The sequence below is a fragment of the Liolophura sinensis genome, chromosome 3 (genome assembly GCF_032854445.1).
Source record: "Liolophura sinensis isolate JHLJ2023 chromosome 3, CUHK_Ljap_v2, whole genome shotgun sequence".
Classification (NCBI taxonomy): Eukaryota; Metazoa; Mollusca; class Polyplacophora; order Chitonida; family Chitonidae; genus Liolophura; species Liolophura sinensis.
In genome coordinates, this window is record NC_088297.1 from 19,056,304 (window position 1) to 19,200,482 (window position 144,179).

Here is a 144,179-nt window from a genome sequence, read left to right on the forward strand (position 1 = left end):
TAGGTTTATTTTGTCGTCCCCTTCTGGTTTCTGGTTTTACAAACGCCTTATATATCTATGTGTCGAAGCAGACATTCGTATACCATTTCAAAGTTTTTATATGGATATAAACAAATCGGAAGTTGTTATCCAGATAGAAACTTTGTGATGTTACTTTGTCAACTTTATTTGCCTCTTACAGAACTAATTCGTATACCAGCCATCAGCCAATAAGGACGTTCCAGATCAACAATCGCAAGGCCAATTCCCAAAACGACATAAAACGCAAACCATCAAAGAACTATCATTTATTTATTGATTTGATTCGTGTTTTACGGCGCACTCAAGAATATTTCACTTATACGACGGCGGCCAGCATTATGGTGGGAGGAAACCGGGCAGAGCCCGGGGAAAACCCACGACCATCCGCAGGTTTCTGGAAGACCTTACCACTTAAGGTCGGAGAGGAAGCCAGCAAAAGAACTAGGATTAAAAGTATATAAAGTAGTAAAATAGGACGGACTCATACCAAGAGAAGCAGTCAAGTTTTCAATGATGCTGGAGAGACGCAAGGTATGTTCTAAGCATAAATCATTTGCGGATGCCTGGGAGGTGTTTCTACAGATCTACTGGCGACTAGATTCTGACTTTAAATAGTGAGGTGGCTTAATATTTTATCAATCCAGATATCGACACATACATCGTACATCTTTGATTGATTGAATGGCGTTGAATAACATTTCCCTTACTTTTATTTGATGGTTTGAGACCGTCTCACTTGTATGGCAGAGGAAATTGGCTAACTCGGGGTAAACCTTGCCACCTCTGGCAAGTTACTATCGAACTTTTCCATGTGTGACGTACAGACAGGGAAACTATGCTTTTACGACTCGACGCAACTGTCACGTTGGGTTGAGTTCGGTCTTAAACTTATATGTATTCCGAAATTAAAGCGAGGTAGTCGGATCAAGGCTTGAAAATCAAGGTCTGTGAATTGTTACCGGTATGAAAAATCACGTGGAAAGTGTGTAAATATATTTAAAATGTCACGCATCATTCAGCTTGAGCACTGACGGAGATGATAATACTACTCACGAAAACTGTAAATAGCGCACTGCTCAACAGTTCGGTGCGTTCGCCATAGCGTGCAGTTGTTTACATAAGGCGAAAGTAGTCATCTCAGATCAGGTGATGTAATGCACGAGCCTTTTGTAAAAAAATATGGCTCCCAAGTATATTTGAGATATAATCTCAATGGAGGCAGTAGATACATCTCTATTTTAGAATGACGAGAAAGGCAACAGGAGAAAAAATACGAGTGAGTTTGCGAAAAAGCAAACGAGAAGATGAGTGCAAACGGCCATACACGAGCAGCATATTGTTACTTCGTCATAAGCAGTGAAAGCGAAACAATCAACAGGTACCATTTTCAGTCTCTGGTATGAGCCCACTCGAGTTGATCTCAGGTCTCCCAACATCCAGACGGACAAATCTTTCATCAGGCCGCATTCAGACAACGCGATCTGTCGAATGGGGCAATCGCATGGAATCTATCGCATGTTCTTTTTTCAATCGACTGGTAGACTCGAAAACACCACATTCTGAATGAGGCGTTACGAAATGTACGTTTTTTTGGGTTCGACTATATAGTCGGATTCGTTGAGTTGCAACGATAAATCAAACCGTGTGAACGCGGCTTTCACGGGATTCGAACACAGTGCATCACGGGATAATGCCTACTGATTTTGCCTACCACAATCACGAGTTTCACTAAGCACATCTCAAACATTGCACATTTAAATGTAAATCACCGTTTTGTAATTTACTACATGGTTTGTTTGCTTTGGGTTTAATGTCGCTGTCAACATTATTTAGGTCAATTCGATTCGCCTTCCCGCCAGCTGTTGCAGCACATGTTTATACTGCTGTCTGATTGAAAATCCAGACACCAGACGGTTTATGAAGCAGACACTTTAAGCACTTGGCCACAGCAGTACAAACAAAATAATGAATAAAATGCCTCAAGCCTCTTCTAACAAATACAAATCTCTGCCAGGTTTCCTCTCACCATAACGCTGATTGCTGCTGTAGATGTGAAATGTACTTGAGTACAAACAAATAAACAAAAACAAGAACAGGTTTGCGTATAAGTTTATACAGATATTTGAATACATAAAAATCTGCACAGCGTTTTGCGATATAACAGATGTAAGCGAATTCAACTGATCAGGCTGACATTGTCGAACAATATTGGCATTATTTCATTTCCTTATGCAAACTGATAAAAGTGAGAAAACGAATTGCACAGAATATCATATATAAATAATGTACAAAGCCATGACGAAATAACTTTTACTCTTACATAAACAACAGCAGAGTCAAGTCGAATTCATAAATTGCTTAGTTCTCCAAAAGATAAATAAAATTTGTCAATGGCAATGTTTAAATAATTCCACGGTCTTCAGTTGTCCTGAACGAAATAGGTTATCTCCTCTTGCCTCAACGAGCAGTCCAATGAAAGCAAAGAATGCTTCACACTGTTATCATATAAATACTGCCCGATACAGGTCAATACCACCTCAAGAAGTCCAAAAATCTTTAACAAGCACATCTACATGTACATTTCAATTGTGAGGGAATCTTTCAAATATGGCAAAATCACCCACCTGAATTACCTAGCTGTTTTAAAACAATTAATAGTAGTAGAATGTACATGAATAGGTGAATACAGAATCAGGTATTTTGCTATCAGACATGAAATGTGTTAAACAATTAGTTCGATGTTGGCTCAGCTTACTGTCAATTAGCAGTTTTTTTTTCTGATAGTCCTCCATAATAGATGTAGATGCAAACATACAAAATGTCAACAAGTTGTCAACATCGTGATTTGATATTCATCGGTTGACACAAGCAATGTTCAGCTTTAACAGCACATGGCATTATTGCAAATTCTGTAACAAAGGATAGTTCAAGTAATTATTCCAATGAAATATAGCTGGCTTTAAGACTTACCGCAGACCGTTTGTGTATGTATTCAACTCTGATGTTCTCGTGTACTCTCGTGCCATGTGAAAAATCAAACATTATTCACCACACACTAGTCTGCTTCATTTGTGTAAAACACTTCACTTAACAAGAGGTAATATCTTTTTAAACCATACTTATCAGAATTATGGTACAGCTGCATAACAGCCACTGTGATGAAAATGGGCAACACAGTCTGCAAATTAAGATGCTTTACTATACGTACCCTCCATAAGTGACGACAATACTGGTGATAGTTACATGTACTCTAAGACATCACACACTATGGCATCTTCACTTTGCCGAACTCGACAAGTTCAAACCCACTGAATAGCCCGATAAATGTCTCAGTGATGAACACTATCATATCTTACGAGACGGCTTGAAATGACAAGCTGATTAAAATCATTTTTTCCCTGCCTGTACATCAGCTTTCCCTTTTACATGGTAAGAAATAGATTTCTCTACCCAATCAGATGTCTCATTTCAAGAACATTGATTGCGGGCTTAACCACATACATGTGCACTGTATGTCAACGATAAAATATAAAACTATTTCATTAACATTCTTTTTACACTGGTCTATGTACACATAAACTGGTTGGCTAGTTTAGACAATTTCCAAATGTCATCTGACATGTTCAAACTATATGCAGGATTTCAGAAAGAGCAATTAGTGTAAATGATGATAACCCTGCCTATAGTGATAAATATTTTGATTCCCGTTGTACTATAGAACAGTCCAAGCATGGTCTTCTCACTATCATATTTGGCAAAAGGATTGGGAAGGGTGGTAGGAGTTTGTAAAATATGATGATGAAATGAAACAAAGCTGTTCGATCAATAGCTGCTCAGGCCATGATCTAGTCTTTCTCGGGAGCATTCATCCAGCTGAGCCAAGATGGTACAGCCAAAGAGCAAAAACTGCTGAATGTTTTTCTTAAATGTCTCTTTGAAGGTTTCCAAATTTGCTCAGTTTCTGATTGATCGGGGCGGGCAAGCAGAGCAGTGCAGACTTTACCATCTCTCCAAAAACTACCACATTCAAAGCCACAAGAACGCCACCATCACATCTGACCATTTTCTGGAAAAGGCCTTCTGATTGCTTCAAAACGCCACATGGCTACCTCTGTTCTTCTTTATACATGTAATAAGGAAGCTTTGTCCCCTATACTGGTCCTCGAAACGCAGAGATCTTTATAGAATGGGCCTTCAGCGGGGAGGATGTACCGACATGCCAGCTTAAGGTGACCAGCAGACTCACATTTGCGGCATTTTGCTTCAGGAAGCAATTTCCGTGCAGTTCATACAGAATAGCAACTTTCCTCTGGTCTAAGCAGGTAACAGGTCGATTGAGGACCTGCCTCTCGACACACACAATCTAACGCAACAACAAGTCACATGTCCCATCAAGCAACAAAGGCTGTACGCAGCCCAACAATCAAGGCTTCTAACGGTAAAACACCAAACAGGCTCCACCCGTCCAGTTATCTGCTTAGGCTGTGACTTCTGCCCCTCAGGTCGCTGATGTGGCAGTTTCGGAAAAATGGGTGAAACACGGCTTCCCTCAGCGTGATACGACTGTGGGGATCATATTCCAACATCTTCAGGATTAAGTCAAACAACTGCCGATGATCAATGTTATCCTCATGTATGTATCTCTACAAAATACAAGAGTAGAAAAAGTTGACTCAGTTTACAATAATTTGTTTGAAATGAATATGCTGAATTTTTTATCAGCTACATGAGGTGACACCAATTTTATTGTGTTTTACGGGCAAGCTGACAGAATAGAATAAAAAAAAAATTTATCTGATTTTGACATATTTATGAATTTTCCTGTTTTTCAAGGCTTTCCAATCATGTAATAGATGTCAACAGGGAAAAATTGTAAGGACAGTCCACATTTGCTATAAATTTCTATACGTTATTTTTTTTTTTGCCCTCCCCTCTAAACACTGGAAAAAGATTTATTCTGCCTGTAAAGCAATTTAAATTGGCGTGGCACCATTTACAGAAAAAGTTGTTCTCAACATAATCCTGTACAGATAGCAGTCTGTCTGAAACAGGTGTAAATCTCTCCCTAAAAAGTCTCCTAGGTTCAAAGCCCCACAAGCAAGTTGAAGGGTCTCATGCCAAGGTAAACAGTGTTTTTCAACAAGCATTTAGGGGAAACAGATTGCATAGCTTCTGCCTGACACTGATCGTAAGTCAAGATGAAGTTCATTGCCATTAAGGAGTTATCACTAGATTTAACTAATGATCTGAAATCTCACACAGAGGCCAAGCAAGTGTCCTTGTCAATGCATTTAACACATAAATAAAAATAATACAGGCAAAAAAACAAACAGGGCAATGTTACTGCAAGATACTTTAATATTCTTGTAAGAAGTTGATATTTTCAAACATTCAATGTTATTCCTGTAATGCAAGTTTCTCCATCTCTGCTGTTATAATCTGTCATGCCAATGAGTCATGCCAAGGGGTCATGCAGGTAAATATCCCTGAAAATTTACCAATCTTATTTACGCGACTGCCAGGAATAAGCACATCTATGGCCAATTGAACAGAGAGAATGTTACCTTGAGGATATGTAGCAGGCACAAACGATACAAATCAATCGTAGTCCTTGAAAGGTTTCCTCATTGGTAAACACAGATTTCTGCTAATAAATTCTATTAAACACAAAGGCATCATATTCACCACTACCGCATCATGTATCACACCATACCATGATGCATCTTCCCCAACATTACCTTAGACATTAGCTTCAGTAAACTTGCACTCCATGCGTGAACTTTGTTTACAGTTTCCAACACAAATGCCACATGCACACTTTACACAAAGTTAAGAAATGCAGTTAGTCTCAAACTTCTCCATGATCAGTTTCTAGTACTGAAGTTTGTACAGCGAGTTCTTTAATTTCAGCTGGATTCAGTGTCCAGCAGCCTTACTGTGTTATGCTTTATAAAGAAAAGAAAAATATTAATCACAATTATTCTCTTCATTACAGTGGAATTCAAATGGTTGTTTTCCACAGCAAAAAATGGAACACCTAGATCTACAAATGACGAGCATGCAAGGCAGGACGGCCCCTATGGGAATCTCTGCCAAACAGCACGTACTGTGTTCACTTGTTGCCCACGTCTAATGACCTCTTGCCGATGACCTTGTCTGCTTGGTGGGATCCGAAGTGGAGTTTTCAGGGCGCGACACGGGGGTGGGGGAAGTGGCACAGTTAACAGATGGGGGTTTTGCTAACACCAAGTCAGATTCGGCGTCCTTGAAGACTTCTGACTCCATCTCCTTGCTGTCAATGTCACCGACGGCGTCAGCGAAATCCACATCGGACTCGGAGCCCTTGCTGACCTTGCTTGCCATCCTCATAATTATAACATTGTCAGTCTGAGTCGATTTGTCTGTAACATGTACCCACCGTCGGGGCGAAATCACCTTATCAGAGGCATCTCTTATCACAAAATCAGCTTCAACAACATTGACAGCTACGTCCTTGAACTTGGGGGAGGGTTCGTGGTCCCTAATCTTAATCTGAAATTCTGCTACCATATCAGAGCCTGAGGCCTGAGAGTTTCCAGCCTTTGCTGAACCACTGTCGGTATTGTTAACATCAAAGCCAAAGTCAACCACAATAGGCACATCACTACCAACATCAACAAGCTGCCCATTGTTAAGGCTTAACACAGCAGAAGCACCATCGGCAACAACAGAGTTAGTGTCAATACCATTACCAGCGGTCTTTGATGGGTCGGACTCTGACGGTGGCTGTGCCACGTTTTCAACCCATTGGTCGGACTCGGAGGCATCACCACCTTCATCTTTACCTTTTTCACCGGTTTTATCGACAACATCCTCGCTGTCAGCTGTTACTGTGGTTGGTGCAGCATCATTCAGAGACGATCTGCTGTTCAAATCAGAAGCAGCTCCTTCCACAACAGAGGATAAGTTTGTGGATAAAGGCGCAGCCTCCTTTAATTCATTATCAACTTTGGCAACTTCACTTTTGTTTGGTGGAACATCAGTGTCACTGGTAGCTGGAACAACATCAACACTGTTGGAATCATCCGCCTTGTTACTTTTACTGCTGGACTCAACACCTGTAGCTCCATCAACACTTGAACCAACTTCAGAGTTTGCCGCACTCTTCTCGGACACTTCTGCATCCTTATTTGTTGCATCTGGTACGGTCTGATCTTTCTGCTTTGAGATGTTCTCTTGCTTGTCAACTTCTGTACCGAATGAGCTCCCTGGAAAAGTTACTTTCACATTTGTTTTAAAGGTCTTGCATTGGTCACCCGGTGGATTATCTGCCATGTTTACTTCACTTGCTGCAATCACATCACCCTGGTTTTCAGGTGCAGTTTTCTCAGTGGCCTCAACCCCAGAAGGCTTATCCTTGCTCAAGTCAATAGCATCATCAGTCCTGATTTTCTCCCCGTCAGGGGTGGATGTTTTGGCTGTTGGCTTGGCTTCATCTACAACCTGTTCTGATTTCCCATCATTCGTCTTCACACCATCCTCATTTTCAGTTTTCTCCGATTCTGTGACAGTAGCATCTTTTTCCTTACAAACCGTATCATTATTTGAGGTGGCTGCCTCTGCAGTTCCTGAATTACTGGCATTGACGTTCTCAACAGCAGAAGTGTCTTCTGCCAAAGAGGTTACATTAGTGGCACCTGAATCTGTCTTGTCAGGGTAACTGGATGCTTTCGATGGAGCTTCATTAGAAACTTTGTTGTCAGCTGATGCAGCTTGAGAGGCCCCTACACTTTCTGGATTTATCTCTGAGACGGGTCGCTCTCGGATAGGTCTTCTCCGTCTACGCCGTGGCTTTGTCTCGGTTGGGGGTGGTGGAACAGTTTCTCCTTGTGTTGGATCTACTTTACCGTTTGTCACTGGCACCTGTTGACCATCTGCAACATTCTCACTTGCAGCATTGTTGGTTTTGCTTGGCTCTGTGGCAGCAGCATCATTTTGATCATTAGCTGGTTTGGCTTCAGTGTCATTTTGGACTGCATCAGCACTGCTAGTTGAAGGTTTTGCCTGTTCAGTGGCCTCTGCTTCAAACTCTTTGTTCTCATCTATGAACTGCGCAACTTCCTTCACAGCTTCCGCTGCAGCTGCCATTTCTTTTCGACGCTTCGTTTCCTTCTCCTTTTTCTGATATTCCCGATGGACAGGGAAAAAGAATGGGTCTTCGATGGCTTCCCTAAGGGTGATTCTAAGCTCCGGCAGAAACTCTAACATCCGGTTTATCAATTCTAACAGCTGTAAATGTTCCGGAGCTTTGTCTCGTAAATTTTGCTGTAAACATAAGAGTGATGGACAGTTTTAGAGCTACGTCTTATGCTGGCTCAGCCAACTGCTCCATGGTGGTAAAAAATTCCAAATGTGTGGATTATTCCTGTGAAATTTTCACTTTCCTTGATAATTGTATGCATGAGCTGAGATTTGTTTCACTTAAGCAGAAAGTTTTTCAGGTTTGCACATGGGAAATCCTGCACTCTATATTAGTCCTTAAATTTGATATCAGAAAATCTGATATATGCTATACTCCTTAAGACTAAAAAAAAAACAACTGCTCCTACAAAAGGGAATGAATATTAATTTCAATGTGGTCCCCAAAAAACTCGTTAAAGATTCAAATTCTCAAAACAAAAGTATATCGAGACGGGGAGTGCCATGTGCAGCATAAAGCTTTTCAGACAATGTTCAAGAAAGTTCCTTTTACAAACATATTGAGGACTGTTCCCTTAGGATTAAATCTAATAAGCTCTCAACAAGAATACTTTGACTTGTGATTATGGGGGCTATGGGCCGAGGTTTGCAAAAAAGCCAAGAATGGGAGTAGATGGGAAACTTGAAGGGAAAAAAAAACCTTTGGAACAGAAATTGAACAATTAACATAGTGAACAACCATTGGTGCATCAGTACTTTAAGAAAACATATACACGATTCCATCTGGATCTCATATGGAAAGTGTGAATGAAACTCACACCTACAATAGTAATATTTTTTGTCATATCTTATATCATTATAAGGTACTGAAGAAATAGTTGATCTCAGACTTGAATTTTCCAAATACACATCATCGATAAAATTTAATAGCTTTATCATTTACCAGAAACGTGAATTTAACACACAACTGAAACAATTTGTGTCCAGGCTGGAACAGATATCAGCAAAGAAGCTGATATGATTCTTTGTTGGCATGCTGTAGTTCAACATGGTGAAACTGTAAAGGCTACGTTTTCAGCATTGTACAGGACTTGGCGGGGGACAAAAAATGCAGCAAAAAACAGACGAGGGGAAAAATCTCTCATGCTTTGACTTTGCAAACTTCATGCCCAGAACGCAGTTTAATGAAAGTAACTGGTAACCTTTTTGTCAGAGAGAAAAATTTAAGCACCAGCTTTTATTTCTGAATCCTTATATTTATTTGATTGGTGTATTACGCCGTACTCAAGAATATTTCACTTATACGACGGCGGCCAGCATTATGGTGGGTGGAAACCGGGCAGAGCCCGGGGGGAAACCCACAACCATCTGCAGGTTACTGGCAGACCCACTTACGGCCGGAGAGGCAGCCAGCATGAGCTGGACTTGAACTCACAGCGACCGCATTGGTGAGAGGCTCCTGGGTCATTACGCTGCGCTAGCCACGGAGGCCCCCTGAATCCTTATAACCTTTAATGTTAACCATAAAAGACATTTCTTAAAGATACTGCACAGCACAATTTTTTGAAGAGATGCTTTGTTTTTCTTTTAACAAGAAAAGGAGACTTGCCATAAGCAACTTCAACAGAAAGAAAACTGCCATGCTTACAACAGTCCATCAGGGTAAGCACTGGTTTTCAAGCTCCTAGGAAGCATATTGATGAGCAAGCTCCAAGTCCCATTCATCAGATTCCACACCACTGTGCTGAGGCTAACTGTAACACTTATCCCATTTATAAATCCAAGGGTCATCGCATTTCAACGGATACGTGTGACAATTTGTCATCTGTCACGTTGTCTTCAATGCTCTGATTTTTACTCTATGCTGAAAGTCTTTCATACTTATACAATTTTTTAAGACACACTGAAGGGTATGCATTCAGTTCTGCTAAGGTCTATGTTCTCTGTTAGAAAGTGTGGAGGAGAGTAAAAATCAAGGTGATGAATGTATGCCATCACAATATGTAACTCCTTTTGGCTTGTTGGAGACAGGCATGATTTGACACGCAAATCTTTCCCAGAGCATCTGTAACCTATAAATTTACACAACCCAGTCCAATTAAATACAATCAGAAACTTCAACCATTCAGTTCGTAACAAGACAGTCAGATCCAAAGAATTCTGTTCATCCACCATTTTGAGATACAGGTAAAGTCCAAATCTTCTCTCTGTAATAACTCGCTTGCTCAACAGAATGATTCCGTCTGTCATGTTGCTCATTTGTTCATCTGTGGTAGATGGCTTTGATTCTTCACTCTCACAGCTTCTTCATGGTGTCAGAAGTGTATTCCAGTAATGGTTTACTTTCAAAAATGGGTAGGCTCCATTTCCAAAATACAGTGGCCGAATGCTGAAATAGTTTTTCCTGGGCAAAGTTCCAGATTACAATCACATGATCCAGAAATCAGAGCGAGTGTCTTACCAGTGATTTTGGTAAAGTAACCAATAGCATCACATATCACCAATCTAGTCAGCAATTCCATAACACTCCAACAAATCTGTGTATCCAGGCAGCATGTCCTCAGAGTCACTGTTTAAAATTACAGTTTGCTTGTCCTTTGCTAACACGCAGTTTTTCAGTTACTGATCCCAAGCGACAGGAATATGACAGGGATTTCTTCCAGTGTTTCCATCCAAATTATATTTACTTTTAAACTGAGTATTTCTCCTGGGGCTGTTTAGCTTTTCCAGAAACTAACAAAAAGATTTACCAGTCTGTTAGTTTTCCAATGGCAGCTTTTCCCAAAATGCTGGGAAAGACTGCACTACGGTTTGCTAAGAATCACACTTGTTAAAAAGGTTATTTGGTTATATCTGTGCTTCACTTCAATTCCAAACATTCTTGAAATGTAACATAAACAATCAAAAACATTCAACACCGAGACATGAAAATTTAGAATCTAGTAATGAAACAGCTAATACAAAAACACCCTGCCTCTTGAAAGAAGACGATATTGAGCATAATTTCACAACTACTACAAATGCTATGCATCGCTTAACAGTAATAATGAAGGACAACATGTCTTGGAATCAAAGATGCAAATTCTATTTAAATGTAAAGCAGGAACAAGACATTTGAAGTGTATTGTTTCTGAACTGCAAGAAAATTCACCAGTCGGAATAAATTAAAAAAAACCCATAAATACAGCAACATACACTTTCAGAATTCCTTTCACAAATCCAAAGTCTGAAAAATATGCTCAGAACATGAAATTATTCACAGTTAATAAGTCTGAGTTATTACTTCTGATTCCAAGACCTTCATCCTTATAATAACACATGCACACAATGCATCTGCAAAGATTTAACTGTAGCAAGCTGATTATAAATATGGCCCATACAATATACAATACAAGTCAGAGCCCCAGGGACAGGCATGTACATGTCATAGTGTTCACAGTCTTGTGTGAGTATGCTTTTCTACTCTTTAAGATCACCTGAAAAACCCCTGTATCCTTAGGTTATCAACTGTTAAGAGCATTGTCATGAGTCAAACATTTGTTTCAACTTCACATGAAACTTGCACATGTAACTATGGCTTTAAACCACATTAAATATTTCCAGTTTGCAAATACAGCAGTGAATTCGAGCCTTTATGACTGGTCTTTGTGGTACTTAAGTTCTGCAAAATAAGTGAAGCCAGTAACACAAAAGACAATCATATGTACAAACCAGGCCACACTACAGCACATTTGGTCCCAGGAAGTCTTTACACTTAACACCAAGCTTGAAATGCTACCCGATGAAAATATCCTTTGAGTAGTGCACATACAAAAACAAACGGGACAGACAAAGCTGAAAATCATTTTTCCATCTGACCTGGTCAATGTCCAATGAATTCACAGTGGACAAAACCTAAGATTTTAAAATCCACTTGTTTTTGGAACATTTTCTTTCCGAAGAAAGGCCAAATTTCAGAAACAACATTTTCCCCGATAAATACGAAGTCATGGGTTAAGGGGAAAGCTGTATTCTTACCCTCAAAGGTTTGCAGGATTCTCGCACGTATCTGCCCGATGAGCTTCTCTCATCCCAATCCAAACGACCATGATAGAAATACTTGCTTTTTCTTCAATAAAGACAAGACAAAAAGCCACATGTAAAGAAAAGCATGCAAAAAAAAAGCAACGTAATATTGAACGAAACATAACCTGGAGGGAGGAGGGTAAGGGTGGGGATGAGTCGGGACATGCTGCAGAATCGCCGTCTTTGCCGATTGAAGGTCATGTGAGTCCCCCTCACTGGTCAGTCGCTAGTACAAGTACACTGTAAAAGCATGCTCGGACCAAGCACAAGCAAGGGCCTACTTACATAGAGGGGCTTGCAGTTCTCGCGAACGTAGCGCCCTGCTGAAGTGGTGGGATCCCAGTCTAGCCGACCATGCCAGAACAAGTTATTTCTTCAAATAAACATGAGGGTAACATCAGGGAATATAAAGGGAGCAATGGACAAACCAATTGGTATCCAGTTTTTCAGCTTGCTTCTGGCTTTAGCCTGCATGCATGCCGGGGGCCATTTTCACAAAACTCCGTAAATCCATTTTTCTGAACTTTTCTCATAAATGACGTTGCCTTATGGCGCTATAACAAAGTTACGAGAAATGTACCTTACGAAATTTTGTGAAAGTGGCTTCAGGATGCCAAAACAGAACGAAGCTTTCTCAACACTTTGCATCAAAATGTCACATCTTTGCTGGATATTAAATGGTAATCCAAGAGAATTATGTTGGATACTTTGGGATGCAAGAGTTTAAAGTTTTTGTTTAAAAAAATGTTAAAAACCATGTGTTATTTCCATGGTGCCATCATTAAGATAACACAGCTTCACACAGTAGGCTCCCTTTTGTAACACCTAAATGTATCAATCTGTTGTCTTCATTGAAGAAGTACAGTGTAGGCTGAACCAGAAAATGAAACCTTTTCTCCTCACTTTCTTCCTTTTTTGGCAAACTTCTAAAACCGGATACAAATTGAAAAGCATATTTACTTTATTGTATTACTACCCAATTCCTCAAACTTTTCGCATATAAAAGAGCAACTTCCAGTGCAATTTATGCACGTTTTTAATTTGATTTTGGAGACAAAACTACATTGGTTGGATAGGACAATTTCAGAGCTTCACAAAAAGTATGTTATCAGCCTACACAAAGTAATGCTCTTATAATTTGCTTGACTGAACACCTTGCAAACATGCGAAAAGGTTGAAGAATTACAGTAAATACAACATGGAAAATGGCAATCTTCCAGCCAAGTATGAGGATTCTGTTCACGTCACCCTGAAGGACGTCAACTGTCAACTTTGAGTGTAAAAGAGAGGGAAAATTCCATGCTCCATTCCTGCTTCTAGGAAGACATGGGCGAAGCGAAACAACTACTAAGTCTGTGAAGAGAAGGTTCTCATTTATGATAAATAATGACATTTTATACAATTTTACTCATACCTGCTAGTATTTTGCTAACTTGCTTTTGTATTATAGACTTAACTGAAAATTTAAAAAAAATGCTTATATTTTCAACTTTTACTAAAAATCGGATATACAAAACTAAAAGGTGTAATCATTCAAAACAATAAAACTTGTATGAAATTAGATGAAATCAGGCGCAGGGAACAAATTCAAAAAAATTTTGGTGAAAAAACCAAAATGTATTACTGAGCAGGGTAAACCCTGAGTGGGCAAAGCAAGATTTATGTGCTTACTTGGATTTTTTGGCCATTCTGTAAGGCAAGGACCCCAAAATCCTCTCCATCATAGCCAAGTGTTCTTTATTGTCGTGGGTCTACAATCAAAAACAGAACAGAATTAACACATAGCCAAAAAATGGTGAAAAGCTCTCCAATCGAAAATTATAACTGCTCTTTTTCATCATCTAAATACTTTCCTGGTTCATGTATTTTCAGGTTTGTTCGGAAGAATAAACACGAAGCTCATATTTATGTATTTATTTCATTGGTATATCACACCGTACTCAAGAATATTTCACTTATACGACGGCAGCCAGCATTATGGTGGGTGGAAACCGAGCAGAGCCTGGTGGAAACCCACGACCATCCGCAGGTTGCTGCAGGCCTTCCCAGATATGGCTGGAGAGGAAGCTAGCATGAGCTGTACTTCAACTCAGAGCGACTGCATTGGTGAGAGATTCTTGCGTCAATACGCTGCGCTAGCGCGCTAACCAACTGAGCTACGGACGCCCCTGAATGAAGCTCATAAGTTTGCTACCTATACAATATTTATATTTGACTTAGGTATTCATATGATTTCAAGGACATTCACAGAAATTTCTTAAAGCTTACCTGGAATAGTGTAAACCCTGTGTACAGCTCAAACATGATACATCCTATACTCCACACATCACATGGCTGGGACCACCCTAATTCTGCAAATATCAGCAGCATGAGATTAATGGAAAAGCAAGAAGTAAATTGGCAACTAACAAGCTATACATCTTTGGATCTTTGGTGTATTCTGAATAATACTTCTGTTGAGGCACTGGGATGAAAGAGATGAAAACACTGGGATGAAAGAGATGAAAACACTGGGAGGAAATAGATGAAAACACTGGGAGGAAATAAATGAAAACACTGGGATGAAAGAGATGAAAACACTGGGAGGAAATAGATGAAAACACTGGATGAAAGAGATGAAAACACTGGTAGGAAATAGATGAAAACACTGGGATGAAAGATATGAAAACAATGGGAGGAAATAGATGAAAACACTGGGAGGAAATAGATGAAAACACTGGGATGAAAGAGATGAAAACGTATCCCCCATCTCACAATTTTGTCAATCGGCACTTCTCAGCTAATTAGCTAATTAACTTGTCTGAAATACTCCAAACAGAGAAATTCAAATCCATTAATGTCTGAACATGGAAGGATTTGGCTCCCTAGCCCTACACTCCCCTTCCCCCAAAACAATTTTTTCACTGGGATATTTTCTACTCATCATGGCATCAACTAGGCAATACAATGACTCAACTAGGCAATATATAGGGAAAAGAGATGTAAACCAATAAAAAACAATGATATTTTTCACTACAATGACAATTATCAGTTTCACAGGTGGAGGACTTTCAACTCCTGTCACTGCAGCAAACACCTAGCTTTCTCACATGAGATTTCCTACACTAAAATTAACGATGACCACAGGTTTAGCCAGGGGGGTGTCTCCGTGTCTTTCAGACTCCCTATTCTGGCAAAATTAATGTGGGAGAAATAGGGAAAATAGGTGATAATTGGAAATGAGATAAATCTAAGCGGGCAGCAACTTACCTAGTATGACTTCAGGAGCCCTGTAATGCCGAGTGGACACAATGGTACTATGATGTTCATGGTCAAACGTGGCCGAACCAAAGTCTATCAGCCTTATATCTGTGTTTAGTATATGCCTTTCATCTCTTCTCTGTGTGAAACGTAAAACATAACATTGTTATAGTGATGGGGGCATACGTGTCAAAACAATTTGAACAATGAGCAGGAAATCAAACTGACTCAATTTAAAATCTACCCAGTGAAATTTGTGAGCCCTGCCATAAAGCTTTGACAATTTCTACAACAAAATTGGAATTCAGAATGTTTTCATCCGCACAGTTAACAGATCAGCAAGGCAGAATAGTGATAAAATTTAAAAGAGCACGCAATACCCAGTTGTAAACTAAAACATCAGAATTTATTAACCACTTGTTAACAAACAAAAAATTCATCAATGATGTAGGAGATCTCCAAATGTATGATGCAATAGGCAAATTCACATATAGGTTATGTTTTGACATGTCAGTTATTTTTCGTGCACCTTGTGATTAATGTGATATAACTACACCAGTTAAAGTAGGTCCCTCAGTTGGCGACAATGTTCTCCACTTTCATTAATTACACCAACTTCGTCCAAATGAAAGACTTACTTTTCTAGGATTCCACGTTGAGTCAAAGTCGGAGTTGACAAATAAAATATTTTCGGGCTTCAGATCTGTATGAGTTAGTTGGTTGTCATGGAGAACTGTGAACGCATAGAAAAAGGCACCACAAAAATTGAGTACTCTGTTCCAGAAAGTTGATTCTTCAATGCTATGCTCCCCTTTCCCCAGAGCCCCCACCCCCCTCCCACTTCTGTCTGCCAACTATCACACTATTGACACGGCTCTACTCTGGTTTTACCTCCTATGCTGATGCGTTATCTTTAAATCACTGTCCCATTTTGACATACACTGTGGTCTACTTACATTAGAGTTTTTTGAACTGCAAAAACTATCTTGTTTCCACAGCTGCTCTCTCTCCTTTCTTAAGGAAAAATGGCAATGTGCAATAGATCTGGCCAACAAATCAAATAGACAATGGTGTCTAAACATGCATGAATACATGCATGTTTTATAAAACTTTTAAACTTTATAAATCAGAAAATCATAAATGACTTACATTTTACTGCATAGCACAACTGGTATGAGATATGTCGGACCTGTTCTATCGTATATGGGATGTAACTGTTGTCTTTCTGCCAACAAGAAACATTTCAAACATGCTGTTAGGGACATACATGTACAAAATGTGAAACCAGTAAACAGTGTCCAGTCTGTAACAGATTCTTTGATACTTAAGTATGAATGAATTAAATGAACTAATTTACATACTTGTACATCAGTGGTTGAATAATTGTCTGATTGGGCGGAAATGACAAAGAATGCTTAAGTGTGAAATTATTTCCAAGAAGGGAATGCAATATAATTTGACCCATCATTTAAAAAACTTCCAATGAATGTTTTTGTACTCCGCTTACCAAGAAATCAAAGACGCTGAGCCCCAGCATATCAAACACTAGGCACATATGACCATGGTAATCAAACCAGTCTAACATCTGTACACACAAACTGAAAGTGAAAGCAGAACGTCATTTTAACCACATCAACATGCAGTGAAACTGTGTAAATACCAACATGAATAGAAAATCAGTATGTATGAATGGAGAATTATGGTGTTATGCCACATAAGCAATGAATATGCTACCTCGTGTATTGCTGTGATGCACATGTGCATGTGCAGTATATAGTCCTGTTGCTCACAGCCTTGGATGAAAATGTGAGAAAGGTCAAATCCAGTGGAACGTATTTCTTCAACCCTTTCACCTGTTTGCAAGGTGTTAATTCAAGCATATTCGGGAGGCATTATTCTGTGCAGGCTGGCAAAATTATACTTTTCTTAAAGCTCTGAAACTGACCGACACAACCAATGTTTTTTTGTCTCCAAAATCATTTGTGTGTAAAGTACACTAAAGTTCCTCTATCACATGCGAAAAGGTACATATACTGTAAATCTTCAATCTTATCAACCACTAGCACTTTTGTCAGTGGAATTTATGCATACAATTATTATGAAAATGATCCTAAAAATAGTGGAACGGGTCAAAGAATCAGGGCATACAAAATTCAACTTGCTCTCTACAGATCTGTTCTTATAAAACCTATCACATGACAACATGACAATTTTATCCTTATCTGTCAAAAGCTTGAAATCAAATTGTTTAACAGAATAGCCAAGTTAGAATACAAATGTAACATATGAATGTAAATTGATGGAAGGATCATGGAGAAAAAGACACTGACCAAAACCAACAAGTTAGGCAGTCGTGTGAAGCTAAGCTGAAGCTAAAGCTACGCTACAAATTCCTCGACCAAAAACCTACATGGCACAAGCAAGAATTTCCGCTCACACAAGTTAGTTTCTATGGCAACTTAAGTAAAAATAACTTCACTTACAAGTACCTGCTTAAAAAGAAGTCAGCACATTTATTTTTAAGCTTTGACTTCCACTGTGCTATCTTAGCCTTGGAGTTTTTGGGCATTTTCTTTCTTTTACATCCAAGATCACATCCCCCACCCTCCAACACGAGATCCACTTCCCATCAAATAACATTCCAACGTAACAGAGCCTTCACACAGAGTTCTCTGATTTAATGTGAATCTGTATATCATATACTCCAGGTACATTTCATTGCGGCACATGGACAAACAAGGCTTACATGTACGTATAATTCTGACAAGATTCCACTGACTTCATCGTAACATTCATTTGTGTGGGAAAGTGAAATAAACCATGCTTTTGAACTCTGACCTTGTCGTCAGAGGTGTGAAGGGACAAGTGTAAGCTGGATTCTTACGGCCTCCATCGGTTAGGAGACAAATCAACTGTTATAATAACACTGTTTTTCATTGCTGATCTTACAGAAAAATTTCTACAGTCATCTAAATAAATCTACTTATTTCATTGGTGTTTTATGCCGCACTCAGAGAATATGTCACTTATACGACGGCAGCCACTTTTGCGGTGGGAGGAAACCAAGCAGTGGTTGGGGGAAACCCGCTCTGTGATGTGTACAAGACGTGTACATGTATGTGTACTTACTACTGGCCATCTGGATCTTTTTCCTTGATCTTTTCCAACACATTGATCTCCAACTTTGCAGCTTCTCTGTACTTTTCCACATTTTTAATAATTTTTAATGCTACCTTATCTCCATTCCTGAAACAAAACACAAAACATAGGCTCATGAAAAATAATTTCGATTGCAAAACATTAATCAAAAAAAAAAAAAAAAAAAAAAAATTCTGCAAATTTATGAAATAATAAAAGCATACCAGTAAACTCAGGACTTTGGTTGAACACTGAGTGGTACAAAAATAAATAAAATCTTGTACTTTATGTACGTGTACTCGATTTTCACACCTTAACATTTTTTGAGGGGAACTGGTTTTTTTTTTTTATAGATATTTTTCATTCAGACACAGAAGACACACAAACAATTTTTCTGACATTAAAAAAATAGCGAAAATCTCTTGTGAGTGTACTTTTTTTGATTTAGTCAACTTTGTCGATGTTATCACAGCATAAAACAATACATCAGTCAGAGAACGATTCTGTTTCCTTGTTGGGGACTGTTCTCAAGGCTGATCTATTTTTATGTGCTGCCTAAGTGGAATACCATGCTGAAGACACTCCATCACAGCATATGGATACTGTATGGATATGTGTGTAAACTATGATACTGGCACCCACTAACCTTCAGTACATGTATATAGTGGCCCAACCCACGCGGGCCTTATGTGTTCTAAACGGACGGCCACCACAAGCTATTTACGCTGTAACAAGAGAATTCAGCGAGCATTTCCTTCAGAAACAAGCTTGGGGGCCCTGCCCTCTCCAACAAAACAGTCCCAGCATGCTTGGAAATGGACCAAGTCTTTGATAGATCAACATGTGTGTAAACACCTCTACTGCTCTTCTTAATGATACACCGGAATGTACTGTGAGATGCCTCAGGGATTTCATACAGCCCATTGGACTAACTCTCCAAGCCATTTCTTGAGACAACTGACCCCCCAAAAAAGCACCTGTTAGCAACTTCAGGAAAGATGATTTACAGGTCTCTTAATGAATAAAATGCTTGTTTTAAAGTTTCACCATGGGTATTACAAAAGTGATGAAGTTGTTGAAATACAACCATATCTTAGCCGTAAATAATCAAGTTTTTTCAATGTCCTGAGTATTTCAGGAGAGTCTCACTACAAATTTTCAACCTCTACCCTAATTCTTCACTTTTTTGCTGGTGAAAGAACAATTTTCAGTGGAATTTATGCGCATTTTTTCTGATTTCGGAGACAAAACTACATTGGTTGGACTGGCCATCTTCAGGGCTTCACAAAAAGTATAATTTTATCACTCAACACAGAACAATGCCTTCAGAATAGGCTTGAATAAACACCTTGCAAACAGGCGAAAAGGTTGAAAAATTACAGTAATACTAAATTTCCACAGAATAACAATATCTAAACATGTTTTTTATTTTTTTTTTTATTTTTTTATTTTCCACTGCAAGTTTAGGATCATTATGCAGATACCAAACAACAAAGCACGCTTAAACCACCGTCTTCTGACAGGTACCAACAACCACTACCAAGAAAGGTTATCCATAATTAATGGATCAAGCACCTGGGCCTGTATGTTCCAACTGCTTTAAGGCATAATACAAGATAATTGCATTGGATAAAAATTTAAATATAAAATATGCCATAATACCACTATTAAGCTAACACACTTTGGAACAACTGGGCCTTGTAGATTCACTTTATAATACTTTGCCTAAAAAATAAAAGACTTCATTTTAGCATATTCCTTAATATTTATTTACTTGATTAGTGTTTTACACCGTACACAAGAATATTTCACTTATACACCGGCAGCTAGCATTACGGTGGGAGGGGAAACCGAGCAGAACCTTGGGAAACTCACGACCATCCACAGGTTGTTGGAGGACCTTCCCACGCACGGCCGCAAAGGAAGCCAGCATGAGCTGGACTTGAACTCACAGCGACTGCATTGCTGAGAGGCTCCTGGTTTATTACGCTGCGCTAGCGCAATTACCAACTGAGCCATGGAGGCCCCTCCTTAACAAATCGTATTACTAAAACAATGGTGGATCTAACAAATGACTACAGCTGATGAAAGTACTTATAAAATATGAAGACACCCTCAATTTTCATGTATTTGGAGAAAAAATGTGCGTCAGTTAATGAGAGATCACTGCATATCTGCTAACACATGTATGGCATGAACATTTAAATGCAAACAGGTCAAGATAAATCCATGCACATGAAGATAAATCCATGCACATGAAGATAAATCCATGCACATGAAGACGAAGGTGCCACTAAACAAAGCACACCAGATGGCTCTTATCGTTGCACGTGTATCCAAACATTTGTCAGCTAAGATACATGAATTTCAGAATATGTGGCAATATCATGATGATTTGATTGCTCGGATAAAGAAAACATGAAAGACATGATTTCTATTAGGAAGACTTGTAAAATTTATATATCAACGGCTTCTCAAGTTTAGCTGAATTCACAACAATCAAAAACTGAATGCCAAATAGTAAATTGTCACTTGACTATCTTTTTATAAGAGAAATCATTTCAATGGACAAAACGAAGCCCTGCATAGAGAGAGTGAGTGAGCTTTTGGGGTTTAACATTGTACTTAACAATTTTTCAGTCATATGATAACAAAGAAGTCCTTAGAGTGCAGGTAATGTGCCCCCTTGTTGTAGGATGGATTTCTACCACTCTTTTACCTCATCCTCCTTCAATGAGACGACTTACTGAAGGCAAGTAAACTGCCCCACCTGAGCCATTATGCTGATACGTTGCACTATCCCCTAAATGCTGAACACAAAGCGAGGAATTTACAACTTCCTCTTTTAAGGTCTTACGTGTGACCCGACCCAGGATTGACCCTGGATCTACCACCTCTCAAAGTGGACACTCTACCAACTGTGCTATCGGGGCCCTGGCATACAGCGTAATTGTGCATATACTTTTGACAGCGGGCTGTCCAGCACTTGATCTGTAACGTATACTCCAACCCGTCAATTGACAATACATGTACAACGTATCAATTACCAAAAAAGCCATCTTGATCGCAATACACCTGCATTGCTTCTAGGCTCAAAGAACCAAAAAGACAAAGGCTGTTCCAATACTAATTAGAAGGAACATTATTTACAGTGGGTTTACACATGAGTCAGAGTATGTGCAAAGAATTCCACGCAAGTGTCATTTTGGAACTTGGCCAAGGACAGAAAACTGTGCAAAATTGAAGTCAGAATGCGGAGAGAAAAAAAAATTCCCAAAACATTCTTACTGCTTAGAGAAATAAGTAGACGTTCTACTCATCCTTGAGTTGTTTCTCAGCCATGATTTACTAATGCCATGAAAGAAAATGGGTGTCTGGTCTGCAAAAGGGGGAATGATGAGACTGAGGCATGGCACAAGCCACGGTACGCAAATACTCCTCCAGAAATACTAGTGTGGCATTTTACCTGAACCCAGCTCAATACCTTGGTCTGTGATAATGCTCAAGGCACGAGGGATGTGGCGGAACTGACATTTGGATACATTAATAAAACACAAGCAGAGTGAAATAGGAGAAAAACTGCTGATGATAGCAGGTGCCATTGTATGATTAGCAAATAGCCATACTGTTCAGTAAGAGGGGATATTTTAGGCATTTTATTACAAAAATCTGACCATATTTATGAAATGCTTTCTTCTTTACCAGATAGATAAGGTACAAAGATGACCTAATTTACCAGTACAATACTGACTGACTATTTCATCTACTGTACATGATGCTAAAACTAAAATTTCGCCTGCTGGGTATGATACCAAATTGAAACACACCTGAACAAACAACCACCAATTCAAAACATGTTACTTTGAAGCATCAGGCGTTAGAATGTTTTTTCCAGCAAAAAACCTATTAGGGCTAATTTTCAAAATGTCTGACAGACACTTCCAAATTAAACCCTTTTTGAGAAGGATATATACAATGAAAGGCACCTACAGTTAACACTGTCAGCAAAAATCCAAAAACTGTATCAGAAGCACTGAAAAATACATAAGAGCTCTTTCAGTATAGCTTCAAGCATAATACGGGTATCTAGCCAATTGTTCAATATAAAGGAGAGCATTAAACAGTGCTACTTGTGACACAGTACAGAGTAGCATATTTGGAGCTTTACGTGCAAAGCAGACTATTACAACAGCCCCATAACGTAAGGTGTGGGTCTACCATGTTCTGGGCATGGGTGAGACTGACTGTAGCCCTAACACTGATAAGCAGACCCCTGACTCAGACGGACTGACATACTATATGATGTGCAGTATAAATAACTGCCCGATCCTATGCATTCCTCTACCCCATCTGCTAGCAGTTACAGTCCTCCTACCTCCTAACCCCCTCACCCACCCCCCACCTCACTCCAGTCTCCTTCACACACCTTTCCAGAGATTTATTCCCCCCACCGAGACTTTCACATATCCAACATGACCCAGCACCTACATGTCCCTCTGCACTCAATTACATGTACCTGTACAACAGCTCATGACGGTATATGTAGACTGAGTGTCCAGAAATATATATATATTTTTTTTTGTTTTTTCAGTAAGAATTAAGATGACATGTACATGAAATGAAATATACTGTATTTCACCTAAAGTTTAACAGTTTTGAAAATGACAGGTTCTGCTTGATTCATTCATCTTACAGGGCAACATAAAAAAGGTTTTTGTGAAGTCAGGTTTAATTTCAGAAAAGCGAAAGTCTAAGCATCAAAAGTATCACTTTATGGCCTAAATATGCTTCTGAAAGTGCATTTTTACAGGCGACGAGGCCAAACTTCGGGTGACATATAGTTATTAGCTTCAGGAAATAAAATGATTATGTGTTATGTGGGTCAACATTAAAAGTTTCAAAGAAATTATAGCAGTCTGGTCAGACAAATCAAAGCCTAACAAGATATAAGGAGATAAGGAAACCGACAAAATGAGACACCTTAACTTCAATATCTGGGTACATGTATGTGTAAATCTATGCAGATAAGAGAGGGCATAAACAAATTGTCTGAATGACTGATTATGGCTTAATACCACTTCGGTAATACTTCAGCCATACCGTCGTGATCAAATTGTCTGAAATTACAGTAATACTTCAATCTTTTTGAAAGTTTGCAAGCTGTGCATTCAAGAATATCCAGAAGGTATTATTCTGTGTTGACCAATAAAATTATACTTTTTGTGAAGTCCTGAAACTGGCCAATACAAGCAATGTAGTTTTGTCTCAAAAATCACATCAAAAATGTGCATAAATTGCACTGAAAGTTGCTCTTTCATATGCCAAAATGTTAAGGAATTACGGTACACGTAAAAGGTCAGTGTACGTGCATTTACAATGTATACATTTGAGTTAACTACCATACATATGAATTCCAATAACCCTTCACTAGTTCATTAATGCCGCTTTTCACTAATAATAACATACATTTTAAGTCATTTTGCTCAAACAGTAATCTTGCCATGATATAGCTGAAATATTGCCAATGTGGCACTAAGCCATAATCACTCATTCAAACAGTGATCTGATTCCAAAAAGGTAATTGCAAAGACATGAGAAAAATGGAAAAACCTGAGTATGAATACTGCTATAATCCTATCATTCAACCTTTACACAATTTGCAGACTTTGGCATACAATGCACTTGTTTTTTTACAAAGAAATTTGTTAAAAAAATGTAAAAAAATAAACACACACACAACACAACAACTACTGAACCCTTATATATACTGAGAAATTTCTTTCATAAAAGCAACCATGGAATTGATCAAACTTCACGAACACACGATTTTTCATGGATCAAAATTGAAACTCGTCTTTGAAATCGTGGGAAAAACAGGTGCTGGAAACCTATGGTATTAATCTAGTAAATATGACCAAGAACAAGTTCACAGGAACTTGTAAAATACATGTATTTTCCCTTCCTATCACCTGGCGTTAATCCAGGCCTATCTACGTCACCACTGATTCTGTGAGTCTATTTCCGTCACACCTGAACCTCTAATACTAATACCCCCGCACACCCTCTACGTCGTCTCCTACAAAACCCACGCACAAAACCTGCGCACATTTCAACTGCTATTTGTCAACAACAACAACCACCCGAGCCAATTAGCCTTCCCTAATTACTGTCCACACTGACTGGTGAAAAGGGGGTCTGGGATATACTAACTTAGACTTTAGTGTACAGAACCATTAAATCCACATCGCATAAAAGCCTCTCTTGTTCATCTCTAAACAATGAAAACACTGATAGGGCACTCCTATATCCAAGAATGTACTGCTATATGTGCATGTAAATGTGCATGCAGATATCTGCTTCAAGATGATGTAAACACACATGTATATTCGCACATATCTTAATGTACACAAAGAGTAGGTTACTGAGGACACTCTGAAATAAACCTGATTGCTTGTTAAACAACTGAAAGCACACACTGTACATGTTGAGCACCAATCAAAAAAATAAATAAAATGTGCACTAAAGTAGGTAAAAGTGTCAAAGCTTAATTTGTCAAATACTTTTGATCGAAAACTACAAATCTAAAGTTCGACGCTAGAACTTGAGCATATTGGTGTTTCCTTCATAGTACAGTTGGCTAAACAGATTGTACTTTGAAGAGAGTATAGTCAACTTTTTCCACGATGAAATACTGTGGTTTACTGACAGAGTGCTCCTATTCCATGACAGAACACCATCATTCCATGACTGAATACGGCTGTTCTATGTTAGAACACCATCATTCTATGACAGAATATGGCAAATCTGCAATGCAATACTGAGCATTGTTCCATGGCAGAATAATACCATAACTGAATACTGAAAACCTCTGATTGAATACTGCAAATTCATGATGGAATACTGATGTTCCTTGGAAGGACAATACCATTCTATGCTTGAATATTGCAAATTCATGATGGAATACTGATGTTCCTTGAAAAGAAAATACCATTCTACGACAGAACACCGCAACTCCATGATGGAATACTGATGTTCCTTGAAAGGGAAATACCATTTTATGCTTGAATACTGCAATTCCATGATGGAATACTGATGTTCCTTGAAAGGGCAATACCACTCTATGATTGAATACTGCAATTCCATGATGGAATACTGATGTTCCTTGAAAGGACAATACCTTCAATCTATGATTGAATACTGCCATTCCATGATGGAATACTGATGTTCCTTGAAAGGACAATACCATTCTATGATTGAATACTGCAAATTCATGATGGAATACTGATGTTCCTTGAAAGGACAATCCCATTCTATGATTGAGTACTGCAAATTCATGATGGAATGCTGATGTTCCTTGAAAGGACAATACCACTCTATGATTGAATACTGCAATTCCATGATGGAATACTGATGTTCCTTGAAAGGACAATACCATTCTATGATTGAATACTGCAATTCCATGATGGAATACTGATGTTCCTTGAAAGGATAATACCACTCTATGATTGAATACTGCAATTCCATGATGGAATACTGATGTTCCTTGAAAGGACAATACCATTCTATGACTGAATACTGCAAATTCATGATGGAATGCTGATGTTCCTTGAAAAGAAAATACCATTCTATGATTGAATACTGCAAATTCATGATGGAATACTGATGTTCTTTGAAAGGACAATACCATTCTATGATTGAATACTGCAATTCCATGATGGAATACTGATGTTCCTTGAAAGGACAATACCATTCTATGCTTGAATACTGCAAATTCATGATGGAATGCTGATGTTCCTTCAAAGGACAATACCATTCTATGCTTGAATACTGCAAATTCGTGATGGAATACTGATGTTCCTTGAAAGGACAATACCATTCTATGCTTGAATACTGCAATTCCGCAATGACCAATTCCAAAGCTGGTTGCCTGTGGTTGTAAACTGATCCCTACATATTCACCCTTTAATCCTGTCCAACAACAAGCCATAGAATTTGAGGCATGCTATCACACCCAAACTCCTGACCCAGAACGGAAACAAAAGTCTAGGTGTGCTGGTAAGACGTACCTGACAAATTCAACATTCTGGGAGAATGAAGTGTCATTTGCAAAGGGGTGTGATAATCACACAGAGGGTCAAAAACAAAGATGAAGGTCTGCAGTATGTATTTGATTCTAGCACTTACTTCTGAAGGTCCTTAACTTCCACGACTTTACCGAAAGTTCCTTCACCAAGAGTGGACGTAATCTCATCTGGAAAAGAAGAACACATTAAATTACTACCCCATTCAGTGTGGCCAAATGATACCTAAAAAACAGCATCATTTTTGTTACTACAAAAACACAAAATACTCGACAAAGAATTATGAGCTCTCTCTCTCTCTTTTTTTTTTTTATAGTTTACATTGAGTCTCAATAAAAGGTGATGTACAAAATTAGAAAGAAATGAACTTTCATTGCTGGTATACTGGTAAAATTAAATATGATGAAATGGTAAAATAATGCATAAGCTACATGCAGAGATTTTAAATCTCCTATTAACACCATCCTATGCATAAAATGGGGAGTCAATTCCGCTCTAGCAGAACCATCATGAATGATATTCATAGCCGATAAAAGTTTTTAGCTTCCATAAGCAAAGGGGCAAGGGAGAAAGACTTGAGTATAAAAGTAAAAAAAAAAAAAATGTAAAAAAGTTCATGATGTAAAAAAAAAAAAGAAAAAAATTCTGTCAAGTCTGAAACAAGGAATGTAAGTAACATGTAAGACACCCTAAAAGCTAAACGTTACGAGAACTGGCAGTACATCGAGCTTGTAGGACGTCCCCCTTGCGATAAATAAGGTGTCCCTCTGCATCATCCACCACATGGCTCGCCCTTGTGTTGCTTTCACGACGACCCTGTTATCCGCCAGCCAAATCCGCAGCAAATCCACATTTTCAGAATCCAGGGAAGGGCACGCAAGGCACGGCAGGCATGGGACAGCAATGAGCAGTTCCGTAACAGCAGCAATAGTCAGGGAGTTGTCGCGGAGTGGTGAAGATTCCGTTCAGGGAACATATGTGATAGACAAACAAGGGGAGGCAAACCAGATCAAGACATGGTCATGTCACAGCTTTTTTCATCATTGAAAACAATGTTATCATGAATTCATGTCATCATAGCAGCAGTATGTACATACAGTGTGATAGGCTTATTAGATCATTGTCCCTGGATATATCCCCACCCCTGACCCTTACCCCGTCAGGGCACACTCCCCACACCCTGTCTTCACTCACCCTTCTCTCCAGGGTCCCACCCTCATATCCCAACTGGACAATGTCATAGTTCACCTTTACTCACCCTTGTGCTTGTGTCCCCACCCTCAATCCAGTACCCACTAGGCATCTTTCTTTGCACCCTGAATCTATTATTTGTGCATCTTTCCTCGTACCCTATTTCCAATTCCCTCTTGCTCACTCCAAAGTCCAAACTAGCATTTTACTTACCTATTTCAATCCCAACCTACCCAACACTCTACTGGATACTGTCACCACATCAAACACACCAAACCTAAATGTCTCTGGATGGATCCAACACATTAAAATATCCCACCACCCCTTCTAGCGACAATGTTTCTTTTCATTCTACTCCCAGTAAAAGCAATTGTGATGTCATCTAATTGCAACAATACTGCTATGACTGGTCAATTCTGTGTTCTTGATTGACAGTTCCGAAAGGTCTCTTGTCACGGACATCCCCAAACCTAATACCTATTGGACACTGTCCCTTGTCACTGTACTGTACTCACACACCCCAAAATGTCAATGATAACAGACACTCCAAAACCTAACACCTTACCACCATTCTCATCCTCCAAAAATGCCTAATGTGAAAAATAATGCCAAAGCTAGCACCCTATAGGACACTAATACTACCACATGTACCATACACACCCACCCACCCCCCAAAAAATATTCCAAACCCACATGTACCTCTACTGGACACCAAAACTATAACATGTACCTTACACACCCACCCACCCCCAAAACATTCCCAACCCATATATACATGTACCTCTACTGGACACCAAAACTGTCGCATGTACCATGTTCATCCACCTGAAATACTGCCACACCTGATACCCTATTGGACACTATCACATACATGTACCAATGTACCACATTTACCAACATCAAATGTCCATTATATCAGGCACTGCACCAAACCTGACACCCTATCAGACGCTGTACCATAGTCCTATAAACCTTTAGCACCCCACTGGACACTGTCACATGTCACTGTACTATTCTCACCCTTCCTAAATGACCATAATACACCCCCTTCCCATCCCATATCTAAATAATACCCTACCACATCCAATCCCCATCCCAGATAAAGGTAACCACCTATAGAGCACTGTCACATCAGTAAATATACCTCATCTGCTGCTAATCTCACCAAAACTAACATAAAAAAGTTATTTCAAATCATTGATTATATTACAAAGAGACGAAAACTGTACATGCATTAGACAAAATTATTGCCTCTATGCCAATGTTTACAACTTTAGTGGAATAAAAATTCTTTCTATATTTACCTTTCTTCAAATATTATTCCTCAATATTACAAATAAGAACCACACTAAATGCACATGCTTTTAATCAAATGTACATGTAGGTATTTTTTGTTGCCTATTCCATGCATAATAAACACTTTTGACAGATCAGAGATATATATGCATGTACTTTCAATTTGAGCATTTTCGGTAAAAGTTTGAATCTATCCCCACTGGAAACACTACTACAATCAGGCACCGGAAATGTAACAATTTTCAACTGCCACTTCAAACTGAATATACACCCAGCTGTGAGGAATAGCCAACCAGTGACTACTTCATTGACAAAACCACATAGCATCAAGCAGAACTTCAACCAGGCAGAAAGGTATGGTTTACCGACCTACAGAGGTACCGGGAAGAGGCTTTGCGATGGAAGCACAGACTGCGTGGCAACACTTCGACGAAGCGTGCCTCTACCAATGGTTCCGGCTGGCAGTGACCGATTAGCGACTAATTGCTGGGATTAATGCCCACTGTGCTGGGACTAACGCCCCATGCTCTAAGTCAACATGGTTCAGTGCGGCCATCACTGATCTTGGCAAACATATTTTTATCTTTAAGTTTTTCTGTCATGCCCGCAAATCTCTGATGCTCAGGGAACACCACAAAGCTTTGGAAGAGTTATGTGCAAGTCCATGTAACTGTCATGGCGACAAGCATTGAAGGTTTTAAATCATCAGGAGAGTTAGATGCATCTAACACTGCTCTGAGAACATCACCTTAGATTCAATGTTCTAGCATGATGTCCTGAAAGTCATCAGATCTACCCCAATTTTTTTGCTTAAGAAAGAGCAACTTTCAGTGCAATTTATGCATATTTTTAATTTGATTTCCAAGACAAAACTACTTTGGTTGGATTGGCCATTTTCAGATCTTAACAAAAAGCATAATTTTATCAGTCAATATAGAATAATGTCTTCAGAATACACACCTTGCAAACATGGGAAGAATTACATTTGGACACATAGGATGGACTAGCATATACATTGTTTAATCAATCGGAGTTAAACATTTTTCACCAATCTTCAGCAATCTTAATCCCCTGAAGTCACAGCTGAACTAACAGGAGCTACATGTAGATCTGAGTGAGTGAGTGAGTGAGTGAATGCTTGGGGTTTAATGTCGGACTTAACAATTTTTCAGTCATATGACAATGAAGGAGTCCTTAGAGTGTATGTAAAGTGCCTCCATGTGGCAGGACGGATTTCCATTGCTATTTATCTAGTGCTGCTTCAATGAGACGCCTTACCAAAGGCAAGTAAGCCTGAGCCATTATACTAATACTGGTCAATCAGTTGTTGCACTATGCCCTTCATGCTAAAGTTCCTCTTTTAAGGTCTTATGTGTGACTTGACCTAGGATTGACCCTGGATCTACGGCTCCTGCTCTTGGCTGCTTGAAGAACAACATTTTAAAGCAATGAGCCAGCAAGAGACCAACACATCAGTTACTGTTTTGAACTACAAAACACAAGTGAGGCACCTCAAGAATGAAGCATTTGATCAGTCGTTCAAACAGAGTCGGCCAGTACCAGAAGTTGCCACATTCCAGTAACTATCAACATTTTGTACAAAGTTTAATGCCTGCATTTTATTTTTAATCCTTCTTTATCATACACCATAAGTTAACCTCACATTCTAGTTGCACCAAATTACAATTCATAGCATATCTCACACAGTCTGACATTCAATCAGCGCTTAGAAAAAGTCTTCCTACAGGGCATGAGAGCCAACAGATTGTGTACATGTACCTATACATGCAAGCCATGCCCACTGGGCCAAAAAAAAAAAAAAAAAATGGGGGCAAACCCAAAACTGTATACCTTATCAAAGGGGCAAGTAACCATGGTTACTGTGCAACTTTTTTTCTGAAAGGGGAGAGGCTATCCCAGAAGTCTATGTAGTTGCTATGCCGACATAAGCTGGCAGTAATTCGATGCCTTAACCCATTCACTTCTGCAGATGTGGATGTCCAAATTTAGAGCAGCAATTTGACAGACAGGATGGTAGAAGACTTAAGAGAAGACATAGGGCTTACAGGCAGACCTGGTATCTATAAAGGCACAGCACCATGAAACAACATACCCCAGATACCTAAACAACAATAAAACAACACTGGTTTCTCTATCAGCTATCCTAAAAGCCCACATAATCCTGATCTGACCTGTCAACAAAGTACACAAATGACCACATGACCACACAGTAACCCCACTAATCATGGAGGTTAAACACTGTTGTACTGGACCTAATAATGGCTCTGCTAAGGTCATACGTCAAAAGTTTCACATACATGTATACAAGATTGCTGTTCAGTCCCAATGTAAATGTACCAACCATTGCTTCACCATACACCCTCAACCATTCCTCAAGCTTCATGTACATGTAGTACTGCATATAACTACACTGATTTTTGTGCCAGTCTTTATCCTCCACATGAAGACACAATTCCTGGTGTGAATATCCAGGATGGTCCATCTCAAAGACTCATAAGCGTTGCCAGCGTTATAAATTGAAGATACGGCGTCTCTACTGTGAAACTTAAAAGAGCCTACATGTTAAGGGTGAAAACTACATATAAGTAAATAAAAAAATAACATGAATTCACAAAAAGTTGTGGGAGGTGGTAAGTTCCAATGTTAATTTGTGTAGGAGTAATAGTATTGTAGTCACATTAACAGTTTCAAACTTGTGGGGTTGTTAATAAAGGAGTTGTAAAACTCCTTCCCACCTGTATCAAGACAATCCAAAGCTGTGAAGTGTTGTTCTTTTCTTTATTATGTCACAATTATCGGAGTACGTGTGCTCATAAAACATATATTAAGTACACAGGCACTGCAATGTAACAGAAGAAAACGATGCGTTCTACTGTCATTTGGGCCTTCTGTGTAGCTCTTCCTAGAGTCTCCAAAAATGCGTACTTACAATAACTGGCTGGAGCCCACATATCTTGGAAAGTGGAACTTTTTCCAGGTGAATCACTGAATTATGATATGTGTACAGTATGTGTGTCAATGTGTTACAACAGGTGGCATACAGAACCATGATGTGACACAGTTCAAAGGGTCACTATTATTCATAGGAATTTTACCTCAGAATTGTGCCAATGGACACCACACTCTGCCAATGGACACCTCACTGTGCCAATGGACACCACACTGTGCCAATAAAAATAAATTTATATATACTGTACCAGTAAATTCTGGCTTAACGAGTTGACACTACCTGAAGATTTTTCGTATATATGACTGAAGTTTACATCTTATTAAACCATTTCAACAAAACCTTGTCTGATCACATGATCAACCTGGAACATTTGCCAAAGTTAATTGTGAACAAGTTACAAAGTTCTTTATTTTCATCAAAACACAAGTTCAGTTATTTTTGATAAAGTCTTAATTTAAAACTGTTTCAAAAAACCAATAAAAGACAGCTCCATACACTTCGAATTTGTACAAAACATTAGCCACTGACGTTGTTGTTTTTGATTTACAAGTCCTGCAATAATAATTCATCCCATTCTGTTTGAAGAAAGAAAACCTACCACTCAAAGCCTCAAACCTTGCAGAGAACATATTTACATGTACACCTTTGAAACTATTAATTTCCTCAGCCACATATGTACACTGATAACATGTACAGGTGCGCATGCGAACAACACATAGTACACACAGAAGTAGGTCAAAGGTGAGGAAGATGACCCGATTTCAAATCAATGACCTATTTCCAGACCAATAACATGAATTCTACCACTGAAAAAGGGGGAAAAAGGAAAGGTGCCTTTTTTCAAGACCACTGAATTAGAGGACCACTGAATTATTTCTCTAAATCCAAGACGTTTCATCAGCTGAAGGCAATGTTCTACCCAGTCCAACCATTTAGGAGATCTATCTAAATCTGCTCACTGAAGTGTCATGTAAGTTAAAGTACTAGTGTTGTATACAACAAATGACTGAATGAATGCTTGGGGTTTAACATTGTACTTAACAATTTTTGAGTCGTATGATGATGAGGGGTCATTAGGTGTATGTACATGTACATATACTACATGCATGTCTTCTTGAGGCAGGGCGAGTCCATGGTACTGAAGTGCTGCCACCACTGAAGTATCATGACGAAGACACGAGACATGATACCCCACTCAATAATATTATACTGACACCAGGGCAATCAGTAACATTTCCTTTTTCTAACCTCTCTGCGCTGAGCACCAAGCAAGGCAGCTGCTAGCACCATTTTTAAAGTCGACTCAAGGTTTGATGTTGGATGTCATAACAACCAAGTATGCTTACCACCGTTTATGGCTGACAGTCAACTAATTTTGATACATTTTTCATTTCTTTTTCAATCAAACTTAATTAATCAACATCCTATTTGAAATCAAAGCATGTCTGACAGCTTGTTCAAAGAAAACTCTCAAAAGAACTGCTACAGGCAAAGCTTTAAAGTAGATTTACATTCCACAGTCTCAAAATCATCAACTGTGCTAACCCAGTGGTTCCAATTCCACACATCTGTGTTTACCAACAGAAAATTCCTCAGACACGACATTTAAAGTCATTAAGTCCTTTGATTCAACACTGTTAAATCTCTCTTCAACTCCCAACATTCCTCCGGCAAGGAAATGCAATTGGAGTTTTCCACAACAACGCCAACGCTATAAAAAGCTTGTTGCTCCAGTATTCACATATTTTCAGTTCTGAGAATGAAGTCTGATACCAAATTAACGTTAGGAAGTTGAAATATGCTACTTCTTTCCCATCAACAAAATCACAAAACCAAGACCTCAGGTTCTGGTCAATAAATTGTACCAAGTTTAAACTGGATAGTTAAGGATAACAACAACATTATCCATAATAAAACGCATAAAATTCACACAGCAGCAGCCAAAAGTTTCTGATCCAGCCAGTTCTGTCAGATGACAGCTGTAAACAGAGGCCTTAGCTTGGGACTCCCCTATCCATACACTGTATCTCCGTCAGGCACTAAGCCCTACCCAGAAGCCCAAGGCACTGAAATTGATGTACATGTACACCTACCAGTCTCTGATCTGTCAAAAATTTCTGAAGTTTGACTCAATAAATACATACCTACATCTGAAAACACAGATTTACACATCTGATGAAGATGTTCTCTATAAAACGAAAGAAATTTGATGGATGTAACAAACAGAGTTTGGACGAGGACTTACCGTGGTGTATTTGGAAGCTGCAGAGATCGGCATATTTGCCCATTCTTTGCGAGAGGCCAAAGTGTCTACTCTCATGATCTGCGAGAGAGGGAGAGAGCTAAACTAAGCGTCAGTGGTGAAGGGCCCGTCAGCCATGAGCAGTCCCTCCCTTTGCCCAATGATATAAGCAGGCTATCCTGGGCCTTGCCCAAAACAGCTCAGCCTCCCCAAGTACCACCGCCCTCTCATTGGAAGCTTGGAGAAGCTACAAGAGGGAGGGGGCAAGGACTGGGGTATCTGCCAGCTGAGAAGCAGAAGACAGGCAGAGGTGAGGGGCTCAGGTTACCTAGTTGATCACTAACACAACCCAGCCCACAATCCCCACCCTTACACTGATAGTAACAGAGGCTTCTGTCTTCATGTACACAGTATGGCCAGCTACTTGCCTTCCTGTCCAGTGTAAATGCATTATAACAAGGTACATGTATATGTATACCCTAGAAAACTGTCTAACAACAGTGGGCAAAAGACAGGATTGATATGAAAGGTTGTGTATTTAGAGATGTGATTGCCCTGGCTGAGGAGTATAAGAGTACAAATGATGGTGGGGAGGAGGACATATTGGCAGATAGTAAGCAGGACTATCAGTTATGAAATGTTTACTCATGGGGAGACAATTGCTTGAGACAAGGGGAGGGGGGTGGGGTGGGGTGGTCGGATACACGTATGATCATTCAGTTACTGGTACCATAATACATGTACATGCTCTTGAATATGTAACAAAGCAAGGCTCATTTTTGTCTGAAAAAAATTTGCCCGAATCCAACAAAACAAATTCCTGTATATTTGTCTTAAATGGAAATCTGATATCAGATTCTTGTCTTTTCCAATTGTTCTTTAACTCGCATTCTCAAGGCAAATATGAGATAAAATGTTAGGTCTATCAGAGATAAATACTTAAAGTCTTCAGGCAGAAAGAGAATTTACTGATACCTGTTGTACATCATTATCTCATGGATTCTGTACGGCAAATCAAGACAGACGCCTATAACTTTAATTTACAGGAATGCTTTGGGATTTGGAGTAAAAAATGAACCCTACCAAGACTGGAGAAACTGGGCAGTTGCTCACTTTGGTATCTAGCACATTTAAACTGACTGAAATTGGGGAGGGGGGACAAAAAGGGATGGTCACCATAATATTGACAGCAGGCAATGAATACGAGTTATATGTAATACAATGCTACTATTCACTGCTGAACTTCTGTATGTTGTAGGGAGCATGGCAGATCTTGAGCTGTATTTAATGAAACACAGAAAACTGTACGAAATCTTGGTACCCTATTTCGTCAACCTTTTTGAATATGAAAGTTCAACTTTCAGTGCAATTTATACACATTTGAAAGTTCATTTTGGAGCCAAAACTACATTGGTTGGATTGGTCATTTTCAGGGCTTGACAAGAAGAGAAATTTTACCAGTATACAAAACTAATGCCTTCAGAATAGGCTTGAATAAACACCTTGCAAACATGTGAAATGGTTCAAGAATTACCTGATTTGAGGAGTCTATACACAAAGGCTTGTGTCAGGGACTTACTGCATATAAGTACATTATATAGAGTTCTGTGGCAACTACAACAAATGTCGCAAGGTGATACAGGGGTCACTATTTCGGTTTTTGTTCAGATCATTTTCAAGAATTTACTTTTCTTTAAAATGCTGTAAATAAAATTGAAATATTGAATCACTAGTGGAAATAAATATAACAAGGATAGTACCTGATGGAAACGTGCTTTGGTAAAGAGTTATACATTGTCAGGATGGCCTATCACTGAGGATTTGCCTACATGTAATCTATTTATGATGGTCAGACTGCTTCAGACAAGAGCCAGTTTAGTGTAAACATTTGAAGCTTATCTGTATGCAGGCAGACAGGGTAGGGGTGGGAAGTTGAGTATATTTTGTGGGGTAGCAGTTGTGGGGAGGGGGTTGTCATCTGGGCACTCATAACTGTCACTTAAGGCAATCTTCATGGTAAAGACAGAAATGTCAACATTAGGCATGGCTTATAAACATTCTGCATGTTTGTACAAAGTTAAGTGACTTGACAAGTGAGTAAGACTTTGCTGATAGTGCATGTTACATTTGTGTATGTACTGTACATGTATGAATAACTGCAGAACTCCTTTTGTCATCTTTAATACTGCTCAGCTCTTTGTAGGCAACCTTTTGGGGGGGGGGGGGGGGGGACGGGGACAAAAAACAGCAGATTCCCACATGTACACTGAAGTTAGTGTGGTTAGTGAGGGTACATGTAAATCATGCTATTTGAGGCCAGCTTTATAATGTAATGGTATTCCTGCATGCATGTTTCTACATATTCCTAGTGAAGCTATACCTATGCAGAGGAAAAAAAACATGGCACCCATGAGAGAGAAACAAACACGTAGTACCCTAATTCTTCTAAAATTTGGGACAGCTATTAGTAGTGTTGAAGTAGAGTATTACATTTCTTTATCAGCCTTTTGTAAACGTGAAGATATAAGTTCATTATATGTTGTATGTTGTTCATTAGATGGTCTAACCATGTGAGAAAAACGAAACATTCCTGCTAGAATTACGTACATATTGGCTAAAATGAGCAGACCAGGTGATCCAAATTTGAGAAGAAATAGGGTAAAATGGAAAGACATTATGAGATCTTTTTTATGCAATGACGTTCAAAATTCATTCCTACCACAGGTGTAGATGTATTTATTATACAAGTGTACATGTAAGGTATATGTCCTCTCACAGGTGTACATGTAAGGTATATTTCCTCTCACAGGTGTACACGAAAGGTGTTATTTCCTGTCACAGGTGTACATGTAAGGTATATTTCCTCTCACAGATGTACATGAAAGGTATATTTCCTCTCACAGATGTACATGAAAGGTGTATTTCCTGTCACAGGTGTACATTAAAGGTGTATTTCCTGTCACAGGTGTACATGTAAGGTGTATTTCCTGTCACAGGTTGTACATGTAAAGCTGTACTGTCACAGGTGTACATGTAAAGTGTATTTCCTATCACAGTTGTACACTTACTTTTATCATAGGTGTACTTCCTATCAGAAGTGTAAATGTAGGTGTATTTTCTATCCACAAACAAAACACAGACTTCTATTTACATCAGTAGATGTATATATGAACAGCCTCGACACAGAGTTAGGTTCTGGGTTAGGAGAGACAAGTACCAGCGTTGTTAGTTCACTAGAACCACCCATCCTGTACGCATGTTTTCCTCAGGAAAGCTTCATGTATAAGGGGTCTATGTACGATAAGTCAGACATGACCAGCTTTATATTTTAACATACACGATAATTTACACAATAAACACTCTGTGGCCATGATGTACATGTGTGTATGTTATGATGAGTGAGGTGATTTGTCCTATCGTCACATCTGCCTTATCATGACCATATTACGATAAGTAAATGTTAGAAAAAGCAACTGTTTCAGCATGTACATGTATCAAAAATATAATTTCACCATCACAGTTGCCATTATGGCAAGACAGAAAAAGGGCCCACTTGTGCGAAGCCCACTTACTATTACGAGCACGTAGCGGCCATGGCAACATAATGCCTACATTGGTACCTGTAATGCCTACACTGGTATGTGTAGTGAAGTTTTCACATTAAGAGGGCTTCGTACAAGCTGGTCCAGGCATGTCAGAATTAAGCATATAGTTTTTGTTTTCCTTTTCTGTAATTTCTCCTAAAAGCATTACACTTAATTTCTTTAAAAAATGTGGTTTTAGATCAAGTAACAAGTTCAACTCAATGCTGATCTTCAACATGTTTGCTGTCTACAAATGTCAACAGTCTACAAATGTATCATTACTATGCTAGTATGCTTTCTCCAAACAGGACACATAATACTGTCAACTGAAAAGAACAGTTGGCCATTTACATGTACATATGGGGGGGGGGGGGGGGGCATATATATGTGAGGAAGGTTTGCAATGAAATCAGTATGAAGTTCAAATTTACACCAGGGGAAAATTATGCTATGAGTTATTAATGGCCTTAAAAGATTTAAAGCACATGGATTTGTGTAAATATATACATACACATAACCATGGTATTAACAAGTTTAAGAAGATTTGAATTGCTTAGACATGTACAACATGAGACAAACTTAAGCTTCACTGTACATGCAAGAGCCAATACCTGATTTCTTTCTCAAATAGCTAAATTACATGTATGACTTTCTCAATGGCCAAAGGCTACAGAAATAGGCCTAATTTCTATGGATCTTCATCTAAAGAAACGAATGCAATTTGGCCACTTATCTTACCTGAGTTGCACTATACCTTTACACTGCTTCTGCAGAACAGAACAGCCTGACACAGAGGACTTAGCGACAACTGTCGTCTGGTCATTTTCTCATTTGCCAAATGTCTCTCTAGCAGCTAAATTAAGTTATATCACCTTCACGTGGTCAAAGATTCACGGGTGACTTGCTAATTGCAAACATATTGATAGGCAGCACAGCTGTTAATACATAATATAGCTAGGGACATAAACAGATACCAGGTCATTCAAGCGAACAATGCTGTCTGGCCTATTATACTGATCACTCCTGCTGGTATTGTCACTAATTAAGGCTGCCAAAATTGCTTGTGTTATCGACTCATCTTTCCCTTTTTTTAAATTTTTTAATTACGGAATCTAGAAGAATGTCTGCTGGCATGTATGTTGAAAACAGCAAATCTGACATTGTTTCATTAATCCAGCACTTAACGTATTACCAGTTGTAACTAGGAGCCAGCTCGATGCAAACTAGTGTTACAACTTGACATGGTCAAATGAGCCTGATACATAAACAAATATTTATAGTAACGCAATTTAGTAACTCCTAGCAAATGGCTTGGAGGATGATGTTGGGATGGGATGGGATGGGGGGGGGGGGGGGGGTATGGAAAGGCAGGGGTAATGTTGGTGGCAAGGGAGGTGATGTATATTAAAGTTATGTTCACACTGACCTAGGAGACCATAAGCTGGGAGGTTAAGGCAAAGTAAACATCAAATGCCCGACCATCAAACACTGTCCATAAAAATAGTTTGACCTTTTTTTTTCAAAAATTTTTCACCCACTTGTCAAACTGAAAGGGAACTGTTTCGAGCAAAAACTATGGATCTGACGTCTGATACCCTCTGGGTCAATAAATGGCTACTGTAGAATTTGATGTTTTAAAACCATTTTACTAGGCTGGAAAATTTTTTTTTAACAAAGTAAACTGTTTGTGTGTAAGGATCCTTCACCTGATATTATACTTCATTTACATGCTTCCATTGCCTTTAAGAGAAATCCATGTAGATGTACACAGAGAGGTCAGTGTTCTGTGGGCTACTGTAGAATAGATACATGTAGATATCGTTGTGGGTGGGTGGGGAGCTTCTATGTTATGCATACACTTCAGGCTAGGTTAGTGAGGGCACACAAATGAGTTTATACAGGGGATCCCTAATACTTGTGTGATTGCCAACAGAACCAAAGAAATGAAAATTAAATTATGTGGGTGGACAGACAGTGTGAATAGGACAAAGAGGTTTCTTTGCACCTCTCCCCCCTGCTTTTCAGACCATGTCATACTGTGTTCAAGTACATGAAGGCCTCTCCAGATATAGATAAAGATATATTTACACTCAGAATGTACATGCAACAGCAGTGTTTTGAGCAGGACTGCATGTTGCATAACATTAAACGAACTCAGAAGTGCATCATCTGAGTGCCTGTGTACTAGCTATAAACAATATTTCATCTAATCCTAGGAAATTAGGTTAAATGAAATGTAGAATCAACCAAATTATCCATTTTTTTTACAATGCTATATTCAAGCATATTTCACATCAGAAACAAATTTGCATCATTCAGACAAGAACCTGCCTCTCGAATGTAGCCAAAAGGCAGAAGTCGATATATCTTTACAACCGAAAATGCTGCAAAATCATACATGTGCAAAATAGAAGTCGCAATTTAGACTTAAAGTATGCTGTCAGGCTGTTCCCATCTGAAATAATAAACAAATCTGCCTGCCTGGGGGCACTGTGTGCTGACTGAGCAGGACTGAGTGTTTACCAACCATTCCACGTCATGTGTTTGATAATCCGTGCGATGTACCACTTAATGCAGAGGAAGGAAGAGCCCCATGCACCCAGAGGGTGGGGGCTGGAGACTGCCACGTTTCGAAGCCCTAATCAACACAACCTCCGTTAATGGACTACACTGTGCGTTAATTTCCTTGTTTCCTCCCCATAACCTCGAGGGGATTGTAGTGGATTCTGGTGAGGTTGTTGTCGTCGTAATCTCGATACCGATCGACCCAAATACCAGTGCATATATAGCATTTGTCCATCAGCAGTGTTATATGTACATACGTAATACTCCACTGTGTTAGTCACTAAGCCTGATCTATGAGGCCTCGTATGTCGTAGAACACAAGGCTAGTTATGAAAACACAAACTTATTCCACTGAGAATACTGGCACTAGAAGCTGCATTCAAATTTCGCTCATACAAAACACACAGTTGTAGAGACAACTGTATGATGAATCCAGTATTATTCTGTACATAAACGAACACTGCTGGAAAACTAAAAAATCATGTTTCATCCAAAAGAACTTGAGAACAGCACACGCAAAGATGTCTCTCGTTGACACCACGCATACTTTCTTGTACGGTACACTTGCCAAGTACTTAGTTATTTGTGAACAAAGTATAAACAAATCAACTTCCCTGGAACACAAACAAAGGGACAAAGGCTTGGTATCAGAAAGAACTGTCAATGATGCACTTGACCATCAATCCCTTGGTTTAAAATGTCTTGAGCTGACCTGATGCAAACATCTCAGCCAGGTGTTCAGCATCAACAATCACGAGAAGTTCTGTACTCTGCGTGAATTACAGTCATCTGCAGCTGGCCTTGTTAGTCTGGACACCTAGACGTACACATTAACATGTATGTCCAAGCAGGGTCTCTTAGTTTCCAGGTCGTTGTACTGATGACGATAGTTTGGCAGATGTCTGCTTAGATCCCTACACCTGGAAGCTCATGCATGCGATTGCATGCATAACTGTTCGCATAATAAGTCTCATTACACAAAACAAGGACCATGTGCAATCATGCACCAGTTACAAATGGATAGCACACTCCATCAATGGGACTAGTCAACATACAGCATTGTTATCTCCGCAGTGAGGAAAAATCACAACTGATGTTCATATCTCATTATTTCTCACGAAGGCACTTGCGGCTGCATACAGTGAAGTTCGTCTCTGTTCCTATAGATCTACATGGGCACACTGCATATTGGGCATGCAGCAAACTTGTGGGACTGGAGGCTGCACATACACATGTGCGTGGCAGACAGTAATCTACATGCACTTAATCCATACTAATTTCTCGGCACTTTGATTTCCTCATGGAAACCCATACACCAAGTTTTCAGTAAACTTGTAGGATTTAAATGTACATGTAGCCGTCAGCGTGAATATCCTAAATGTACTTACTTTGCTTAAAATTCCTCTGCTTTTTTTACATGGAATTTCCTCATGAGCATGTGTACACCATCAGAATTTTCAGAAAATGCAAGTACTGTTTGAGTATCACATACACACAGTAGTAGGACAGAGCCGCTAAGGATATCACTCAAAGGATATAGTCTCTGAGTCATGCCCCCTGCAACAACTGCACCTTCAGATACAGGATCTGAATAAACACTGTCAGACCACCAAACAATATCAACAACAACAACAACAACGGCCACCAATCTGATGCTCTCCCAGCCACATGCTGGCCTCCGTATCAAGCCATCTAGCAGCTAGCATCAGCCCCATGTGACTGTCGTTCTCCACTCCAGTCTCGTCTTGGCCTCTGCTCCTCTATCAACTCTAGTATTGAATATTCCAGGTTCTAGGTGGAAGAGACTGCCGGCGAAGTCCCAAATGTAATTACCCCTCCCATGCATGCATGTGGAGTACAACAGAGCAGTCAGACCACCACCATCACCACCACAGCAGCATAAAATATTACCCCTGCTGATAGAGACAGGGCGGGTTAGTCAGCCTGGGTATAATGGGTCAGCTTAATGCCAATGGTCACACTGCCTTGGTAGCTAATCTGGTCAGTGAGGACGGTCACACAATGTCCACCTTTCATCATTACATGTGCATGTATCTCCTGTGCCCAGTTGTGGTCAGTTTTGAAGGCCTAGTCCATCCATCCTTTGACTTGTGGCATATATGTAAGAATTGACGTTCCAGATAGACACATTCAGGGAATAAAATATACAGCACAGAGAAGTCACGAAGACAATCTATGGCGACTGTCAAGTCAATTCACTGTGTAGCAGGCCATAAGATTTGCAACACTCCAACCAGGCTTATTTCAGTTACAGGACACCATGGTCTTTTGTTTTTCTATATCCCAGTCGAAGTAGGAAAATGTCCACTAGCATAGGGAATGGCCACAGAGTCTACAGTTCAGATGACTTCACATACCAAATACCACACACACATGGTACTGATGAAATTCTGTTCTGGGTTAGTTATCAAGACCCTGGGGGTCACTGATCAGCAGCCCCTACCCACACAGGAAGGCTGCTACCTTCCTAAAGGCTGCCCCAGTGTGGGCGATGGGCTACACAGTGGTCATGGGGTCCAGGGTCCACAGCACAGCTTGTTGTACAGGCCAGTTATTAGCAATAGGCTAACTAACAAGCCAGTGTCCTGCCTCTAGTAGTTACAGTGGCCGGTTTTTTGTTTCACAGTAGGGGGATCCCGGACACAAAGAAAGTGGTGTTTTCTTTTACGTAATCTGGGTGGCCCATGGACAAAGAGAAATTCAGCAGCCACATCCGAGATCAGCAAGGTTGAATAGATGAGGATAACCCTTGTAGTATCTGTACACACCTAGTGATCAATTCAGTGTTTCACCAAGTGGGCCTGAGGCAGTGCTCCACAAAATCGCACCAGTAAACCTGATAAGCACAGTCACCTCTCTTTGTGACCCACTCTCTGTTGCCCAGTCTCCTTCCACATACACAACAGCACTTAACTTTCCTCTGCCTCTGTTCACACCCAGTCAAACAGGGGCTATTAAAGGGCTGTCCCCCTAGCATCAGCAGCTCAACTGTCTCCCTGCCTCTCCCCAAGCCAGCAAGTGTCAACCCAGACTCTGCAGTGGTTACCACAGCTGGGAGACATCAACAGAGCAGTTCCCAGTCACTGTGACCCAATTACAGCTGCACCACAACCTCCCCCCCCCTCTCCCCCCAAACTCCCAATGCCACACTCACATGACAGCCAAAAATGATCCCACTTAAGAAGGGCTGGGGGGAAATGGGCTGCTTGTGACAGGATGCTGGGTTAGGGGTTGGGATTAGGGTGGCTCCCATTCACAATTCCTTATCCATGTACATGTACATGTGCACATACACAAAGGGGGGTAAGCCAATGAAAGAAAAACCCTTATAAGACGCACCATCCTTGCCCCACAAAACAAAGGAAAAAAAACCCAACACAAAACAGTACAATATGCATAAACATGAATGCTTGCTTAATTCTATTTTATAAATGAAATCTTGAACATTCGATCAATCATCATTTACTTTCTACATGAGGATCAAGTTCTGTCTCAAGTGAACAGGTCATAAATGCATTAGTACAAAGGGCATGGACAGGTAATCCATAGGAAAAAAAATACACTGCAATGTAATTCATATAAGCTTACCAATATAATGGCAAACTGCAAATTGGATATGTGCAATCATTTAAAGGAGAAGAAAACTTAAAACAGTGACATAATAGGCTGAAAAGAGTACATTTTTTTTCTATCTGCAGGTGCATACTGCATAATTTTGCGATTTTTCCTTGCCATACATGTTAAGTCTGAAAGGGCAAAGCTGGCATAAATTGCTGTTCATCGCGTCCAACACCCTGAAATATATGCTGGGGTGTGATGCCTCTCAGCCAATTAGAGTCGTTAAAACTGCCGGCTTGTTCGTGTAAACTCGGAACCTACATCCAACATTCCAGTTTCCCGTTCGTCAAGCGGAGAACGAACTGTACTGTTCGCTACTTTTCTGGGAAGAGTTCTACCGGAAATGTACGAACTGCACTTCGGCGGTTTCTGACGGCAATTCTCCTCCTAACACAGAAGACTTCAGGACTAGTTCTTAGACAAAATGGTGTCGCCCACAACAGATTTTGGCGCTAACTTTATTTATAATTTATCAGCTAGAGGTACATATTAGAATGTTTTTAATGGCGTGCACCTGCGAGAAAATGCATACTCTTTTCAATGGTATTTGTTTGATATTTAAATTTTCTTCTACTTTAATAACAAGCGATTTATCAGTCTGACACTGGACATGAATCATCAAATGTGGAAAATAAATCAACCAATGAATTGCCACATAAATAGGAAGACACTCAATCTGCTTAGGAGCTTGTGCAGGCAACTTCTTGCATCACAGTATTATATGTAAATACGTACATCAAATTATCTCCTTGTCTTTAAGAAAATTGCCATTAACATGTATCTAGCATACTAGCAGATATCAGTTAATCTTTTTTCCCCCCTATGCACAGCTGAAATGCATGTGGAAAATTTGGGTTCTAGATATTACGTGACAGAAAGCAATAAGGTTATACCTAGACTTTTTGGCGTGATCTAAATTGATTATATTCTCTCCAAAGTTAAATAATGCCAAGATATAATGGTAAAATATTCATTTACTTTTGGGGAGAAACTTTTAGAAGGATTTAATGAGATCCTGTACAGATAACTGATCCACAAAAGTCACTCTAAAACTATGCAAGAACTTTAATAGCACAATCATGTCCGCATGCAAACTGCTCTGCATGGGACAAACCATTCAAGCTGAGCCCTGTGGAATGTTACAGTGTGCAAGTCGGACAAAACTTTAATTGTTGCCGTGACAAATGTGCGTTCCATCATTAATAAAGACCTGCAGGAGATCTGTCACTTGTACATCTACACACGAGAAGCAACACCACTATTAAAGGAGGCTGCAGCCACATCAATCTTATTTTGTGTTTTACAGGCGAGCAGACATAAAAAAATTCCCGTTTTTTCCCCCCTTAAGTCTATAAAGGTTTTTATGAATTCCTGTTTTTTATGGTTTTCTGATTATGTAAATATCTTTTCAACAGGAAAAGTCTTGGGATAGTCCAAATTTTCCTACCAATTCAATAATTTTGAAATTTTATATCATTTTTATACTCTCCTCAGACATTGGAAGCAAGACTTATTCTGTATGTAAAACAGGAATTTAAATTGGTTTGGCCTAATGCACACATGTAGTTTTTCTAGGTCAGCCCTGTCATGATCTAAAGCACAGGGCCAATAACAAAAGATCTGATGAGGAGGGTTTGTGGCTGCTATGCTGCAGCAACTCTAGGCATTAAATCTCCTCTAAACACATGGGGATGTGACAATGCCATTGGATGATGAGTCACTCTGTTTAATGAGGCAGAAAGAGCGCATCACAGAGGACAGTTAAGGGATTTAGACAATAACAGATTGGGGTCCAGCTTGAAGTGACTACATGTACATAATATACAGCTGTTGGGGGAAAAAAATAATAAATAAGAAATAATAATAATAAATAAAAAGATATAGTATGATCATTATGCCTTGTATTTTGTTGCTGAAATATTTACGCCGATTTGTTTGCAGTTGAGTAATTCTCTGTCAAGCAAATTTGAAAGGGCTGTACACGGAAGAACTTCCATATCAGTTTCCCACTAGCTCAATTAAGTTATGATTTTCCCATTCACTGTCCCGTGATACCCCAACCAAATCACCAATAATTAGTAATGCTGAATTACAAATTACCTAGATATGAGCCGGTAACTGCATAATTATCCTTAGGTAATAAGGTATTTTTTCTCTGTGACGACTGAATTTAGAAATACAGCATGTACAAGATCTAATTATGTGTACATATACACAAACTTAGCTTTCTATCTCTTTCAGACATTCTGATTACTTACATCTGTGTCATGCCAAGACAAGGAAAAAAAAAAAAAAAAAAAATTACACATGCAGTAAAATTTGGAAGTCTTTTTCATGATCCCCCCCCCCCTAAAAGAGGCATAATTCTGGAACTGCAAGTCACAGCATCTTGTGTGAAATTTTCAATGGTCTTCTACAGCCACCTGACAGATAAAAAATTGAATGTAAAGAAGATATCACCTACTGAATTGTATAATATAATGACAACTTATAACTTCATTACAGTATCCGTGTAGATGTAGATGTCCCCACTGACTAAATTATCAAGTACGTGAGAAGTAGCTCATTTCTGACAGACATCTTTCGTGACTCACAGGAAGCTGAATACATCCCCTTTACGGGGGGGGGGGGGGGGGGGGGGGGGGAGTGAGGGGGGTGGTAGTTTAGCGGGGTAAGTAGACTTAATATGCGTGGAATATCCCTTTTACATTCTTATAACTTTCACACTTGAACATGAACATTTGTAATTTTATGCAAATAAACTTACACACCAGCTGAACTGCATGTAGATACCAGTGATTAAGCTAGACACAGAGTTTCTTAATTCATCCTCATTACACTTGCAAAACTACAAATACCCTAATTCTTCTAAAGTTTGGGACATTGGTAGTGTTGAAAGTAGAATATTACATTTATTCTTTATCACCCTTTTGGAAAGTAAATATACCAGTATACTGGTTATTAGATGGTCTCACCAAGTGAGAAAAAAGAAACTCAATATTAATGTCAGAATTACATACATATTGGCTAAAATGAGCATGAGGGTGTCTCAAATTTTTGAAGAAACAAGGTATCTACATGTAGCATACTATACTTGTATTACGCTTAACATTATATGTATGGAATATTAAAGTTTTTTTTTTCCACAATGTTCACTTAAGAAATTAAACTCTGCTGGGTTCAGCACTGGGCCCAGTTTCACTAAGTAGCGTACAACGTTTTCTTTTTATCGTACATTCATTGTACAATATTTTGTATGTCATTTTTACCGTACCATCGCATCATCGCACATGTATGACATCTTCATGAAACTGGTCCAGATTCTACATGTAATAGCTAGTGCTGAAAACTGAAATTGTTTCTCTGTGTTCTCTGCAAGTGTACTAAAGGCCAATTACTGGTATTTGCTTTGGGGCTACTCTCCTACATACGTAGGACGCAACACAAATCAGAAGTCTGAGATAAGTAAGGCTATGTGAACACAGAAAGAAAGAAAATGCAGTTTGGTTAGACTAACATCTTTTGAAATGAGCACATTTTATCCAAGTTTTTCAAATTGTTTCTGAAACCTTGATGTGACAAACAGTGTGAGCTTTATGCTCTGGGCAAATTTACATGTAAAAAATAATGTATTCAAATTACATCAATTATTACAGATGAATTTACATATTCTAAACCTCCAGTAGCTGTTTCATTTACATGTACACTCTTGTATATTCACCATTATTCTTGTAGTGTACTCCTTGACATTCCTTTGTGGTGAATAAATGACTACAGCTTAATACCACCTTAGCACAAATTTCAACCATATTATGGTGAGACTACATGTAGGGTTCATACGCTTTTCAAATATCAAATTTACCGCTTTTTTCAAGGCTTTCCCAGGTCCAGAAATTCATTTTCAAGGATACTTGCAAAATATTCTGCACTTACAGGAGCTTAAAATAATGTAAAATGACCTTGAAGAGTATTTCACATGTGACCAGCAGCCCATTAAACAATTTCAAAGACACTAGGGGAAATGTGTCAGCATAATAAAACACAGCAGTCCAGGTTCAAGGTATTGAAAAATTATTTTTAAATTTCAGGCTTTTCACAGTTTTCCGCACCATGTCTGATTTAGGGTGTATGAAAAGCTATCATAGTGCACAACCATGAAAAGGGCATAAAACAGGTGCCATTCCTGTACATGTATGTCTTGCTAATGGTGACGAATGATTGATACGGGTATCATAACTCTGTGTGACTCCTCAGCGCACACACTAGAGGCAGCCGGTTATTTTAAGGTTTTGCTTGTGAAGAGCCAGTTAACATACCAGACACCAAATTTACACAAAGCTAGTGGCAATGGATGGTTTATTACTCATGGCCTAAGATTCTAAATTACGCCACATTTCATTCTGATCACGCATTACTAACACGTATTGTACACCGACCTGATCGTGATCTCATTTAAACGCATTGCATACATTGCACCAGTGTTGTTAATATCTGAGGTGTTATAGTTACACAAACAAAGCCTTGGTTCAACTCCTGTTCCTGAATTCTGATCCTGTGAAACCTTAACAGGTCTACATGTAGATTTACATTTACATGAAAGGACCGTGCATGAAACAACCAAAAAAATCAAACACAACTTTCACACTGAATTTGATTGCTTTCATGTACTGGTATTATTTATTTGACTCCTGTTTTTTTAAATGCCATGATAAATATTTTTTTATGCAATCATGATGATTACGGTATCAGTTTTATGGGTGAGGAGACTGGAGAGCGTGAAGAAAATACTGAACTATCTTTGTCAACTTATCAAAATTGAAAGACATTAATCTTTAACAAATGTGCTCATATTTTCTAATTAAATAAACACTATTAAGTGTTAAAATGAAAGCATTTATCACCAAAAATAAAATACATGGATATTAACATAGCATTAATGTAGCTTAAAAAATATTGGTTCAATGGTGGTTTGGATTATCTTTCTTTTACGCACTGGATTAGTCGTGAGTAATGGTTTGAAAGTGACGTAAAATGGTGATTGCAAAATCCTAACCGAAGACTCCAGAATGAATAACTTTCGTCACTATGATGTAAACGCAAGCTTGAAAACTTTGTAAAACCGCCAAAATGCGTAACGTCCCACAGAAATTTCCAGAAAAACTTTCAAAAGTAAGAAAATAAAAAAAAAACTTGGAGGCAACCTGGAAGCAGCCCCAAGACATGTCAAATCTGAAAAGGCTTTGTCCTCTCTCCACAAAATGGTTTAGTCCACTTAAACTGATATGGCAAATAAATAGGCCACTCAATTTGAGTTGGGAAGGGGTGATGTTTTCCCCTGTAATGAAGCTAAAGATAAACCGAGCGCTTCTGAGAGTCTTATGGACCTGAAACAACTTGAGGTAGATGTCTTAATTCTACCCTAGGGTGACGTCAGCCAAACAGACGTCATCAGACGTTAAAAATAACTCGACTCGCTGTTGAAAACTGCAGTGCTGTGGCCAGAGTATATCTCATACACATCTGTAGATAAGAAAGATGAATGAATCAGATGTTGGAAGCAGAAATAAACAATCAGCGCAGGAGGGTGGGTGTGTGGGTGTGTGGGTGAGAGAGAGAAATCTGTTATGAACAAGGTTCATTTACTTATTTTCTGTTCTACTACGTTTTTCTGCCTGGGTTATCTTTGTCAAATAGTTTCACCTCTTCAACACCACGTGTGTCATGAACTTTCAAAGTTTGTGGCTGACAAACTAAAGTGAATGTATCTTACTAAATAGACACGTGTATGTCTCAGATGGTGTAGTAAAATTAAACTTACCACTACATTTTTTTCCCTTGATTATTCTTCAAATGCCTCTATAATTCTTTCATGCATGAAGCAGCGAACACTTTTTTGGGGAGAAACACGACTCATTGCCAAGACTTTAAAAGGCCACTTCACTAAACATCTTATCAGCACTGACAAAAAAAAAGTTCAGGTAATACACAGTAGTTACCTAAGAAAGTTTTGTGTTCAAACTACTATATTGGCTCTAATTATTCCACACCGCTCCCCCCGCCCAACCAACACACAACCTAAGTATAATTTTCGCTGCAAATAACGGTCTTAATATACCATTTTTGCTGTTGTACCATCGTATCACACTTTGATTAGGACATCACCCTACGTGTTCCTTCCTAACAAACATCAAAACACCTTCACAAGATCAATAGAATTCCCAGAATCAGGAATTCTGGTGTATCCATGGTAATTTATGGTAAATATCCACTACAGTGAATTCCTATGTGGACGCTGCATGATAACATTAATGAAACTTTATAGAACTGAATTGTTCTTCCACTGAAAGGTTACATGTATTTCTAACATAGCATACATGTACATCTACATGTATATATTTATAGAGGTCGGACTGATCTATAACTCGTTTGACATTTGTGTGGAGTGCACCTAACAAGGGTGGAAGTGAAGTGATCCCCTGAGAACTTCATGTTAGATCATCTAAAATGTCCTAGACAAGCGTTCTAGGCCAAATTTTCACTTTCGTTTATGTGTGACAACTTGCAAAGTATCACACTGTCATGGGTCACTGCTCTGGTTTTGCTCTCTATGCCGTAAGTCTTGTATTCTATACTCTCAACTGCTTCTTGTCAATAAGGAATTGAGAACAGTGGCCACACACCAATATCTCACAAAGATTCCCTGTCAAATGCTGGAAGCCTTATCTTTCATTATAATGGTTGTAGCCTTGTCTAACACAGAGTACAGATTGCTGAACTGTTTCTTGACACTCTTGCTAATCTTGCTACAGCCCTCCAAACCTGAAGTTCTTCTGGACTGAGGTGACAGGTTTCCCAGAGATAAAGCACATGTACCCACAAGAACAGCTGTCTAGCAATTCTAAGGCTTTAGTCCCAAGCTATGGGACCTTCTAGAGCTCCAACCAAACTAATACTGCTTTTCTCCTTCCTCCTCCATCCAAATAATTTATGTGTCCATATTAATTCCCAACTCTTAAAAAATACAATACCAAAAAGATGTCAAATGTAATCAAAGAGGGGGTAACTGAGAATTCTTAGACTATAAAGCATTCGGCACAAAAACATCACACCCCCACCCATCCAGAGCCTCAGCGAATAATATGGAAGATGAAGCTATTGGTGTTCACTGTTGTTTATAACCAGCATCTACGGGCTTGACAGGCCAAACCAAGCTACAGGACTCTAAAGGCTATAAACAGTCAAGTGCGCCCTATTTTATCCTGGAATCCCATATGTCAAGTCGGGACAAATTCTCATGGACTTGGGGCTCAGACGGCAAATAATTCAATGGTATTCAAGGAAGAAAAATGGTTATGCTACTAGGCATCAATGTTGTAGCTTAGTCCCTGCAGAGAGGCATTTTTTTGAAACACCTTAGGCCAAATACAAGCTTACTTTATGTGTTTCTGCCCAGTTTCCTCCCACCATTATGCCGGCCACCATCGTAGAAGTGAAATATTCTTGAGTACGCGTAAAACACCAATCAAATAAATAAATAGTGGGTCAATTCTCAGCTTCTCAGCATTGTCTTCATCTGCCACAACTTTCAAACTTACCTCAACAATGGAAACTTAATACAGGTTACAATGTATATGATACCATCAACAAAATAAAACATTGTAAGGTTGGCCATATTGGTGTAACATTAGCACTGGTATAAATAGTAGCATTGCACCAACATGGATGCCGAAAAATAGGTCATGTAAATGCCAGTATACTGTATAATGACTGACTTGTTTGGCATGCAAGTATATTGAGGTGCTCTACATGCTAAACTGTATGTGTAGCACAGTTTCCACGCCTGAGCTGAAACAATTTCTCATTCTGCTCCAAACAGTTAAATCACTTGAACATTGTTTTCATGGGTCAAACTAAAACATCCACCCTTTGTCTGACACACAAACACTTTAACTGTATATAGCCTGGTATACATACATGTACATTTACATACACCAGTCCGCAGCCATTATGACAGAGTTAATGCGAACAGCATGTCTACTTTTGGGCTAGGCATAAATGTCAGAGACACTATTAGTGAGCTGTTGTAGTGCGAATATTGGCTATGCAAGTCTGGGATCAGATATAATTGTATAACCGCACACTATATATTTATACACTGTACATACGTGTACACTAAACATGAACTACACAGCAGTCCTGTACAAAAAGGGTTCCTCTCACAGCTGTCTTTAGCAAGACCCCATGGCTGAATGCATTTAAACACTTGGCTCCCCCGCACCAACCGTTATCCTTTATAAAAATAACACCACTTCCACTTTTTGAATGTAACTGTTCAAATTAGTGAACTCTTTAACCATCAAAAGACTGAACCTAAGCTCATATGGTGAGACAAGCCGATTTGACATAGGAATGAAATAGGAAAAGCTCCAGTTCCGAGAACGTGTACCTTAATTTTAGTTAAAACCAAATTACAGATCACAGAAGTCCATGCGACAAATTACAAGATTTGACATAAAGAACAATTGTCAACAATACATGATGTTATTTTAGCAACAATACTTTCACGATTTTCACTTTCACTATAATAGGACTGAAATGGTTGTGCCCCAGGCGTTCATACATGTAGGTTAAACCTGACTTGTGTCACACCCTATTCTGTAAAATCTGATACAATGGAGACGAGGGAAAAAGGAGAGACAGTATAAAGGAGACAACTGGACTTCAAAGTCAAGCTAATTCTGGGATTGCCACGAACATCTATTATATATCTAACGTGCTAAATCAACAAAATCTGAATGCTAGAAGATACTGTACCAGTATTAACACAAATCTGCCTTAAAATTAAAACAACAAAGGAACACCACCATGACGGAATGGGTGATCTTAAATCTGACCTCAAACACAACCCTCCCTTTTGACCCTCCTTGTAAAACTTAATGACCAAAACTAGTAACCTGTCCCGAAAATAACCAGTGAGCAGAAGTAGAAAACTGCTGCAGGGAATTTTGTGTGCCATGTGCCTAGAAGGAATTTAACAAGCCCTAGGAGTGTCAGTGGAGTCTAAATTTAGCAGAGTCCAAAGTTTAGCTGCACACAAATTTTCTTTCCAGACTTGTACACATGTACACTGTAGGAGCCAATTTAGCATCAGTTACTTGAACAACTGGTACTCTGAGGGATGACAGACCCCTTACATGTGAGGCAATATTCCGAGAGGAGTTATCTCCCCTCACTCAACAGTATATATATGTATATATATATATATATATATATATATATATAATTTTTTCCTATACAAGTGGGCGAAAAGGACCAGAGGCACAAAGGCCACAGTCACAACAGATTTATGTGGTTATTTCTCTTCATAAACGACGATCTCATGGAGTCCTAATGCAAAAACCTCTTATATCCAGAGATTAAAAGTGAAAACGCAGGACAAATGTTACTGAAAACTACGATGGGCTAAAGGCGGACTTACCAAAAGTAACCATGAAGTTTCCATCGCGGAATTAAAAAAGATTTTGTCAAGGGAGAAGTCCGAAGAGTCAAGGACGATCTTAACAAAACTTATAATCCCTGAAGATCACACAGTACAATGTATATATCAATTTGAAAGGAGAGAGGCAAACAGAAAAAAAAAAACCCTTGTATAAACTTACCTTGTCACAGCTCACAGGTGCAGCATGAGTCTACAATTACATGTAGTAATGGGCACCTTTTCTCCATTTTACCTTGAAATTCAAATCCTGCATTTTCCTGAAAATCCATCCTTGTCCACATCTCAGGATAAAGGACAAATTTTGAACAAATAAACTTCCCATTTTCTACCCTCAGCACAATTCCAAAATTTGATACAAAACAAAAACTAATATCACACAAAGTGCCGCTACTATGTTAGCTACTGTCTAGGACTACGACAGCAAAATGCTATTGTCCTCTCCTTGCCAATCCTCCTGTACACATACAATCATGCAGGATTCCACACACAGAGAGGAGAATCTTTCCATCAAAATCAGCCGAAATTTCTTGTAACAGCTCACCCACATTAGTGGGATCAGATTTGGCAATTTTGTTGGAAGACCAGATACGTTCCTCTGAAATCAGCTTACAACTTGAAAATTCTAAACCCTGAACATGGCAGTGACAGTGCTACTGCAGCTTCCTGGACACCCAACAGTCTAAACTAGAACCCTACATGCTACAGTCATAACAGTAACAGTCCTTTGGGGATATCCTTGGATAGAATCAAAGCTGAAATAGATGCTATCCCACTTGAGCTTTTAACACCTCAACATCTTGAACAAAACAAGAATGCTTCTGACAGTGACAGTGCTACTACAGGTTCAAGCGTCCTAACAGTTGTAAAGGTCTGGTGAGGTTATCCCTAAGTAGCCCATCTGAGATAGTAGATATAATACACGAAAACATTAACACAAAACAGGGCACTTTTGAGTGACAGTGTTACTATAGTTACCCCAACCCTTGCTTCTCCCCTTAAATTTGAATAACAAATGGATGCCACTTTGGCACTACAGAAGCCACATGTTGGTATCTAAGCTGAAGCAAGCTATCCAACTAAAAATAAAAAAAACACTTCACAAAATATTTACTTTGATACTCCTTAAAATTATTCAATAATCTTATGACATATTTACCTCCTAACAGATGTGACAGTGACAGTGCTACATTACTTCTCCAGAGTACCACCCATCCCCACCCCACATCCACAATGACACCGCTCCTTCGACGTTTCTTCAAGTTCCAAGTTGGAGGAAGTTGCCCCTGAATACATGAACCCCATGTGAGAAGATGACAGTGCCACTCTAGATACCCACCCTCTTCCAAACCCTCAAGAAGCACGATCCAATGTGACCCGTTTATAGCACCACATCCGGCACCCCCTCTCGGACTCCTCAATAAATCTACTCACAAAAGAGGCAAGCAAAGAACGTCACCCACCTTATCGTAGTTTGAGCTGAGTGAATGCTGATGATGTCGTTTGCTGCGCTCGTGGCGTCGCTCACGTCTCCGCCGACTGCTGTGGCTGTGGTAACTATCACCCCGGGATCTGTGACGCGTGTGGCTCTTCCTGCGACTGTGGGCAGAGTCAAAGTCTCTGTTTCGACTGCGGCTGATTGGTGACCTGCTGGGGGTTCGGCGATTGTAGCGCTCATCATCTCTTCTGTAATTGCGTTTGTGCTCACTGCATGAGCTGAAAGAAGAAGTCATTTTGCAAATTCCATGTACTTAAGTTCTTGCAGATTTTCTTTCTTCTACATGAGTCTAGGAACCTCAAAATAAGCCCACAATGCTATCAGATTTGGAGCTGAACAGCGAAATACACAGGGTCATCAAATTTCAAACTCTTAAAGAAGTGTGTTGACACAAAAAACCAAAATGATATCAAAGATGGGTATAAATCTGGAAATAGCACAGCAGAATACTGTCATCAATGTGGTCCTGTGAGTTCAAGTCCAGCTCAAGCTGGCTTCCTCTCCGGCTGGGTATTATTACTGGCTGCTGCCAAGGTATGAGTGAAATATTCTTGAGTACGGGATATAACACCAATCCAACTAAAAAATATATACTTTTTAAAATGATGGGACTCATTTTCAACAGGCTCAACTGCTCTTGTGGTAGAGACAAAAAGTGAAGCAGACAATGAAATACCAAAAAGAACTTGTAATATGGGAGTGAAAAAAAAAAAAAAAAAAAAAGCTACTAACACTTAGCCACATCTTTTATTCCTGGATAACAAGCTGAAACAGACTGGGGTGAATAGATCTCTTCCACCTCCAACATCTTACCTTTTGGAGTGCTGAGACGAATCATCGTAGTAATCCAGGTGAGATCGCTTCTTCTTGTGACGATGGTAACGTTCCTCGAATGACTCATCGCGGGACAGTGACCTCTTCCTCCGCGAACGAGGCATCTGGTATAGAGAATAAAAAACCTACGTTATGAACTGTCTTGTCAAATTGTGAAAGGTACAGATGGTCAAGTGAAGATGGTCAACAGTGACAAGTACCAAAACAGAAGTAAATTCTAAAGTGACTATACAAGACATTTTTTTTCAAATAATTTTCCAGCACAAAAACAATCCATTTTTAACTATTATTTTAGAACAGCCCATATAATTACCTTCTACAATTACCAGCCTTATCCGTGCACATTACTGTTGAAAATTTGTAATAAAGTTCAACAAATTATCATCTTTATAAAACCATAATAGTACATCTTCAAATCAGAAAGGTCATTAAATGAGTTATCGTAAAATAATAACGAACATTTGAATGGATTGAAGCTCATCAATTTTTAACCTGGGGGGAACCCACAACCATCTGCAAGGCACTGACAGACTTTCCCGACCTACGGCAAGGAAGGGAGCCAGCATGAGTAGGACTTGAACTCACAGCAACAGCATTGGTGAGACGCTCCTCTCGGCCACTGACATATGACCACAGCACAGCCAAGATGGAAAATAGATCTCTTATGCCATAACATGACTACTCTGTAGCTTTTTACATGTAAATTGGTATCTTCTTTTCGCCAGTAAATTGTTCAATAGCTGACCTAAACTTTGGTGACTATGAACACACACATAATAACTGGCAAGAAAAGGAATTAGAAGGCTAGTGTTATGTATGTATGTACGCATGGGGTTATCATACTTAACAATTTTTCAATCATATGATGACGGAAGTCATTAGATGTGTGTACGTATCATGTGCCCTCCGGTAGCAGAGCTATGTGCCACCACAGTGCTGCTGCCATGGAAGAATCTAGTGTAATGTATTGGGTGCAGGAAAGTAACATGGCATGATTGAAGAATCTCATTTTCAAAATAAACACCCCTTGACACTGGTCATTAAAAAACCAAGGTGCAACCCATGGCAATACTTTACTATTCCTAGTCAGTCATTATGAGCTCCTGTTTTGATGTAGCTTTCCAAGCCTGTTAAGGATGAAAGATAAACTAATTCTAATTGTACAAATTTGTTAAAATGACGCCTTATAATTCCAAAACGTGTCGATGCGTCTGGTCTCAGTGTCAACATCAGACTCCCACTACCACGTCTAGCACAAAAAATGAAACATAAAAAATCAGAACATCTGAAAGTCGCTGAAAACGACACTACCTCCTCACAGCTGATTTCTTATTCACTGATATAATGTTGCACAAAAATTGCCACAGGTCTACGGGTGCGCAAACTGCCTGTGATTGTAATTAAATACATTTCAATATTCAAAACCTGTTTTGGCATTAAGTTGTTGTTGTCAAAAAAACGTTCATCGCTCGAAGTAAAATGGCGGCGGTGGCAGTTATAAAGGATCGTCCCGATTCGTGCGACTCTCGATTACAACAATGCTACCATTCGGTACCAGATCACCACCAGATTTGGAACTAGTCTTCTACTACGTATACTTACATTTTTGGACCGAATTTTGTCAACTTTGTCCCACAAAAAACTGAGATTAAACGATTTCGTACAACTGGACACAAATGATGTCACAGCATCCATAAAGCCGAGTGATGGTTGGTTTTGATTGACCAATCGCACGCAAGATAAGAAATGTGTCACTCTCCACTGCAGATTCTTTACGGCTGATATAAATATAGAAGTGTAAAAGTATAAATAACGAACACGGACATTTTGTGAAAAAACAAAACAAAAACAATTGGGCCTAAAGATATATACCGGGATGCATTACTTTGTCAGCGCAAAAATATTCAGATCTCCTCTTGTGGAAATCTTCAAAATTGACAAAAGTTGGGCTACATACTGAGGGAATTTTGAGAGAGGAAGGCAAGAAAAAGAATTAAGGAGAAAAAGTAAAGGTAGTATGTTACCTGCGAAAGGAGAGAAATACATGTATGAGCCAATCTATATATGGGCCTACATGTGCAGTATACCTCCATGCATGTACAGAGGAATTCATATAAGCGTATAAAGTGGTTAAAAAGCTATATCCGGATAGAACAAGATCTGTGAACTTCACTCTCGCCAGTCGTGCTGTTTAATCTATTGCCATGCAATTAACTAACTTCTCTTGATACGTCAAAGAGCTGCCACCACTGAAGTATCATGCCGAAGACACCAGACGTGACACCCCACCAAATAACATTATACCTCTCAGTGCTGAGCGCCAAGCGAGGCAGCAACAAGTACCATTTTTAAAGTCTTTTGTGTGACTCGACAAAGGTCTACCGAATTCGAGGCACCAAGAGAGAAAGACAATTTTAAAATATATAGGCCTAGGCCCCCTACATACATGTATTTGTCTTAATGAACTGTTGTGTTGTTCAAGTTTAATCTGTCCTTATACTTAAACCAAATGTCTTTTTATGTATAGCATCCATAAATATCCGAAATCCTTGGCAGTTTGTGAATCTTTTGGGTTAATTATATTGCATGTCTTTTTGGGCAAGTTGGGGCGCAATAGAAACGTGTTGTGAAAAAAAATCGATGTCGTGTTTTTGCATATTCCTGCTTTTCAGGCTACCCCTTTCGTAAACAAGGCTGCGCGGAGAGCAGCACATGTTGGAATGTCTTTAGAACGGCTCCATGAGTGATGGTTAAACCTGACGTTTAAAGACGAAATGGCGTATAATTATGCTGCACAGAAGCTTGTCAGTTCCTTGCTGAAATCATTGACACTGAAAGGCGTAAAGAAAATGACATTCAGGTTCGATCCGTATCACCCAAAGGTTTTTTCAATCAGGTAAACTTGCTGTGCGTTGTCGTGAACACCCAACCCAAGCCCCAGGTGGCTACTTCAACTCCTCTCTTTATACTGGGCTGGCGGAATAACGTAGCCACAGTGGCAACCAGTAAGAGGCATACACCTATTCACACAATGGACGATAAGTCCTGGGAGTTGTAAAGACTAGGGTAATATTTACCTGTTGATTTCCACATACATTCTGACGTCATTCTTTTCCACACAGTCACGTTCTTTTACGGATTTTTCATCGGTTGAAATTGAATGGGGAGATGTTCAATTTGCATACGAAGAAAAAAGCGACTTACCACTACGCTCGCTTACAAACACAACATCACACGTAGATTCCTGGCACCTGGTAAGGAAACACGAGACCAAAATTCACCTCACAGTCATTGCTAAAGCAGCAGCCATTTTGCCTTCAAAACAGTTGTGGGTCTTGGAAAAAGTTATTGTCCCTCGATGGCGCATGTGTGTTAAACCTGCCTTGTTTAGAAATGGTTGGCGTTGTTCTGAATAGATGCGTCATTACCGAATGGAATGTACCTGGGGTCGTGTGGGGGCGAGCTGAGAGGCCAAAGTTGACACCATTTTCTGACCGCAGCCACTGTTTAGACTTACCAGACATGGCATGAATCGGTGTATAGTTTACCATTAGTTCCCCCTGTGACTGTGATACTTTGCCAGCCCAAAATAAAGAGAGGAGTGAGTGAGTGAGAACTTGGGGTTTAACGTCGTACTTAACAATTTTTCAGTCATATGACGATGAAGGAATCCTTAAAGTGCATGTAATGTGCCTTCATGCAGGACAGATTTCCACTCCTTTTTTATCTAGTGCTGGTTCGCTGAGACGCCTTACCAAAGGCAAGTAAGCCGCCCCGCCTGAGCCATTTTACTGATACAGGTCAACCAGTCGTTCCACTATCCCCTTCATGCTGAATGCCAAGTGAGGAAGTTACAACTTCCTCTTTTAAGGTCTTATGACTCAACCCAGGATTGACCCTGGATCTACCGCTCCCGAAGCGGACGCTCTACCAACTGTGCTATTGGGGCTTGTATATAAAGAGAGGAGTTGAAGTAGACACCTGGGGCTATCCCAAAACCTGATCTTTGACTGACTGACTGATTGATTTTTTGATTGGATATTTTTTTCCCAATTACATGCTGTGTGAAGACCACTTCTTCTTGAGCAATTTACTTAATACAGCAATGATAGGATAACTTAAACACAGATCTTTGACTAAATATGAAATCATGAAAATAAGGCCTAATACTCAATAAAAACTCAACTCTAAATATAGCCATGCCTTTTGAGGCATAGTTATCCACTACTGCTTTAATATGTAGTTGTGGAGTGGGGTAACTCCAATTTCAAGCAATGCAGCTGTAAGAGTTATGGTGTGAAACAGTCCCAAATATGCCAAACTTACAATATGGAACATTTACAGATGTTCACATGCACATTAAAACGTCTCTATGACTAACTAAGCTGTTGTGTCATTAGACACGCTGAACCAAAAGCGTCCATGGCAATCACATCGTTTCTTGAAAAATAATCACACTTCCATGGCAGTATTTATCCTGCCTCGATCATGCTTTGAGGTCATGATCTTTATCATTATCTGCTGGCAGATGTATGGATCGAGGAATTATCTCCCTTGAATGACATTTTTTCGATTATATTTTCAATAGATCTATGATAGGGAAGTTTTGATGCACATGTGAGCAACAAAAAACATTTCTGAACTACACATTTGGGGCTGTTTTTTAAAATCTAAGAGCAGTGTGGGGAGATAACTCAGTTGTGAGAAAGGCTTTTTGATTGTAGTTTTAAGTTTTGCCCTCTTCTTTTTTTCCATAGGGAGCTACTGTTTATCACCAACTCCCCACGGATTTTAGAAACGAATCTGAACTGTGATGTGAAAGTGGATGTGAAAAGTGATAGATCAGAGCCAGTGTTTGATGTCGAATTTAGTAAGTTGTGTTTAAAGCCCATCATTGAGAGCAGTGTTTAAAAATATATTTGTTTCACATAATCCTACCCAGTGAAAAAATGGTCCTAATTAAGTGTTTGTATTGAGTGGAAAATTTTTATTTCAGTGCAGTTCTTATGTGAAACAATCTTTTTTAAGGTTGGCCCAATAAAGAAATGTGTTTATGCTATAATACTCTGAAAGTCTTAAACTTGGAATGGATTTATTGTAGGAAATGCTTTTGTGCTTGATAATTAATTTGTAGCACGACCCAGCATGTTTTGCCAGCATTACAGGTAACCTTAAAAGTGGCTTTAATATCAGTCTTTATCAACAACTGGCCCGATCTATGCCAACAGTAAGGTGCTCGAGTGTCATAGATTTTAAACAAGGAAAGAATAGATGGGGTGGACATTAAGACTGTTTTGTGAGCATTTTTTTTAATTAAGCTACAATAATTCCTCAACCTTTTTGCATATTAAAAAGCAATATTCAGTGAAATTGAAGTACCTTTATTATTTGATATTGGAGACAATACTGCATTGATTGGATTGGCCAGTTTCAAGGTTTTGCAAAAATTATAATTTTATCAGCCTACACAAATAATGCCTTCAGGATATGCTTGAATAAACATCTTGGAGACATGTGAAAAGGCTGAAGAGTTTTTTTTTCAGAAAATTTTTTTTCAGTTCAAGGTATACAAATGTATATGAATATGGCATTCAGTATTCAAATTTCCTTTGTTTTTACATTTGCAACAGTTGATGACTCCAAAGCTGTGTTCAAGACTGAAAATTTGTTGATTGAAGACATCATGACGCGCTTTCATAGACTGTGTGAAGAGAAATGTCCTGAACAAGATGACAGCCTACTTGACATGGGTAAAAAACCGATGAAGCGGAAAAGGTGATTGCAGACTTTGACTTTTGGAGCAGTCTTTGTCTTCTGTGCGGTCCTCTGACAACAGTGAGACTTGTTTGAGGTAGATATGAAAACATGCACAAAGTACTCTGGCTGCATTGACAAATCAGATCAGGGGTTCACGTTTTCCCAGAAGCCTGTAGTGCTTTAATATAATATGCATGAATCATAGGATAGATTTGGATTGCTTATGTGGTCGTGAACCAATCAGATCAGAAATCATATTCCAGATTTCCCAGAATTCTGCAGTGTTAATGAATATGCATGAGGCTCTAGTCATGCAGGGATTTGCATAAACATTGGTGGACATTAACCAATCAAATGAGGTGTTTCTTTTTGTTCCATGCCATAGTGTGATGAAAAAATGAAGTGAATGTTGATTAGGTTTGTAATAGTGACCAAGGCAAACCCATAGCTGTAACTGAAGGATACTGTCTTAGTGACTGAGTCAGTATTCAGGGATTGTTCCAGCTGAGCAGTTTGGGCACACCTTTGAATATGTACATGCTAATAACACAGATTTATGAAAATTTCAACATTTTGGATTCCGAACTGCTGATACCAAAACCCTTTTGACGGGTTAAAGAAATGACAAAGATGAGGCCCTGATATTTGCTGAGTTGACAAACATGGCTTTCATAGATTGGTGCCATACAGTTGCAGGGTGCTGAGGGTCTGTCTGTTTGTCTATATAAACTTCTAATCAACTTATCCCAAAACACAGAAGTGACCAAACCACTAAGTGGCTTGTCCTTGAATGACCCGGTATATAAATCCATTTGTTAGGGAATTTTATCCATTATTATCAAGGCCTTGCTTGCACATGCAAGGGAGACATTTGTTGCTGGTACATGAAGTTCATTGGTGATTACTCACCATCTACGTGTATTGCCTAAACATCCAGCTCATTCCATGGACGAATATTGTTGCAGTTACTTGCCAAAGGTCGTTGGTTTATTTCTGGTGCTCTGCTTTTCCCCACTCATGAAACTGACCACGGCCATGAGAGCAGCAATGTTGGTAAAACATGGATCAAATTATTGAAGTTAGTGAATGTAAGTACCGTGGCTACACATATCAAAGTATCACAGTGCCATGGTAGTTACAATCAGCGTTCCCTGTGATAGTGGAATTCAGTCCAGGGGACAGAATTTAGGAACAGTGTGGAGTTTTTTCTGGATGTAGTACAGGTTTGGGGAATAAAGATGAGGTGATACAGAAAATTGTGTTTGTGTGATAATTCTTTTTATCTAAAGGTGATTCACTATTCTTGTTCTTTAAAAGTGAAAGTCGCTCTGTCCATTGTGACTTGGTGACAATAAACAGCCGACTTCGTTATGTGGTTTGTTGCGCAGTCTAAAGTTTTGTTGAACACACACTTTTCTTGATGACCAATATGACCTGCATATCTGTACGTCAAACGGAGGAAAGTTTCTGAACAAGATGCCACAGGTCAGTGGTTTATCCCAGGCACTCCAGCTTCCTCCACCCGCGAAAGTTCTTGAGAATGGCGTTAAGTAAGAGCCATATAAATAAATTAAATGACAAAAAAAAAAAAAAAAGCAAACAAAGTCAGCATCCGTGTAAAGACAACTTAAATGTATCTCCTCATTGACTAACTAGAAAGCCAGAACATCAGAACATTGAACCTTGCGGATTTAAAGCACTTTTCGTACAGTATCACAGCGATGGACTGAAATACAGCCAATATGGTAAACACAATGACCCCAAATCGCTCAATCATTCAATGAATTTGCACGCTAGCTGTATATAAGTGAACTACCGACAAGGCTTCTGTGCCCGGTTTCACAAAGCACTCTTTAACGTTATGTTCACCTAACCACGGCAACCAGCACTGTAGGCATTAGTTGCAAGTTCGTGACGTTAAGAGAGCTTTGTGAAAATGGGCCCTGACTTCCATTCTGTGCTGAAATGAAAGAAAATGAGCTGAACTTGAACTCATGCCGAGCGCATTGGCGAGAAGTTCCAGTGTTATTCTGCTCCACCATAGCACGCTACTCCATTCGGCCACGGAGGCCTTTGGAAAACCATGTGTTGCTTTTAAACGTTACATAACCAATATGTAGGCCTACGTCAGGGTTACACTTGGGAAACATGGGTGGATTGAAGCCGATTTGAGAAAAAAAGCAACATAAAATAAGCCTGTTCTATTTAGGACGACTTTTTCTGATCCAACAATTTTGGTGGTCAAAATTATAGCGGCTCGGCTTAGTCATGGAGGTATCCATGGTTTAGTCAACCATTTTTATACGCCCCCCCCCCCTGCAAATAGATGAAGCGTATTATGTTATAGCTATTCTGCCCGACTGTCCAACTGTATTCGTGTCTGGGCCATACTTCCAACAGTTTTCAACATAGAGTTTAATTTTCGGTGGATACATAGATACACAAATGACAATGTGCCGCGACTCACATTTGTTCATTTCCGCTGTTGTCATAGTTACCAGATAGCCAGTTTCCCTATATATTCTATACAAATAGATATGAATTCGTGTCCGGGCTATAACCAGCAGTTTTCCGCGTTGAGTTTTCCTTTTTGGTGGACACATACATAAACATATGGTGATGTGTCGCGAGTCCTATTTGTCCATTTCTACAATTGTCGTGGTTACCAGATTGCCATTTACCTATGTATACATGTAAATAGATATGATTTCATGTCTGGGGCTATTGTTCTAACAGTTTTCCAGTTTTAATTTTTGGTGGATACATAGATACACAGATGACGATGTGTCGCGACTCACATTTTTCCATTTTCGCGGTTGTCATCGTGAACGGGTAGCTGTTTTCCTTATATGTACTATATAAACGGAAATGATTTTCATGTCCGCACTCCAACTCCAGCTGTGTCCCGCATAAATTTTCATTTGTGGTTGTAACTTGCGCGGTTGTCATGGTAACTACATACCTGTCACCAACACCCACGAAGACTCCCCTCAGGGGTTATACTCATCACAATGCTGGTGGTATTCTTTTATACACTTTAAACAGATGGATATGCTGTGGCGTATGTTGTGTTCACCTGAACTCTTGTCGTCTGTATAAACACAACACGGGTAATTCCCGGCTGGGATGCAAATATCCACGTGCCAGGCACAAATTCGCACTCCTTGCAGGTGGATCAAACGTTACTGATCTACTGGCTGAAGTGTAAACGCAAGCAGCCATACATTAGCGGAATGGGATCAAAAGCCGACCTTTGAAAGTCCGGCGGGTCTACGCTAATCTCACCGCGGCTCTAGACCTGCGGATAGTCGTGGGTTTCCTCCGTGTTCTGCCCATTTCCTCCCAACACACATGTCATATACGTGAAACGTTGTTGAGTAGGGCGTAAAACAAAAACTAAGTCAGTCAAATCAACCAATCTGTCCTGTAGTTCGACTGTGGGTTTAAGTCGTGACGGATTTGTTTGGTAACCATTGGAGAGCATGACATGTATGGTTTCCTCTGGTTTGCCCCCATCCAGGCATAAACCAGATTTCCGCCATGTAAACGAACAGATCTGGAACAGTACGTTAAATAAGACGTGAAATAATAAACAAATGATCCTGCATGTGTAGGCTGTTTATCGACACGGTCATTCACGCAGGTATGCCGTTGACTAATACATTTGAACTACTGGGATGTCTCTGCTGCCAAAAAGAAAAATAATGTGTTAAATTTTACAGAAAGTCTGTTATCTGAGTGATGCTTGAATGTATTACTAGTATTAAATGTTATTGCAGCAGATTGTTCTGTGTAGTTTTGAATGTATTACTAGTATTAAATGTTATTGCAGCAGATTGTTTTGTATAGTTTTGAATGTATTACTAGTATTAAATGTTATTGCAGCAGATTGTTCTGTATAGTTTTGAATGTATTACTAGTATTAAATGTTATTGCAGCAGATTGTTCTGTATAGTTTCCAACTGATTCAGAATTTTTGTTTACTCTTCTGTATTGTAGGTTGGTTTCGGAAAGAAACGCTATAGTCGAAAAATATTGGCTTCAATTCAGTTAATCAACATAACTGAAATACACGTGCGTCAAAATTTTGTTACCTAGACATCTTTTAATAGAAGGAAAAAGGGTTTGTACGAATGTGTAACGCCGTACGTACAAGGTTTGGAGATACTGGTAAACATGTTCCTGCCTGTCGTAAGCAATCGGATATTTCCGTAAAAACCGAGGCGAGGTCGTGCGTAACGCCGAGTAACCACGATTACTAATTATGCAACCGTGACCATCGCCAGTATTTCCAGGGTTACGATGACAACAAAGGGCTGGACCTAACAAATCATGAGCAGCGTGTGGTCAGCCATTCTTGTCTAAACATGCCTGCTGTGTGTTCTTTGCTATGGTGGTAAACCGCCTTGTAGACGAAACATGCATTTTAACTGACCAGTTTGATGGACGTGTTAAAATAGGCCAGCCGAATTGAGGTTTAAGCTAGGGTTTACAAATACAGGTAAGTAAGAAATGCATTTATGTCAATGAACTACATAGCTTCCCTGAAAGTCTAAAACTGTATATACAGCTTAATCCCCCCCCTCTCTCTCTCTTTATCTCTCCATAAGGTGGGTCACAAATGTAGCCGAGTAAACTGTTTTGAGGTTAAGAAGAAGATTAACTTAAATCTATATACAACAGCTTCTTGATCCTGAGTCTCGTATACATTCTGATTAACGTTAGAATCCCAGCCTGAACTGGCTCTTCCACCAAACACGTACACTCCCTCGTATAAGCCTGATTGGCCTGATCGTAAACACTTCCGGGAAGGAGTTTGTCCTATGACTTTTTTATGATAATTTGCGAACTTTTCATTTTCAGGCGATACCATGTCTATCGCAGTGACCATATCTAAAACTGAAGCTGACGCACGTGACGTCAGGAGTATGACGTTTATGGAAAGATTACGTCACACCCAACGTATCAGGAAAAGGCAGACGAGATCACCCAATCTTTCACGGGCAATGTTCTGTTATTTGATTGGTTCCGGACTGTATACTTTCCTCAGCCGCCTGGCAGGATATGGTTACGGTCATTTGGGAGACTGGCGAGTGTACCAGATAAAAGTTTTATTTACATTTTGCGCAGTGAACTGTTTTGTCAACATGTTGTGTTTGATCTTTTACGACACGAGTATAAAAAAGACCAAAGACAAGCCTGGATTGCCACGTCATTTGTGGGAAAAACCACCCGACCGCTTTATCCCGTATCTCTACAACCACTCACAGAGCGACCATGTAGTGGCGCAAAACGGGTCGACGGTGGGCTGGAAGTGTGACGTTCAAATGGAGCACAAGGACGGTCTTCCGTGGAGGTATTGTGACATCTGTGACGTCGATCTCCCGCCACGTGCCATTCACTGCTCCACATGCAACAAGTGTATTTTAAAACGCGATCACCACTGTTATCTGACAGGCGTCTGTGTCGGCCATTACAACCAGCGGTATTTCATAATGTTCGCCTTTCACGGCATGATAACAGCGACTTGGGCTTTTTACTTGACCTGCTTGTATGTGAGAGACCACACCTGGGACCGCATCGCCTGGTTTGACTTTTTCCCTCCCTACAGCGGCTGGAAAGTTTTGGCAGGAAACATGTCGTTGGTAGAGTTCGTCATGATCCATCATTTATGGACGTTGTTAATTTCAAGCATTGCTGGCTGCGGTTACTTTGTAGGACAAGCGACGCTTATTGCCCTCAACAAAACCCTGTATGAGTACACGAGGAAAGACCCGTTCCGATCCACCACGTCCGTTAGCAGTAACTTCCGGTCTGTGTTTGGGGACTTCTGGGGAGTCAGTTTCATATTTCCCGCGCAAATCATTTTTCGCCAATCAGACGATGGATATCATTGGGAAGGCCTCAAGATGAAACGTCTCACGCAATTAGCTGGAACAAAAAGACTATTTTAATTAAGCCAGTTAACTGATTTCTATCATGTAAAGATTATGCATTTTCATACCATTGTCCTACCACCACAATTTTCCATGTACAGATGTATACTTATTCATGCGAATAACAGTCTTTTGGCAGTATATATTTTATGAATTTTTTTTCCGATTCCACATTTCGTCTAAAGGTCAAAACACCGATTGCTTATACATAATATTATCCCCGAGGTCGTAGTTGAACTCTAAGTGTTCAACTTCTTTCTTTCTTCTTGACCGGCCCCACTGGCTCAGTAGGTAGAGCGTCCGCTTCGGAAGGCAGGGTAGGGGTCACCCCTACTTCCTTAGAAGATTAAGTTGTAGCTTCCTTGCTGGCGTTCAACCTTGAAGGGACAGTACAACGACTGGTTGACCCGTATCAATATTATGGCTCGGGTGTGGCACCTTACTTTCCTTCGGTAAGTCGTCTCAGTGAAGCAGCACTACAGATAAAAGAGCTTTTGAAATCCGTCCTGCAAGAAGAAGGCACATTACATGCACTTTAAGGACTCATTCGCCGTCAGGTATATGACTGAAAAGTGTTATGTTAAACCCTAATCGCTCACTCACTCACCATTTTTTTCTTGAAATGCTTAACTTAAGCCACAGTGCTAGGAACGTGTTCATGTAAATTGGTACTACTTCAGCACATACATGTATATGTATGAAAGCTTACCTGAGGTAAATTGAGAGGAAGGCGGGTTTCACAGCTGTTCGTGACCATTTTCCAACTATCATCCTGTTGTCTCCTCTGGTTTTACTCTCAAAATCTGCAGATTTCATATTGTCATGTCATCTCTCATCTACATATATAAATGTATCAAATTTAATGGTGTTTCATAATGTTTCTTCTGTGCGAAGACATTTATCATGCAAAATATAATCCTGCTAAATTTACTGTATTGTTCTTTACAAATTGCGATGGGTGTTTCTTGAAGCACATGAAGTTCTTTGTGACGATCAAAGAACCATTCTTTCTTTTGGAGAGACAATATCAGTATGCGCAGGACTAGAAACTGCGACTGTTACACAGTTACAATTGTGCTTATGAATACTCCTATACCAGAGAAATACTCTGAGTTACAACTGGGATCTGTTTCCACGAATCTCTGTTTCAATTAGTGATTAATACAGTGGCGGACGATGTTCACTTGTGTTGTGTAAAATTCCCTTGCTCAACGATATAACTTTTATAACTCACATGTCGCCAGTAACCTGCCAAAAGTCAGTGATTTTCTCGGGTTTCCATATATAAGGATAATTGTGCGTCGCGAAACAATTTTGGTGTGCTGTTTGCTGTACACTCTAAATACTCATAAAACATAATGGTTTTGAAGTGTATTAATTACAGTTATAAATTCGCGCCATATAAATAGATGTTTGATGGGTTATGATAATATTGTGTATTTTGAGTGATACCTTAATAAACTGCTACTGTAACATAATGTTATGGACAGCAACATCGATCCCCCATTACACTAACAAAACTATTCTGCTGGAATAACAGAACAAGTCAGTCAAGTCACAGTTTATAGCCACAGCAATCTGTATTCTTCTTCCACCCATGCAGTATAATTTTCTGTTTCTAAATTGCACGCCCACATAGAATTTAATATGCCTTTATTGAAAAAATCAACGTGAAAGGTGCCTCTTTATCTTAGAAATCTGTGGAATATGGGCAATGTTAAACATGACACCAGAGCGGAGTACGGCAAAGGATAAGCTTAAATTACAGCTAATGCTCCAGCATTTCTGCAGCGGCATCAACGACTTGTTGATATTTAAATATTGATATACACTCTAAAAAATCAATCTGTTGAATTAACAGAATACTGCATGGTTTCTGGGTGATAACAGCTTGTGTTATTCCATCACAATACTTTTGTTAATTTAAGGGGTTGTTGCGTTGTCCATATCACATAATGCTATGTTCTTGTAACATAATCTATTTTAGTATCGCTCAATAAAAATATTGTCAATGTTTTCAATGCCCAGTAAACGGTATTTAAGATGAAGGTGTTTTTTTTTTTTTTACTGAGAATTGGATGACAAAAATGGTATTTGTAATTTTAAGTGAATGTGACTTAAGATAAACACAGCATCTCTTAACGATATGTAAATGTTAATTGTTTAAGTAGTTGGATGTATGGTTAAAGATCAGGATTTCATTCATTAAGGCAGGCCCATAGGCTATCAGCAAAATACGGATACTGTACAGGTCCCTACCGAAATATAGAACTATACCTCAGCATATGTTTGTATACAGTGTTTGTGTTTACAGTTTTGTGCTTGGAGAAACACCCAGTACAGGATGACTCAATGACCCTGTTAGTGCTGACTTGCTACAAGTTGTTTACCTCTAAATACTTAGAGAATGTAAATGTTCGTTAATCTGGCCAATTTGTGTTACTGGAAAAAACATAGCAATCTGAGTACCCTACGCTACATGTCCAAATGCGGCATAAGGGGAGATAACCCTGCCAAACCTTCTCCACGCACGTGCCAGCCGTTGCTCCTGGCAACAGTCCAACTCGATCGTTACTATCGTGCACTCGCTTGCACAAACTCGCCCCGGTTGTTGTATGGGATGTGAAAATCACACGCGGATCTGCATGTAGACAGATACGACCTCGCCTGGTGCGAAAACGACGGTAAGTGACGTAATCTTCAAGGATTATGGCATGATAATCGTATAATCATGTCGCCTCTGTATGGCTACAATACAATACCCCCAAATTGGCGTTAATCCATTTATCATTTTTTCGTTGCCAGGTCGATGTTGTTGTTGCACGCACTTGCATACATGTCTGTTGTGTTTACGTTCAAATGAGAACATCTTTTTCTTCCGTGTTCAAATAAATGCACATTGAAAAAAAGGGTTTGATAGCGATATGAGGATGATGTGTTAACAAAAATTAACCTTAATCCATTTTTGTGAGCTCAGTGTCAACGGGGTACTAATTTAAGAATTTAATATCATTTTGTTTAATTAATGAATCTCCCGTTTTGTACGTATATGTGTCTTTGTTCACCGTTGTGCGTCACAGTTATTAGTAACGTATTTTCTATTCTTTCTTTTTTTCTCTCTACAATAATCGAGGAATAGATGATTTCGTTTAATTTTGTACTAGCCTGTAGTTAATGTTCAGTTTAAAAACAATGACCATACGAATTCGCATCGTTTCACATGTTTCCGAGTTTGCATTGTAAACTGTACTTTTTTGGTCTTTGACTAATAAACGTAGACGTTTATTTTCAACATGTATATCTACTACACAATTTGTGAAGTATCTTTTTTATCTATAACGGAAATCCTAATATATTTCACCTGTTCATTGGTAAAAAAACAAGAAAGCTACCTGTACATACAGTGTATATCTTTAAGGTTTGTGCAAACGTGGAAAGTTTATGCATTTTATGTTCAAACGTCTTCTGAACTGGCTACAACCCTCTAATTCAGAATAACCGATTTCTATTTTATCAGAGCATTACTTGTCTTCTCACACTTATAATGATTTAATTCATTCGTATTTCAAATTATTCAGGAAAGTTTCTAATCGCTTATTTCGTTACCTTCGCCTTGGGTGAGGTTTACCCGATGTACTTTATTTTTTAAAAATTAAACATTGGCTTTCAGATCAGGCTGTTGATGGTTATGACAATTTCTTTCTCTCAGTTAAGAAAGTATTGCTGTAAGCTTATATAAATGTATGTGAAACTCAGGTACTGTACCGTACAGTATATATACCAATGTTTTTAGCAAATTCATGAACAAACCTCCTGGATGAAAGCCACAGCCGTATTTTAAGCAGATAGAGCTGGATTCGAACCCTTAACCTGATTGGTATGTAAGGGGCCAATTGGCCACGGCCACTTCGCCGCTTTTGTCGAATCTCCCGTCCGTTATAAGTGAAAACAACGATTTTATATGATAGTTGTCGAGCTTAAGCGTACATTCAAAAATTAGTCTGTTAATTTTAACATTAAGTCTGTTGTGTGAGTCATGCTACAGTATATTCTGCTATTGCAGCAGATTATTTTGTTAAATATAGCACACGTGCATATGATATTCTGTTACATGTAATTCAACGCAAAGATTAGACTAACAGGATGTTATGTTGAACATGGCAAAATACTGTACTATAAAATCGGTTCCAGCATCACTCAGATAACAGACTTTCTATGAAAATTAACATATTAAGTTTCTGAGTGTACAGGCTGACATATAAATGAATTTGCTCTTGCTGATCGGAGTAGAATCTAGTTGACAAAGCTCAAACTGGGTAAATATCTCTTGGTGCATGTTGACAGAAGAGATCTTTTCACAGACGTATACAGACAGAATTGTGCTGGTCATACGTACGGTGTGTGTATAGTCTTGTCGTGCGTGCACCTGCCTACATGTAGGTTAGCGTGATAGTGTTACCCACAAAGCTCACCAAATATTCGTCATATTTAATCGCGTCACCCATGTGGAATATGAACACGGGCAAGAGATTTGTCCTCTTTTTGGAGGAATTTACAGAAAAAGTGCATCAGAAAAATATTCAGAACTTAGTTCAGAAATGCTAAAATGATAAGATCGCTTTTTCCTCTTTTTCATGCCACTGTCTGTCTCGTCCCTGTGAACATTATGTTGACTGCATAACAACCTACTATTTAAACCACGTGTGAAAGAGCAGGTTGTGTGTAGTTTGAGAATTTAATGTTTTTTAAAGGAAAACTACTGAAATATTTGGAACATGCTGTCTCCCCATCTTGCTATGATGCTATCCTCCCGTCTTTCATCTCAACTTGTCTATAGACGGGAATGGGGTACCCGTCTGTTATGATAGAGTATGGTGTTTACCTTTAATTTCATATGCTTAGACGATTAATGTACCCTGAAAGCACGTTTCATGTCATCGATCAGGCGTTATAGCATGAAAAACATCTAAGGCGAAAAGGCGTTTATCGCTCTTGCTGTTTGCTTTCTCTAACGTGTTTGTTTGTTGAATTTCTTCCCTGTCTGCTCGTTTGATAGTTTCGTTTGAGAGTTTCGTTAAGATGCACGCCACATGAATCGTTTACAATTTATGCTCCTGTGCGAACAACAATTTGACTGCCGTGCCCATTTGCGTGAAAACAAGAGATAAACTTTTTTGTCTTCATAAATAAATGCATAGCCTATTGTTGGCATTTCAGATGGTCTCATTTGCGGAGGAGTATCTGCATTCGAAATTATGCTAAATGGCCCAAGGTTAGATTGATTCGCCATGGTCATGAGTTTCCTTTGGGCTCTGTCCGGTTTCCTCACACCATAATTGTGGCTGCCGTCGTAAAAGTGAAATATTCTTGAGTACCGCGTGAAACATCAATCAAATAACTAAATAAAAAAATAAATACTCGTCTCATTTAGTTCGGCAGATAGGTGTTCGTCAGTCCGTCTGTTGTCTGTAAACTACATTTATTTACTTTTCGTATTGGTGTTTTACACCTAATGAATCCTCGTCGTAATATGACTGAAAAATTATTAAATCACTAATATGTGTGTACGCTTGGAATTGTGCATTCTACCCACTGTAATTCTCAAAAATTTAAATGTAAACATACCTGTCAAAGTCTAAACGATAATACGACCAAATTTCTCCATTGATTTCAGATTTGCAGAGCTCGGCATGTCTGTAACGTTGACAATAACACCAAGTGCAACGACGGATGAAAATCCGACCGAAACCTTGGGTGAAAAATGGATGAACTTCGTAAAGATGAAAAAGAAAGAGACAAAGTCAGCGCTCGTTCCAGGCTCTACTTCTGTCTCATGGCGGTCACTCTGCTCTACAGCAGCATTGTTTATCTCATCCCACACGGGATGAAAGACTGGGGCGAATGGGGAGTGTATCATATGAAGGTTTTGGCCTGTTTCATCGCTTTCAACTGCGTGGCGAACTTTCTGTGTTTGATATGTTACGACACAAGTATAAAAAAGATAAAAGACAGACCCGGATTGCCGCGACATTTGTGGGAAAAACCGCCCGACCGCTTTATTCCGTATCTCTACAACCACTCACAGAATAGCAGAGGCGTTGTCATGCAAAACGGGTCGACTGTGGACCAGAAATACGAGCGGAATCACATGGATTGTAAGGATGGCCTTCCGTGGAGCTATTGTGACATATGTGACATCGACCTTCCACCACGCGCAGTTCACTGTTCCACGTGTAAGAAGTGTATCTTAAAACGGGATCACCACTGTTATCTAACCGGCGTTTGTGTGGGCCATTACAACCAGCGGTATTTCGCCATGTTAGGGTTTTACACCATGGTGTCCTGTGTTTGGGGTTTCTGTTTGACTCGTGTGTACCTCATCGCAAATGCCTGGGATGTTTTTTCGTGGATAGATTTTTTCCCGCCTTATAGTTTGTACCGCGTCTTAAGTGGGTCGTTAGAATTTCACATTTTCATCATGATACATCATTTGTGGATATTATTTCTCTTTGGCTTTGCAGGTTTCATGTACTTCACTTGCCAGATAATATTGATCGTACTTAACAAAACGCTGTACGAGTTCACCAAGAAAGACCGTTACCGATCCACAACTTCTGTTGCCAGGAACTTCCGGTCTGTTTTCGGCGATTTCTGGTTGATAAATTTCATCTTTCCCGCTCAAATTATATTTCGCCAATCAGATGACGGTTATCACTGGGTAGGTCTTAAGATGAAACAGTCGGAGCACATTTTGTAACCAGTGACTTGTATTAGACAAGCGGTAAGTCATGGACAATCTTGAATTACCATTGGCTTTGCTGTAGTCTTTTAGAATGAGAACTTACGCCTGGAGATGCATGTGTACACAACTGTTAATCGAATGTATATTGACCTACATGCCATGGTTTGTGTCATTGTACGTGAATTTATTTTTGCTGACCCACATTAACATGAAACATGTAATATAAGTAATAAGTAATGTATTGGATAGGATCATGGGTCAACACACGACAAAGAGTCGCTTCAGGGTCAATTCAGGACGTCTTTAAGTCAAATTCACATAGACCGATATCTTCAACGCGATAGGTGTATTTTTGGAACATGGAAGAAGAAGTGGACAAGAGTTGTGTCCAGTTAAGATTAATAAAACTAAAAAAGCTGAAATAGGGATAATATTATTTTTTTTTCCATGTAAAACCATAAGGACAGAAGTAGATGAATTGCTTGAACGGTGGGACATTCATTTAACCGGGGACTGAATAAAATAGTTTCAGAATATTTCAGTGTAGCTTTTATACGTAAAAATGCACTTTAAGAAGCACACCAAGGCCTTAAAATGATGCTTTTGATGTCAAATTAATTCACAAAACAAAAATTTGATAAGATTTGATAAGAGCGGAACGATTATCAGTGTCTATTAGACGAGGGTCCATGGGCCGCCTAGGCCCCGGAAGCTCAGGGATATTAGATTTCTGGAGAGAGAATCTGAGTGATTTTGAACTGTTTCAAATGCAGATTTGGCCAATGTGTACACACTCATTTTCACATAAAAAAAAACAAACAAACAAACAAACCACAAAACAACTCAAGTTCAGCTTAGGTGGGGTTGAAAACAGGCTGTCCCTGAATATATAGTATTTATTGTCATGGGTTCCAGAGTTACGAACAGTACAAGTAAAACTGCGGCATTTGTGTTGTCCACCAGACAGAAGTGGCTACTGCTGCCTGCCCGGTACGATTCAAGTACGTAATTATGTAAAACACGCCGTCTTCCACCGGGAACAGTATGGAATGGTTCACATAACAGGTCTAAATAGGCCTATGTACTATTTAGTATAAATATCTGTAAAATGAATGTTAATAGCTAGGTAAGAAATATAGGCTTAAATACTTTTTTCGCCAACTTGAGCGGAATATTTTTGCCTTAATAGCTAGGTAAGAAATATAGGCTTAAATACTTTTTTCGCCAACTTGAGCAGAATATTTTTGCCTTGCCCCAGCCTATGCCCCTGAGACTGGACTAACAGTAGTGTTGTATTAGGCCGAGACTGGGATTAAGAGTTGAGTCCGGCTTAACTTTTAATACACTTTTGAACAACCGGCTACAGATCTCGCAAATCTGACTGCGGCTAACACAGGAGGTCTGTCTGGTTCCTGACAGAGAAGGACGCAGGTTTCCCTCACTCATAAATCTGTCCGTGCTCATAAAGACAACAGCTTACTTCTTGAAATAACAACAACAAAAAAAAAAACTATATGTAATATTCTACATGCCTAATCAAAAGAGGCACGTTTCTATAATGCCTTTAGTCTGATACTCTTCATATGCAATCTGGCATCCGTTTGTGGGTTGACGTCGCCGCTTTACGACAAGGGAGGGCTAATCAGTGCATTAATATTATTTATAATTGATTCAGTTTATTTCCACATGAGTTAATGCAATAAATTAAATTCATATGGTTGTGCACAATCTTCAGTACATTGTGCTCCCACCCAAATTAAAACACACTGATTATCCTTCGTGTGCCGTAAAGCGACGATGTCTCGGGACGTTACCATGACGTTGAAACTGGAAATTTTCATATTAAGGACGTCTATTTAAAGATTATTTATATTTTATCATTCACTCTCATGTCATGCTGTTTTTTTTTGTTTTTTTGCTCGGTTAAAATGGTTATCACCAATATTATTACATCGTGCTTGTTTTTATCCTTATTTCAGAGGTATTTCTCACAATGACATTAAAGAACTGTTCTTATAATTGTAAATTATATGGCAGCAAATAACTTTCCAACATCTGCGCAGTTTCGAATCTCGATTTTTGCAGTTTCGATTATGTATGTTTTGTGTAAAGATGATTTTTGTGCCATTTCTTGTTTTTTTTTTGTACACATTCATTAAAAGTCACTATCATCTCCTGAATATTGTGGTGCTTTTTGTAGATTTGTAAATTTATATTATTTATGTATTTACTTGATTGGTGTTCGGTGTCTATGATAAATGCACGATGGTAGTCAGATATATATTGGCGACGGAATTTTGGCTTGCATACAAAGCCCTGGGGGCTGTTTCTTAAAGCAGTTGTAACGTTTAAGTTGGTCGATAGTACCAAGACGGCGTCAGAATCGTCGTGGTGATTAGGCGGGCGTAACGATGAGAAACAGACCGCTGATAAAACAATTCCGCTCCACCAGGTGCCTTATAAACAACTCTGCAAATGGTTTAATCGTAACAAGCGATGGCCAGCGATTCAAACAATATCACCCAATCAAGATATATAAGCGTGGGATCATTCGTGATTGCACCTCGAATTTTCTCACAGAACTTTGTTTATCAAGCGGTCAGAGACATGACTGTAATCACCAATCATCTGTGTTCTCAACATGTCTCGTCATAGTAGTTACAGTCAGTCAGTGTGTGAGTGAGTGAGTGTTTGAGGTTTAACGTCGTACTTAACAATTTTTCATATGACGACGAAGGAATCCTTAGAATGCATGTAATGTACCTCCTTTTCACAGGACGGATTTCCACCGCTCTTTTATCTAGTGCTGCTTCACTGAGACGCCTTACCGAAGGCAAGTAAGCTGCCCCGCCCGAGCCATTACTGATACGGGTCAACCGGTCATTGCATTATCCCCTTCATGCTGAACGCCAAGCGAGTGGTAGTTACAATCAGCTTAGTCTACAACTGGTGCAGGAATTAACCAGAACCCACATTTTGAACTCTGTAATTGATGTATTAAGCAACTGGTCTTGCACACAGCTGAGTAATATTTGTTTATTTATTCTTTTGATCGTTTTTTTGATCAGCAAATAATATCACCAGAGTTATTTATTTATTTCTTTATTTGATTAGTGTTTTGCGTCGTACTCAAGAACATTTCACTTATACGACGGCAGACAGCATTATGGTGGGAGGAAACGGGGCAGAGCCTGGTAAAAACCCACAACCATCTGCAGGCTGCTATCACACCTTCCCACGTACGGCCGGAAGAGGAAGAGGGATGAAAACAGACCTAAACGGCCATAGACATTTTTTTTTTATCTGACGTGTTTGCTAACAAATAACCAAGTTTTAACCAGGAATTCTTACGACGCCATTGAGTGTGCCATTTAGAGTAACCAGACACACAATATCATGTCACTCGTACCCCAGGCGCAGAACTCGCTCCTGATTGGTTAAAACTGATAACATGGCGGCGCTTTCGAATTTCTCACTGTGCGGGATTTTGATATTTCGGTTGTGCAGCATCACAATTATAAAAATGTATGCTGCTTAAACTTTGAGTTGGACACTTTATGGATGCTTATATATATTTTGGTCTAGTGTTATCTTTCCTTTAAATATTATACTCTAGAATGTTTCGCTTATACGATGGCGGCCAGTTTTATGAGGAGAAAGTAAACCACAAACCATGGGCAAGCTAATTCCGAACTTTCCCACGTGTGACGTACATTTACGTCATATTGTTGGGAGATAAGTGGTTTCCAGCGAACTTCATGTAACACCGCACAAGAGAGCTTGACATTTATCTTGGAATGAAAACCCCGAAAACAATCGAACAGGAGATCTTGGAAATTTCCTGTTCGAGAATGGGATTGAAACACTTTTGGATCACCTTGAATCCGACTGAAAGGCAAGCATAACCCCTACAGGAATCCCTCAGGGATCTGTGTATAATCTCTCAGGGAGTTGTAAACTTTAGGCCGCTATTTTGGTTACGTAAAAGAAAATATCATGTTCCCTCCTTAATTCTTCTTCAGAACGAACATCACAGTAGGTGGTCAGCGACAAACAATGACACCAACATAAAATTTACATCTCCCAATGCAAAATAAGGTGCCACACATTCGATAAAATTCCATCAAAACTTCAACTTCATCTACTCATTTTGGCCGACATTGATATACTGTACTTCATTGATATTTTACTTTTGTGGTAAAAGATATGACGTCAGTTTATTTTTTCACTAAATATTTTTAAAAGTCAACGGAATACAGTGGCAACAACCTAAACTTTATAGCCTATAACCAAAACAACCCCAATATAAGTCGTCGCTCATTCCACAAAATTCTCAAACCTACAATTTTCAGCTTTTCATAGTTGCTGACACATATGCAGTTCTTCCCAACTGAAATGCCATGCCATGGTTACCACACAGCCAGTCATGGTGTTCTGAAACCCCTTCGAAAGGGACCAAGCAGTGTCCATTACAAAGCCTTAATATGTGTATCACGTGAGTCTCACCAACGAGGAGGCGGAAACATTAATAACTGCATGGCTCACCTTATTAAATTTTCTGTGTGATGGATTAGAAAAGAAAAGATAACGATAGACCGAATGTATGGATGCATGGATTAAAGATATTCGTACAGGAAGTTTAAGAAGCAAAACTTTTTTTATATTTGTGATGCACAACCGAGTTATATCGCAGTCTATAGTATAAATAAAATCAGGCACATTGAAAAAATTGTTATCACTTTTAACCAATCAGAAGAGAGCTGTTTCTTTAACTCGAGGGCGCGTCAGTTTGCGATTACTTCACACGAACACTGTTTTCCTTTAAAGTGTGGTTCGAGTCAGGCGACATCGTGTTTCCGGTAGCTGATGGCCTCGTAAGGATTCCATGTTAGAAGATGATTTACAGAGTTGCCAAGCGCGTCAAAAAAAAAAAAATGTCTGTGATCGTTTAGATCTATTTTAGCCCCGTCCTAAATAACCCAATTTATATTATTTGTTGTCTTTTATATTATTTGTTGTATTTAGGCTGGGCTGACAAACGGGGACCCATGATCAATCGATTGTCCCCTCAGGGCATGCAACCTGTACATCACATGACAGGTAAAATAATGAAGTACCTTTTGGTGCAAGCAATGGCGAATCGGGAACAAGCTGGGTTGATCATGATCATTGTCTTGTTGTTCACAAAACGTCGTTGCTATGGCAGGAAAGAAAGATAAACAGATTTGGCCTGTGTTACTGTTGGCAGAGGGGGTGGGGGTGGGGGTGGAGGGTTGGCTCTCTATTAGTTTTGATGCATTAGGGGGACATTATACAGGCATTCTAAACTTGCACAGAACATCACACGACACGCTCGTGTATTTCAATCCTCAACTGACTCCATCGATGGTCTAGCTTATTTGCCAATCAGCCTGGCTAACACAGTAATTCAGTTAAAATGTATGACTGGGGTTTAGTATAATGGACTACTGTAATTCTTCTAATTTTTGAGACATCTGTCGAGCTCCTATTAGTCAATAGACACGTAATTGGATCAGGAATTCATTAAAAAAGTCGATATGTTAATTTTAACAGAAAATCTGTTGTCTGAGTGATGCTAGAATGTTATGTATTCTGCTATTATAACACAGTATTCTGTCATATTCAACATAATATCCTGTTAATCTAACATAATCTTTATGTTGAACTAATACAGCATGATTTAACAGAACAATCTGCGGCAATCTCCAAATACATTCTAGCATCACCCAGACAACAGATTTTCTGTTGAAATTAACAGATTAATTTTTTGAGTGTGGACTGTTTCTCTTTCTCTTTAGGTTAGTCCATCTAATGAACAACATATAAATGTCTTTACTATTCGAAAAAACTGAGAGACAGTTGTAATTTTTTGCTATCCGCACTAATTATTAAAACACTTACAGGCATATTGTAGCATATAGAATGTAAAACGAGAACGTAACATGTACTATAACATTTATATAAAATGCCGTTTAGTACAAATAAAACACTTTCTCTCTTCACTCATAATAATGACATCTCCAGTCCCATCGGTAAATTGGTCTCCTATTAACTGCGCAGATTGGATAGAGTTCCTAGTAGGCATACTCTAATAGAATCCACTTTTATCTCCCAGCATTATTCATAATTTGTGACACAATGACACAAATGGAACAAGAGGTGGTATAATGCGGCGTTGACCATCCAACTCCCCACAGCGGATGATTCGCTACTTGAATATCTCTGCTACCACCGGTAATCCACAAACAAAACCTTAAAAAAGACCACAGGCATGTGATCGGCTTGGGACAGATGTTACAGAAAATTTTCCAGCATTCTCAAACCCTTCCATCTCCGTATATATTTTTACCTAATATGTATATTCGTTCCATTTTAGTCATAGCTTGTAGAGAATGGCTCAGTGCTATAGACGGGTCCTACTTCGTTCTTGTTTTCAATACACATTTAAAATTAGATCCGCGCAAGGAAATCCTGACCAGTTGTGATGTGCCAAACCTAGTCACGACCGCGAAGACCCCACAAGGACGAAAGGTCAGCAATACCTGCTGACGTCAGTGATAACGAGGTGAGAATATGAAAAAGAGCATGCGCTGTCGAGGAGTTTAGTTGAAAGCAGAAGCTTGTTGCGTGAGCATGACGGAAGAGGGCCCGGATGAAACAACTTTCAGCGGTGACAGAGTGTGCAGGGTGCAATTGTAAACACACACACGACAGGCATGTATACATATATCCTACGGACTGACAAAGCTGACCGGTTTACGTAGGCCATGTCTACCGCTACATTTAACTCGGCCACATATTTGAGGTTGTGTAGGTCAATACTATCGGTCGATTTATTACAGAAGACGTGTCTTGGTTGAAGCGGATTTGAGTTCCAAGTGGCGCATTCCTAGGAAGTTAGATTGGCTATAGCCCTACATCGTGATCGTGGCTTTACAGACCCTGTGTTCAAGGGCTGAACACATGCAGTGGCCTCCACAAGGCTGTGTTGTGCAGGATATACGTGGTGCATAAGCCCATCCGTGAGCCGCGACCTCTGACCCACATTGACGGACGCCTCGTGTAAATCGGCTGTGTATACATGCTTGCAGTATACTGGGAACACGAGTGCTCCATTCCTAAACGGCAGGAGACTGATAAAGGCGAAAAACCAGGCTATGGTACTGAATACAAGGTTGGTACGTTCGCGAAGCTTAGGTTATACAGATCCTGAACGAAAGTATGACTCCTCCCCGCCCCAGGGGCTAACCATTATCTAGTTTTGGCCTGCCTCCATGATATATGTCTATACGTGGCAATAACGTAGGTTATATCGTCTAATAAGTAATATATTGACGTGTAATTGAGCTGAGACCTAGCTAAGACAGCATATAAGCCTATGTATATACAGATATCGGCTCGGAAAGCTGTCACACTCACAGATAGTTAACCATGTCAGAAAGCTGCATACATACGACTGTATACATTTAGTAGGCTTATATAGTAGGGCGTGGGGGTATAAGTAGCCCGTAAAGGTAAGCAGTGTGTATGGTGACGTAATACCGCTTATATTACGAGCCTGGAGATATTAGCCGTCAAAGTAATACGTTCGAGCACGTGTCGAATACAGCTATATGCTAGGGGGCACGTGTATGAAGGCCACGTGCAAAAAAATTGTGGAAAACCATGAAATAATGTGTCTTTTTGCTAAACCATTTTTGGTTAGCAGTGTTAGTAATTAAGGTGATAGTTATTACTGTCAGGATGCGTGTGACTGAATTGAATGAACGAGCGAACGTACATGTATTATAAACAAGTTGCACAATGAATGCAGGATTAAGAATATATAGAAGATTAAATGAAAACAGAGAGATTGAATAAATGAATGAGTGAATAAGTTTTAATGAAGACATTGCCAAATGGAAACAGGATGTAAGATTAAATGAACAGGTTGCTGGCAGACTTTCCCACGTACGTCAGGAGAGGAAGCCAGCATGAGCTGGACTTGAACTCACTGCGACCGCATTGGTGAGAGACTGCTAGGTCATTGCTCCACTGAGGCATGTCAATCCCCTCGGCCACAAAGACCACCAGAATTAATGCGTGATCCTGGGGTATAATGCGGACTATATATGACCTAACTAAATAGGTTTGTTATTTCAGATATTCTGGTTTGCTCAACTCGTAAACCTGACTGCAGTTATGTAAGTGAACAATTCTTTCGGTACGGCGTTAAACACCATAGACAATCAATCCTGAACGGTTTAGCGGAGGCAACCATCTAGACATTATACGTCGTACTTGAGCCAGTGGGAACTGGATGAAGGACCGGCCATTACCAGTCATGTGATCAAGTATTCGCAATATTTACACTCGTGCCAAGAATAGACATATACGTTGTATGGTTCCTTCCCACGATAATGCTGGCCGCCATCGGATAAGTGAAAGATTTTTAGTACAGCGTAAAACACCAATCAAATAAATAGATATGCCTACACAGCCAAACCATATAGGCATATACATGTTAAAATGGTAGACATGAGACGTGTTTTCTATATAACACCAATGTTTTTGAGAAAATGTTGGAAATTTACTGAAAATGTTATGGTTACAAAAAGGACGCCAGCCTATGTTTTAATAAAAAAAAACGTAGGCCTGTGCGTGTATAATCCCATCATATACGTGTAATGCGTTTATGGATAACACGTCTTCGTTGAAATAAAATCAGGAAGGCATTTGCACATTAATGCGTGTGTTTTCATAACTGCATGTACGGGTAGTTAATATTTGCAGTGTTGTTTCTTGCATATTCTTTTTGGAACTTGTGTTGTTTTGGAAATGGATCTTGCGATTATTGACCTCATGGTTTGCGAGTGGTTTTCGAATGTCCGACTTAGAAAAATGCTATATTTTCATGATTGAGTGATATACATGTAGGCTGTTAACATCGATTGAGGATAAATACTATCGGGGGACTTCGCTCGTAGAAGGAAACGACAAGCAGACGACGAGGTGAAAGATAACATGGAAGGATACAGGCAAATGAACAACATTCAGAGAAGTACGGGTGATAATAACCAGACATAATGGTCTGTAATACAACAGAACAATGTACACAGCATGTATAAATTGTAAACGTCAAGCCTGATTTTTGCCTTATAAGGCCGTGAAGCAGAGTTTTGCATTAACGCCCATGTTATTTGGAAAATGATCTCATGTCTGTGTTTCAGCGAGTGTAAAGCGTGTTGACGCGAGTAAAAGGACAAATACCCGGATGTCCGCGGTTTCGAATAGCTCTACCTGACAATTAGTACAGATTGTAGGTTTAAATGTTGCTCCGATGAGGCCGTATTTTATTTCAAAGCGCAGTTATGGTTAAAATGTGGCATTAAAGCATGGGATTTATCCGGTACCAGGCAAATGGCAGTCGGGTTTGTTTCATCCAGTCTGACCGCCGAAATATAGGCCTAAATGAAGTATTCTTGGATTAGGGGTTTTATTTTATGTGTTAATTTTATTTGTTTATTTTATTTATTGATTTTGTTTTGTTTATTTTCTTGTTTATTTTATTGGTGTTTTACGCTGTACTCAGTAATATTTCGCGTATACGGCAGCGGCCAGCATTATGGTGGGAGGAAACCAGGCAGAGCCAGCGAGAAACCCACGACCTTTCGTAGGTTGCTGAAAGCCCATCACACGTTCTGAAGTCACCATCAGCTGGATTTGTACTCACAGCTATGGCATTGATGAAACGCTCCTGGCTGCACTAGTACGCTAACCAAGGACACAGGCGTTTAATAATACCAAAATAATATATAAATGTGTACAATAGAAAACAAAACAGCATGTAGGAGTAAAACCAGAGCAGCGAAGACAATGTGGCTGGTTAGCAAATGGTCACGAGTGACCGGTGAAATCCAGCCTCTTGGCAGTTTACCTCAAGTATGGTTTGCCAGCAAACTGCAGATGTTTGTGCGTTTCTTCCCGCGCGCTGCCTGGTATCCTCTCACCTTAATGCTGGCTGCAGTCGTATAAGTTAAATATTCTTGAGTACGGCGTAGAACACCAATCATATGTACAGTATGTTTATATTTGTGTATGCATTCTTTGAATTTGACGATAATGTCATGTAAGTCTTTGTCCTCACACACACACATGTATATATATATACCTACTACCTACCTAGCTGGGTGGTTTATTTATTTTCGTGTTTCATGACCTACCTACATTCTAACAAACACATAACGGAGTCGAAAAGCGTGCCAGTGGGGTATTAAACTGTGTTAAGGCGTGTTGCGTTCCCCTGCCCGCGGTTATCTCTACGATAAGTCTGTAGATCGAGAGCAATCATGTATAGCGTGCAAGTGTAAACGACACCACCTCGCCCAGACTACTCCTTGTCCTCTATTCACCTGACCCCTCTCCGGCGTCAAGTAACAGTACATTCCCGTGCCTATCACTGCGTCATTCATGTGAGCGAAGGACAGATCACATGCTATTTAGCTTTACTTAACTGAATAAGGTCGTCTGATTCAATATAAATACAACGTAATTGGATATCGGTGTGCACTAACATTCCGCGAATGCAGAGCGAGGGATATTAATATGTGTCCTTCTGCTCATCTGTCACGCTGTTGCCCAATTTTGATAGCATTTTGTACACATGCTCATTTTGGGCAACCGCAGATCAATTTTCAAAAAGCAACCTGATCAATGACCTCGTGCGTAGTTTTTGGACATGTAATGAGTTCCGTAATTCTTATTCATGGATAGTTATAACTGCTCCAAATTTTGTTCGAGTGTGTTGACATTTTGTGCGCGGATTCATAATGTGGTCAAGTTCGAAAACCGGCTTGATCCATGCGTAAGTATATGTACATCTTGGGTTATAATTTCTCTGAATTTGATTCTTTTAGAGTACAGTGTCTTCCTTGAAGTCGGGAGTCCAGGGATTAACCTGGGTCGCGTCAAAACAAAGACTTTGAAATGATACTTGTTTCTGCCTCGCTTGGCGCTCAGCACTGAGACGTTAGAGTAAAGAAACAGGTTAGGGCAAGGAAACAGGTTAGAGCAAGGAAACAGGTTAGAGCAAAGAAACAGATTAGAGCAAGGAAACAGGTTAGAGCAAAGAAACAGGTTAGAGCAAGGAAACAGGTTAGAGTAAAGAAACAGGATTGGTTGACCCATTGTCAGCATAATGTCATCTCGGTAGTTTGGTGTTTTCGGCATGATACTTCAGTGGCAGCTGTCACTGTATATTTTCTTATTTTAAAACAAATGTTCAGTCCTTGACACAATAATAAAAGACAGCAATGCTGTGAATGGTGTTGATACATGTATTTTATAGGCACGACCAGACAGCGGAAAGTTACTGTGCTGTCAGGCAATACCGGTGATAGCGAAAGAAGTTGGTTAGCTGGTGTAGCCTAAGTGCAGCTAATTTCTATCATGCCTATTTTACCTCAAAATGACCGCCCCCTCCCAACCTCCCGATAACCTTTAACAAATCGATTTACAGGGAGTTATTTGTGGCGCTAACACTTCTTTTGCGTCTGAAATAAATGTATTCCATTCACCGCATACACCAGCTTTTCAGTGCCATGTTGTCTTGAACTCCTATCGGTGTTAGTAACTAACGTGCCTGTCGGCTTTTGTGCATATAAACTGGAATTTGATTGGGCCGTGACTCATGCATATTTATTTTTTCGAGAACCGAGAAAAAATGGAATAATGTATAAAAACACATGGTATAAGCAATACTCGAATAAATCCATCATGTGCAGTGATTGATAGAAAAGGTTACCCGTACGTGGGAAAGTTTGCTGCAACCTGCGAATGGTCGTAGGTTTCCCCCGGGCTGTGCCCAGTTTCTGCCCATCATAACAATCGTATAAGTGAAATATTCTTAAGTACGGCGTAAAACACCAATCAAATAAATGCATAGATAAACAGAAAAAGTTAATCTACTATTTATACATTATGTTACAGGAAAAGAAGTGATGAAAGCTTTGAGAGCAAGATGTCCACGTCAGAATGGAACCAGTAGACGAGGATGATGACGAGAGCTCACCGCTTATACCCAAGTCCGAGAAACTCGCGCCAGATGGCGCCATCGGTTCGACGCCGAAAGTAAGTGGATCTGTCGAGAAAAATATTCATTTAGGTTCAGAGAAGTCGCGTCGCCATCTAAACCCAAAGCATTTGGCCAGACAGAGAAGCACAACAGTGCCATCTAGCTTTCCAACTCTACAGACACGGATAGTAGCGCCGACTGGTAGACATAAACCCGTTCCAAAACGACCCCAATCTCCAAGGCAGCCCACTAGCTCAAAGCCACTTTCGACCCCAAGGCCACCAACAACCCCAAGGCAGCCCAAGACACCAAGGCAGTCCGCGACCCCTCTGGAAAATGATAAACATGGATCCTCTTCTAAACGCGGTGGAGGTTATGGCGCAGTGCAGAAGATTGTCCAGGCCGCCACGCCTCGTGATACGAACTCGCCCTCGTGCGACTCGGCTTCTGGTGAGGAGCTGCCGACAGATGGCGCCTCAAGTTCTGAGTCGTCTGATACTAGCGAAAGCTCTACAGAAGGAACTTTTTCCATTCGTGGATTGTCGGGGCCTCAGAAATTCCTCCTTCTCAATGTGTTGCTTAGCGATTTCTTGACGTCGTGCTGCCTCTCCCTTCTGGCGCCATTTTTTCCGCAAGAGGTAAGTAACAGGGTGACATTTCATTTTCATTGTTTGCGATGTTTATGAGCGAAGTTTCTTAAACCGAGGCGAAAATATTACTACTTATTATCCAAAAGTGGATGAGAGTGACTGACGTAATACAGAACAAACGAAGATTTTATCTACACACACCTAATGACTCCTTAACGTGATGGTGAAAAATTGCCAAACACGACGTATACTCATTTTACACGACATTGTGATTTTATACCCGCTCATTTCAAGAGGGGAATTTCCTTTTCTGTGCATCCGTGAGCTCGTGTATCCGGCCTGTTGATGTCTTGAAAACTAACAAAGAGAGGAATCAGTGGAATTTTTCAGGTTAAATCGCGTAACTCAATCCATGCGTAAAATGTCCACATTCAATGAATTTCATGATCCACATGGGCTTTTGTTTTCTGTGCAAAAATTGCTTTAAATACTGTCCGATCTTTCTAAAAAAAAATTGCAGGTAACCTCAGATTATACAAATATCAGACAGATAGGTTTTGCATATTTAACGATTTCTTGGATTTCCATTGGTCGTTGGTCGTCGGTTTCCGAGCAATAACTAATTCAAATGCCTTCCCAGGTTTGGTAAAAATTGGATGTAGTTTTTCTTTGAGGAACCTCAGAGGAGTATTAAAACAGTTATCATTATTCTGACTGGTTCTCGGTTCCCACGTCATACTTGCGCTAAATATGTCTGATTATGCGAGATTCTTGTTGTTGGAACAAATTTTCGTTCAAACATTGATTTTATTTCATCTGGGCGAATTTTTTTAAGTATATCTCGGAAACTAGGTGAATCATGACACTAGCAGATTACGTTCTGCAACAAGCGAGGAACTTTGTAACGTGCCTCTTTTTTGCAATTTGCGATTTCCATCGCTCTTTTATCTAGTGCTACTTACTGAGACGACTTACCGAAGGTAAGTAAGCGACCCTTCCCGAGCCATTATCTTGTTACGGGTTGCGTTGTCGTTGCGCAATCCCCTTCATGCTAAACGCCAAGCGAGGAAGCTACAATTCCCTCTTTTAAAGCCTTAGGTGTGATGCGACCCGGGATTGACCCTGGATCTACCGCCTCCCGAAACGGACGTTCTTCCAACTATACTATCGGGGCTGGTGAACTGAGTAAGGAAGTAGCAACCTTGTCAAAAAAAAAATCAATCATATGCACTTATTGGTATTGTTTTCAGGCTCACAACAAAAACATCAGTGACTCTATATCAGGATGGATATTTGGAGTCTATTCCTTGACGCAGTTCGTTTTCGCTCCAATATGCGGGAAATTGGTAAGTATGTTTTGTATTTAAATAAGACCAGTGCGATTTAAAACTGAAGTGCCTATCTTATTATAGCCCTTAATTTACTTCTGAAGACTTTTAACAGAAATAAATGTCAGAGTGTGTGAATTCTTAAATTATTCAGTTAATATTTAATTAATACTGTTAATACTCAATTGTTATCGGAATTTTCTGAATTACTCTGATCCAGACGTATTTGGGTTTTTGTCACAGAGCATTTTTAGGCTGTACAGAGGCCAAAAAACCCCTACCCACGTGCATTCAGCTATAGATAAATGCACTGATGACCTATATACATTAACTGGGTGAGACGAACTAGTTTCCAATGGCTCTCCAAGCTTATAACCTTGTCTTGTGACAAAGGCCGAAGGTGTTTAGCATACCACTGACTGCTTGTGAATCACGTAGACGTAACCTGACGATCTTATTTTGAGGTCAAATTTATATTTTTTTTTTAAATTACATGTGTAAGACCTTCATTTATTTAAAAATACGCGATTGTCATTATTAACTCTTACTAGAGGAGAGTTTTACAGGCTAATTGGCCTATTTAGTCTTTCACTGGCAGGCTCATGTACTCACTCACTGGCAGGCTCATTTACTCACTCTCTGGGAGCTCATTTACTCACTCTATGGGAACTCATTTACTCTCTGGGTGCTCATTTACTCACTGACAAGACCTACTATTCGACTCGTGACTCGCTCATTTGCACACCATAGCTGGCTCGCTCATTTACCCACTAGCCCACTCACTCATTTATGTTCTTGCCAACTCGCTCATTTACGGACTTGCTGACTCACTCATTTACACACCTTAGGTGGCTCGCTCCTTTTCTCATTAATTGTCTCGCTCATTTATAGAATAGTTTACCGGCTTATTTTTCAGCGGCTGGTTCGCTCAGTTACTCACTATCTGAATGGGTCAATTATCTACTAGCTGTGGAACCCATCTACTCGCTGCCTGCCTAACTTATTTACTCACTAGCTATCCGACTCATTTATTCGATAACGTACTCGTTCATATACTCACTCGTTTATTTTGCGATCCTGAACTCTAGCTGCCGACTATCGGAGGCCGGTTCATGTACTTATCGGGAGGGTTTTGGAGCGGAGCTTGTACCATTCTATTCGGGTAAGTCAGCTGAAAATATCAATTCATCTTTTTGGTCGGTGTCTCATGCAACCCCAGTTCACTTATACAACGGGGCGTTAATCTATGGGTTGAGCAGTACGAGCCAAACAGGCGCAAAACCAGTGCTGTGCTAGCAAGAGCTGGGTTCGCACCAGCGACCTCTGGATTCTCACGAGCGACCTCTGTATTGGTACCAGCGACGTCTGGATTTACACAAGCGACCTCTGGATTCTTACCATCGACCTCTGGATTTACACCAGCGATCTCTGGATTCTCACCACTGACCTCTGTATTCGCACCAGCGACCTTATTTGTCAAGTGGTCTGGAGAGAAAACGCAATTGCAGGCTGGTTAAGTGAAATCCGCAGGATGTTGAATACTTCTATTCGGTGTCTTTGCTCACTTTAATACCTCATGTTGTGATGTTTGAGACAGAGATATTGTGCATGGTTTCATACTCTCTCCTCTGCATCAAGCCGGCGTGTTATAAATGAAAGCCATGCAAAAGACCTTTGAAACTGTCACCTACCCCTGGGGGAAAGAAAGTACTCCACACCTGTAGGTAAGATTAAATATAACTTTATTATCAAGCCTCCATATTGGCGTGTTACAAAATGAAGTGCACCGTCGAACGTGGCTGCAGCAAATCTAAGCTCACGGAAAAATCCCGAAAAGGGACTAAGGTAGTATAAAATGTTCTTACAAGAACAAGGAATCATTTCCAAGAGAAGACGAAAGCAAAATAAATTGTTTGCACAGATGTCTCCTTTGTAAACAAAACAATTGAGGGTAATCCATATTGAAGAAAAAACATAGAAATCTCTGGTAAGGTGATGGCCAATACTTGTACAGCGTCACAAAACCATGAAAAAATCGATCAAAAAGAAGGCGACAACCTCCCTACAATTTGCTGAAATCGTTGTCCAAGACCGTTGACAATGTGGATACGCCCAAGGCCTGTTGGCCTATTATAAAAATACAAAGATATGACTTCTTTATAATTTTTAATTTAGGAATTGTCACATTATTTAAAGTTAATAACTTAGTATTTTTGTAAGACTTAAAATTGGTAATTTAGGGTTTATCTAAGACATTAAATTGGATCAATTTTATTTTTGGTAAGTCTTTAAAGATGGGAATTTAGAATTTGGATAATCTTTAAATCCTGGTGATTTATGATGTTGGCTAATTCTTAAATATTAAAAGGAATACATTTTTAGATTACAATAAATTATTGAAAAATATTCTAATATTATAGTATTATTGTAATAATAATATTATTATAAATTATACTAATACTACTGAGTTGCTAATTGATATAAAACTCAATACAGACGTGCTTTCACCTGCCTCCCCTGTGTACTACAGCTTTCTATTTAAGCAAAAGCGGTGTACACGTGTTTCTTTATGACATTTTTAACGACAGTAAGTGATACACAAATACTAAGTAAGTGGGAGCATATCTTACAGCTAAATGATATTCATGTAAAAGTGTTTTCTTATCTCTCCTCTAAAGTACTAGACATATAAAGTTAAGAGGTTTTCAATGTAAAATTTTGCACCTGATAAGTCCTACAAGATCTTATCTGTACAAAATTGGCAGAAAAGATGATGACGTTTGTGAACATTTATTTATCCAGTGTGAAATAGGTAAAATGTTTTGGCCGAGGTTTGAAAGGTGGTTAAAGCTGGAGTGCAACTTCACGCGCGAAATCGACAATGCCACAGTAACTTTAGGCTGATTCAACAAAAAAGAAAAAATAATAAACACTTATACTACTTGCTACTTATACTAGCAAAAATGTGCATTTTTGAGATAACGTGAACGGAACGTGAATTAAAAACCAAATGGAGTAGCATCTATAATGCATTTAAAGAACAAGTAAACGCATAAAATGCGAGTGGAGGTGAGAGCGAAAGTGTGGCCGGCATATAAATAGTAGTCTTCTGATTGGTGAAAAAAATAGTCCTAAAAATTGGTGATTTAGAATTAGCTAAGACTTTGAACTTTGTTATGGATGAATCCGTCATAATTTCTTACTTCATTTTTTGGGTCTGTGGTTTGTGTTGAATGTTGATTTGAAAATTGGTCAGCGATTATTGAACCGGAACGCATAGAGTTTGCTTGATGGCAGGTAAATACGAATATCTGTTTTGCCGCCTAGATTATTAAGATTTAAGGCACCATAATGCTGGCCGCCGTCGTATAAGTGAAATATTTTTGAGTACAGTGTTAAACACCAATCAAATAAACAAATTAATAAGATTAAGGCTAGGACTTATGACGTCATTTCTATCGTTTGCACGTGAATCGCATCATATTACAAGTACGACGCCGTTTCTATCGTCAGCACGTGAATAGCATCCACTCCTGTATATCTCCATACATCCCAGTATGCAAAATTTAATATCGTTAACTTGTGAATGACTTCATACATTCTGTTATTAAAGGTACAAACTGTTATTTTGCAGATTCCTACAGTACGTCCCAGTAGATAACGACGGCGGCACCGCCTTCATTGCCCTCTGTTTCTCCCTCCGGATTGTCTTAGCCATAGGTTGTGCAGCCCTACAAACTGCCGGATACGCCTTTTCCTTCAATGAATTTCCAAACAGTGTGGCTACTGTTTTTGTAAGTATGAGTATGGCCATCGAATTGCTATCAGTGGCATGTATTCGAAAGAGGAAACTTTACAGATTCCAGAAAAAGCATTCAAACCCACAAGCACACACGAAAAACAAAAACAGCTCTTTTCTTTAACTTTGATGCATGAGACCACCGTAGCCGAGGTGGCTAGTGCGCCAGCGTCGCAGTGGCCCAGGAGCTTCTTACCAATATGGTCACTGTGAGTTCAAGTCCAGCCCATGCTGGCTTCCTCACCGGCCGTACATGGGAAGGTTTTCCAGCAACCTACGGATGGTAGTGGGTTTGTCTCGGACCCTGCTCGGTCTCCTCCCACAATAAAGCTTGCCGCCGTCGTAATTTATTTGATTGATGTTTTACGCGGTACTCAAGGATATTTCAAACGTGCGACTGTGGCCAGCATTATGGTGGGAGGAAACCCTGCTGAGACCGAGGGCAACCCACGACCACCCGCAGGTTGGCCGTTGCATAAGGTAGATATCTTTCAATACGACGTAAAATGCCAATCAAATAAATAAATCAAATAAATCTTCTAATAACCTAATTATCTGTATTGACAGGGCATTATGGAGGTGTTTGTAGGGCTGGGGTTCATGGCAGGGCCGGCTCTAGGGGGCCTCTTATATGAGGTATGTACATGGGTACCATTTCTATATCTACCTGAATGCTTGTCCCAAACATTTTAAGTTCTTGTAGCTGTCTGAAATGCCGCTATACATGTATTTAGTGCTATATTACCGGAAAACTCCAAAAATACACGAATTGACACCAAATCCTGTCAAGGTAGATGTACTTGGATCAGAGCTTTGTATCCTCAAGAATGTACCAGTGTTACACATTGTATGGGTTAACAACAACTTAAAGCACCAGTTCTCAAAGGGATGTGTAAGAAATATATAAATGATAAATATTATGTAAATGATAAATATAGATGGTACCTTGTAAGGGTGACGGGAGCTTCCGCGGCCGAGGAAGTCATTAGCGCTCCAGCACGGCGCAATGGCTCAGGAGCCTCCTACCAATGCGGTCGCTGTGAGTTCAAGTCAAGCTCATTGCTGGCTTCCTCTCCTTCCGTACGTGAGAAGGCCTTCAGAAACTTGCGGATGGTCGTGGGTTTCCCCCCGAGCTCTGCCTGGTTTCCTCCCACCATAATGCTGGCCGTCGTGGTATATTTGTGGAAATATTTTTTGAGCACCACGTAAAACACCACTCAAATAAATAAATAAATAAATAAGAGAGAATCGGTCATCAGTTTTCCGTGATTCAGTGATTACAGTCGATATTCAAGGCATGGCACTCAATTAAAACATTCAAGTAACATTCAATTAAGACGTGGCTCAGTTGGTTAGCGCACTAACGCAGCGTAATGACCCTGGAGCCTCTCAGCAATTGCGGTCGCTGTTCAAGTTCAAGTCCAGCTCATGCTGGCTTCCTCTCCGGCTGTACGTGGGAAGGTCTGTCAGCAACTTGCGGATGATCGTGGGTTTCCCCCGGGCTCTGCCCGGTTTCCTCCCACCATAATGCTGGCCGCCGTCGTATAATTGAAATATTCTTGAGTACGGCGTAAAACACCAATCAAATAAATAAATAAATCAATTAAGACGTAGTCCGTGGATAATTTCCAGATCAAATGACACCTCTGCCAACAGCTTCATTTACAATAACCAATATTTATTTTGGAGATCCATGTTGTCTGGAATTTCTCCCTCTATTGTGTCATTGTCTCAATGTTTCAGGTGGGAGGGTTCTATTTACCGTTCGTCGTTGTTGGAGGGCTCATTCTGGCGTCAGTCCCGATTAATTACTGTTTTATACCGGAACTGGAAGGTAAGCTGGGTATTTCATTTTTCTAAACGAAAGTGAATTGAAATAAAGCCCTAAAACTTGTCTGTGATGTTTGTTCAAAAGAATATAAAAGTGTATTAGTTCCATTGGAGCTTTGCTGGCCGTTTCCCCTCTATTTCTTTGTCGTTTCCCCCCATATTTCTTTGCACCCCCCCACTCCCCTTATTTCTTTGCCGTTTCCCCTTTATGTCTTTGCCGTTTCCCCTTTATGTCTTTGCCGCCTCTCCTTTATTTATTTCTTTGCCGTTTCGACTTTATTTCTTTGCCGTTTCGACTTCATTTCTTTGCCGTTTTCCCCCTTATTTCTTTACTATTTCCCCTTTATTTCTTTGCCGTTCCTCTGTATTTCTTTGTCATCTTCCCTTTATTTCTTTGCTCTTTCCCCCTTTATTTGTTTGCCGTTTCCCCTTTATTTCTTTCTACTGTCTGGAATGAGGTCTGTTCGTATACATGTACTTCGGATTTATAAAAGCCCAGTGATACTAATACTGACACTCTGATTTCCGCATTCGTAAATTTTTCCTTTTTCTGGTTTCTCTCACAGAGGTGGACGAAGGTGAAGGAGAGGGCTCTGTTATGAACCTGCTCAAAATGCCGTCCATTGTTGTCATGAATATTGTTGTTGTTGTTGGTTCCGTTATCTGGTCGATCCTTGACCCGACTCTAGCCCCACGGCTTAACGAAGTAAGTACAGAACGATTAAAACAGTTGTCCTGATAAGCGAACGTTTATAGTTATCAGTGTTTAATTTCAAGCCCTTCAAGAGATCTCATTTCTGCAGGGGTTTAAGACGTGTATCACATGCGTTGAACCCATGATGCCATGAGATCGAATCCAGTTCTTATTCGCCGTTTTTCACCCGGGCTGTGTCAGGTTTCCTCCACCCAAAATATGGCGGCTGTGGTTTGAGTGAAAAATGAATAGTGTATGTAATTTTGAGCATGGCATAAAAATCCAGTGATATCGATAAATAAATACGTTCAAAATTGTATTGTATATTTACGTGTTGTATGTAAGCGAAAAATGGAAAACGATAGGTGGTACAAAATAATATATTTGTGTGCAAATTTTAAACTGAATCTTTTTGATCTTCTGTTAATCACTGTTTTTTTTTCATTTCTTTCCTCAGTTCAGTTTGTCCCCCAGTATCGTAGGCCTCATATTTCTACTGATGTCAGCTTTTTACGCCTTGACGGCGCCACTCTGGGGGAGAATGGCCGATAAGATGGTAACAGTATGGTGGAAAATGCCACTTCTAATAGTTTTCTTCAATTCTTAATCTATTTGTAAGGGATGGGGCATGGGGAGGGAAGTTAAAGGGGATTAAAAGATTTTAAAAAGTTAGGTATTTTCACATGTATTTTCAGTGGTCTTTCTACTGACGCTTACTTCATTTTACAGTTTCTGACAAAATGGACTTTTTTAATTCTAGATCATTGACGTCTAATAAATTGCAGATAATATCACTGCGTTTTTTTTACCTAATTCTGCTTAAGCCACGGTGCTAAGGGGTGTGTAAATTACCACTATTCACTATGCATTTACATGAAAAGTTAGAATAAAACGCTAACTGAGGTAAACTGACAGGGGGGTCGTATTTCACCTGCTACGTGTGACCATTTACCAACTTCCACACTGTCTTCACTGCTCTGGTGTTAATTTCTATGCTGTGCGTCTTTAATTATATTATAATTATTTGTACTGTTGTATAAAATTCTCATACTCCTCTTGCCTATGTGTAAAACTGAGCATCAGAGCCTCCTTGCACAAATATATGTAGCCTCGTTTTTTTTGTCATTACTACAACGACAAACACAGAGGCGTTACTTCAGAATAAAGTTTCCCAGAAAAAAAGGGATGTACAATCTTTTATGAAAGTATCAAACAACGGAATCGTGGGTATGTCACTTATTTTGTATCTTAGCGGATGTTTAAGGTAATAGACACGCAGTTTATTGCTGAGAGGACCTGGTGCTACCTGGTGCCTTGCGGACAGTCCAATAAAAAAGTTCAGAATACATATAAAAACGAGCAGCATTCACACACATGACGTCATCGATAGTTATTAGGTTCTCATGGACTGACTAGGTTCTACGATACTTACTAGGTTCTAATAGACTGACTAGGTTCTACTGTACCGACTAGGATCTACGAAACTGACTAGGTTCTACGATACTTACTAGGTTCTCATGGACTGACTAGGTTCTACGATACTTACTAGGTTCTACGAAACTGACTACGTTCTACGATACTTACTAGGTTCTACGATACTTACTAGGTTGAACGATACTTAACAGGTTCTAATAGACTGACTAGGTTCTACGATACCGCCTTTGATCTACGAAACTGATTAGGTTCCACGACACTTACAGTGTTCTACAATACTGAATAGCTATAAAGACATGGACAAAGTTATACCAGACTGACTAGCTTCAACGGAAACTGACTAGGCTCTACGATACTTACTAGGTTCTAATAGGCTGAGTAGGCTCTACAGCGCCTACTAGGTTTCACGATACTGACTAGGTTGAACGCGACTGATTAGGTTCTACGAGACTCAATAAGTTCTACGAGACTAACTATGACGTTTCTGTGAGGTTCTACGAGACTCAGATTGTTCTACGACACCGACTAGGTCCTACGTGGCTGACTATGTTCCAGTACACCGACTAGGTTTAAATAGGTTGTTTCCGTTCTGTTTCTGTTCACAGAAAGACAACAAGTTATTACTGATACCTGGCTTTATTTTCTCGGCTATAAGCTTGTTGCTGTTGGGGCCTTCTCCCATCTTTGGTCTGGGTTCAGACTACAAGTAAGTTGGAATATACTCACTTCAACATCTACAGTAATGGGGCTTACCGATACTTATCGTATTCCCTTCCTTAGAGAGGGTAACCGTGGCCTAGAAGATGAACATGCCAGCACGGTGTTACGAGCCTCACATCATTGCGATTGCTGTGACCTCAATTTAGCTCATGCTGGCTTCCTCTCAGCCCGTGCGTGGGAAGGTCTGCCGGCACTCTTCAATTTCCACCTCAGTGCTGGCCGCCGTCGCATAAGTGAAATATTTTTGAGTACGGCATAAAAACACCATTCAAATAAATAAATAAATCTTTAGAGCGCTGAAATGTTTACCAGATTTGCCAACTTTATATCTAGACGTTTTATTCTTGAGAGTACGGCGTAAAGCACCGCTATAAATCTAGACGTTGGACCTCCGAGGCCCCCAGCGCAATGGCTCAAGCGTCTGTCATTGATGCGATCGCTGTGAGCTGGCTACCTGTCGGGTAGCACGCAGGAATTGTGTCAGCAACTTGCGGATGTTCGTGGATTTTCTCCAGGCTCTGCCAATTTTCCGCCCAACATAATTCTGGCCGCCGTCGTATAAGTGAAATATTCTTTAGTACGACGTAAAACAAGAATCATGTAAATAAATAAATGTGGCCTTCACCAATTTTCAACCATCGAATGGACTGAGAAAGGATTTAAAGTAAGCAAAGTATGCAGGTAATGATCTAGAAGCATGATCTAGGCTCATGACCTAGTTGTTTTTCTAAATATATTTCAACTTTACATGAATTGAATGGTTTGTCAACTTGCTTTGTCAGACATTTGGCTATGGTACTTTTCTTGCGTCAGCCGATCATCAACTAACCATGATGTTGCAAGCTCAAATCCAGCTCTAGCGCAAATTTGGCTGGGTCTTCATGTCAAAAATTTTGAGCAGTATCTGCCGAATCGTGGTAACCTATCTTGGGCAGTTCGGTTTCTTCCGGATAAATCGGTTTCGTCCAGGTACTTTTGTCCTCATCGTGTCCTTTGGTTTCATCCGCTCACTTCGGACAAATTCTTGAATACGGCGTTAACGACAAATTAAATAAATAAATAAATAAATAAATAAATTTAACTCTCTTGGCAGTCAACTGTGGCTAAACGTTGTGTCCCTCTGTCTGTTGGGAATCAGTTGTAGTCTGGCGATCATTCCGTCATTCGACGTCTTCCTCGACTTGGCTGAGTAAGTATGGAATCTACCCCTCATTTTAAAGCATATGGCAGAATAACCAATAGTTAAGAACCTTATTAGTTGATGGCTTTCAGTTTTTGCATTTAATACCTGCAGAGGAGCTGGGCACTGTACATTACAATCTCGCATTTAAAATAAGGTTGCATTTTAACAGAATGGGGATATATAAAGCGGAGTAGCTGAACTAAAAGTATCTCACATTTAATCTTCATGTCACATTTTGAGGAGGATGAGCACGTGTACCCTAGAGCAGCTGAGCAGTGAATACAGGTAGTAGGTGGGGATGGTACATTATTGGTATTTCACATTTAACCTGCATGTCACATTTTGAGGAGGATGTATATGTGTACGGTAGAACAGTCGAACAGTTAGTATGTGTAGTTGGTTGGGATGGTACATTATTGGTATCTCACATTTAATCTGCACATTTTGAGGAGGATGTTTATGTGTACGGTAAAAAAGCCGGACAGTGAGTATATGTAGTTGGTTGGGATGGTACATTATTGTTATCTCACATTTAATCTGCACATTTTGAGGAGAATATTAATGTGTACGATAGAGCAGAGGAACAGTGAGTATATGTAGTAGGCGGCGATGGTACATTATTAGTATCTCACATTTAATCGGAATCTCACATTTTAAATAAGATATAAATGGGTAGGGTAGAACAGACGAACAATGAATGCAGGTAGTGGGTGGGGGTTTGTACATTACTAGTATCTCATATTTAAAGGACGATGTTCTCATATACATGGAATAGCCGAACAGTGGGCAATGTTCGTATTTCACATTAAATCATTATCTCACATTATTTTACATTTAAAGGACGGTTGGCTTTGAGGAGAATGTGAACACGTACGGAGTAGTGGCTGGGTTGTGGAGTTCTATGAACGCACTGGGGTGAGTATGCACATATATGTTTCATTTTAAACACGCTGTTTTGATTTCATTTGATTTGCAGTATTTGATTAATGGTTTTGTGCTGTTACACCAGTTTGATGGTAATCTGCAATATTGCTGGAGGAAACCGGCCTCCGTTGTAGCTGGGACTTATGTTCCAACGCGAAACCAGTATTTCATATATACCTGCCAAACATACGGGTATTATGGCCACATGGAATCCATACACTACCCCATCCCGACCAATGATATTACAGGCTTGAGTAATGAGCGCGGAGGACTCCCTGATCTAGCCTTTATTCTTAACTTCAAGTTTAGGAGTACAAAATGACCCCCTCTAACTGGAGAGTTATCCTGAATGTCGTCAGCTTAAGCCTCGTTTTCAACCGGGTTCTTCTGTTACTTTTACCCTTAAATATGTTCATGTCATATATGTGAAAAAGACTTATGTTGCACACTAAATAGCGATAAAATGAAGAAGTTAGTGTCTTTCATTGTAAATGGCTGGAAAGTCTGCCAGCAGCCTGCGGATGGTCGTGAGTTTCCCCCGGGCTGTATCCGGTTTTCTCCCACCATTGTGCTGGCCGCCGTCGTATAAGTGAAATATTCTTGAGTACGACCTAAAACACTAATCAAATAAATAAATAAACTGTAAATGAGATGCACAAATTCCATGGTTTCATTACTTGTAGTAAAAATGTAACTGAAAAACCGTTGATTATTTATGCATTCATAAGTGATGTTTTGGGGAACAGGGTCAGGGTTTCTGCATGCCATTATGCGAACTGATATTCATTCGGTCAGTAAATTTTTCAGTTATCATTTTCATAATTTACGACTTGCGTGATCTGTTTGACAGTGACTTCATCGGACCATCTATCGGCGGCGTACTCCTCACGAGTGTTGGTTTTCAGCTCTGTATGACGTACACAGCCCTTGCATGCGCAGTCGTGGTAAGCGATAGACCATCAGTCTTACTAAAATCTGGGACTTGTGTTACCAAATATCACAAAAGACATTTGATTAAGAAACATATTTATCATGCTTCAGCATTAGTTGACTTAAGTTTTTGTGTGAAATGACGTGGGCACTTACAGAACTTTACAGAATTTTCGTAAAATCGAATCCAGAAGACACGCCTGCTTCCAGGCCGTCCAATGACCTGTATTTTGTTGGAGAGGTCAAATCTAAAAGATCATATTCATCATTTTAGTAGTCACGTCATTGGGCGTGCCCACGTGCAAACACAAATACGTCAGCAAAAATTCAGTTGGATGAACAGCAGTTGTGCCGTGAATGGATCATTCTTCATTATCCAGTTAGGGAGAAGCCCGGATAGGGATGCACTACAAGAGTACTCTGAGATCGTTTGGCCATGTTCCGGCCTTTGCTTCGCCTAAATCGCTCTGAATTCGATGCCTTTACAAACCTGGAAATAGGTCGTTTCGGCTGTGCTGTCCTCACTTTGTTGAAGTTGTGTGCCACAAAAACAGGTGTCTTTGAGTCTTTTAGAGGGGAGCACTCATGAAAAGACCGCACGCGTTTGGATCACGCACTAAGCTTTGAACTACTGCATAAGTACGTCCTTGGAGTTTAAGCGAAACCTGTTGGCCAAACACACCGTTTGCCGCGAGATTTAGGGAGGAGGTTTGCAGAATTAGAGATCTCTTCTGTGCCATTAGAAGGATAGTGTGTGAATACATAGCTAACAACAAATATTGCCAGCTTAGTTATGTGGGCCGAGAGGTGGGCCTCTCATTTGATCTAGTGTTGTATTTTTCTTTAAATGCACACTTGGATTTCCGACCACCCCAATACTGTTTTTTCATTCAACAGTCACTGACCATTAAATAGATTTCTCTGTTTTTGTTGTTCTTGAAAGGTTGTACTTCTGGTCATGATGGAAATTGCCGAAAGATGCGGAAAGAAATCCAAGTCACTTTCAAACGACCTTGAAAACAATGTGCAGACTAAGCAGACGGAAGACGAGTTGGACAGAGAATCATCAGTTAGAAAAGAAGTGGAATACTATGCAACAAATCCCTACATCACTACACACTCAGAGATGGCGTGATGGTTTTATCCCCTGAGAAATATAGTCCATTTGAGATATGTACATAAGACATGCGCAGTGTGTGCAGGTGAAGCGGAAATTACACGCGCAGTGTGTGCAGGTGAAGCGGAAATGACACGCGGTGTATCAGTAACACTTCCATATAATTTGGCCTGATTTAAGATCATGTTGTGTGATACTTAAAGTGTGATAAAAATACTGCCTAATTATTCATATACCGGTGCTATTCTGAGACAGCAGGATTTTTTCGCCGTTCATTTTTATAGTCACAAGAAAGTGCCTTCAATGGAAATCGGAAAAAACAGGACAAATGTTTGCCTTGAATACCCGTTCTTTCGTCTTGAAGACTGACTCATACAATATGCTGAAGCAGCATGACATACGATTGTTTTAGTTTTGTACAGACGGAAATATGTTGCCTTCACAAGAAATTAGAAATACATGGATAATGTTTGCATTTGCATTTCCATTCATCTTGCAGAATGGATCCATTTTTAAACTTAGGTCTGGATTATAACATGGCAACCGAAATGTACACATGGAGGAAAGTGGATGTGTGGTTATTCTGCATATGTTTATCTTCATGGCATTCATTTTTCAATTTGGTGATATCCTCAAGCCCATACTAAGCGAAAAAAAAAAACATCCACTTGCAGATTATGGTACAACGGCACAAGTACTGTGAATAAGAGTTATTTAGTTCCGGAGTTGGACTGGCGTTTTTTGTGTTTACGTATGACCTGGCCTATACATTCTACCCTTCTGGATGGCACACTTCGGCATGTCTAGTAAACTTTGGCATTTCTTGCCATGTATGAATGGAACAAAGGACAACGCTGTGTCACGGAGGCGAAAGCGAAAAGCTTGTGATGCGCACATGGTCGGTTATGTGAGGACGCGGTGTGATGCTTGAGTTGCGCCCCTTTGTGTTATAGTGATAAATCGCTGGATATTGCGGACATGAAGTTTTCCCTTATTTATTTAATTGTTGTATGGCTAAAGTGTGTTGAGGTTAAAAAAAAGACGATTGTTCGCAACAGAAGACCAAAAGTGATGCTAATTTATTTTTATAGTGATGGGATCCTTTGAAAAATACCTTTAAAAATGCGCTGCAGATATGCAGCTGGTGATGCGCCTAACCTCAAGGTTCATTTTTAACATGGAAATGTAATTCATTTCTTCGTAATTTTTCTCGTAAAACAAGTCACATAACAGGTAATGGATGGGCTTCAGTAATAAAGGCCGTCACTGGCTCATTTCGGCCGAAGCCTCGTTATCAAGCCAGTAGATCGCACCCCCTATGAATGAGGTTGTCGGTTCGAATCCAGTTCTACTGATTTGACATTGGTGAACGGCGGTGGTTAGCTCCGGGCTAACCTGTCCGGCGTCGTGTATAAACGGAACAACTTCTCAGCATGGCGGTAAACGCCATGCATGCAATTAAAATAAATATGTAATTTATGGCGTTACAATTCACATGTACAGCGTGTCATAAGTTGACAAAAAATACAGGAAATTTAAATTCAGGAAAATTTGTGAAAGATTCCCTGGAATCACTGTTTATAGAAAAGGGGAAATTTGGGCCATACTGTATGCTCCCGGACATGGCTTGAATGTACTATTTTGCTGATGTATACTAACTTCAGAACATGGCGTTGAAACTTAAACCAGAGAAACGTTTGAACATGCATGACAAGAATTCCACTCTCAAGGGTGGGGTAATGCAATGTAATATAGCTCTGGATAAAGGTACAGTTAATTTGAATGGAACACATTCATATTTAATTGAAATAGATTTAATCTTTCAATTTATTTAAAATAAATAATATATAATATATTTAATCTTGGAAAAGCAGAATAAAAAACAAAAACCAATGGAAATTGTGTACATGAGGCACTATAAAATATTAAGTAACAGAGAAAATCCATATGTAAATTATTCAACGGGAAATATTAAGTCAGGCGAGTTTAGTGTTGTGGTACAGGTGGCTATATATAAACGCGAAAGCTTTCAGTAAAGCCACGGTATCTCGGTGCGATTTGTCGTATCGACTGGTTGAGTGCGACCTGTCGATCTACTGGAAATACGTCGAAACTAGCTATTTCACACGTCCTGTAGAATTCGACAAATCCCATTGCTGACGAAATAGAGCTTGTGTTTCGAAATGGATGAGTGGATACTAGAGATCGTATCGTGTGAACTCTGGTTAAGCAGATTACTTTTTTGGTTATCAGAAACGGGGTATTGTTTGTTATATGATATAAGTTTTCATTAGTGGATGCCATGTGATCTATTTTTCCTCATCACCATTACTTGTCATTTATACATGAAATATCACTGGAGCTATATGTAATATGGGTCCCACTTACAAAACAAAATTATCATCAAATGAAGAAATAAAAGACTATTTTATATGATTTTAGCAACGTCTTTTCTTCATTTTAATTTGATCATCAGAACATTCATTCCGACGATTTGTAGGTGAGGATGGATGTTGGTGTTGCGTTATGGGTTTTCCTTCATAACATTTTACTTGGTTTCATGTGTAGCCCGTCTCTACAAAGTACAGGCATGGCTTATGTCACATCCCGACAGTCGGCGTCAGAATTGAATAACAGGGAAAACCATTAACAAAATGTTAGAGGTACTATTTTAAACTGCTGAAAGAAATTTTTGACTTGGTTCAGCGAAACACAGAAAAGAGTTGCATTTGCATTCTTCCTTTTCTATCGATAATGTATTATGAAGCAGAACTGAAATTACCTGACTGCATAATAATAACAGAATAGCCTGTCTGACGTTTGAAGGGTACTGAACATCTCCCGTGCTCCACACTATAAGTCAAAATGGTCAATCTTCAGCCATCTTGAAAAAAAAACGTTTTAAATATAGCGACTTAAGCTGGGCTACGTGGGCACGTCGATCCCTGTACCACGGTGGTAGTCTTTGTCCTGTTACCTCGCCGGTCCCTTTTGCACTCTGTTCCTTGTCGCTCGCTGGCCCCTGAAGCTCGCCGGTCCCTGGACCACGGTGGTGGTACAGTTATCTTTGTCCAGTTACCTCGACGGTCCCTTTTGCACTTTTGTTCCTTGGCGCTCGCTGGCCCCTGAAGCTCGCCGTTCCCTGGACCACGCTAGCCTTTACGGCTCCCCGCCCCCTGTATTACACTGGTCCTGGTAACTCGCCGGCCCCTTTTTGCACTTTGGTCCTTGTCGCTCGCTGGCCCCTGCAGCTTACCGGTCCCTGTACCACACTAGTCCTTGTATCTCGCCGGTTCCTTTTACATTCTGGCCCTTGCAGCTCGCTGGCCACTGCAGCTCACTGGCCCCTGGACCACGCTAGTCTTTACGGCTCACAGCCCTCTGTATTACGCTGGGCCTGGTAGCTCGCCAGCCCCCTTGCACTCTGGACCTTGCAGCTTGCCAGCCCCTATACCACGCTGGTCCTTGCAGCTCATGGGTCTGTATACCACACTGGTCCTTGTAGATCGCCGTTCCCTTTTTCACTTTGCTCCTTGTAGCTCGCTGTCCCCCCGCAGGTTGCCCAGTCCCCGAACCACGCTAGTCTTTGTGGCCCACCGCCTCCTGTATCACGCGGGTCCTGTTATCTCGCCCGTCCCTATACCACGCTGGTCCTTGTATCTTGCCGATGCTTGTACCACACTAGCGCTTGTAGCTCACCGGTCCCTGTACAACAGGGGTACCACACTGGACACGCTGGTCTTCTGTAGCTCGCTTGTAACACCCTGGTCCTTGCAGCTCACCGGTTCCTGTACCACACGGGTTCTTGCAGCTCGCTGATCCTTGTACCACGATGGTAATTGTAACTCGCCGCACCTGTAACACTCTGGTCCTTGTAGCTCGCCGATCCGTGTTCCTTTCAGCATGCTGGAACCGTAGCCCACTGGACACATTTATTCTTGTAGCTCGCTGGTCCCTGTAACACTCTTGTCCTTGTAGTTCACCGGTTCCTGTACCGCGCTGGTCCTTGTAGCATGATGGAACTGAACCACACTGGATACATTGGTCCAGTCAATTGATAGCGCTGCCTCATATAAAGGTCAGCTGGCTCATCCGCTGAAAGCGCAGTCGGGGTTTTCTGTTGTTTCTTCGGCATAAGCAAATTCTGTCATTTGTTTTTGTTTTTTTTCTTAATTCCCCCAAAATACTTCGTTGATTTTTCTCCATATTCTGACCGTCTAATCTTCGATCTTATCAGTGAATATTCATATATTTGTTTGAGCCTTCTTTGACACTTATCATGTTCTGTTATTACAACATCTGTCGTCGTTTGATCGTAAAATTTTCTATCAATAATGGTAAATTTCCCAATCAGGTAAGTTCCTTCCTTATTTCTTCGAAAATTAATATCCTCTGAGCCTTTTAAAAGCTGTATTTTCATATTTCTGAAAGGACCCCTTGCCAATAGAATGACACCCATGAAGCTGATCTGGCCCCACGTGACCTAGTGTTGGGCGGGCTAACGCAGCACAATGACCGAAAAGCCTCTCACCAGTACAACAGCGGCCTGCTGATGGTCGTGGCTCCCTCTCCCGGCTTCTTCTTAGCTGTTCTCATATAACTACATCGCAAAAACTCCAGTCAAAGAAATAAATAAATTGACAGATGAACACATGCAGGTGCTTGTCTCCAAATGTAATTTTACGATGTGCCGACACTTAACACGTGGCGCATCCAATCGGAACTGACAATCTGGACAACCAGTATTATTATTATTTCATTTTCAAAAATATGATTGCATGTACCAGCATAATAATTCGGAATAGTTTAAAACGCATTATTTATTTATTTATTTGAATGGCGTTTTACACCGTAGACAAGAATATTTCACTTTTGCGATGGCGGCCAGCAGTGTGGTGGGAGGAAACCGGACAGAGCCCTGGGGGAAATCTAAGATCATCGTATTGAAGACTGGAGAGGAAGCCAACATGAGCTGGACTTGAAAACTGGCTAACGAAAACTGGATCCATCGACCGATTGGCGGGATCAATTAGAGACTTTCAACGCTTTAAAATGTCCAAATGGTCTACAATTTGTGAAGAAGATCCTGTTGTAACGTACTTTTCGTCTCAGACCTTATTTATTAAATATTTTTAAGGTTCTAGGTGTATATGGCAGCAGAGATCAGACCAAAACGCCCCCTATCCAGAATACCAGCCGCCTGTACTTAGTTAAAATTTTTATGAAGCATTTTACAGAGGATATGTTTTAACAAGATAAACCGTGCATTCCTGGACCACCTCTGTGTGACCATGGGGTGTTAAGCATTCAATCATGCAGATATAAACATGGTAGATGAGCTGCTGGCTCGGAGGTGATCGTTTGAAATACTGGTTTAAAAAAACTAGGAAAATTTAATTGATTTCAATTCTCTTCTTCTGCATACCAGTGTGGTATTTTATACATTTTATTTTTATAAAATACAGTACATTTACAGTAGTGCGGTATTCTACGAGACTAAGATCTTGGTTCTTTTCACCAGGTCTGCAATCGTCATTTGGGAAAGCTACTGTTTTATGCATTGATTTCGCCAGCCTATGCATTTCTTTTCCAAAGGGACTGAAATGACTTAGTGGGAATAAGATATTAATAAAAATACTTCATATGGTCTTTTGAGGCCATACACGTTTATTTGTACCACCGCGGCAAAACTCATTCCTGTCGTTCTGATGGCCATTAGTATCATATATATGGGTAATGTGCCGTCTGATGGGCTCGCTTATGCAAAATATGTGAGCAACGTCGCCTTTTTCCGATGTCTGAGCCTTGCGTATGATGGATCTGTACGTCGAAACCGACATTCGTGTACGAGCCGTTAACCAAATGTTCATTCTAGGTCAATAATCTCGAGGTCAATTCTCAAAACGTCGTTTCACACAAATCACAAAAAAACTAAGTACGATGTCAAGTACGAAATAGAAGGGAATTATGAAGACAGAAACAGTCAGCAGTTTTCAATGATGTTGGAAAGACTCAGGAAATGTTCGATGCAAATGAATGAAATCAGTATTCAAATCGTGTACCATGCTAGTATATAAGTTGTGGATATCAAAATGTGTATCTCAGTTACGCTTTAAATGCAGCTGTTTAAATACCCAACGGGACGATCATATTCTGCGTGATGAGCATACAGTCCCTAACCCCGGGATAAAAAGAATTAAACAACATTACGAAGCATATTGCCAGGGATTCTGCACGCACTGTCCATATTTACTTACAAGAGAATTATACTCATTGCAAAATTTAAGGTGGAGAAAACATTAAAAATTACATAAAAGTCCAGATGGAGGAGTGCGAAAAGTTAGTTGTAAATGTGGTCTTCCATATCTTTTTTTCTTTCGAAAAAAGACACTTGAAAATAATTTTTGTATGGTGGGTATTTGGGACCATCTTTTGGTATATGTTGTTGTTGTGCAGTAATTGTTATAAATAAGGATGCAAGACATGTTTAATAAATATATTTGTACTAGAATTTTGTCTCTTCAGCTTTATAATGACATCGTTAGATAGAAAAACCTCGACACACCAGGTTTTTAAATTTTTGAAGCTTTTGAGATTGAAATTGTCAAATACAAGACACAGCAAACGCCTGAAGGAGAATTATATACACGCCTTATGCAGGACCCTTTAGCGTTTTGCTATCCAGGTAAGGATAATTTACAAGACGTTATAGCTGTCTGTAAAACCCTCATTTCATTTCACTCCTACAGACGAACTCTCGAGCACGTTATCAAGGGGGAGCGCGAGAACGGACAAACATGACTTTTCATTAACATTAATTTCTGTGAATATATCCTTCAATCTTCTCATACCTGAAGAAGGCTCATTAGGATTCTCACAGAAGTTGTATTTATCAGATACTCATATAAACAAATGGATGGTATTTCACAGGAAACGACAGAAAGATGTTCAGTTGTCTCCCGAAAAAGTCCATTTTCTAGAAATGACGACAAGAGTAAAATGACACCTGGTAAGAAACACCCCCAACACATGCTATGAATTGAGAAAGTTAAATAACACCTTAGAAAGTCTTCATCGAAAATGTGTTTTGCTTTTTGGGGTGAAGATATCTTTTCTGAATATTTTTTTCTGAATGTGAAACTATTCTGGGCTCTGAGGTCCTTTGTCAGTGCTGTGAAACTTGACTTTGCAAGTCATCTGAAAACAGCTTTCACAGTTTATGTAAAAATTGCCTTTGTGAAAATTTCAAATTCATGATGCTTAAGTAGGCCTACTTTAATCTTAGCCTTTGACATTCGTATACCACTCGTAAGCCATGAAGTGGCGTTCCCAGTCGATAATTGCAAGATCCATTTCCAAACAACCTAAAACACTAGTTTCCAAAGATATGCAACATATAAGTGAACAATCACCAGTTTTCGGTGATGTAAGAAAGACAGCCGGTATTGCGGACAAATATTCAACTCGCAGACCGTGAATAATTTTCAGGTCGTTTACAAATTTTGGTTTCTCAGTCGCGTTTTGATTCCAATTTTTCATAAAAGCATTGTTTCGATGTAATGTACATGCATGCTTACGCATTCCGTAGCCCCATGTTATAAAGGACAGGATACCACTATGACAATTATGAAACAGATCGCCGAAGAAACGCTCTGCTTATATTTGTTTATTTTTTAAATTTTTCTATTTGATTGGTGTTTTACGCCGTACTCAAGAATATTACACTTATAAGATTATGGAAACATGTCCATCCACAGGTTGCTGGCAGACCTTTCCACTTCCGGCTGGACAGGAAGAGCCGGAACATGAGCTGAACTTAAACTCACAGCGACCGTACTGGTGAGAGGCTTCTGTGTCATTATGCTGCGCTAGTCTCCGCTCTGCTTATACCTGATAACAAGAGTCTATCAACGTCACAAGTTATTACTGCAAAAAGTGATGTGTCAAGGTTATTCCACCAATCACCTTCACTCCAAGTTTCGGAAGTTTTACAATGAGTATAATTCTCTTGTAAGTAAATATGGACAGAACATCCAGAATCTCTGGCGCTCTGTTTCATGATTGTGTCTAATTCCGCCCAACCCGGGGGCTGGGGACTGTATATTCATCGCGCTGACTTAGACCGCCACGTTGGATATATGGACAGTTGCAATCAAAGCGCAACTCAGATCCATATTTTGTTATCGACAACTGATATTCTAGCATGGTACACGATTTCAATACTGATTTCAGTCAGTCGCCCTGAACATTTTTCAACATCAATTAAAACTGTTAACTGCTTTTCTTTGCATGAATCCGTCGTATTTTCGTACTTCATACATGTATATTTTCGTAGTGCTTTGGTGGTTTGTATTATACGTCGTTTGGGGAACTGGCCTTGCGATTATTAACCTGTAACGTCCTTATTGGTTGACGGCTGGTATACGAATGTCTGTTTTGACGCATAGATTATAGAATTTAAGAAACTTAAGGGTGAAGCCGTTTGTAGAGCTTAACTGATAACTTAATTAATGACGTAGACTGAAATCATCACATTTTTCACAGTATCAGCAAATGCCATACAAGGCAAGATATGTATGCGCCTTGTATAAGACCCTTTGGTGCATTGCTGTCGAAATAAGGATGATTTACAAATTCAGAATTATACCATTTTTTATAAAGACGGCGTGACCGGAGATCTTGGTCATCCTTTATACTTTACATACACTTTAAGTTCTTTGGTGGTTTGTGTTAAACGCCGTTTATGAAACTGGTTTTGCGATTATTGACCCGGAACGTGTGTTTTGGTTGACGGGTGGTATGTGTGCTTCGACGCCTAGATTATATAGATATAGTTCCAAATATGACATACATGTACTGTGACGACTATATTTAGTTTTCTGTAAATCTAACGAACGTGGATAAATGTGCTTTTCATAATTTCAGACAAAAGTCTGGGTTGCGGTAAACTGATCACTGCTTCTTACTTGAATATACAAGTTACCAGCTTTATTGACTATTTATATACTATTTTTTTTGGGGGGGGGGGGGAACTGGTGTTTTATATTGTCTTTGAATTGATTCTTGTAATTATCGACTTGGGAAACCATATGCTTGCCGACGAGTGGGGTGTGAATATTGTCCCGGACACGAAGATTCAGATACCGCTTTATCATAGCTATATACAACGTGCGGAAACTAACTTTGAAGAGACACGATTCAAACTTTTCACAGCGTTATCAGCATATTTATGCTGAAGCATGGTTACACTCCATGTCTTTGTGGGGTTTTTGTGTGAGAAATTTTTAATACACACGACTTTCAGAGATTTTTGCCGCTGAGTGCTTTTATGGCGTTAAGTTATTACTAACATTGACCAGAGTTTACAGTTTTATAAAGCAAATCACATGGGGCACAACAAACATTCACCACTCTGTTGGTGTGCTTTATTCGTCATGTATTGATAATAAATCAAATGAATTATGTAGCAATGCAAACAAACGAACGTGTGAATTGTGATCAGAATTGAAACAGAAACAGTATGGTTGTGTAATGGGGCAAAACCGATGCGAAGCGTAGTGTGTGCGTAGTTTTCTTTAATAGACTAGACTCTAAAAAACGTACCTTTTTCTGAAAAGGAGCATTACACAATCATTGCGTGGTTGTCATACTTAAATATTTAATAGTCTCGTATACTTTAGTTTTTAAAACGCTTGGTTATGTGCTTGGTATGTGTTTGTCATCACCATGAAATCAAACATGAGCTCTGACAAAGGGCCGAGTGTCCGTGTGCAAAATAAATAAATAAAACTTTCGGTAAAGGCATGTTCTATTGGAACATAAAGCTTCCATTATATGTCTACTTCGGCTTGCCAGAGATTGGCGTCATTCATTCTAACTTTGCCGTACCAATGCGAATTTCAAACTTTAACAATAAGGTATGAATACTGGGAAAAGTTGAATTCAATCGAGAGATCGTATTCGCAGAGCTGGAAACAATGTGCTTTGAATGATATACAGTTGATGCACAAATTGCATAACGTTAGAGGTGTACATTATTAATGATGACGTCAGCCAAGTGGAAAATAATTTCATCTCTTGTTTTCCACGATCATGCATGTTGGAGTATATGGTGCGTGTGTAGCGCAAAAGGACGACCACAGCTCACAGTGTTTCACTGTAATACCAGCAGATTCTGCTGCCATAGATAGGAGATTCTGTGTTGCTGTAGACATTTAAAGGTTACATTGCGGACAGAGTGTGCGTTCCAGACATTAGCATTCAGTTAATGATTTCAGCTTTCTTGACTGTGCCAGCATTGCCGAGTTGTTCAACTCTAAGCAAAGTGCAGTGGGAATAGAAAATGTGTTTCAAAAGTTCTTAGAAGAACAGAGTTACATTCTGATAGACTAGAGTGTAGGGAATAAAACCAGAGCAAAGACAACATTGTGATAGGTGGCAAATGTAACCGGTGAAATCCGGAAGTCTTCTCACTTTACCTGAACAAGAGTTTTATTCTAACTATTCATGTAAATGCATAAACAATAGCAATTTGTACATCCCCTAGCATGAAAATTTAGGTAAAACAAATGTAGCGCTGGTAATTGCGATTTATTAAACACCACTGGTCTAGAAGTTTTCAAAATGTCAAGATATTTAGCGTATCATTACTTGAACATAATGCGAGGCTTTGTCAGGGAGCGGGTTTCGGGAATGTTTAGACCACCAGCAGATTCCTTGTTTATGTGGCATTTGACAGAAAAAAGAAAGACTCTTTACAAACGTTTTCGCTTTCCGTTTTAATTATGGAAAGGAAATTTGAAAACTGACCATCAGTCGTGGCGTCTAATAAATTGCAATTAACATCACTGCATTTTTTGTTACCTAATTCTGTTTAAGCAATGTAGCTGGGGTGCGTAATTTGCTACTATTTATGCATTAACATGAACGGTTAGAAAAAAATCCTGACTGAAGTTAATTGACAAGAGGCCGTCTTTCACTGGTTACGTGTGACCATTTGCCAGCTGTCATACTGTCGTCACTGCTCTCGATCGAAAATGCATTTTCGGTGGGTTATTACTAAGCAACCGTCTTCTTTTTAAGGGTGCTTCGACCAAGTTTTGTACTTCTGATTCAGAAATTTACCGAAATGTGTTTGGATTTTGAAATTTGCACTTTCTGATCGTACCTCTCTAGAGCCGATTCTACGCCATATCGCACAGAATTTCCCCCTTTCTCGCCTTGTTGTATTTGTTAGATCATGTGTGTTATGTGACGATTTTATCAACATCACAAAATATTACTACAAAAAAATAGCGTGTCAAGGTCATCAAACCGCTGCCCTCTAAATTTCTGAAGTTTTACGAGTATAATTCTCCTGTAAGTAAATATGGAGACAACCCCCAGAATTGTATCTAATTCCGTTTAACTAGGGGTTAGGCCCTGTATGTTCACCGTCTTGAATTAGATCGCCACGTTGGACATATGAACACTGGTACTGAAAGCGCAACTGAGATACATATATTATTATCAGACCCTTATGTACTAGAATGCTACACGGGTTGAATAGTGATTTCACTCGTTCACCTAGAATATATCTAATGCGTCTTTCCAACGTCATTGAAAACTGTTGACCGCTTCTGTGTGAATTACAGTATTATATGCATGTACTATCTTAGGTCTTTGGTTAGTTTTTCCATTTATTTAAAGGTAAAAATATGGCATCACAGCACTGCCCCGAAAGCTCGGGTCATGATAATCCTCGACCAATGAAGCAAACTCCAGTCAAATTCCTGATATAGGTTGAGCAATGAAATTTAAAAAAAAATTGATTAACGGCTAATAGGGGTCAAACCCACTCAGTTACAGGCGTGCGAAAGAGGATTTTTCACTGCCTTTGTCTTGTGTGCATCCGCTATTATTGTCTGAAAAACGCACAAACTTAAACCTAGATTGAAACTTTGAAGCCTCTGCTACAACATGATACCACTTAACAAGCATAAAAAAAATAAAAAGCGAAAGACAATGTATCTAAATATAACAGGGGATTACATTCCTACCTGAAAGCATTAATTCTGGATTATAGCCAGATGGCAGGTTCATCGTGGAATGGCCTTAGTGACATCACTGTTGTCGCAGCCGAACGAAGGGAGATAACCTAGTCAACAAATACATATGGCCTCAGCTGCTGGATAAGGAATAATCATTTCCCCCATGTGATCGATGTTGTCCAATGAAAACCGGAGTATTTTTTCTGATGCAGGGTAATCTTAAATGTCCTTCTCCAGGCCAGGCACAGATAATTGATAAAGTAGAGCCTGAATTCGAAACTCCCATTAATCCACTTTTAGAGATCTTCGTTTATTACAGCACGCTCCGTCTATACAGGAGAGTGACCCCATGGCATGCCATCTAATGTATGGAGAGTTAATGCTACTTTTTTGTAATTAAGTATATCGATAATCAACCTGGAATGCTTACAGTGGATGACCCACACTACAATCAACCAATCAACCAATCAACCAATTAGCCAATCAACTCTGAAATACATACATTTTTACGAGAGATTCAGATAATCGATCCCGCCAAAAATCTTCCCTCTTTCAATATTTTAATAAAACCCTATTTAAATTGACAAGTCGCAGGATTTTCCCTGCAATAGGTAGGACCATGCACTAATTAGCACACTGTCGTTGCTGGTCTGGGTTTGCTTCCCTTGCAGTATATTATTTCCATTATTTTTTTCAGGTAAGAAAAATCTGCGTGGATTTCAAATCCACATCAGTGATGACTCGTCGTCTGACAAAAAGCTATATGTTTCCAGGATCCCAGCGACTACAGGAATGTAAAGAGGCTAATTAATGTGAGTTGTCATAACCCCGTGACCGGTAGATACCTGAAAATATCCTCGACAAAAAGGGTTTTTTAAACAAATGTGATGTTTAGGGTAAGACTAATACGATCTTTCACAAGCGGCCATTCTGTTCCTTTTAAATAAACAACGGCGAGTTTTAAAACATTGAGTTGTAAAAATATGACTTCGGGTTGTGGCATACCATCACCGCATTTAACTTAATATAGAACCCAAATAGAAACGGTTAGCACCATCCCTTTTCTACGCAATCACTACCGGAGAGGACTATGGCGACACTTTGGCATACCCTCAACTTCTGTTGTTGTGATTTCTGGAGAGCGAATGGTGTAGATAAGGCTGCTGGTGGAGAGGAGTACTCGAAAGTAGATCAATCTTGTACTCAACATCAGAGGTTCATCCTGGAACATGTGTCGGAACATCTCGATACTCATATAACGAATCTTGTACTCAACATCAGAGGTTCATCCTGGAACACGTGTCGGAACATCTCGATACCCATATAACGAATCTTGTACTCAACATCAGAGGTTCATCCTGGAACATGTGTCGGAACATCTCGATACCCATATAACGAATCTTGTACTCAACATCAGAGGTTCATCCTGGAACATGTGTCGGAACATCTCGATACTCATATAACGAATCCTGTACTCAACATCAGAGGTTCATCCTGGAACATGTGTCGGAACATCTCGATACTCATATAACGAATCCTGTACTCAACATCAGAGGTTCATCCTGGAACATGTGTCGGAACATCTCGATACTCATATAACGAATCTTGTACTCAACATCAGAGGTTCATCCTGGAACATGTGTCGGAACATCTCGATACTCATATAACGGAGAATGCACTTCCGTTCACTCAGTTTATTATCAATAACGGCATCCTTGTACATCTCCTTACCTTGTGTTACTATGTGTTACTATTCATGTATAACTGCGGCGGCGGCGGCATTCTGAATGCAAAGAAATCCTACACATTTAAGCTTATCTTTTCGGGCTACAAACTTTATTCAATAGATTAATATGAAACGTTTTCACCTTACCAGGACGTTTTACCTTATAATTATCAATGCTAACACATTCAATGCCCTTTTCACTGCATTAGTAGCTACGTTGTTTCAGTTGGCCACAAAAGTAATACCTTATCACCCATTTGTAAAGTTCTACGTGTAGCACCTCTTCCATGGTAATGCTTCTCCTTCTTTGGGCTCTTGTGCGGTTCATTTTCGCCAACGAACACGTAGTCTCCAAGAGGTTTTGAAGGTAGGTGGTAGGTGGTTTTAGCATCGACATGCCTGACATTACCTGATCACAACTCATTTAACCCTTTGAATCGGACCTCTCGCACTTCGATCATACAATAAATAAAATGGCGGAAAGCCTAGGCTAGTTTGAACAGTTTCGCGATATTCAAAAAGTAATGAATGCAGGTACCGGTCCCAATCTCTAAGAGGGTCGGCACACATTTTGCGTAAGAGTGACTTGAGTGCACCATTGAATCGTTCTCAGATTCCATTACAGGCAGGGTGATATGGGGGTGGTAACCAGTTGCTTAATAGATAAACAATCAGACAGTAATTTTGTCCCTTGATCAGACAGTATTTTATCTGGTATACCTAATCTTGAGAAAAATGCACTAGAGCTTCTGCCAGTTTCAATATCAATACGTTGAAAGGCGAATGCCTTTGGGTAACGCGTAGAATAATCAGCATTCGTTAAAATGTATTGATTCTACTTATCAGTAACCTAATAGAGGGGCTATTTGCTCGGCAAAAAAGCCGACGACTATAAAAATGTGATGGTCGGTATTTATTTATTTGATTGGAGTTTAACGCCCTTCTCAAGAATATTTCATTTATACGACGGCGGACAGTATTATTGTGGTAGGAAACATGAGGTCGGTTGGTCGGTAAAATGAAAGTATGTTGTACATGTCTTATATTACAACCAACATAGCCATAGGCACAAAATGTCAAAAAAAAAGAAAAAAAAATAGGAAAGGTTAGTTGAAGGAAATTAGGGGTTCACACTGTAGGTGCAGGTTCACACAAGTTTAACCGTTCACGATGTTCAGCAGCATCTCTGGGTATCACCGACAATCTTGCCTCACAGCTTTGTAGAGCATTAAGGGTTTGTCTCGTGTACTGTAAAGTTCTAAAGAATACTGAAAACCATATCTTAAAATCTTAAAGTTTGTTAGAAGCTCACTCATTTGACCACAGGAGAGACACAGCCAATGGGATAGCGTGTATCAGAGCGACATTCATTAAAAACCAGCACGTCCTGGTATCTACTTTTCGTTCACTTTACGGGCATAGCGAACATTGATCAAACTAAAGACGAATAAACTCCCACTTTTTTTTTTACACCCACCAAGTCTTAGCACCAGAGTTTGTATATATTTAAACCATAATTTCCCTTCTCTGCTGTTAAAAAAATTTAGCTAGCCCATCGAGCTTTCTTAGCGCAACTTCCGGCATCCTGGCAATGTTTTCACTTCATTATTAATACTACCTGCAGTATATGATTCATTATTGGATATTTTTTCGCTGAAATTATTTTCGCGGTGAATTATTGACCACGAAATCCGCTAAAATTAGTTCTACCCAAAAATTAAGTACTTCACAGTATATGAACTGACCTGCATCGAAGATCATTCCATTTGCCACCTCAGTCACGATAATTGATCCCACAGTGACCTCTTGATTCAACACCCACGTTCACCAATAGTTGTAAATGGGACAACAGTCTAGACAGTCTAGACATTTGGAACGTCGGTTAGCGCGCTAGCGCAGCGTAATGACCCAGGAGCCTCTCACCAATGCGGTCGCTGTGAGTTCAAGTCCAGCTCATGCTGGCTTCCTCTCCTGTCGTAAGTGGGAAGGTCTGGCAGCAACCTGCGGATGGTCGTGGGTTTCCCCCGGGCTGTGCCCGGTTTCCACCCACCATAATGCTGGCCGCCGTCGTATAAGTGAAATATTCTTGAGTACGGCGTAAAACACCAATCAAAAAAAAAAAAAAAAAAAATCAAAGTTTCATGATGGTTGCCGTCGGCTGATGTGCCTTCCTGGCACACCTAGGTATACTGAAAAAATATACTTGCGAATACAGTAACTTGTCCAGGGCGGATTGACCGATCGCAGGCCTAAAATTTTCTGTGAATTGTGAATAACTATGCATATACATTGAATTAACGGTTAAGCGACGAAGCACATGGAGCACGACGAACATTCATTACTCTGTTAGTGTGCTTGATTCGCCATGTGTTTATACTAAAATCGGCTGAATTGCTTAGTATTGGCGCACTAGCGTGTAATCTATACTAATCTATATATGCAAAACAGCGGCTGCACCGGAAGGACTAGAGTGAAAAATTTGTTAAAAAAACACGTACCCTTTGTCACATGATTTTCTATCTTAAATATTCAAGTTTCATGTAGATTTACAAATGTTTGATTATGTGGCCTGATCGCTGTTTGTCATCACCGTGAAATCAAATGTGAGCTCAGACAAGGGTGCGGTCGCTGTGAGTTCAAGTCCAGCTTATGCTGGCTTCCTCTCCGGCCGTAAGTGGGAAGGTCTGGCAGCAACCTGCGGATGGTCGTGGGTTTCCCCCGTGCTCTGCCCGGTTTCCACCCACCATAATGCTGGCCGCCGTCGTATAAGTGAAATATTCTTGAGTACTGCGTAAAACACCAATCAAAAAAAAAAAAAATCAGACAAGGGACAACGATATGTCTGCTAAATAAGTTATCTTTTCCTTCTTTTGGAACAAAAAGGTTCCATTATACTTCTGATAGCCAGAAAACGCAAAGTACAAGGATTCATAGAAGCTAATTTCAGACGAGAGATCGCATGTGCAGAGCTGAACGCAATGTTCTCTTAATGGTATACGGCTGATGTTCATTGTATAGCTCTAGAGTCATCATTAATTTATGATGACTGCGCCAGGAAGGCAGCCATTTCGTACCATTTCGTACCCATTTCGTCATGATTATCTGTGCTCGATATATATATAAGTCGGGAAAGAATTGCACCAGACACCAGTTTATCAGCGATCTTTCTCGTAGACAATTAACGAGCTCAGTGTGAACCGGGTGCTTTAATGGACATGAGCATTCCGCTAATCAATTCAGTCTTCTTGACACTGGCAACATTGCCGATGTGTTCAGCTGAAGGTAAGTTCACTGTCAATAAGTCAATTTGCTACCTGACTATTGTACTAACAGCGCGGGATCAACCTGCCTCTTATCGATGCCAGGATATGTATCCAGGTTCTTATCTTTTATGTTTGCTCTGTTTTGTTTAACGTCCTACTCGCAAGTCCCCTGTAAGACAGAAAGGAAAAATTTCAATTTTCATGTTGTAAATTACCCGTATAACTGGATAGTGATATATCAAATGGACATGCATATGTATTTATGTATTCTGTGCATAGTGGTGTTAATCTACGTCACAGGCAAGTGGAACATTTGAGGGGACCTCAATGGCCAAGGTGGTTAGCGTGCCAGCGCGGCGAAATTACCCGCAAGCCTCTCACCGATGTGATCGCTGTGACTTGAAGGTCAGCTCACGCCGGTTTCCTCTTCAGCTGTAGGTGGAAAGGCTGATGGTCGTGGTGTTCACCAGGGCTGTGCCTGGTTTGCTCTGGCCAGAATGCTCTTTGCCGTCGCAGAAGTGCAATATTCTTGAGTACGGCGTAAAATACTAATCAGATAAATAAATAGTGGGACATTCCCTGAAAGGCCTTCACTCTAGCGTTCTACAATTTGTTGTGAGATTAACAATCTTGTTGGTAGTACTCGGAATCTTTTGCAGTGTGTTTCCAAGTCGCAATTCCTCGTATGAAAACAGGGGTTATTACCATACAAGCATTTTAGTTTATTACATCATCATTTTTGAAATTGGATGTCCTACCTGTTTCGGCTTTTTCCCTGCATACTGGATAACTCTGGACTACATCTTCATACATGTTACCACTTTATGTAATATTTATGTACTATTTCTTTGATAATCCTTTGGTATGTGCCAGTTTTCGTTCTGAAAATGTGGCTCGTGATTATCGTCTAGGAACGAGCCTTTCCGAATGGCACACGAAAGTCAGCCAACCCATAAAGTGAATATTTGATTTGTATGCTGTAATCTGCTGAGAAATCAGGTTGAGGTGGACTCTCCACCTCAATCTTGTTTATATTGAGGTGGACTCAATTGTTTATATTTAGGTTTATACTCCCTTACACAAAGAAGCACTAAATTCCAACATACCTGTGATCAAAGTCCGGGTCGGGTCATACCAAAGACTTCAAAATTGGTAATGTTTGCTGCCTCGCTTGGCGCTTAGCTCTGACAGTTTAGAGCAAGGAAATAGGGCTCGTTGGCGGTATGGCCGTACAGCATATACATATGACATACACTAAATGGCTTCTCGTCGTCGTATGACTGGAAAATCATGATACCATTATAGATATATACATAGCTTGGCATTCTGTTCTCCTTCATTTTCATACTGTTTTCGATGTATTATTTGATTATGTGATTCTTTAAGCCTGTTAAGTTTAGTTCATTCTATGCCTCATTACCACCGGATATTGCCTCATCACCACCAGGCATTGCCTCATTACCAACAGGAAACTTGAAAGTTTCAAGGAAAATGATAGATATGAATTTTTTTTTATTTTTACGTTTTTGAGACGTATTTTATATTGCTAAAGAACCCCTCTATTTTATGCATATTTTCCGTCAGTGGTCGGAAATATTAGGCAAAGACGTCATCGATGAACCTACTGGGAACGGGGGACCAGCTTAGCGTCCCCAATGCAGGGTCCAAAAGAATTGTTTAAACAGCTATCACCGTTGGCGTAAACACATCCGGGGTACCTAATATCAGGACAGACCGCTGGGGCCATAGGATATCTTTAGTTGAAATACAAGTAAGGACGCCACATTATGTACTCCGCACAAAGATGTAAAGCACGTTTAAAAACAACTGCACATCTAAGGGTTTAAAAATACATTCGTATACCAGCCCTATCAACCATAATGTACGTTCTGGGTGAATAATAGGAACACCAGTTCCCAAACAAGGTTTAGCGCAAATACCGAAGAACTAAGAAAGTATATGATGTGAAAAATTAACCGAGATTTATGCAAACCAAAGCAATCAACACTTTTCAGTAATGGCGGAAAGATAGAAACAATGCTCTTGGTGTATTAGTTAAATAAAAATAAATATTGTCACGCCCTACCCCCGGGAGAATTGTTATTGTAGGAAATTCTCTAATAAATCTCCAAACATAAGATCCCAGAGGAAGAGCTGACATTAGAGTTTTAGGCACTCTAATAACCTATAGGGTTCCTGGATGTTATAATAAATATAAGACAGTATAGTGATTTAAAGAAGTAACAGACTGATAGAAAACAGAGATTAGGAATACAGTTATAGATGAACATTTTATTACAATAAAATTAACAAACAGTAGTTTACGCGAATGGAATAAACGATTCACAAAAAGTTAAAGTATCCTTTCAGTGCTTCTATCATCTTCCAGGTACAAGATAGGCAGGGTAAGCTTCCGTAATCTTCCAGTTCCTAATATAGTGAAAGGAACCAATGCATGATAAACAAGATATTGAAACTAATATCACCATATTTGGTGGTATGTTCAGTTCAGATTAAATAATATGGATCTCTATGTATAGCTGATTTCCAAGGTCATAAACAAGTCTATGTAGTTATATGAGCTTGAGACATTTACTACTAGGGGAGAAACAGAATACACAGAAAATGGTGGAATGTTCAGTCCATGTTACCTAAATAACACATCTCTTCATCTCGTCACCAACTGTCGTGATCTCTGACATGGTGACACTTCAACAAGTCGTCGACAGCCAGAGTCGCTCCCAAACGTCAGCCTATAACAACTACACTCGTAGGGAATTCCCAAGGAACAGTCCATCAACATCCACCACCGGATTTGGTGGGGGTGACAGTAGATAGGGTAAACTCCGGCTTCACACTTCACGTATTGTTTGAGGTAAATTAGTCATAAAGGGTCTCTAGATTGGCATGGTGAGTAGTAAGCTGCTAACTTCCATCCACACAGATTCGTAGTATAAAGATTAAGTTATTAAGCCAGTGTACTCGCTATCTATATGGAAGACAGTGAAATGTACTACTGGGATTCTATCGAATTTGGTGACGTCGTAATGATCAACATAGCATGCATATTATAATTAGCCATATGCTTAGTTTACCGATATTTCTATACCAGTAACAAACCATGCACTGTAATTCAGTTTACAGTGGGATGGCCATCATCTGCACTAAGATGCCGCTGTGCCATGTCAGGTCTGATAACTTAAAGTAAACTGTGTTTTTGCTGTTTTTCCGAAAATGCCGACCTTGAAGCTGAGCGGGCTCCGTAATGACCTCGCATTGAACCAATCAAAATCCTTCATACTATGAGGGATTCCCGCATCGCGTCATTCCCTATAGCAACACTCCCACTGCACCTGAGCAGAATCTAGACAAGTTGGCAGACAAGATAAATGTTGCTGTGTGTTTGAAAGGCAAACATCAGTACAATAACAACCTGAATATAAATCGAACTAGAACTCCGTTGATATGTCAGATTAACAATTTTAATAATGAGAGTTGGAGAGCAGACATAAGTAACGCAGAAAACCCTGTCGTTACAATATAAATACGTCGCAGTATTACGTTTCCAAACAATGTTCAACGCAAAATACCGAAGAACTAAGAAAGTATATGATATGAGAAATTAACAGAGATTTATGCAAACCAAAGCAGTCAACACTTTTCAGTAATGACGAGAAGATAGGAACAATGCTCTTGGCATATGAGTTAAATAGGAATAAAAAATCAACACATCGCAGTATTACGTAAGAGATTAACGGCAATAAATGAGTTTCCAATGAATATGTATCAGTTTGTTCAGATGCAGTAAGGGGGGGGGGGGTGTTTTCTGCAAGTATTTAGACGGGGTTTAACAGTGTGATTGGCTTTTTAAAATAAATTTCTGTAAATATCATTGTGTTTTTTTTACTTAACTCTGCTTAAGCCATGGTTACAAGGTGTGTTCATTGTGCTACTATTAAAGCCCTTGCATGAATTTCTACAAATTCAGACTGTAAATTGATTGAAAGGTGTTTATTTTCCTTCATATATACACAGTAAGCAGTAGGCTTGTAGTGTGTAACATTCAATTTAAAATCATTTTTTCTTGAAAAACAAAATATATTTTGTCATTATTTTGAATGTATTTAAATGTTAAGTATTTAAGTCAAACTATAAATTGACGAGTAGCCAGATTTCACTACTTGACCATTTAGCAAATATCATACTGTCTTCGCTCCTCTGGTTTTACTCCCTATGCTGTTGGTCTTATGTAGATATGTAGCAATAAATAGAATTATATTTTGCCATTAACTGTAAAAAATCTAACGGTGAGACTATTCCAAGTTGCTGTGTATGACTCAATATTCTTAGTTGCTCTGTATGACTCAATACTCCCAGATACTGTGTATGACTCAATTTTCCCAGTAGCTCTGTATGACCCAACGTTCCCAGTTGCTCTAGATGACTCGATATTCCTAGCTCCAAACCGGTTACATTTAAGTTAAATTGTTACCGTAATTCTAAGGCCATGGAGTTCAGGAAATTGCAATTAATAACACCGCATTTTGTTTTACCTGATTCTGCTTAAGTCTTGATACGAAGAGGTGATGGTATCAGTTGTTACTATTACAGCAAATACGTTACATGAGAAGTTCGAAAAATTTAACTGAAGCACAGTGACTGGAAACTGAGTTTCATCGGTTGGTTGTGGCCATTTGTCAACGATCACACTGTCGCAGCTTTTATACTCTCCATTATATAGTCTATATTATTTTGATTACTGTTTTCAGGTAAGGAAAGATTGCGAGGGTTCCAAATCCACGTCAGTGACTGCCCATCGTGTGACAAAATGTTATGTTTCCAGGATAACAGCAGAAGCCTGCCATTGATAATAATTAACGTGACTTGTGATAACACGGTGACCGGCAGATACGGGCATAAGTCTTTGCCAAAGAGAGGTGTCATAACACCGTGTGAAGTGGAAGTTTACGGTAAGCCTGAAGTGGTGTAAGACAGGTGGCCATTCGGTTTTCTGAACACACAACGGTGAATTTAGGAAAATAATAAAACGTACTGAAATTTTCCATGTCATTTGGCAAATTCCGACAAAACAACGCAAAACATAACCTCGTGATAATTTTTAACGATGTTGCGTTTGGTTGCTATGTTGCAACCAAGTTCAACATCATTAACCCCTCCATTGGGGGTTTCTTTTTAGCTCGCCGGATTCATCGCAGACTTATTTATGATTGTGCCATACGCGAACGTACACTGATGTCGGTCCAAGTCGCACTTCACCAACGGGAGGCACATCGTTTCTTTTGTGACGTTGCAGTGCGTGTGTACATCATATAGGTTTTGTACGAACAAAAATGCACCGATAATTGTACTGTAATAAAGGGAATAATCAATGAGTTCACATCTTTGGGCCGTCTTGATACAGGCGAGAAGGAGTGCTCAATTCCCAAACGTTAGGTGTCAAATCATAGAAATACTATGGTATGGAGCACCATCAAGCCGCTTCCAGCACCTTTCAGTTTTTACAGTGTTCTCCTTTCACAATCTCCCTCTCTTGCACTGTAGCACACATCAAAAAATAGCGTTAGCCAGCACTATAGTTTAACACTAGCGTATACTACACCAAAAAATAGTATTACCTAAAGGCCTGTACTTTTCGGGCCTTACAACATAAAGCAGGGTAGATCTTCCCCGAGAAAACCTTCAGAACATCTGGGTTTTTGTTTTTGCGTTTAACAAGTTGTGAGCTAGTCGAAAGAAATAAAGAAAACTCTATTTTCACGTTGCAAATCGCATGTTGAATATGGCTTAACATTTGTCCACAACGCGTCACCCCCTTTTGTGTCATAAATCAAAGCTTTCTACAGTCATGCCCGAAAAAGCAGTCGATACAAATGCTTGTACCGGGAAAACCAGACTGGTTTTAACACCCACTGAAACCGTGTAGTATATTACTTCCTATTTCGATCAAAATGTGCTAAGGAACACTGCGTTGTTGTCAGTCTACTGTTCGTTAGTGCTTTGTGCTGGCTGATTTTGTCATTGGTATTACACCACCAACCGTCATAAACCGATCACTAGGTATATTTAAATTTCGCGCAGTACAAACTTAGAGAAATTTATATAATTTTTCAAAGGACTATAATTCCAGTATATCGTCTTCCAGGTTTCCCGAGAAAAAGCGGCAGCTCCCTTTTAAGTTCCGGTTGGAAAATGTCTTGTAAGATTTGTCGAAGAAACACGGCCTAAGCATCCACATATCGACGAGCATAATTTCCGCCTCATCGGTCTACTCAACGGCCACAATTTTTAAGGTGTATATGATACATCACGTGTTCACGTGTCACTCGAAGCAGTTGTGACCCACTGGGCCAAAGCACGTGTAGATTGAGGGAACTGGGTACAACTGGATGAGTCGCAGAAATCAAGCAGGATTATCCATTATTCGTGAAAATCGCCTAAAATTATGAAATATTGAGTCAAAATAAAGATTTCGATTTTATGTATTACGAGATACTTGGTAATGGATCTACTTGATTTCGTAAATATATAATGAGTCAGAATAGACGTAGATCTCATGAAGCCAGGTTAATGTTTGATCCTGCAGACAAAATAAAGACGTAGGAATGGTAAGTGATATACGACGTTTGGGGGAATGTTTCTGAGCAATATGTAATGTAGATCCAAGTAAATGCGCTGATAAATGAAAATTAACTACCCGTAATGGACATAAATATTGGACTTCATGTCCAAGGTCGAGTTGAAACAAGGATTTGTGTGTCCTAACGATTAAACGATTAGCACCTTAAACACTTGGCCATACCCCTACTCCACGCTTAAAGTTCGCGATATTCGTCAATGAACTGACACAAATTAGAACGTACATCAACACATGGCGGATATTTCACTCGTTTCTTGTCAGCCAGTGACGACGATATGGGTGGAAAATTGCCGATGTGATGTTAAGCCACAGTCATCCACTCATGTCGGCAACATTTCAGGATCTAACAAAACGATTCATTTCATTGTGTTCCACTTACAGATGATGCATTTCTGAAGACGTCCACCTTTTTTCTGACCGTTTGCAAAATGGAGATAATCTCTACCGAAGCACTACCAAGCCAAACCAGTTTTATGACCATTCCCAAGACGGAGATAATCTCTACGGAAGCACTACCAAGCCAAACCAGTTTTATGACCGTTCCCAAAATGGAGATAATCTCTACAGAAGAACTACCAATCCAAACCAGTTTTATGACCATTCCCAAGACGGAGATAATCTCTACGGAAGCACTACCAAGCCAAACCAGTTTTATGACCGTTTCCAAAATGGAGATAATCTCTACCGAAGCACTACCAAGCCAAACCAGTTTTATGACCATTCCCAAGACGGATATAATCTCTACGGAAGCACTACCAAGCCAAACCAGTTTTATGACCGTTCCCAAAATGGAGATAATCTCTACGGAAGAACTACCAATCCAAATCTGGGGCGAAGTCACAGACAACATTGCTGGGGACAACACGGCGATACCTTGCGATTGTCTGCCAAAAGGCCCTGATTCCTCCGTGTTTGGATTAACTGAACACATCCAACCCACTAGTGTTGCGGAGTTACACTCAAACAACAACAACAACACTTACCATTATCCATGTCTTTCCGGTCAGAAATGTAATGAATCAAAGGACGAGTTTATCTCTAACATCATCCAAAATTTACAGATCGACACCAAAAACCTGTCTAAACAACGCAGACGATACATTAGCGCTCCAGACGATAGAGTATCGTCTCAGACGATGGGGTATCTGGGTATCTCATTGATGGTTCTCTTGTTCGGATCTATTGTACTGACGGATGCCATCAGCCTGGCAAGCTTTCTCTGGAAGACAGTTTCCAGGGAAGTCAAGCCAGCATAACTGGATAACGTTAAGAAGGGTGATTTTATTTATATATTTGATTGGTCTTTTACGCCGTACTCAAGAATATTTCACTCATGTGATGGCGGAAAGCAAAAACATTGTGATAGAGCACATGTTAAGAAAAAAAAAATACCGCAATCTCGTACATAAATATTGCATACAATGCCTTCAAAGGAAATAAAAGCAGAGATGTCATTTTTGTCTAAGAAGACAGTATTAAATGACGCAAAACCATTTGCAGGGTTTGGAGCACACATAGAGAGAACAAAGTGGAGCAAATAATTTAGAAATTGTTGATAGAGGAGTATCAGATATTTAATAATCATTCTCAGATTCTTTGAGTCTTAATCTCTACCAGTGGTATAAAAATCAAGCACCTACTTGTATCTTAATTAATGATAAACATCCAAGATAAAAATGAAAAAAGAGTTCAAATCGCGTATGCCAAGGTAGCCGGTACAGTTTTTGTAGAGTTAAGGGCAAAACAAATCACCGCTCTTATACGACATATGAGAAAAATATGCCATTGCATTCTAACCGACTGGGTATGGTAAAAGCCTTGTATATCAGATTATGCCTTGGGTCATCCGGCGTCGAAAACACCACGACAACTATTTTTGCATTCCTTCTGAGTTCTGTTATGCAAAATCAAGTGCTGAATGTGTAAATATATCTAATTGTTCAGACTCGTCCAGATTGAGCACTGACGGAGATGACAGTAACACCCATGAACGCCTGTAAAAAGCGCATTACTCAAAGAGTTCGGAACGTCCGATATCGCGTACAGTTGTTTACTTAAGGCGGGACTAGTGACCTCAGATCAGGTGACGTACTGCACGAGCCTTTCTTTCGCTGTTGGTGTTATAAAAAGCATGGCACCCAAGTATATTGGAAATGCTTTGTGATTGTCAGAGAGGTAACTAACTTTAATAACATTCCGCTAAAAGTGTGGATGAATTACAAACCTTTTTAGGACATTGTGATGCGAAGTTTATTATTGAAACTGGAACTTTAATTTGGGTGTTGTAATACCTATTACCTATTGTGGATACCTGTTTTGCTATTCATTTATTACATTACTAATTTATTGTATTTTTGTATTTGTTATATTATATAGTCTTTTATTATATTGTTAATTTTCTAACAGGAATGATAATTGTTCAGATTTGTGTTTATCGACTTGTAAGCGTAATAAAATCTTTGGCGTTACTACTTCACTTCAGACTCTTGAATTTAGGGTGTGTCTTGCGATGTGGAAGTTTTTGGCACACTCATTCTGATTTTCATTGATTTGGCCGGAGCATAATGAGCAGTGTCCTGTTGTTTGCTTGCAGTATCAAGATATCATAGGAAAGACGAGCAAAATCTGTCACCAGTGTTTCTTGGAAAACGATGATTTTTTACATGATTTGCAGTAAATGGATAATTTCAGATATTGAACTTGAACACTGTTCAAGCAGCACTGTTATATACATTTTTTTACTTCATGGTAAATCAAATGGGTTTCGTCGTCCTGGACGTCAATTTAGTCGGCATTACGACATATTGCACAGGAATATGCGCTCAGTCTGTGCTGGCAAACTGGTTTGTACAGGAATCAGTGCACAGTTTGTGTTAGCAAACTAGATTCTGCAGGGAAGTATGCACAGTCTGTTTTAGCGACTAGATTGTGCTCTTGTGGACAAGGAATTCTTATGGATATACAAGTTCTTGGTTTATTAACACGACGTTTCGATGTAATTACTAACATCGTTATCAAGTAATCATACGATGTGTGTGTGTGCGGATTAGATGTTTATTTGACAATCCAGTTACAGTGTTTTTTTCCTAAACTAGCCTCCGGCGATTCTAAAACCTCCGTCATCGTCTTAAATGTAGTGTCAATGACATGACCAAGGGTTTGTGTAAAACGGTCTGTCTGTCTTTAACGATGAAAAGTGCCAAAGAAAAAAAAACCCGACGATTTTTGTTACTGTTGAAATGAAATGGGACTTTCTGCCAAGGGCCAAACAACTATCGGGCACACGGTTTGGGGATTCAGTAAAAAACGCAATGGAGAGAAACTATCCATAAACACTATAAAACATGGCGGCCGTAGGCTGAGAGGAAATTTTCGGGCTCGGATCAATTCTATACATATGATGTATACACAGCAGTGAGGCAGGTTACCACTCGTGAATGTACGTAATTTCTGCTATTCCTATATGTATCAACATTAAAATTGTTGAACGGTAACTGGTATAGACAAATACAATAGGAGCTAGGTCATGTAGGAGTGCTACACCACTGCACGGACTTCAGGTGTAACAATATAATATTAACAGTTAACACCCATTATCTTTGTGTTAACATGAGCAAGACAAGTTTTGTAATTATATTTCTCCTTCTGTACTTACGCTGCTTTGTACCTAAGTTAAAAATTAAAAAACATTACCTCTTACTGAGAACTGAAAAAGAATTAAATTTAATGACATACAGATTTCATCAATATGATGGGACTAATTATATGATGTTCTACTGTCAGTGGGATTGCAGAAGTATAAATAAAGAAAAGAATTGCACATTGCAGAGCTGTGAATGTGTGAATCTAGGTAAGAAATCCCCAAAACACACTGCTGTAAAACCAACCATATTAGCCCAAAACTATAAACCAAAGATAATATGTCAAAGTTAACACCCAAAAGAACAAGGGGAATATAATGTGAATGGCGAATATTTAACCTTCTACAAAATGCGAAATGACTGAAAGAGTAAATATAGTCTTGATGATTGTGTAGGACTCGCAGATCGAAAAGACATGATGTTTGCCACAACAGCCAAAAAAAAGTTTTCCATTACCTGTTTACTGGACACACATAGTGATGCAAGTTACAACGAAATTCTTAAAAAAAGGAATGATAACACGATGGTTAGATTAGCCATTTTAGCTCTCAGTGCAGAAATATAATTAGACTGTCAAATCAATACTTTGATTACTAGGTGAAAAACGTGGATATCGTCCCACCTAGCATTTAATCGTATTTGACCTAGTGATATATGAAGTACCTGTAACTCGGGTTCACAATCCTAAAGCACACCAGACAGTATTAAATATGATGAATGAAGAAGAATATATCGATTAGTTATGCCGTTACACGGAGACGAAAAACACCTAGGTGTCAAGCCAGATTAGACTTTTCTTAGAAAAGACATTTTTAACATTTGTACTTAAGTCGAAATATAACCTGGATATGGGAGTGACCTCTCTGCTATAACACTGGCATGTTAATTGTTAAACTGAGATAGAGGCAAATGATATTGGTAATTAAATTGTTCATCATTGAAAGATCTACAATACCATCACCTTATTAACACTGTGATAAGTAAAATAATGGATGAGTATACACTATTGCCATATCGGAGAGAAACTTTAAGACATGACCATGGCAAATTTGCGTTTAACCACAAATGACTTTGTTTCTAGAAGTTTTTCTGATGACGTTACAAGTTAAATGTACGTCAGCGAAGATGAAAAAGGAAAAGTGCAGAGAAACAGAACTGGAAAGAGAAATACTAGCAGTAGAAGAAGAAATAGAGAGAAATTATACTACTGTAACCGAAAGAAAATTGTTGACGCTCGATGATTTGAAAACAGAATACCAAGATCTAAGGCAAAAAAAGATGGATGGTTTATGGTTTACGGTTTATTAATATTCAGAGCCAACAGGCCAGGATCCCACTTAAAGGTCTGATAACAGGGATACATACAGAATAAGGGAAGCGTATAATACACAAGTGTAGAGCTAGGTAAATATAAAATACAATTTTTGTACAAAGATAGTGTAAACGCAGGTAAACGTATGATGTAATTCTTCGAACAGAAATGTTAAAAGCAAACATGTAAACATAGGTGAATATATAAAACTATTCCTGTTCAAATCTCATCAAAATAAGAATTGTAAACCGTTATAATCAGAAGTTAAAAGCATGAAATATGTTAATCACAGAAAAACCGTTCAAAAAGAATCGAGTAAACTGATCTTCTAAAAGATTGTTGTGAAGAAAAAATTCTATATAAAGATTAGAATTCAGGTCATTATAGAAATTCATGGCTCGAGGGATAAAAGAATGTTTTCGAGGGTTAATTCTAGTTGACACAGGCCGGAAAGTTGCCGTTTGTCGTAAGCACCGGGCGGGAAAATTAAAGTTGACATACTCTACTAGGTAAGGCGAGTCAACGACAGAGTGAACACATTTGTGTAAGAACTTTAAATCGGCAGCTCTGCGGCGATCAGATACTGTTGGCAGGTGAAAATGTTTACACATAGCACTGTATTTTTTTAGAGGAATAAGCGTTATTAGTTTTAAAACAAAGATATTTGATGAACTATTATTGAACGGGCTCTATCTTGTCTAAGAGATATTTTATATCTATATAAATACATATCTTTAACTATATCCAAGTTGGAGCGAACTAAAGATCTGTACAGGGATATAAGTGACTTGGTTTTTGTAAAAGAAATGCACGATCGCTTGAGAAAACCAAGCATTTTATAACTTTTCTAAAGGTATTGGTGACATATACTCTAAAATTCAGATTACTGATTAATTTAATCCCAAGATCTTTCACAGTCTCAACTCTTTCAAGTGCATGTCTGTCTATGCTATAATTGGATATAATTTTGTTGGTCTTATTCGTGAATGATATGACACAACACCTGTCAACGTTTAACTTAAGCTGCCAAATTGAACACCAGTTTGTTAAGCGTACAAGGTCTTCCTGTGATAGCTCACATTCTTGCGTGGAACACACTTGTTTGTAAAGTTTACTGTCATCTACACAAGAAGACATGTCGTTTACAAATAAAATAAGCCGCGACCAATCAAAGACCCTTGTGGTACCCCGGATAAGATACCGCGAGATAGGAGCACAGCCATTTGAGCAGTGGGCCCAGGGTGCTTCAGTTTATGTATCAGCATATCATGAGAGACACTGTCGAAAGCTTTCGGCTCAGTTGGCTAGCACACTAGCGCAGCGTAATGACCCAGGAGCCTCTCACAAACGCGTTCGCTGTGAGTTCAAGTCCAGCTCATGCTGGCTTCCTCTCCTGTCGTAAGTGGGAAGGTCTCTCAGCAACCTGCGGATGGTCGTGGGTTTCCCGCGGGCTGTGCCCGGTTTCCACCCACCATAATGCTGGCCGCCGTCGTATAAGTGAAATATTCTTGAGTACGGCGTAAAACACCAATCAAAAAAAAAAAAGCTTTACATAGGTCTAGGTACACAGTATCGGTCTGCAGATTTGCGTCAAAAGCCTTAGTGATACCATCAACATAAAACATGTCTTGATGGCATAATGATAAGAACGAAGGCCACATATGTAGAATACAGAGAATACAGAGCAAATAAACTCTGTCAAAAAAGAAACGCAACCCCTGTCCTCGGATATCAAAAATTCGTTCGAATAAAGTTATTGCTTCCAAACTAAATTTTAGCCAAATGTAATGAAATTATACACGTTTTTAATGAAGATTACCATCCAAACAACTGCCTTTTCTCCTAAGTGTATAAGCCGGAAAAATTTTTGGTACTATTGCACGACACCTAAATGTTCACAAAACAACGATATCCCGACTTTGGAGCCGTTACAATAACTTTAATTCGACCAACGATCGCCCGAGAAGTGGAAGGCCAAGAATCACGACCCCACTTCAAGATTGGTACATCCGGGTCCTTCACCTGCGTAATCGGCATGCCCTACCAACCGTGACTGCCACACAAATACCAGGTTTGAGGAGAGTGTCGGCTCAAACGATTAGGAACCGTCTGAAAGAAGCGGGTTTACGTGAGAAGTTGTTGGACCTGTACTAAGCCCCTTACATCGACGCCTACGACTCAGGTGGTGCAACAACGTAAGGATATGGACTTTACAAAATTGGAGGCGCATCTGGTTTTCTGATGAATCCCGTTTTCTTTTGACACGTCACGACGGAAGACAGCGTGTGTATAGGAGACGTTATGAACGCTTTGCGCCCATCTGCGTCCGGCAGGTGGAGAGATTTGGCGGAGGCAGTGTTATGGTTTGGGGAGCCATCTCGTACAACCAGAAATCAGACTTGGTGATCGTTCCAGGGAACCTGACAGCCCAACGTTACATCAACCACGTGTTACAGCCTCACCTTCTCCCGATTACTGACCGACAGACACAGCTTTTTCAACAGGACAACGCCAGGCCTCATATTGCACGTGCAACAATGAACTTTCTGCAGGATTCCAACGTCAATGTCTTGCCGTGGCCCTCTAAATCACCAGACTTCAACCCTATTGAACACCTGTGAGATTCACTGGATCGACACATGCGTCAACGTCAGCCACTGCCACAGACGCTTCAACAGCTCGCCGTTGCGTTACAGGAGGAGTGGAGGGCCATTCCCCAGGAGAGAATCCGTTCTTGTCCAAGGAGATGCCGTGCAGTGATTGCAGCTCGTGGTGGTCATACGAGATACTGAGGAAGACGCCCCCTGGTGAGCAACTGGTGTCTGTGAGATGACTTTTGAAAAGACAGTTTTAAACATGACCATCGTGATTATTATTCTGCCAAATTTCTGACTTTTGTCTTCAATAAGAAAAAAGTTGTGCTGTCCTAAAACTAAATATTAAAATCTCTAAAATACGGGGGTTGCGCTTCTTTTTTGACAGAGTTTACTTTCTATCTTTAGAAAAGCGAAATTACACGAATAAGATGACTTCAAAACTTAAACTCAAAAATGGAAACGAAATATTTAAAACATTTCGAGATTTTAGAAGAACATAAATTTATTACAAAAATGTATACATGAGCTCGAATGCAAATTATGAAATAGTAGATACTAAAACGGCATATTACACCACATGAACTTAGGTCAATTAACAGTCTCTGAAACAAGAGTTTGAGGGACAAATAACTTACCACGAATTAACAAATTGCTTGAAAACCATGAAATATAACAGTTTTATAAGATGTTTTGTAAAGACATAGGACAATTTATGGTCTGAGCTGCAAACGAGGTTTTCAGAGATGAAGAAATGCCATGTACACAAAATCCAGGAATAATGACGTGTCTTCCAAAGCCTAAGAAACCGCGAGATGTTTTTTAAAAAATGGCAGCCAGTTATTTACTCGATGTTAATTACAAACTAATTTGTTCCTGTATCGCAAAGAGATTAAAGTTAGCATTACATAAGGCTATCCACGGTGACCAGAAATGTTTCATATCAGGTAGATGTATAGATGAAAATATTCGCCTATTCTACGATAGTGTGTTTGAAACATTGAATAGTGAAATCCCAGTGATGCTTCTTTCCATTGACTTTGAAAAGGCATTCGATGGTGCTTGACTGCTTAACATTAGCATGTATAAACATATAAACCCTGTATTAATGTGTGTACTATATTTTGATGATTGGTGTATCTTGGGTATGTTTTAAATATTCTAGTAAAGATATATACATGGGGGAAATACATGTCTTATAATTTAATGCATGTATGTGGTCATGGCATGTGCGGTTGGATGGATCTTTAGTAAAGATATATATTTGGTTGAGGTGTATGTATGGTTAGGGTATGTTGTTGGTTGGGATATACGTCTAGTTGGAATATGTGATTTGTCTTGGTGTATGCCTGGTGAAGATGAATGTATGTATGCCTGTAGGTAAAATGACGAGAGATCTTATTTTAGGCGTTATGTCATTTTGTGGCTATTATTTATTTACTTATTTATTTATTTGTTTGATTGGTGTTTTCCGTCGTACTCAAGAATATTTCACCTATACAACTGCGGCCAGCATTATGGTGGGAGGAAACTGGGCAGAGCCCGGGGGAAACCCAGGACCATCCACAGGTTGATGGCAGACCTTCCTACGTACGGTCGGAGAGAAAGCCAGCATGAGCTGGACTTGAACTCAAACCGATCGCACTGGTGTTCGCTAGCGCCCTAACCAACTGAGCCACGGAGGCCCCGTTGTGACTATTACAAATCGCTGGTACCTTGGGCTTATTCCCCATACTGTATTTGTTTCATATTGAGATTTTAAACTTGAAACGTCCTTTCATGGTTTACAAGTGGTATACGAATGTCGGATTTGACGCTTGAACATAGGTAAAGTGCACTTTGAAACCGCATTTCTGGGTTGGATGGTCTTCGTATAACGTGAGGAAGTAAAACCATAATATCTAGGGTGCAAACATATTGTCAAATACACGCTTTATAAATAAGAGCCCGCAACTCTGCATGATATTCACGCCCCAGGAGATCGGCCTTTTACCAGTCACGTAGCACTCTCCAAGTCAAACACGGCTGGTTCTTCAGGGGGGTTTCCCTGCTACTTCCCTGCTGTCCAGTTTCGTTCACCCATCCGCCTGCCAGGGGCCCCAGGTCACAAATATCTTTAGGTATGTGAAATATATCATGGAATATCAATCTGGGTTCGTTAGTTAGTGTCAGTTCTGTCTGGAAGACAACTTATTTCTTAAGAGTTCGTAATAGCTGGACAAAGGTCATTGTGGCAATGATAAAAGATTTACCAGGTATATATCAGCGCAAGATAATATCTTTTTTAAAATTTAAACTTATGGTACGATTTTAGGAAAAGTGTAGCGTTCTCCACAGACCAGAAGCATGTTATTTGCATGTTGAAGTGAATTTTAAACAACACATTACTATTGTTTCCGTTAGAACAGTTACACTGTACCTTGTTTTTATTTCACATTTGATCTGATTATTAAACAAACATTATGAACACCGTCTAATTTCTGAGCGGAAATTTCATGTCAGCGAACTATGCCGTGACAGTATCATTGCTTGTCTTGTTGACACGGGCAGGCAGTTTGCTATAACCCTCCATTCTCGCGATCACTCAGACCCGGCGCGTAAGAATTACGACAAGGGCTGGCACGGGACGACAGTTCGAATTAGCATACACGCAAAGAATATATTGAACAGATTAAACTACTATCGGTGTAGACTACTCAACATCCATCCTTTGAATTCGTAATGCATTATCTCGATTCACGCTAGCAGGAGAGATTGATGTGGATAGCATGGTGCGCAATGATATTTTCCAGTAGGCCTACAACTATATCGGACCGGTTCTGAGTGAATGACCTTTCCCCAAGACACCTTGAATTCATTGTAAAACTAGATAAAACTAGGCCGCGAATGACAGGTACACGTATATCCAAATACTACAAAGAACATATTTAACATGGCATTGTTCGTTACAATCAAACCCATACGAGTAACCAGAAATCAAAGATACCTTTTTAAAAGGTTACTTTGAGAGGAGGAGTACAGCACAGAACTTTTTTCATGAAAGCAAACATTACATATGTACGTACATGTATAAGATACAATAGGTCATCAGACAAATTAGTCTACAGGCAGGAACGTTACCAATGTTGAAACAACACGTGTTATATTTTTTAAAAAGTTGTGATGAACAGTATATATTTATGCAGTCGTTTCTCCATACACTTGTCCGCTAAACTTATAGTTCACACGTTGAATGTAACAAATATATCCCCCAAACACTTCGATATCGACTGCACGTTGTGTAAAATCGAATCAGTTTAAGGTCGAACGGAGGTCTAGAGATTAAATCATAGTTTTGTGCATAGTTTCAGGAAATACAAGAAAATTTTTTCCTGTCTACCTCATCAAAATTGCTGTGCAGTACATAAATTGACATCTGCTGGAGATATTTATTAATAACGTGTATATTAAATGTACTATATCAATTACTATATTACCACAGCACTAGAGAAAATTGAGAACAAACCGTATCTCATTTTGACATATCTTTAAGTGTGTTACGTTTGGGTAATAAAATTAATAATGAATATTTTAAGGTCGAGTGCTAAGTCATATTACAGTAACATCCTGCCACCATATTCACAAAATATGACACGTTTCAACATATCCTGGTGGTGTGCATGGGTGAGCGTAATTTTGCGATTCATGCAGGCCATGCTTATGTCACGTCAATGAAATGCGCCGAGCTAATACTTTATTCCCATAAGATGAAACAGATACCAAACATTCCCATTTCTGTCAGGAAAACAGGAATAGATTAATATTCGACCTAAGACACAAACTGCTAAAACTGTATGGTATAATTTGATGCCATTACTGGTTTACTGCTTGTACCATTAAGAAGTTTAACACGTCTGTACCATGTAATGAGTAAATAATGGGGACCCGAAAGGCGGAGGGCAAAACAACTTATCTCATCCCATGACCAGAGTTCACTCGTGGACGTAAATTTCAATCTTGTTTACATTTACTCTAGGATTAAGGTTAAGTCCTTGACCCGGTCTGGTGTTCGGCCTCCAAGGAGGCGATCAGCTATCGGATGACCTTCCTATTCACGTCAGAAAAATGTTCATACGAGAACAATTGTATAATTAAAATGAAACATTTAACATTTATGTTATTATGATTGCGTAATTTTTGTGTGAGAAACAATGTCACATGTAGAGCTTCGCAAAATGTCTACTCCTAATTAAGTACGCTGCGATGTATTAATATCAATCAGAGTTCTTTGATCAGAGGTCAGACGCAATGACCGACAGGCTCTATGTAAGTTTCAGCAAGGCTGTAAATTAACATCCACAAAGGAAACTAATGTGAAAAACCATTTCCATTTATATATAGGCTCGTCCAGAAATAACTTCAGGTCAGCTTTTTGAACTGGCCGGAATCGTTGGACACGGAGGCCATTTTCAGTTGGTTACCGACACAGCTTGTCTTGCCGTTGTGGTCACGTAAGTCGCACAATACGACTTCCGAGCCGAGCGATCTCGATCGCGTTCTTCTTCAGTGAGCTCGTTGATATCGAACCAATAATGTAAAAACAGTTGATATACTACATTATCATTTCTAAGTAGTTTGAGACGCGATTAATTTAGTAAGTGTTCTTGATGGGTGTCCATGCAGTAGTTTATGATGAATGTGTATGTTACATGGCCACTTTACCCGCCCATTGTAACCGACTCCTGGGTAATCCTGTCCATATACTTAACCGGTCTGTCAATCTTGCCTCGTTTCCGTACTAATGTTTTGTTGTGTATACTGCATTCCGGACACTTTTCTGTAAGGTTTATGTATCTCAATGGAGGATCAATCCGTCAAAATAGTTTCCAGGTTCTGGCCTTCGTTCTAACTAGGTTCCAGAAATTTTAGCACCATGGGTCCATACTAATTTATCAAGGTGCTGAAACAATCTAAACGTCGGACAGGTCATGTCATGTATGTGTATATGAGATTAATATAACATAGGCAAGATTGTCTATATTCGTCTAATAGGTAACATACGGGTAGGCTCTTTTAACTTTTGTTAAGAGCGTATGAGTGTAGTATTAAGGTATACCAATATGCACATAATGTACACAGATTCGCATGGGAGACATTGATTATGTTTTACTTAGGTCCAGCTATATACCCTGCCCATGTACGTGTGTCTTTTGTAGATACATAATGACGGATATTTTCATGGTTATGGGTGATTTTGTTTCTTGTTTTCCTTTTGAATGGTTTAGTCTAATTTGGTATGGGTCACAATCAGTGTAGTTATATTATATTGCGATGCATTATGCATCATTATAATCCATCAGGTGAATTGTGGAGTCAGCCTAAAGGTTTTCATTTATACTTGTAAGTCCTGTGTATTTTAAACATAAGATTGCCTTTGTGTATGGAAAATATATGAAATGGAAATAACAACTCAACTGATTTGTCATAGCAAATTATTTTCATCGTCTAGATGTACCAGCACTGCCACTTGACCAGTCTGATTTATACAGAAGTGTTAAGATCATGTACAAACAGATATTTCGTTGTATTTTTCGTCAGGGTGGGTACATTCAGTGTAGCTATGATGGCTATGTTGTGATGAACATATATACCAATGGTTTGTCGCACACTATTTAATAGAATGGAGCTCGTCGCCATAAAACTATAGCCATCACCATCACCAGTCTACATAGAGAATCAGACATTTGCATTCTCCTCATACCCTAGAATATCAACCATATATTACACAGCAATGGCAGGACTTCTTTAATTCAGATGGTTCGGATCTGTATGATGGTGTTCAGTGCCGTGTGGGTCAGCACTTTGTAGACGTCGCATGGGGCAGTTCAGTCTAGAACCATGCAGTACTACATATCGCTGAGCCCTGTCACATTTGCTCACTTCTGTTGCTGTGAGATATGAGTTTCATGTATAATACTGCACTACATTTTAAGAAAATATTCAAACCTGCTGTCACCTGATTTGGTTTTAAACTGAATACTTTCCTAAACTTGAAATGCTGTATACAAATTTAATCATGTTAATTTCAACATGGTGACAGTGGTGGAGGTGTGAAAACATTCAGAATGTTAGGTTAAGCCTTCTGCGGTTTAAGAAATTTGACAGTTTATATAAGGAGACAGTGCAGTAATGTACCATTATCTTACGTCAAACAACACTTCTTTTGTGTATATAAGGCATCGAACATTATGTACCTCCCATGTAGTCATTACTCGTTTTAATATTTCGATTTAACCTTCGTTTTAAGATGTGGACAATCACATTTTACAATATTTAAGACGATTTATCAGCTTAAAAGTCTTTGGCAGACCTGCTTGTTCACATGTGTCTGCGCAAGTGTAAATTCTTTCCCTGTCTAAAACGATATTATGTTACCGGCAATACCCGAAAAGACAGTGTTATTCACTGCGCACGGAATTCATTGCAGAACATGCCCTAGTTAGCCAGCATTGTAGACTACCGGTAATGGTTTTATTTCCACATGTCACTTGAGCTATGAGATGGTCTGTTTGAACTAATCTATTGCTATAGATGGCAAATGAAATGGGGATAGAATTTGCGAAGTAGACTTGTAGAAAACTTTATACTTGAGGGTAACCTGAACCTTCTAAAAGATTGTTGTGAAGAAAAAAATTCTATATAAAGATTAGAATTCAGATCATTTTCGAAATTCATGGTTTGAGGGAAAAAAGAATGTTTTCGAGGGTTAATTCTAGTTGACACAGGCCGGAAAGTTGCCGTTTGTCGTAAGGCTTGGGAGGGAAAATTAAAGTTGACATGCTCTACTAGGTAAGGCGAGTCAACGACAGAGTGAACACATTTGTGTAAGAACTTCAAATCGGCAGCTCTGCGGTGATGGGATAGTGTTGACAGCTGAAAATGTTTACACATAGCATTGTATTTTTTAGAGGAATGAGCGTCATTAGTTTTAAAACAAAGATATTTGATTTTTCAATTATTTTTGAACGGGCTCTAACTTTTTTTGGGCAGGGGACCATATAATTGACCCATACTCCAAGTTGGGGCGAACTAAAGATCCGTGCAGGGATATAAGTGATTTGGTTTTTATAAAGCACGATCGCTTGAGAAAACCAAGCAATTTACAACCTTTTCTAACGGTATTGGTGACATGTACTCTAAAATTCAGATTACTGGTTAATGTTATTCCAAGATCTTTCACAGTCTCAACTCTTTCAAGTGCATGTCCGTCTATGCTATAATTGGATAGAATTTTGTTGGTCTTATTCGTGAATGATATGACACAACACTTGTCAACGTTTAACTTATGCTGCCAAATTGAAAACCAGTTTGTTAAACGTGCAAGGTCTTCCTGTGATAGCTCACATTCTTGCGTGGAACACACTTGTTTGTAAAGTTTACTGCCATCTACACAAGAAGACATGTCGTTTACAAATAAAATAAGCCGCGACCAACCAAAGACCCTTGTGGTACCCCGGATAAGATACCGCGAGATAGGAGCACAGCCATTTGAGCAGTGGGCCCAGGGTGCTTCAGTTTATATATCAGCATATCATGAAAGACACTGTCGAAAGCTTTAGGCTCAGTTGGCTAGCACACTAGCGCAGCGTAATGACCCAGGAGCCTCTCACCAACGCGGTCGCTGTGAGTTCAAGTCCAGCTCATGCTGGCTTCCTCTCCTGCCTTACGTGGGAAGGTCTGGCAGCAACCTGCGCATTGTCGTGGGTTTCTCCCGGGTTCTATCTGGTTTCCTCCCACCATCATCATATAAGTGAAATATTCTTGAGTAAGGCGTAAAACACCAATCAAAAAAAAAAATCGAAAGCTTTACATAGGTCTAGATACACAGTATCGGTCTGCAGATTTGCGTCAAAAGCCTTAGTGATACCATCAACATAAAATATGTCTTGATGGCATAATGATAAGAACGAAGGCCACATATGTAGAATACAGAGAATACAGAGCAAATACTTTCTATCTTTAGAAAAGCGAAATTACACGAATAAGCTGACTTCAAAAGTTAAACTCAAAAATGGAAACGAAATATTTAAAACATTTCGAGACTTTAGAAGAACATAAATTTATTACAAAAATGTATACATGAGCTGGAATGCAAATTATGAAATAGTAGATACTAAAACTGCATATTACACCACATGAACTTAGGTCAACTAGCAGTCTCTGAAACAAGAGTTTGGGGGACAAATAACTTATCACGAATAAACAAATTGCTTGAAAACCATGAAATATAACAGTTTTATAAGATGTTTTGTAAAGACATAGGACAATTTATGGTCTGAGCTGCAAACGAGGTTTTCAGAGATGAAGAAATGCCATGTACACAAAATCCAGGAATAATGGCGTGTCTTCCAAAGCCTAATAATCCGCGAGATGTTTTTTAAAAAATGGCAGCCAGTTATTTACTAGATGTTAATTACAAACTAATTAGTTCCTGTATCGCAAATAGATTAAAGTTAGCATTTGTTATGTGCACGACTGCCGTCAGTTTCTAAATATAGCTTGCCACTGTTTACATATGCTAAGTTCAGGGAGTGCTGTCTGCCTCTACCTTAGAATGTTCCAGAATACGCTCAGTTCGGTGCCTGTTTGTTTACATCAAGTGTTCAGGAATTTTCGTATTCTAGACAATTCCACCAGGCTACATAAGACCTATGAAAGCAGGTCAAACGGAGAGAACAGAGAACAGATAACGGAGAGAAAGGAGAATTATTGAGAGTTTGGATGCTTTCGCTGTGTATTACTTTAGTAGGCCATTTGTGCTGAATTTTGGTGTCTCTATAGCCTCTGGCTTTGTTATATCCTATCTCCACTGAGCACTTGTTCAGTCTGAACTTGTATGTTTAATTTGTGCTCTTGTATCCACTGTGCCTATTAGTACACGGACCCTGTCTGTGGAATTTTGTGTATATTTCGTCATACACTCAGTTATACTGTGGATTTTCCCTCTTGTGGATTTGCCTCTGAGCATTTATGCCTGTGTGGTATATATATTGTGGAATATATGCGTCCGTTTGGACTTGACACCATAAGTACTTTAGTATTTGTATAGATACTGCTATCCTTTCTTGTTAAACTTAAGTACTTTAGTATTTGTATAAGTCTTATTATATGTTCTTGTTAAGCTAATAAATTGTTGTAAAATAAAATCTGCTGGTTTTGGTTACTTTTTTGTGCGGCTAAACTGTCGTGTATTTCGAACAAGCCATCTCTTTATAATACAGACAGTTTGGGTCGTAACACATTACATAAGGTTATCCACGAGGACCAGAAATGTTTCATATCAGGTAGATGTATAGATGAAAATATTCGCCTATTCTACGATAGTATGTTTGAAACATTGAATAGTGAAATCCCAGTGATGCTTCTTTCCATTGACTTTGAAAAGGCATTCGAGGGTGCTTGACTGCTTAACATTAGCATGTATAAACATATAAACCCTGTATTAATGTGTGTACTATATTTTGATGATTGGTGTATCTTGGGTATGTTTTAAATATTCTAGTAAAGATATATACATGGGTGAAATACATGTCTTATAATTTAATGCATGTGTGTGGTAATGGCATGTACGGTTGGATGGGCCTTTAGTAAAGATATATATTTGGTTGAGGTGTATGTATGGTTAGGGTATGTTGTTGGTTGGGATATACGTCTAGTTGGGATATGTGATTTGTCTTGGTGTATGCCTGGTGAAGAGATCTTATTTTAGACGTTATGTCATTTTGTGGCTATTATTTATTTACTTATTTATTTATTTGTTTGATTGGTGTTTTCCGTCGTACTCAAGAATATTTCACCTATACGACGGCGGCCCAGCATTATGGTGGGAGGAAACTGGGCAGAGCCCGGGGGAAACCCAGGACCATCCACAAGTTGATGGCAGACCTTCCTACGTACTGTCGGAGAGAAAGCCAGCATGAGCTGGACTTGAACTCAAACCGATCGCACTGGTGTTCGCTAGCGCCCTAACCAACTGAGCCACGGAGGCCCCGTTGTGACTATTACAAATCGCTGGTACCTTGAGCTTATTCCCCATACTGTATTTGTTTCATATTGAGATTTTAAACTTGAAACGTCCTTTCATGGTTTACAAGTGGTATACGAATGTCGGATTTGGCGCCTGAACATAGTTAGTTAAAGTGCACTTTGAAACCGCATTTCTGGGTTGGATGGTCTTCGTATAAAGTGAGGAAGTAAAACCATAATTTCTAGGGTGCAAACATATTGTCAAATACACGCTTTATAAATAAGAGCCCGCAACTCTGCATGATATTCACGCCCCAGGAGATCGGCCTTTCACCAGTCACGTAGCACTCTCCAAGTCAAACACGGCTGGTTCTTCAGGGGGGTTTCCCTTCTACTTCCCTGCTGTCCAGTTTCGTTCACCCATCCGCCTGCCAGGGGCCCCAGGTCACAAATATCTTTAGGTACGTGAAATGTATCATGGAATATCAATCTGGGTTCGTTAGTTTAGTGTCAGTTCTGTCTGGAAGACAACTTATTTCTTAAAAGTTTGTAATAGCCGGACAAAGGTCATTGTGCCCATGACAAAAGATTTACCATGTATATATCAGCGCAAGATAAATTTAAACTTTTGGTACGTTTTTAGGAAAAGTGTAGCGTTCTCCACAAACCAGAAGCATGTTATTTGCATGTTGAAGTGAATTTTAAACAACACATTACTATTGTCTCCGTTAGAACAGTTACACTGTACCTTGTTTTTATTTCACATTTGATCTGATTATTAAACAAACATTATGAACACCGTCTAATTTCTGAGCAGAAATTTCATGTAAGCGAACTATGCCGTGACAGTATCATTGCTTGTCTTGTTAACACGGGCAGGCAGTTTGCTATAACCCTCCATTCTTGCGAGCACTCAGACCCGGCGCGTAAGAATTACGACAAGGGCTGGCACGGGACGACAGCTCGAATTAGCATGCACGCAAAGAATATATTGAACAGATTAAACTACTATCGGTGTAGACTACTCAACATCCATCATTTGAATTCGTAATGCATTATCTCGATTTACGCTAGCAGGAGAGATTGATGTGGATAGCATGGTGCGCAATGATATTTTCCAGTAGGCCTACAACTATATCGGACCGGTTCTGAGTGAATGACCTTTCCCCCAAGACACCTTGAAATCATTGTAAAACTAGATAAAACTAGGCCGCGAATGACAGGTACATGTATATCCAAATACTACAAGGAACATATTTAACATGACATTGTTGTTACAATCAAACCCATACGAGTAACCAGAAATCAAAGATACCTTTTTGAAAGATTACTTTGAGAGAGGAGTACAGCACAGAACTTTTTTCATGAAAGCAAACATTACATATGTACATACATGTATAAGATACAATAGGTCATCAGACAAACTAGTCTACATGCAGGAACGTTACCAATGTTGAAACAACATGTGTTATATTTTTTAAAAAGTTGTGATGAACAGTAATATATTTATGCAGTCGTTTCTTCATACACTTGTCGGTTAAACTTATAGTTCCCACACGTTGAATGTAACAAATATATCCCCCAAACACTTCGATATCGACTGCACGTTGTGTAAAATCGAATCAGTTTAAGGTCGAACGGAGGTCTAGAGATTTAATCATAGTTTGTGCATAGTTTCAGAAATACAAGAAAATTTTTTCCTGTCTACCTTATCAAAATTGCTGTGCAGTACATAAATTGACATCTGCTGGAGATATTTATTAATAACGTGTAAAAAATTGAGAACAAACCGTATCTCATTTTGACATATCTTTAAGTGTGTTACGTTTGGGTAATAAAATTAATAATGAATATT

General features: G+C 39.5%; 4 protein-coding genes across 11 annotated transcripts; 3 read left to right on the forward strand and 1 right to left on the reverse strand.

Moving 5' to 3' along the window:
- Nucleotides 1-2,114: 2,114 nt before the first annotated feature.
- On the reverse strand, nucleotides 2,115-57,737 carry LOC135464181 (dual specificity protein kinase CLK2-like). Of its 6 annotated transcripts, none has more exons than XM_064741681.1 (16): nucleotides 57,642-57,737; nucleotides 56,019-56,143; nucleotides 55,171-55,423; nucleotides 34,427-34,504; nucleotides 27,446-27,539; nucleotides 26,827-26,893; nucleotides 18,634-18,750; nucleotides 17,012-17,102; nucleotides 16,654-16,729; nucleotides 16,143-16,237; nucleotides 15,514-15,643; nucleotides 14,533-14,615; nucleotides 13,936-14,015; nucleotides 12,217-12,307; nucleotides 6,129-8,325; nucleotides 4,525-4,664 (listed from the first exon to the last, which is right to left on the reverse strand). In XM_064741681.1, the coding sequence occupies exons 1-15, from the start codon at nucleotides 57,732-57,734 to the stop codon at nucleotides 6,151-6,153; spliced, it is 3,648 nt and encodes a 1,215-aa protein (XP_064597751.1). In that variant the 5' UTR covers nucleotides 57,735-57,737; the 3' UTR covers nucleotides 4,525-4,664; nucleotides 6,129-6,150. The 6 variants fall into 6 exon arrangements, with proteins under 6 accessions (XP_064597756.1, XP_064597751.1, XP_064597752.1 ...); XM_064741682.1 differs by lacking the exon at nucleotides 12,217-12,307 and adding an exon at nucleotides 12,550-12,637; XM_064741686.1 differs by lacking the exon at nucleotides 6,129-8,325 and having other exon boundaries at nucleotides 2,115-4,664.
- Nucleotides 57,738-58,767: 1,030 nt separating this feature from the next.
- Nucleotides 58,768-63,042, forward strand: LOC135464076 (uncharacterized). The gene is made up of 3 exons (XM_064741562.1): nucleotides 58,768-58,935; nucleotides 60,797-60,909; nucleotides 61,670-63,042. The coding sequence occupies exons 1-3, from the start codon at nucleotides 58,814-58,816 to the stop codon at nucleotides 61,816-61,818; spliced, it is 384 nt and encodes a 127-aa protein (XP_064597632.1). The 5' UTR covers nucleotides 58,768-58,813; the 3' UTR covers nucleotides 61,819-63,042.
- A 7,253-nt stretch (nucleotides 63,043-70,295) lies between these two features.
- LOC135464153 (palmitoyltransferase ZDHHC15B-like) lies at nucleotides 70,296-74,947 on the forward strand. The gene is made up of 2 exons (XM_064741650.1): nucleotides 70,296-70,416; nucleotides 73,407-74,947. The coding sequence occupies exon 2, from the start codon at nucleotides 73,494-73,496 to the stop codon at nucleotides 74,487-74,489; it is 996 nt and encodes a 331-aa protein (XP_064597720.1). The 5' UTR covers nucleotides 70,296-70,416; nucleotides 73,407-73,493; the 3' UTR covers nucleotides 74,490-74,947.
- Nucleotides 74,948-81,175: 6,228 nt separating this feature from the next.
- On the forward strand, nucleotides 81,176-101,680 carry LOC135463711 (MFS-type transporter SLC18B1-like). Of its 3 annotated transcripts, XR_010443579.1 has the most exons (15): nucleotides 81,176-81,669; nucleotides 86,463-87,185; nucleotides 88,388-88,483; nucleotides 89,554-89,627; nucleotides 92,100-92,259; nucleotides 92,832-92,900; nucleotides 94,008-94,098; nucleotides 94,661-94,800; nucleotides 95,246-95,344; nucleotides 96,828-96,928; nucleotides 98,036-98,131; nucleotides 98,966-99,040; nucleotides 99,900-99,993; nucleotides 100,923-101,181; nucleotides 101,215-101,680. XR_010443579.1 is itself a non-coding variant. In XM_064741113.1 (14 exons), the coding sequence occupies exons 2-14, from the start codon at nucleotides 86,508-86,510 to the stop codon at nucleotides 101,112-101,114; spliced, it is 1,965 nt and encodes a 654-aa protein (XP_064597183.1). In that variant the 5' UTR covers nucleotides 81,176-81,669; nucleotides 86,463-86,507; the 3' UTR covers nucleotides 101,115-101,680. The 3 variants fall into 3 exon arrangements, 2 of the variants coding, with proteins under 2 accessions (XP_064597183.1, XP_064597184.1); XM_064741113.1 differs by having other exon boundaries at nucleotides 100,923-101,680; XM_064741114.1 differs by lacking the exon at nucleotides 81,176-81,669 and adding an exon at nucleotides 85,154-85,338 and having other exon boundaries at nucleotides 100,923-101,680.
- Nucleotides 101,681-144,179: the final 42,499 nt, after the last annotated feature.

Excerpts from the sequence above, each read along its gene's own strand:
- LOC135464181 (XM_064741681.1), bottom strand. The coding sequence starts at position 57,734 with ATGGATGCTGTGACATCATTTGTGTCCAGTTGTACGAAATCGTTTAAT. Across the intron at positions 34,505-55,170 it reads TCAGCTCAAACTACGATAAG|ATCATGAGAGTAGACACTTT; the intron begins GTGGGTGACGTT and ends CCTCTCTCGCAG. Across the intron at positions 16,730-17,011 it reads TCAGCGTCTTTGATTTCTTG|AAAGACAACAGTTACATCCC; the intron begins GTAAGCGGAGTA and ends TCTTGTTGGCAG.
- LOC135464076 (XM_064741562.1), top strand. The coding sequence starts at position 58,814 with ATGGCGTATAATTATGCTGCACAGAAGCTTGTCAGTTCCTTGCTGAAA. Across the intron at positions 58,936-60,796 it reads CCAAAGGTTTTTTCAATCAG|GGAGCTACTGTTTATCACCA; the intron begins GTAAACTTGCTG and ends TTTTTTCCATAG. Across the intron at positions 60,910-61,669 it reads AGTGTTTGATGTCGAATTTA|TTGATGACTCCAAAGCTGTG; the intron begins GTAAGTTGTGTT and ends CATTTGCAACAG.
- LOC135464153 (XM_064741650.1), top strand. The coding sequence starts at position 73,494 with ATGGATGAACTTCGTAAAGATGAAAAAGAAAGAGACAAAGTCAGCGCT.
- LOC135463711 (XM_064741113.1), top strand. The coding sequence starts at position 86,508 with ATGGAACCAGTAGACGAGGATGATGACGAGAGCTCACCGCTTATACCC. Across the intron at positions 89,628-92,099 it reads GCTTGTACCATTCTATTCGG|ATTCCTACAGTACGTCCCAG; the intron begins GTAAGTCAGCTG and ends GTTATTTTGCAG. Across the intron at positions 94,099-94,660 it reads TTTTATACCGGAACTGGAAG|AGGTGGACGAAGGTGAAGGA; the intron begins GTAAGCTGGGTA and ends TTTCTCTCACAG.